This window comes from Humulus lupulus, chromosome X, assembly GCF_963169125.1.
Source record: "Humulus lupulus chromosome X, drHumLupu1.1, whole genome shotgun sequence".
NCBI classification, from domain to species: domain Eukaryota; kingdom Viridiplantae; phylum Streptophyta; class Magnoliopsida; order Rosales; family Cannabaceae; genus Humulus; species Humulus lupulus.
This window is the reverse complement of record NC_084802.1, coordinates 264,427,120-264,571,298: the sequence shown is the minus strand read 5'-3', so window position 1 is coordinate 264,571,298 and position 144,179 is coordinate 264,427,120. Positions and strand designations below refer to the sequence as shown.

Below are 144,179 nucleotides of genomic sequence, written 5' to 3'. Positions count from 1 at the left end.
GTAAGGGAGTGCTACAACGCCTCGATAACCAAGGCAAAGAAAGGTGTGTCGAGAGATGTTCCCGGAAAAGAGTTGCAAATGGAAATTCATGCTCAGGCCCAGTTAGGTGATAATGTCACCAAATAGGGCGTTGCCCAAAGTGAGGATAGAGACTTGGATCCTCGCTTTGGGGATTTTGAGGAAAGAGTAGGACCCATCAAGGATCTTGAAGAGGTCCAACTCGATGAAGAAAATCCGACCAGGGTTGTGAAAGTTGGTAAAAACTTAGAGACAACAACAAAATAAGCACTGGTGGAGTTTTTGAGGAGGAACCAGAAAGTCTTCGCCTAGTCCCACAAAGACATGGTCGGGATAGACCCTGCAGTCATCAGCCATGTCCTAAACATCGACAAGAGTTTTCCACCGGTGCAACAGAAAAGACGGCTGCCCGACAAGGATAGATCAAAGGCCTTAAAAGAAGAAGTCGATAAGCTAAAGGAGAATGGGTTCATCAGGGTGGCGTTTTATCCATCGTTGGTCTCTAATCCCATGCTAGTCCCCAAGCCGACTGGAAAATGGTGAACATGATTGGATTTCATAGACCTCAATAAAGCCTACCCAAAGGATTGTTTCCCACTCCCTAGGATCGAGCAACTGGTCGATGCCACTGCAGGGCATGAGATTCTCTCTTTTATGGCTGCATACTCCAGATATAATTAGATTAGTATGCATCCTCCTGATGAGGATCACACTAGCTTTCAGACTGATAGAGGGCTTTACTGTTACAAAGTAATGCCCTTCGGTTTGAAAAATGCTGGTGCGAATTACCAGCGACTAGTCAACCACATGTTTAAAGAGCTGATCGGCACAAACATGGAGGTCTATGTCGATGACATGCTGGTAAAGTAAAAGAAGACAGAAGGGCATATAGAGGATTTGCAGGAGTGCTTCAACGTCTTGAACAAATATCAGATGAAGCTGAATCCCCTTAAATGCTCCTTCCAAGTAGGCTCAGGGATGTTCTTGGGATTTATAGTTAACTCGAGAGGAATTAAAGCCAATCCTCAGAAAATCAAAGCCCTGATCGATATGAAATCGCCAGCAAAGATTAAGGATGTTCAAAGTTTCACCAGAAGAATTGCCGCTCTCACTAGATTTATTTCAAAATCAACGGACAAGTGTGTTCCATTTTTTAATCTATTTAGAGGCAACAAGAAATTTGAGTGGACGGAGGAGTGCGAGCAGGCATTCCAAGCATTGAAGAATCACATGGTGCAACCACCCGTTCTATCAAAACCAGTCGATGAAGAAACTTTGTTTGTTTACTTGGCGAATACAGGGTATGCTGCTAGTGCTGTTTTAGTAAGAGAAGAAGAAGGCGTACAAAAGGTCGTTTATTATGTAAGTAAAAGGCTAATTGGAGCGGAGCAGTGTTACCCACCTATTGAAAAGTTAGCCTATTGTTTAATTTTGGCCTCTAGGAAGCTGCGGCCTTACTTTCAAGCTCACCCAATCATAGTTTTGACTGACCAACCTCTACGTCAAGTTCTGCAAAAGCCAGAAGCTGCAGGGAGATTGTTGAAATGGGCAGTCGAACTTGGGCAGTTCGATATCTCTTACTTACAATGAGCAGCGAGGAGACCACTCTAGTGATCCAGGTGGCAGATACATGGATGGCACCATACATAGAGTATCTGACGCAAGGCGTGTTACCAACGGACAGAAACAAAGCTAGGACCCTTCAGCGACAAGCTGCTAGGTACATCCTAGTCGATGGAATCTTGTACCGAAGGGGATACTCAATGCCACTCCTTAGATGTGTTTCGAAAGAGAAGGCCAAAGAATTGATGAAAGAAGTACACGAAGGCTTTTGCGGGGACCACGCTGGGGGGCAAAGTTTGTCGAAAAAGATCCTGAGGCAAGGGTATTTCTAGCCAACAATGAATGAAGACTCGATGGAATTCGTACGGAGGTGTGACAAGTGCCAGAGATTTTCAAAAATCCCATGAGCAGCCCCTAATGAACTGAAACATATGCAAAGTTCGTGGCCGTTTGCAGTGTGGGGTATAGACTTAATCGGATTTTTACCCACAGGAAAGGGCGGCGTCAAATATGCTGTGGTTGCCATCGATTATTTCACTAAATGGGTCGAAGCTGAGCCACTCGCAACCATAACAACCAAGAAGGTGTTGGATTTTGTGGTAAAAAACATCGTTTGTCGCTATGGATTGCCAAGGAAAATCGTCTCAGATAACGACACACAGTTTGATAGTGATTTATTCATGGAATTTTGTGAACGACATGGTATTATCAAGAGCTTTCCTTTAGTCGCTCATTCCCAAGCAAATGGATAAGTCGAAGCAGTCAATAAAATGCTAAAGGATACCCTGAAGAAAATACTAGAAGAAGCTAAGGGTGCATGGCCAGAGAAATTGCCTGAAGTCCTTTGGTCGTACAAAACTTCTCATCGAACAGCAATAGGCCATACTCCATTCTCTTTGACTTATGGGTATGTGGATATGTTTCCTGTTGAGTTAGATCCACCTTCGCATCACAGGATAACGTACGATCAAGGCTCTAACAGCCAACTATTGAAGGAATCCATGGACTTGATCGATGAGAAACGTGAACAAGCCTAATTGCGAGTAGCTGCATACCAGCGAAAAGTCGCCAGGTATTTCAACTCTAAAGTATGTGAAAGAAAATTTAGCGTCGAAGATTTAGTACTTCGAAGAGTTTTCCTAAATACCCGCGACCAGGCTGCTGGAGTACTCGGACCTAATTGGGAAGGACCATACCAGATTGAAGAAGTCCTCCATCCAGGCACCTACAAACTTGCTCGCTTAAATGGAGATCTCATTCCTCGCTATTGGAATGGAGAACACCTGGGCAAGTATTATCAATAAAAAATTCTTCTTAAAGAATTGGCTTGTATTAATTTGACTTTTTACAAGTTATGAAAAAGGGTTGGTCATTTTATATGACTAATCGCTTATAAGTGTAAGATCTTATTGATCACTCGTACATACATGTTTTGTCCATTTATTACAAGAAATATAAGGGACTGTAAGCAACCAGTCATTCTTGCCAATTATTGTATTTATTACAAGTATTTGCTCATTATGTGTGTTGTTTTGCTGTATTACCATTTTAATTATTTGCTCCAAGCAGTAATGTTCGAACAGGTTTTGGTCAAGGCAAGTGACTAAGGACCTAAAGCTCCTCAATCACTTGGGGGGCATATAAGGCATCTAGTAAGCAAAGCATATCGAAAGGTATGTAAACACATGAGCAAAATAAGTGAAAGCATGCTAAGGTACTTAGAGTATTTTTAAAAAATTTATATTTTGTTAAATCAATCCAAAGTACTATGCTAAATTCGGTCATGCAAACAAATTTTATAATAAAATGCAAATATTATAATATCTTAAGGAAACCATTTACACCGCAAGCAGTTACTGCGCGGATGTAATTGTTCAATTAAAAGTAAAAGCTGGCCATGCAGCAATAAAATTTTAACTAGAAAATTAAAGTGTCTTTACATCACGACGTCGTGTAATTAAAAGATTAAAAGATAGAAAGGAAAAAGACTAAGAGGCTGGAGGGTCTTGAGGAGCGTCCTGGTCTACAGCTGCGCCAGCTTCATTATCTGCACCATCTATCCCTGTTGCCAGGGAGATCTCTGGGGAAGCAGGAAATTTAGCCCTCTCTTCTTCCTCCAGTTGAATGGTACACTGAGACATTATAGTCTCCCTCAGGCGATCTGACAGGTAGCTGAAGTTAGCCTTTCGGTTGTGCTTCCAAAACTTGTAGAAGGAAAGATGGGTGGCTTCCTTGTACTTCTCCAAGTTCTTGACTTCAACCTCCTTCACGCACTTTTTCAGCTCCTCCGTCTCCTGCCTGCTCACTATCAAATCAAGCTCGAGCTTTTTGGATTGTTGATAGTTGAGTTTGGCGCTTTCCTTGAAAATTTCTTTGTCTTCATTGGATTTCTTCAGAGTGTCCCGACTCTCCAACAGCTCCTCGATCAAAGTGGCTTTTTGCTCGAGCAGTTCCTCATTCTGCTTAGATAGCTCCTCACTTTTCTCAAGCAACTTGCCGTTCTACTTGGTTAGCTCATTGGTCTTCTCGAGCAGGTCAGCATTTTTCTCTTCAAGTGCTTTCTTAGCCTCAGCAAGCCTGGTGTCAAAATTTTTGGTCTTGGACACCATTGCACCCGCATGGTGCCAGCCAGCGGTCATGGTCAGCAATCCCTGCAATCAGATGAAAAGGGTAAGGCGATGGCAGAAAATCAAAAGCAAATTATTTAGCATCAGGAAGTAACTTACGCTAACTATCTCATTCAGCCCCCGATTGAGTATTTGGTCGGTCTCCATGGAAATAGTGTCGTCATTGGCTTCTTGACTGCATTTTTCTTTGGAGAGCTTGTATATCCTCTCCCTAGTTGAGCTGACCAAGGAGCTGGACAGGGAGCCTTCCGGCTGAGAGGGCTGAGTGCGGTGTGTTTGGCTGGTAGGGTCCTAAGGTGTGGGGTACTGGTCAACAGGTGTTGGAGGAGTAGCGTCCTGGTCGACCGGAGGAGTTGAGGCTGGCTGATAGAGTGGCGATGGAGGTGGCGTGTTCTCCTTTGAAGGGACAGTGGCTGGAGGGTCCTCAATTCAAGCCTTCATTGAGGCGGTTTTACTGCTCTCCCCTCGAGTCCTCTTGCTGTCTTTCTTCCTGCCTGAAGATGCAGTGGCAGCTTGTAATACGCGAACACGTCTTCAGATGACATATTTGCACAAAAAGAAACAACACAAGCAGTGAGACAACATATATAGACGGAAATAAAAATGAAAGAAAAGAGATTATAAGTAAAGTACCCGTGTTACAACTATTGGTTGCTACATTACTTACTGAACTACTTACTTCCTGGAAGAAATCTGAACTTAATTTTGGAGTATATTTAAAGTTGTTGTCCCCGTCAAATAAGTGACAGTGAATTGGAAAAATATCTAAGAGCGAGAGATCAGTACCGTTCTCATTTGAAAATTCTTCGATGGGAGCGATAGGGTCAGTGGCTTTCCTTTTTCCCTTTCCCAGTGGGGCGGGGGGAGCGGCAGCTCGCGGGATGCTAGAGGGTTCCCTGATTATCACTCCATCTGTCCTCCTCCTTTGAGGTTGTGACACGTCTGGGTGCTGCTCGGGAATCTCCTCACCAGTGGCACTTCCCACTGTTGACTCCCTCACATCCTGGTGAGGAGCCAAAAGCCCGACCAGCCTAAGGTTAGCCTCTGTAACTAGATGCTTGATGCTCTTCTCCACATTAGTCATACTGGCCAAGAGGGTTGATTGAACCTCCATGTCTGGAGTAGGGTCTTGTCACAACCATGGGCCTGAAAGGCGCTAAATATCTAAGGAAAGTGCAGGAAAAAATTAAAAAAAATAAATGACCAGGAGTGTTAAAATATTACCTCCTTGCGTGAAGTCCATATTGTTGGCAACCATGTCCATAGTCAGAAAGTACTCAAGGTGGTACCTCCCCACATTGGAAATAAAAGTTATGTCACTCAGGAAAGTACGGGACGTTTCTTGGTGACAGAAGTGGAGGAAACCCCGTGTTTTCCTAGTTGGGGTTGAATTTTAGGTCGAACAGATAGTTGACCTCATGTGGTGTGGGGACAGGCCATTTCTTATGGCTGTAAAGGATATAGAGTGTCGAGAGCATTCTATATCCATTAGGGGTTATTTGAAAAGGAGCGACCCTGAAATAGTTGGCCACTCCTTGGAAGAAAGGGGGAAAAGGCAGGATAGCTCCTGCCTCCATGTGATACCTCGACCAGGCGCTGAAAGCGTATCCAGGCAAGTTCACCCTTTGGTCTTTGGTGGGTTGGACTAAGGTTACCCCAGGAAGTCCGTATTTTTTAATATAATTTGCAATCATCCAAATTGTTACTCGGCTAGAAGGGGCGACATACCATTCAACATCTGTTTGGATGGCATTTCGAAGTTGAGTGTGAGTTTGGATGCTAGGGTTGGGGATATTTCTTTCTCGGCCACTGGTTGAGGGAATTTTAGTCCGAGGAGTAGGATGATTTGAAGGATTGGAAGGTTTCCTTTTCTGGGCTTTAGTTTTTGCTCGACCCATATTTTGGATGAGGGTCGATGGAGTGTTTGAAGTGGCGCGAGAAAAGGGAATTTTAGGTATTAGTAATGACGGTTGCTCCTTGTCCTCAAGCAATTGAGCTAGCAAGTCATCGTCGATGGGTCTCTCACCTCCCCACGGATCTTGCATGAAAAGCTGTGAACAGAAAAAAGGGAGATGAGAACTTAAAGCTTAAAAGCTTGTGTTGATAGTTGGAATAACATTTCTCGCGTATAAAAATTAAGATTTTATACGGCCAACAACATTCTAACAAAAACACTAAGTCTCTCACGAGAAGTTTGAGAAACAGATTGAAAAGCAGAAGTAAAAAGTTTTTCAGAGAAAACTTTTTCAACTCCCAGAGGGCGGGAAAAACCCAGTTTTTCAACTAGATTAAAAATCGAATTTTTACTTCGATTTTACGCCTTAAATCTACAGTCTTGACTATCAAACTGGCTCCTAACTCCTATACAACACTATTTCACTTCCCTATCAAGCATCGATCAATATTCCCATTACCCCAAGACAGTTTCGGTCAAGAACACTCAAGAACACAGATTTGAATACATAAAATATAGTTTTGCATGGCATCTCAGACGTCTAAGGGGTTCGTGAAACTTACTTAGATGAAAAGAGGGGTCTGAAACGAAAGCTTTGAGCGTCCGAACAGAGGATCCTTAGAACAGTGATGGAAGCTCCTCAAATTTTTTGGGCTCTGAAAGTCGAGGTTTTTAGGAGTTCTTGACAAGAAAATGGCGAGTGAAAAGTAAAAAGTAAAAATATTAATTTGGGGTATTATATATAGTGACTGCGACACGATAAAAGAGATAATCATGAATAACTTTTTTCTGAGTATGGGGAAGTGTAATAGCCGTCAGACAAGTTTTTGGGAAACCAAAAGGCTTGATTAGACATGAATGATTGCTTTTTCCGAGAGGGCATGGGCGGCTCTGACAGGTTTGGTGGAGTAAGTGAAAGGTTAGTTTACTAAGTTTACTTTTTGCTGGTCACAATAAATAAACTTGGGGGGGCAAATGTTTACCCAAAAAACAGCTGTTGATGACGTGGCAAGGATTTCTCAAACGTGGGTGACACGTGGCGGAAGTGTTGTACGACTATCGACCAGAGGAACATCACTTCGCAGGCTTAACTATTAGATACGACCAGGCTGGTCGAATAATTTGATTTATTTACTTCTAAGATTGTAATCCTATAATAATTGCATTGAATATTTCCTCTTTATTACCTTGATACGCGATTATTAAGGAAAGTTAAGGCCCATTGGCCCATGTAACCCTCCTTGAACCTATAAATATGCATGAAATAGCTCAAGGAAGGGACTTTTTGATCTCTGAATCTTTTTCCTTAGTATTGAGAGAGAAAGCTATAGTGTGATTATCTGTCGTTTCATTATAATTCTCCCAAGGTTTGTGAAACTCAAGAACCCTAGTTCTTTGATCACAGCTTCGAGATTCAATATTAATAATAACACTAAGTGGATGTAGGTCATTACCATTCTTTGCGGCCGAACCACTATAAATTTCTTCTTTACCATTAGATTAAACTCTTAATTGTCGTCTCATCTTCTGCCGTATATTTGACTCCGTGTCGTTGGCCAAATCGAGGGTCAACAAGACTCAACCCCTTTACTTGGTTCCTCCAATATACTAACACAAAAGCAATTGTCACTAGCTGAAGGATATTTCAAAGCTTTGAAAACATTAAAAACAACCTCATCTCCTTATACTCTAAGCCTCAACTCTCCTTTCTGAACTTCTATTAGCGCTTGCCCCGTGGATAAGAATGATCATCCAAATATAGTAGGCACATCCTCATCTTCCTCCATATCTAATACAATAAAGTACGTTGGGACAATGAACTTATCTACCTTTACTAGAGTGTCCTCTATAATACATCTGGGATGTGTTAATGAATGATCAGCCAATTGAAGTGTAATAGTAGTAGGTCTAGCTTTCCCCAAACCAAGTCTTTTAAATACAGATAGCAACATTAAATTTATGGTTGCACCTAAATCACATAAAGCTCTCTCACAATGAAAGCTCCCAATGGTGCAAAGTATAGTAAAGCTGCCCAGGTCTCTTAACTTTTGAGGAAGCTTCTTTTGAATAACTGCACTACACTATTCAATTAACGCAACGGTTTCATAATCCTCCATTTTTCTCTTATTAGACAATATCTTCTTCATAAACTTCACATAACTAGGCATTTGTTATAGAGCCTCTGCAAATGAGATGTTAATGTGAAGTTTCTTAAATACTTCAAGGAATTTGGAGAATTGTTTGTCAATATTAGCCTTTCGAAACCGTTAAGGATATGGAACTTTTGGTGGAGGCTCAGTGTATTTTGGTTTTTCTAGTTTTGGATGGTCCTCAGTAACCTCCTCTTTAATTGGACTAGAAACATGCTGATTCTCTGTATTCTTCCCTTTCTCCTCCACTGTAGGTCCATCATACTTAGTCCTACTCCTCAAAGTGACAGCTCGACATTGTTCTTTAGGATTTACCTCTGTGGAACTAGGAAAATTCCCTTGCTGTCTACTACAGAACATTTGAGCCAATTGACCTATTTGTGTCTCCAAACTTCTGATTGAAGACCTTGTCTTTGTCATGAATTAATTTAATTGGTCTAGCTAAATTGTTGGTGGGTTCATTTGAGGATGTGGTGGTGGATGAGATGGGCGTGGGTTTGGATCATATTATGGCCTAGCATGTAATCCATAAGTTAGTTGATGAGGGGGTTGTTGAGGTGGGTACTGTGGATATTGTGGTTGTAACCCTTGATTATTTTTCCAAGATAGATTAGGGTGATTTTTACAAGCAGATGTATATGAATTTGAGTAAGTGTTGGGTGCAGGTCTTGAAAAATTACCTATAACATGTGCTTGTTCCAATGGCATATTATTCACATCAGTTGAGCAACTAGCTATGCTCGAGCATTGTTCATAAGAATGAGGTCCTCCACAAATCTTACAACTCACGACATTTTGTACTTGCCTTGCTTGTGCAGCAATATTAGTTTCCTGCAATTGTTTGGTTAGAGATGCTACTTGAGCGGTCAATACCGCTACTGGATCAACTTCTAAGACTCCTGCTACTTTCTTGTTCTCACGCTCAGTAGGCCAATTATAATTATTCATAGCCATCTCTTCCAAAAGTTCATATGCAACATTAGCATTTTTTCTCATAAACGCTCCTCCCGATGTTGCATCTATAATTGTTCTTGCATTTCCCCCCAAACCATTGTAAAAAGTATGAACTAACAACCACTTCTCTATTCCATGATGTGGGTATCTCCTTTCCAATTCCTTAAATCATTCCCATTCATCATACAAAGACTCCCCGTCCAGCTGATGGAAGTTGTTAATCTCTCCACTTATTCAAGCTGACTTAGCAGGAGGAAAATATTTACCAAGAAACTTCTGAGTCAAATCTTTCCAAGTAAGTATAGAATTGGCTTGTAAAGAATTCAACCAACTCTTATCTCTTTCCCTTAGTGAAAATGGGAATAGTCTCATTCGTACAACATCGTTACTCACCCCATTCATTTTGAATGTCGCACATAACTCCAAAAAGTTTGTAAAATGTATATTTGGATACTCTTTTGGTAACCCCCCAAATTGTACACAATTTTTCACCAACTGAATAATTGAGGGTTTTATCTCAAAATTATTAGCCTCAACAGTTGGAGGTCAAATGCTTGAATGTATCCCCCAACAGTAGGGAGTACATAATTCCTTAATGGTGGATCAGCTTCAGCTGCATTACCCATATTTGCAATGTTGTTGACAACATTATTTGCGTTTTCAACCATGGTAAAGTCCAGCCTTTTCTTTATCTTTCGATTCTTTTTGCACGTTCTCTCGATTTCAAGATCTATTAGTATAATCTGCTTTTGTCTACTTCCTCGCATATCCCAACAATTCCTGAAGCACAATATAGCCTTGATCCAAATAAATGGTAAACAATAAAAATAAAAATACCAAAATAGAAAAAATAACAATTAACTGTGATATTGGAAATTATGTCCTCGGCAACGGCGCCAAAAACTTTATCTCGAAAATATAAATATACGCAAGTGCAAGCAATTGATTCAAGTAATATATGATAAGTAGAGTATCGTCCCACGAAGACTGTTTTCCAAGGACCATTAATTGTTCTTGAAATTTCTATTTGGCAACGAAAATTTTTATTTTTGGAAATTTTAAAATTGAAAATAACTTTAGACAAACACAACTAATTAAAAGATTTAAATCACTATTAAAAAGACCTAGGGTGTTAATTTCATCAAATTTTCATTCTACTAATTTTATTAATCAATTCTAGATTTCTTTCTTCCTATTCTAATTGTAGGTTAACATAATTCGATTCATATTCTTTTTCAAGATATAAGATCTCAATCTATATGCAGGTTTTCTACATCTCTGTGATAAACTTAAACATATAGAGGGAATTAAGCCTGGAAACCTAATTACTACACAAGTCATACAAGTACTTTTGTCCAATATGCAACCTATGTTGATATAATGATAGCATATTCAATTCTCATCTTTCGAATTTCGAATTAAAATCATAAAATCAAGAAATTATTGATCAAGTATTTACTAGCATTAAACACACATTATATAGATTATAATGGAAAAGAAAAATCAAAAGAATATCATAATTAAATTAGATAGAAATTCAAGTGACTACATTAAACCCTAAATAAAAATTGTTTAGTTCATATCAGACATGACTAAATCTAAAAAATAATAATAAAAGAATATAATATTCATAAACTTAAATAAGAAAGAAAAATATAAAACTGCAGAAAAAATTAACCTAAGAATCAAAATTAGTCACTAAAAATGTAATTAAAAACTGAGTTAATGACTTAATTAAACCCATAAAACAAATTTATAGTAAAAAAATAAGAAAGTCTGAGTTTTTTTGTGTGCTGGCCGCGACTTAGCCTTCTCTGGGTCGCGGCCCATGTCTGTTTTGGGGCCCTTCTCTTTCGTGTAATGGCTTCACGCGCCGTGACTCTAGAATCTCAAGTCGTAGCTCCTGTCTGAGTTTTTTCTTAGCTAAGCCTCTGTTTCCCTCTTGAGTTGCGACTTTAATTCAATCCAGCAACTATGTGCCTCTGACTTCACCTTGAGTCGCGACTTTAATTCAATTTTTTCTCATATTAGGTCTTTCAACTCTTCTCTTCATCCAAACCCATCCTTTAATCATCCTTAGCATCCTCTTTAGTCCAACAACCTCCAAAATCCTCATTTTTCGACCATTTTCACTTTGTTTTGTATTTTTCTCATGATTCATCGCACCAACCTACAAGAAAGACAAACAAAAGCGTAATCTTGCACAAAACACACATAAAAACTCAAGATTACGACAAAAACACATTCTAAAATGACCCTAAAATGAAGTTATCAGCGAAGGACTCAAAAATAATTGGGCTCGGGTGGATATTTTTACATAATTTAAAATTGCAGAAAAAATTAAAGTGCGAAATTCCTATGCCCCAAATGACTTACATTTTTCAGATCCAGAAAAAATTAAGAGCAATTCCTAAACTCAAAACACCATATAATTAACGATTCTTAAGAACAAACATTCATCAAAACAAACATCCATCAATTCATCACACATTATAATAATATAAGAATGCATATTATTCCCACACAAAAATTAATGCATGCAGAGATTAATGACTCTCTGGTATCAATTGTTGGTAACTAGTTTACCATGTGCGCAACGGAAAGCACATGATCTTGGGCACAGAGATTCCAAAAAAAATTATTTAAACAAAAATTAAATAATCAAATCCATTAACTTGCAAAACATTAATCATAGAGAAATAAAAAAATGAGGATTTACCAGTTGAATAACTATCAAGAATCCTCGCTATCTTTTTGTTTCTCCAACGAATATTCAATCCAAGGCAGCCTTTGAAATACTCAGATCAAGATCTTCCAAGATGTATCTCTACATTTCAAGACGTGTGTGAGAACATAGAGTAATGGTAGGAAAAAAATTTTGATTCACAAGATATTCTCAACACATGAGATCTTGGAATATTAGGTCTAAGATAGCTTTTAGGGAAAGAAAAAAATAATACGACGTATTCTTCTCTCTATCAAAAGTCTTATGAAACTATTTCCAACTGAAAGATTTATAAAATAATTAATTAAATTTTAAAATTCAAAATTCAAATTATAAATCAATTATTCAATAATTAAATGAATAAAAGAAATACCCAAGATCCATTATTGGACCTTGTTACACGTCGGTAGTTGGCGTGTAACACATCCCTCATTTTAGGGATATGTTCCAACCAATTTCTTATAATTATTATTTAAGACTTATTTATCCAAAAATATCTAAACCTAATAACTTATCTTATCAGATTAATTAATGAATAAATATTATTTTAAATTCAAATCCAATTTGAATTATCAAAAATATCTTTTCACATTATTTAAATAAATTAATCTAATTATTTCAAAATTAATTATCTCAACTATTTATATGCTATTTTCGAAAATACCATTTTATTTAAAATATAATTTCTGAAAAATATAATTAATTAATTTATCTCAATTACATATTTGACCCTAAAGAACAAATTTCTTCAAAATGTCATTTTCCTTATTCTTTCTAATTTCAACTCTTACCATATACAGTGTTGATAAAGTCATCTCGGTTACCTATGGACCTATAATTTCAAGCTTCAATAAATTTATATTATTAATTAAAACTCTTTAATATATTAATCTCAATAGTATTCCCCTAAAAATATGAGATTGCACTCTTATAATTATAGACATAGTGTCCATCGATTTATTCACTACATAGAATTTAATCATCTATTAATGGTTCATAATTAAAGTAGGAATTAATCATCATTTAAACTCTTTAATTATATCTTGTTTCCTTCAATGCTATTAACTTTACTAGTGAAGGTTAATTCATAAATTGATTTGTGAATTTGAGCTTAATAACCTTTCAGTTCCAAAAGCCAACCCTTAAGATAACCACTTTTCAATTCCTCTCGAAAAAGTATAGATTCAATATCTATATATTATGTCCCCAACCATTTACATCAATGAGTTCCCAAAACAAAAGTTTTCAGCCTGATCATTCTGACAAACTATAACGAGTGAATCGAGGACTCACATGACATAAACAAGAGTTGATAATAACTTCAGGATTAAGATCATTTTGTATATGATCATCTTATTGATATGTTAAATTAAAGCTTATAAAATAAATGATATTACTAAGTATTTATAACATATTGGGTCACATTCATTTATAACCACTTTATATAAAGTACCTCCACTAAGATGTCCTACTACATCAGTAATCTGGATCTAGATTTCTTGTATTCATAATACTAGTGAATCGTACTTGCAGTATTTAATCCAAGGATACCATATAACTTTGTTTTACTACATACTATTTAAATTTGTTCCCTACAATCTGATTCCTCTTGTACCAATACAAGATTGTAGTCACAATAATGAATTTGGAAATTTTTTGATATTCATATAATATTACTCTAATAATAATAATAATAATAATAATAATAATAATAATAATAATAATAATAATAATAATCAAACAATATATGCAAAAATTCATTTCAATTATCTATTTCATAAAACATTGTTCAAAAAATTTGCTTTAGTTTGTTTTGTAGGTTGTCATAAGCATGGTTGTATTGAAAGTCATATGTCAATGATGAAACTACTGATTGGGATGAGAACATGTCTAAGAACTTGATGAATTTTTCATGAATTGTGTGCTTAACTTGTGAGTTGGTTGTCATTTAAGTTTGATCTTCAATTTTTAAGCATAATGTGTGTATAATTATATTTACCTTTTAACTATTGTTTGTATATATTTATGCATGCTATTATCTATTTATATAGTAACGACCACTCTTGAAATCATTCATTTATTGTTTGAGGAGAAATCTTAAGTACACATAATTAGGAAGATGAGTAAGGCATGCTCTTTGGATTGTTTGAGTCTTTCAAGCTTACCTATGAAATTGAATACCCTAGTTTCCCATTTTTTGAGACATAATGACTTTATAAGCCAATTTCTAAACCTTTGCAACTTAAAATCTTTATCCCTTCTTGTCACCCATTATACCATAGTTTTATATGAATGTTTGATTTTGTAGGATGTGTTATGGATTGTGTTATCCAGATTTCGGGATAGCGTTTAGATGGATAGCCTCGGGGAAGCAGAATTATCTAAATCTTTCACGAAGGGTGACCAGGGCTCGCGAATGGACAGAAAGGCTTCGCCTCTCCCGTTTAGAGTCTAGCACACTCTTTCAAGCAACCGCAACCCGGAAGCTCGTCAATTCTCCTGAACTCCCGAAGGGATATCCTTCGGGGAAGGTCCTTCCAGGAGAAGCACTTCAGGTTACCTTCGCGGATACAGTTCCGTGCCTCGCACGGAAGAAGACCAAGCGGTCGAGTCACGGAGGAGGCATAGTTGGAATGATACTCACCTGACACAGGATCCCGCCTGACAGGTCGAGGCCGCACACATCCCAGCACGCCTAAAAGTGCCTTTTCGCCTACTGTTTCGCTGACAGCCTGGAAAATACAGCTGCCTTTTGACATTCCCCATATTTTCATGTAATTATACCTACGTAGAGCCTTGTAGCCATGCTACTACGGTAATTGTATCCCCTATTTACGGCTGGTGTAATTAAGACTCATAGGGGCAGAGTAAAACCCTAATCCAAAACCCTAGCTATAAAGACCTCCTCATTTTACGATAGGAGGGAGGCCAAAAAGAGGACAGAGCAAGAACTCTGCCAAAAAATCTCTCTAGCTTCATCTTCTTCAAGAGAACCCGAGAGAAACATTGTGAGTTTGTGAGGTTCTTGTACACCAGCCATTTTACTGTAATTCTCTACAAGTATAATAACATCGACTCGTGGACTAGGGCTCGTTAACGCCTGAACCACGTAAAAAATCTGTTTGTCTATTTATATTTCTGCACTTCTACAGTTCTTATCTTTTTATTATTTTGTTTGTATTCGTTTCCGAAAAACTCGGTAAACATTTTGGTGCTTTCATTGAGAGCTGTAGGGAGTTGTTAGTCAGCTCTTTTTCTGTGTACATTTTTTGTATTCACTCCGTACTGAAAAGATGGTGACTACGAGAAAATCCGCGATTGACAAGAATGCTAGGGTCAACCCCGATACTATGATGGAAGATGCGGTACAAAACGAACCCTCGGCAGCCCAGACCGAAGGAGAAAGTACCCACGACTCGGACTACCAAGGTGAAGACCCGACATCCCACCAGGATCGGGTCAGTACTGAAGATACGACATACTTAGAAAACGAAGAAGAGTATGTCCGAGACGGTTACTACAAAGACGGCTACTACTACGAGAAGGATCCAGAACTGGTCCAAGTAGCCGAAGAACTGGTGGCCACTAAGGCCAAGCTTGCTGAGCAGGAGCGCGTCTCCGAAAAAATGCAGCGCATGATGGAGCGCCTCCAAAGCAAGTTCGGAGATCTAGGCGACTCGGACGAGGACGCCTCTGTTTTAGGTGGTGCTGATGCCACCATGCCGGATCCAGCCGCTGCTAGACCATCCAAGGCCGCCCCTAACAAGGGCAAAGAAAAAGTTGGGGAGCCTGTGCGCACTAATGCCCCTGCACCTCCTAAAGGCGTGAATCACCAGGCCGACTGCCCCCCCCCCCCCCCCCGCGCGCGCAGAAGGTCTCTAGCGCTCCTAAGCCCAGACGTCCTTCAGCCCCAAGGGGGCACTCTGTGCCTAAAGGGCCCGGTGCTAAGGCACCCAGGCCTAGGGGAAGGAACAACCGCCCCAATGATTTCGTCAACCAGGACGGTCGAGCTGCGGACACGCACTCCGAAGATAGCTGGTGCACGGTGGACCTAAGAAGAAGGTTGGAGGCCAAGTATGAAAAGGACAAAGGAGAAAAGGCCCGGCCTCGCGGAGATGACCTGCGAAATCATCTCAACGACAAGCTCCGGGGACGTGACCTCCCGGAGAGCGATACAAAGAGGCTCGAGGAACAGATCGCTGCCTTGACCAAGCTGGTCCGGAAGCAAAGTGGGGCCCTGTCAGACTCTGAGGAGGAAGACCCGGAACCATGTATTCGGAGGATCGCAGAAACGCCCCTCCCGGAGAACTTCAAAATGCCTCATATAGAATTATATGAGGGGAGGACAGACCCGCGCACCCATCTAGCTAAATACAACAAGATGATGCAAGTGGCGCGCGTCAGTGAGGATGCCAAATGCATGTGCTTCTCACTCACCCTTACCAAGTCCGCGGAGGACTGGTGGAAAAGATTAGCTCCCGGATCCATCCACAGTTGGAAGGAGCTACAGTCCGCGTTCAGGAGGCAGTTCATTGCTGCCCGGGACCACGACATGGAGGTTGGTTCCTTAACCAACATCAAGCAGCAACCCAATGAGAGCCTCAAAGCTTTCATTCAAAGAATGATGGAAGCTGCTGCTAAGACCAAGGTCAGTGATGACATGAAGCTGATCGCCCTTCAATCGGGGCTTACCGTCGGCTCCCTGCTATGGGGGGAAATGCAAAGGAGACGGGCAGAAACTCTGTCCGAATTCATGTCAAAAGCTCAGGGAATCATCAACCTTGAGGATGCCTACCAACAGGCCTTTGGAGTTCCCCCAGCTCCGACGCCCTCCGTGCATGCGCCGAGCTTTGCTTCGCAAGCTCCCGCACCAGCCCTCACATTTCCAGGAGCCCAGTTCACTCCAAGCGTGTATGGGCCTTCCGCGTCTGCTCAGACGCCGAGTCAAACCCATTTCTCTGGGTGCGGAGCTGTACAAACCAGATGTAGTATCGCTCCCGGCCTGTCGCAACCGCAAGCGGAAGGCCCAGAACAAAATCTGAGCCAATCGCGGAATAAATGAGGCCGAAGAAACTCCAACCGGGGGGGCCATTCAAAGAAACCCCGGAAGGACTATGAGCCCAAGTTCACAGAGTACACCAGTTTGATAGACTCACGAGAGAATGTCTATCGGGCGACCTGTAATATGGTCAACTACAGGAAGCCCCTGAAAGTGTCTCACGGAGGAAGGCGTCCGCGAGACTCCAATATGAGGTGTGAGTTCCACGGAGATGTGGGGCACACCACAAACGAATGCCTTCAGCTGAAGGATGAGATCGAGTCCCTGGCAAGAGCGGGACACCTCGGTCAATGGGTGAGGATACCCATAATCTATCCCGGACAGGGAGTAGTTCACGGAGCTGCGTACTCTCCGGGACAGAGGGGGACTGCTAGTGCTCCTGGAGCCAGTCGCCCCCAAGCTCCTGGATCTCAGTTCCCAGCGCTTCCTGCTCCGACCTCTCCGGCACCCATTGCCATGTTGGCTCCAGGACCCGGAAACCCATATCCGCCTGGCCTTGCTCCGCCATCCGTTGACGAACACGTAGCCACCATTTCTAGAGGACCGCACCTTGCCGGAAGCACCCGCAACTCCCAGAAAAGGTACTTGAGGGAGTTAGAACCAACCGGGGAGATGTGCGCCATGGTTCAGTCACCTGCTCAGCGTCCTCGAATGATGGATCTTCCCATCACCTTCACGGAAGATGACGCCCGACATGTGCACTTCCCCCACAACGATCCCTTCGTCGTGGAAGCCCAGATCGCCCATAAGAAGGTGTCACGGATCCTAGTCGATAATGGAAGCTCTGTAAACATCCTCTTCAAAGCTGCCTTCCACGCGATCGGATTAACCGAGACAGATCTGACCCCATGCCCCATCCAGCTTCAGGGGTTCAATGGGGATGCACTCATGCCCTTAGGCAAAATTCAACTTCCAGTCACCCTCAGAGGAGACCGCGACGCTTGTGCCTTCAAGCACTGCACATTCGTGGTGGTCGACTGCCCCACGGCGTATAATGCCATCCTAGGCCGACCGGTCCTAATCGATTTTGGGGCCGTAACCTCGATACGCCACTTATGCTTGAAGTTCCCATGCGACAACGGGCGTATCGGCACCCTCCGGGGAGACCAACGAAGTGCACGAAGCTGTTATAACGTCTCCGTCCGATCCGTCTACACGGTCCAGGAGGCGATTGTTGCCGCTCCTTTGGCGGAGAATTTACCAGAAACTGGGGGTGCCCAAGGGGCATACGTTGACGAACTCGACCCTAGAGTGGGGGTCAAGAGGGCGATAGAGCCGATGGAGGAAGTCGAAGAGGTGATCCGCAACTCGGGAGATCCCACCAAAGTCATTCAGGTGGGGAAAAACCTTCCATCGGCCATTCGAGAAAAGATCGTGGCCACTGTGAAGAATAATCAGGATATCCTGGCATGGTGCCACGCTGATATGACGGGGATTAATCCTAATGTTGCGTGCCACGCACTCAACATAGACCCATCTGCAACTCCAGTTCGCCAAAAGAGGAGGCCGTTAGACCTAGTGAGGGCCGAAGCAGTCAAAGCTAAAGTGGACAAGCTGATGTCCATAGGCTTTCTCCAGGAGTCACTCTATCCCGTGTGGTTGGCCAACCCGGTTCTGGTCCCGAAACCCAATGGGTCCTGGAGAATGTGTATTGACTTCACGGACGTGAACAAAGCCTGCCCAAAAGACTGTTTCCCTCTTCCACGAATCGATCAAATGGTAGACGCTACTTCCGGGTATGAACTCTTATCCTTCATGGATGCATACTCCGGATACAACCAGATCAAGATGCATGTCGCGGACCAGGAACACACCAGCTTCCTCACGGACAAGGGTGTCTACTGTTACGTGGTCATGCCTTTCGGTTTGAAGAATGCTGGGGCGACATACCAGCGTCTAGTAAACAGGATGTCCAAAGCGTTACCGGAAGGATAGCTGCTCTCAGCCGCTTCGTATCTAAGGCCACTGACAAATGTGTCCCCTTCTTCAATGTGTTGCGTGGAAACAAGAGGTTCGAGTGGACCCCCGAATGCGAAGCAGCCTTCCAACACCTCAAGGAACATCTAACTCGAGCTCCCATTCTGTCCAAACCTGTCGAAGGAAAGGCGTTGTTCTTGTACTTAGCTGTGACAAAGCATGCCGTAAGTGCCGCTCTCGTCCGGGAAGACGGCCGTCTCCAACTCCCTGTGTATTACGTGAGCAAGAGGTTACTGGACGCCGAGTCTAGATATTCAATGATCGAGAAACTCTCCCTCTGCTTACTAATCGCTTCGCGGAAGCTAAGGCCCTATTTCCAGGCGCACACCATCAGAGTACTCACCAACCACCCTCTCCGGCAAGTCTTGCAGAAGCCCGAGTCTTCTGGCAGATTACTTAAACGGGCCATGGAACTGAGCCAGTTTGACATCCACTACCAGCCACGTGTTTCCATAAAAGGCCAAGCTCTCGCGGATTTTATTGTGGAATGCTCAGGAATGAATGACCTCCCGGAAGATCCTGTCCCGGAACTTCCCACATGGAAGGTCTATGTAGACGGAGCCTCAAATGAAAAAGGAGCTGGAGCAGGGGTTATCCTAATTTCTCCCCAAGGACATCAGCTCCAGAGCGCCATCCGTTTCACGTTCCCAGCATCCAACAACGAGGCAGAACACGAAGCCATGCTAGCCGGATTACAACTGGCCAGAGAAGTCGAAGCCCAAAAAATCGAAGTATACAGCGACTCCCTGCTTGTGGTAAACCAAATATCCGGAGAATACCAGACGAAAGGCGAAAAAATGGCTGCCTACGTGTCTCTCTCCCGCGGCCTCCTGCAGCATTTCAAAGGCTACCAAATCCGCCAGGTCCCCCGGGACCAGAATTCACTCGCGGACACGCTGGCCAAGCTTGCAACAGACCCGGAGATTGAACAATATGGCCTAGTGCCAATCGGGCACTTAGAAGCACCTAGTACTGAGACACAGAGGGTAAATGCCATCATCGGCCATTCCCATTCTTGGATAGGACCCATCCTCAGATTTCTCACCACCGGAGAGCTCCCCACTGATAAAGCTGACGCAAGAAAGCTCCAATATCAAGCTCCCCGATACGTGGTTATGGATGGAAAGCTTTACCGCAGGGGGTTGTCCATACCCTTCCTTAGGTGTGTTGCCGGAACCGAAATCAGCACCATCATCCATGAGATTCACGGAGGCTTCTGTGGCGACCATACCTCCGGGCTGAGCCTCTCCAAAAAGATCCTTCGTCAAGGATACTTCTGGCCCACCATGAAGAAGGATTGTGTGGATTATGTCAGAAAATGTGAGCACTGCCAGAGGTACGCCAAGGTTCCGCGAGCGCCGCCTACAGAAATTACCTTAATGACCAGCCCCTGGCCGTTCGCCGTTTGGGGCATTGACCTAGTAGGTTCCCTTCCAACTGGAAGGGGTGGAGTGAAGTATGCCATAGTCGCGGTAGACTACTTCACCAAATGGGCTGAAGCTGAACCTATGAACACGGTCACGTCAAAGAAAGCACTGGACTTTGTCATCAAGAATATAGTGTGTCGTTTCGGGCTTCCACGAAAAATTGTGTCCGACAACAGGAAGCAATTTGATAGTGAGCATTTCACGGACTTCTGTGCTTCGCATGGAATCATCAAAAGCTTTTCCGCAGTCGCCAGACCTCAAGCTAATGGGCAAGTGGAAGCAGTGAACAAAATCTTAAAGACCACGTTGAAGAAAAAACTCCAAGCATGCAAGGCTCACTGGCCGGAAGAGCTTCCGCGAGTACTTTGGGCCTATCGCACAACAGAGAGAACTTCGACGGGGCACACACCTTATTCCATGACCTTCGGTTGCGAGGCCATCATCCCCGTAGAAACTATGATCCCCTCTCACAGGCAGGACACCTACGACCCTACCCGGAACCACGCCCTTCTCCAGGAGTCCCTGGACATGATCGAAGAGCTCCGGGAGCAGTCACAGGTCCAACTCAAAATGTACCAAGGCAAGATAGCTCGACACTTCAACACAAGAGTCAAGAGCCGTACATTCGAAGTTGGGGACCTTGTCCTACGGAGAGTATTTCCTGCTACGCAGGATCCGGGAGTGGGAGTCCTCGAACCCAACTGGGAAGGCCCCTATGAAGTCCAAGAAAAAGTGGGCCATGGGACGTATCACTTAAAGAGACTCGACGGATCTAAAGTCCCGCGCGCCTGGAACGCGGAGCACCTCCGCCGTTACTATCAGTAGGCCCCGGACTATCTAGTCGAAAGTCCTTGGTGGACGTAGCAAAAATGTAAAATACGGAGATAATCCTCCCAGCTGAAAAACACATGCCTAACAGGCTAATTTAATAAAACACGGAGAGATTCACTCCGCTTTTACTGCATTTTTTATCCCTTTGTTCCAAGCTGCGTTTTAACAAGTGACCACGCGGTCCGGAGACGTCCGGACCCCACGCTCACTTGGGGGGGTATACATGGCTAAGGCATAGCCATACGACCCTTGAACAAAACATACAGAGAACACCACTTATGTGTTAGCATTGTGTTTGAAAATTTTAAATTGTTAAGCTTAGGTTGATTTGTTGCCATGAACATATTTGCATTACGTGTCATGTGTGCATTATGTGGTTATGTGAAAATTGCCATGAAAATGTCTGCCATTATGCATCATGAAAATTATCTCCTGTGTAGCCCAGCGATGAACAGGACTGGGGGTTGAGGCACATTCAGAGAGCTACGCCGAAACACCCCCAACTTCCTGACAAGTCCTTCGCAGAATACTCCGCGACCGCTGTAAAGCTTTGCTTCGCAAGCTTCAGCTCCAGGTCTCATAAAGTAATGCATGGCAAGATCCGCGACCGCTGAAAGCTTTGCTTCGCAAGCTCCAGCTCCGGGTCCCGCAAGGCGAAAGATGGCAAGATCCGCGACCGCTGTAAGCGTTGCTTCGCAGGCTTCAGCTCCGGGTCTCACAAAATAATGCATGGCGAGCTCCTCGACCACTTCAAGCTTCGCTTCGCAAGCTTCAGCTCTGGGAGCAGATATAATCGATCCCCCAATTACAGCAGGCCTTGCTTCGCAAAGCCCCTGCTCCAGGATCGCACATGGTAGGCGTGACGATTTCCCCGACCGCAACGAACCTTGCCTCGCAAGGCTTCATGCCAAGTCTCTGAAGTCGGCCACCGTGAGGTCCGCAACGACAGTTAGTTTTGCTTCGCAAAGATCTAGCCCTAAGTCTAGCGACGCTCACCAAAAGAACTCCCGTTCCGGCACCATCCTGCGGAATCGTATTAAGAGTTTGCCTCGCAAGCTTTGTAAAGATCGCGATGGGGAGATGGAACGGGTCACCTTAGCCATCCCAGCGAACGGTATAACTACAAGTCCCGGGATTGGCTATTTACCTTAGGAAAGCTGAGTACGATGAAAGAAGGAGTCTGGCCGTTGGAACCAAGAACCCTCCGTAACCCAGAAACTACGTGGGAAAAGACATATGTCGTTGGAGCTTCAAGTTAGAAATGCATAGGTTCTGGCCGTTGGAACCAAAACCTCATGCGCCCCTACAGCAGTTTCTATCGTATAAAAGTCTCTACCCTAAGCACAAAATTAAATAAGGAACTCAGAAGAAAAGGAAAGAAGAAGTCTACAATTATTACAATGAAGGCCCTGCGGACCGGGCATCTGTAGTGTTCCCGCAATTAAAAAGTACAGGGAGCTTCGCCCCAAAGGAAAATAATCAAAAAATAAAAAAAATAAAAAATTTATATATACACAAAGGGTAAGACCCCTTCAAGCACTGGGGGTGGCAGCGGCTTCCACGACCGGGGCCTCGGAGACAGCGGTTTCAAATGTGGCTGGCGGAGTCGGCTCGTTGGAAGGTGGAACTTCATCACTGGCAGGATCAGAGGTCCCCGCCTCTTCGAGATCTTCTGCCTCAGGGGCTCCAGCAGGCTCGTCGATGTTATAAGTCTGGACGTACACCTCTGGGCTTTGATCCCACACCTGTATCTTTTCCCTCATGGCGGCGGCGTCCTCTCCCAGGTAGCCTACTACCTCCGGGTTTATTTTCCAAAGTTGGTGCATGAGGACCACGTGAGATAGATTAATCGTTCTATTCAGCACCACCTCGGCATCTTCCTTCTCCTTCAAGCGCTCCGCCTCAGAGGTCGCCAGCTTTGCCTCCGCGACAGCCAATTGAGCCCCCAGTTTTTCCAGCTCGGCCTTGGATGCATCCCGCTCTCCCTTAAGGGACTCAATCTCGTTGCGCTGCACCTTATTGTGATCCAGCAAGGTTTGCTTCTCGGTCACATGCCCCCTGACAGTGAATTGCAAGGCTCCAATCTGTTTATCCTTCTCAGCGAGCCCCAACTCCTGCATAGACGCGAGATCCTTGCTCCTCTTGTGATCTTGCTCCTCCTCGTGCAGCCTATTCTGAAGAGTGGCATATTCCTCGCTCCGCTTAAGGAGAAGATTATTTTTCGATTGCAAGCGGGCATCCAGGGTATCCTTCTCCTCCCTGGCCTGGGATAGCTCTTCCTGGAGCTTGGAGTTTTTGGCCTTCAAGTCATCCGACCGCTTCTTGAACTCATTCTCCGCGCTGGCCCGGTACTCTTGATATTTAGCAAGATATTTCTTGTCCGCCTCTTCTTCAGCCTTGCGCCGGGCCTGGTTAATCTTCTCCACAGCCTCCCCCTTTATGCTCTCGACCTGTTGGGTCAGTTTCTGCTTCTCCGCCTCCAAGGCCTGGCGAGCCGCCTGGCTCTCCTCCAGCTGAACCAGAACTGCACCCACCTCCCGGAACGAGCGTTCCGCGATGAGAGAGGCCTGCAAGGAAAGACAACAGAATGAGTTAAGCAGAACCAAATGTACTAAGACCAATGACCCCAGAACACAACAACTGACAGCTTACCCCAGAAAGTTGCTGCTTTACGGCATGTGTCAGCAACAGCGGGTCCTTACTGCTACTGATGGCCCATTTCTCAGAATCGAGCTCGCACAAGCTCAGGGCCATGTCCTCCATCATCTCCGCTCCGAACGGCGCCAATGCACGTCCGAGCCTAGGCACCAGCCTCTTCTCCAAGGCTGGGCCATCCAAAACCGCTCCAGCCGGGTGAAGGGATCTCACCCCTTCTACCATCTCAGCTCTCTTCACGGCAGACAGGTTGTCTGCCCTTCCCTGAATAACAGCCTTCTCGGCCTCCAATCGCCTCTTCAAAAAATTATCAGCCCGTCTTACACCTTCCAGGAGGGCAGCGGGGAAACGGGTTGGTCTCTGAGGGAAGTGGAACTTCAGGCCAGGCTGAGGAAGGCTTGTTTGTTGAGAAAGTGGAAGAGAAGGAGAAGAAGGTGACCCCGAAAGGGTGGACTCCCTTTGGACTGGAGGAGGAGGTAGACGGGGTATTAGGGACGGTAGCGAAGACACTACCACCCCGGTTTGTTGTTGCTGTTGTTTTTGCTGCTGCTGTGGCGGTGGTGGTTGTCTTTGTTGTTGTTGTTGCTTTCGCTGTTGGGGTTGTGGTTGCTGCTGGGTGGGGGTAGTCTGGCGGGGACTGCGCGCAGCCCGGAGGTCTCCATCACCTCCGGGAGAAGAATGTCTAAGACGTTTCTTTTTGTCGCCCTCAGCCTCTCCTCCGGGGCGCTTGCTCACCCCGGTCATCTTCACGGGGAACACAAGACCTTCCCCATCGCTGCTACTACTCGAGGCCACCATGGTCTCGGAAGGCCCCTTGACAGGAGGCCTCTCCACCACTGGAGACACTTGCGCCTCGCCACTTGTCTTCTTGGGTGTGGCAGCTTTACCTCCCCTACCAGCTCTGGCCTTTCGTCCTTTCCCCTTGGAAGGGTCTTGGCTAGTGGCGGCCTTCTTGATAAGTGAGGTAGCTCTCCCCAACATCTTTGCTTCGGGATGTTCTGCAAGAAATGTACGAAGCAAGGTTAACCAACCAGCAAGCGATGTGAAAAAAGATAAGCAGAAAACAAAACAAGCAACAACATAAAAGCACAAACAAGTCCACCAACAGGGAACAAGAAACAAACAAGAGAAAAGTTTGAAAGGGACGACCATGCATGAGAAACGTGGATGGCCTTCCCCGAGCAAAACAAGACACCGCTTCCTGCTCCAGGAAGCTCCCGTATTCCTCGAAGTCCGGGAATAACATGCTGAGGGAAGAAGGGTCCGTTCCCTCGTTTTTATAGCAGGAACGAAGTCATTTCGAATTCCACAAATGGACGGTCGCGATCTTCCCATACCGCATGCATCAGATCCGACGGCTGGGGATGAAGCGCCGGTCCCATTTATGACTCCTCGGATGGGAATAAAGTATTTATTTCCCATCATTGTGCCATCTCGGGCCCGGTGTACCATTAAATACCGTCAAATCACTACTCAGACGCCTGACGCACGCATACTCAACCAGTCGCCTCACGCACACGTCTTGGTCACAGAGCCATTCCCTGCATGACGCGTGGCCCTTGCCACACTTGAGTACTTGAGTTCAAACAGAAGAAATTTCCTTTTTTTTTCATACTAACACTCAGACGGGAAAAAGGAACCCTTCCAGGAACACAGGAGGTGACCCCTCGCCTAATCTAGAAACCAGAATACCCGGAGGACTGTACAAGCTCCCGGACCTCTCAAGCTCTGTGACCTTGGGGGGTAAATGTTATCCAGATTTCTGGATAGCGTTTAGATGGACAGCCTCGGGGAAGCAGAATTATCTAAATCTTTCACGAAGGGTGACCAGGGCTCGCGGATGGACAGAAAGGCTTCGCCTCTCCCGTTTAGTGTCTAGCACACTCTTTCAAGCAACCGCGACCCGGAAGCTCGTCAATTCTCCCGAACTCCCGAAGGGATATCCTTCGGGGAAGGTCCTTCCAGGAGAAGCACTTCAGGTTACCTTCGCGGATACAGTTCCGTGCCTCGCACGGAAGAAGACCAAGCGGTCGAGTCACAGAGGAGGCATAGTTGGAATGATACTCACCTGACACAGGATCCCGCCTGACAGGTCGAGGCCGCACACATCCCAGCACGCCTAAAAATGCCTTTTCGCCTACTGTTTCGCTGACAGCCTGGAAAATACAGCTGCCTTTTGACATTCCCCATACTTTCATGTAATTATACCTACGTAGAGCCTTGTAGCCATGCTACTACGGTAATTGTATCCCCTATTTACGGCTGGTGTAATTAAGACTCATAGGGGCAGAGTAAAACCCTAATCCAAAACCCTAGCTATAAAGACCTCCTCATTTTACGATAGGAGGGAGGCCAAAAAGAGGACAGAGCAAGAACTCTGCCAAAAAATCTCTCTAGCTTCATCTTCTTCAAGAGAACCCGAGAGAAACATTGTGAGTTTGTGAGGTTCTTGTACACCAGCCATTTTACTGTAATTCTCTACAAGTATAATAACATCGACTCGTGGACTAGGGCTCGTTAACGCCTGAACCACGTAAAAAATCTGTTTGTCTATTTATATTTCTGCACTTCTACAGTTCTTATCTTTTTATTATTTTGTTTGTATTCGTTTCCGAAAAACTCGGTAAACATTTTGGTGCTTTCATTGAGAGCTGTAGGGAGTTGTTAGTCAGCTCTTTTTCTGTGTACATTTTTTGTATTCACTCCGTACTGAAAAGATGGTGACTACGAGAAAATCCGTGATTGACAAGAATGCTAGGGTCAACCCCGATACTATGATGGAAGATGCGGTACAAAACGAACCCTCGGCAGCCCAGACCGAAGGAGAAAGTACCCACGACTCGGACTACCAAGGTGAAGACCCGACATCCCGCCAGGATCGGGTCAGTACTGAAGATACGACATACTTAGAAAACGAAGAAGAGTATGTCCGAGACGGTTACTACAAAGACGGCTACTACTACGAGAAGGATCCAGAACTGGTCCAAGTAGCCGAAGAACTGGTGGCCACTAAGGCCAAGCTTGCTGAGCAGGAGCGCGTCTCCGAAAAAATGCAGCGCATGATGGAGCGCGTCTCCGATCCCAGATTTCTACACGGCGGTGGAAATGGAAAATGCACAGTTGAGGAGTCAACTGGCGAAAGCAAACCAGCAGATTCAAGAGGTTTTGGCCCGATTGCCCCCTCTGACAACCGATGCTAACGTTGGAAAAAGGCATGGTGAGACTGATAAGTCCCGCCAGGGTAATCGGTCTAGGCCTAGTCGGTCGGTCAGACCCCCAACATCAAATTCTACTCCCACGTCGCACCACCGGGAAACCACAATTGAGGAACTTCCTAGGGCCGAGCAGCAATTCAGCTGATCAGTCCGGACCTCAACTCCTAGCTCACTTCCGCCCTCGAGTGCACCCAGGAGGACTCGAGGAAGCTCGCAAAGGAGATCCGGAGAGGGCTCGCGACGACAGCCCGCCCCGCTCAGACCGTCGAGCACAGAACGCGGAGGATGGTAGAACGGAGCGACCGCGACCTAGCTTGATCTGCCCTGACGAGACTAGGATCACGTCCCCAGTCAGGCATCCTCCTTCACCAATAAGATACCCATCTCCTCCTCGTCCAGCCAAAGACATTCCGGCTCATGGGAGCAGCAGGAGAAATCCTCCATCCGTCAGACCTTCCCATCGTAGCGGGGCGCCCCGAGAAGTCCCGAATCCTCATCCCCAGCGGCGGGCTCCGAGCTTCTCAAATGGAAGTTACTAGACCGGAAGTCGTCGAAGTGACATGTTCGGCGGAGACCTGCGCCATCGTTTGAGCTCGGCTCAAAGCCCTCAGGCCGTCCCGAGGGGCGACCTCCGAGATCGTTTAAACTCTAAGAGAGGAGACCCAGTTGGAAATGGCAGTCGCGCTCGCCAAGGGGAAAGCCTGTCTGAAGTACGTGACAGCGGGAACGTCCCATATAACCTATCTCAAGATAGGAGGGACAATAACCCGCCTAACACGTACCATGGAACCGGAGTTGTTGAACAGCCCCGGAACAACCAAGGAAGTCAGGACAAAACCCTTGAGCGTTTGTCTCAGATGGAGGAGCTGATGAGGAAGCTCTTGTCAGAAAAAGAAAAAGATGAGTATGATTCAGGGGACAAACTCGAGCTCTACGCCCCTAGCATAGCAGCAACGGCGTATCAACCAGGTTTCCGTATGCCTCACTTGTCCAAGTTCAACGGAGACGGGGACCCATCAGATCATCTGGGTATGTTCAACACCTTGATGATGGCCCACAACATTGGTCCCGAGCTGAGATGCTTAATATTCCCTTCCACCTTAACTAGGCCGGCCAGGCAATGGTTCAAGCAGAGTAAAATGCAATCAACCAGCTCATGGAAAACCTTCTCTGCCGACTTCAAGAGAGCATTCCGAGCTTCTCAGGTTGCCCGCGTCAAAGCCGACACTCTGGCGAATGTAAGGCAGCAGCCCGACGAGCCTATGAAGGCTTACTTGAGCAGATTTGCAAACGTCGCTGCTCGAGCCAGAGACGCAGACGACAGCTCCAAGCCCATGGCCTTGAGGACTGGGATCCTCGTCGGAGGCGGACTCTGGGAAGAGATACAGAGAAAGGGAGTCAGCACCGTAAACAAATTCCTAAATAGGGCCCAGGGATGGATCAACCTGGAGGAGGCGCGAGCATCAGCCACGGGAACCAGCCAGGCCCCTAAGCAGCCCGCTGGAGTGGGAACGGACGTCGTGACAACGACACAAACCGTTACACAGAATAACCAGTTTGGTGGAGGCAAGAGAAAAGGGAGCAGCGAGGGCGGCCAGCACGGCCTAAAGAAGAACAAGTCTGTAGAAAAATTTAAGTCATTCTACGCGACTTATACCGAGCTCACACACACTAGGGAGAATATTTTCCTAGCAAACTCTGCTCGCCTCCCCTCGAAGAAGCCGGAACTGTTGAAGCACCAGAAGGGTAAGCGAGACCCCTCCAAGTTTTGTCGATTCCACAACGACATTGGCCACAACACCGATGATTGTAGGCACCTGAAGGATGAGATCGAGACTCTCATCACAGTCGGACCCTTGACTCAGTATGCGCGGAATAGAGTTCCCGCCGGTCATCCATCTCCGGTGGTCCCGATAAGTCAGCCTGGGTCTCGGGTAGATCAGGACGTCCCTCCTCCCGTGATAGGAGGAGAGATCTCCACGATCTCCGGAGGCCCCCATCTGGCTGGCACAAGCAGAGGTGCCCAAAAGAGATACGTCAACGAACTCAAGGCTCATAATGGAGTGGAGTTCGTCCCTGAGCAGCATCTACCCAAACGGCAACGATTGGAGAGGCAACCAATCATATTCACCGAGGAAGATGCCAGTCACGTCCAATTCCCTCATAACGACCCTCTGGTCATAGCTGCTCAGCTCGCTAATCGGAGAGTTAGAAGAATACTGGTCGATAATGGGAGCTCGTTGAACCTACTGTTCCGGTCTACGCTGGAAAAGATGAGTTTATCTGTCACCGAGCTGAAAGCCACCTCCATGATGCTATACGGATTCTCTGGAGAAGGGTCGGCGGCAATAGGAACGATCGAGCTGGTGATCACCATAAGAGAGGGACCTCAGACAGTCTCGAAACTCCTCGAGTTTGTGGTCATCGATTGTCCCGCCGCATACAATGCCATCTTGAGTCGACCTATATTGATAGTGTTTGAAGCCATAACCTCCATCCGCCACCTCGCGCTAAAATCCCCCTCTTCCTCGGGGATATGCACGGTCCGAGCTGATCAGCTTGCTGCCAGGGAATGCTACAACATTTCTATGAAGGGAAAATCAAAACCTGGGCAGGTAACGATGACCTTCCAGGACGGAAATGAGAAATCTCAGGAATTTGTGTCTAGTCCTGAGATTGAAAAACCTCAGAGTGCCAAAGGGGAGAATATCATCTTAAATAATGATATCGACCCCAGAGTAGGCGAGGATAGATCCGAGCTCCAGGCCATCGAAGAGGTTGAGAAGGTAAACATTGATCCACGAGATCCCTCGAAGGTGGTGAAGCTCGGGAAAAATCTCTGTAGCGAAAGGAAAGCAAAGCTGATTAAGTTTCTGTAAGAGAATCTGGACGTGTTCGCCTGGTCTCATGAAGACATGGTAGGGATCAGTCCGAGCGTCATAATGCACACCTCCACTTGGATAAAAGAGTGCTTGCGAAATCCCAGAAACAAAGGTGCCTAGGAACAACCCGAGCTAAGGCCCTAGAAGAAGAAGTAGCCCAGCTCCTAAAGTGCGGCTTTATCCGCGAGGCAAAGTTCCCGATGTGGGTCGCCAATCCTGTGTTGGTCCTGAAGCCCAACGGGAAATGGCGGACCTGCATCGACTTCTCCGATCTGAACAAAGCCTGCCCCAAAAGACTACTTCCCCTTGCCAAGGATCGACCAATTAGTGGACGCCACGGTGGTGCACGAGCTCATGTCTTTTATGGATGCGTACTCGGGCTATAATCAGATCGCCATGAATCCAGCAGACCAGGAACACACTAGCTTCATGACCCCAACTAACGTTTATTGTTACAGGGTCATGCCCTTCGGGTTGAAGAACGCCGGAGCTACATTCCAGATGTTGGTAAATAGGATGTTTGCCAACCAAATCGGGAAGAACATGGAAGTGTATGTTTACGACATGTTGGTCAAGTCAAAAACTACCAATAACCATGTTTCCGATCTGGAGGAATGGTTTAAGATATTGAGAGAATATAGCATGCGGCTTAACCCCCAAAAATGTACTTCCGGGGTCGCGTCAGGAAAGTTCCTGGGTTTCATTGTCAATACCAGGGGAATAGTAGCAAGCCCCGATATGATCAAGTCGCTACTCTACAACCTGCTCCAGGGAAATAAGAAATTCGAGTGAACCGAGGAATGTAAACGTGCCTTCCTCGACCTGAAAGCATATTTAGTCGAGCCGCCCGTATTATCCAAACCAACGGCAGGAGAGCCTATTTTCCTTTACCTGGCTATCACGGAAGATGCAGTTAGTGCCGTCTTAGTTCGAGAAGAGGACCGGTCTCAAAAGCCAGTCTATTACATCAGCAAGAGGCTTCTCGGAGCTGAATCCCGGTATCCGATGATGGAGAAGATGGCTTTCTGTCTCATTACGGCCTCCCGAAAGCTCAGGCCGTATTTCCAGTCCCACTCGATACGTGTCATAACCGATCAGCCTTTAAGGTAGGTTTTGCAAAAACCTGAAGCATCGGGACGTCTGTTGAAGTGGGCTATTGAACTCAGCCAATTTGAGATTTTGTACGTACCGCGAACTGCAATAAAAAGCCAGGCCCTAGCTGACTTTATGGCAGAATGCACAGGAGTCCGAGAAGATCCTGTAGAAGAGTCAGCCCATGCCTCCTTAGCCTAGGCCTCATGGAAGGTCTTCGTAGTGGCTCGTCTAACGAGAACGGCTCCAGGGCTGGAATCATATTGATATCCCCAAAAGGACATCGATTCCACTCAGCGTTATGATTCAGGTTCAAAGCGTCCAACAACCAGGCTGAATACGAAGCTTTACTGGCCGGGCTAAGGGTGGCCCAAGAGCTAAAGGCCAGCTCCGTTCACTGTTAAAGCGATTCCCAGCTCGTGGTAAACCAAGTGTTAGGGGAATACCAAGCACGGGGAACCAAGATGGCTGCTTACTTGGCCAAGGTAAAGAAAAACTTGTCTGCATTCGAGCGTAGCTCAATCAAGCAAATACCTCGGGAGCAGAATGCCAACGAGTTGGTCAACACATTGGAGCAGAATACCAACGAGCTGGTCAACACATTGGAGCAGGGTGACATCGCGGTCTGGGTCATTTTGGTGGCGGTGAACAGGTTTGCTGGGGTTAAACCTAGCAAGTCGTAGGTCTGCAGTGGCCCTATCTAAGTCCCTAAATAAATAAGGGTTACCTTGGTTGGAGGGGCCGGCTGCTGCCCCGAACTAGGTCCTCTCTGCATTGGCTTCCTGGGCGACCTCCAGGGCCCGCTTCCGGCGCACGAGGGGCACCTCGTCCTCCTCGTCCTCATCCTCATCCTCATCCGCGGCCTCCTCCTCGGGGATGGGCGCCATCTCGCGAGCAGCAGGGATGGTCCGCAGTCTCCTCAAGGCCAGAGTCTGGCCCAGGGAAATTAACTTACACGCCAGCATCGTCTCGTCAGACACGAGCTAGCGGTAATCTTTTTCACTTGGAGGGAGCCCCGCAAAGGTTTCATATTGACCCCCAAGGGTCACTGACTTGGCCGTCCTCACGAAAATAGCTGCATGATAGTTTCTAAGTCAGGAACGAATAAAAAGAGGCTAATCAGCAACCAACTTACGAGCTGAAGATAGAAGGAACTTACGAGAACGGTTGAAGTAATGGTATTCGCAGTTGCGAAACCCCTTTGACATGAAGAATTGGTCCTTGAAGTCATTGGGGTGGCTAGGTAGCTCGATGATCGCAGCCAAATTGGGAAAACGGGTCAGGTAGTAGAACCTGTCACCTCGCCCCCATTGCTCCGGGCTGGCTTTGAGGTAAAAGAAGTAGAGGATGTCCGCCGGCGTGGGGACCTCTCATTCCTGCTTCAGGAATAAATACTTCAACCCCTCTAACAGACGGTAGAAGTTAGGGGGGAGCTAGAAGGGGGCCAGCTTCACGTAATTTAAAAAATTGGCGAAGTACTGGTCTAGTGGGAGGAAGGCCCCAACCTTGAGATACTCATCGCTCCAGGCGGCGTACTCCTCATCGAGCGGCGCGCAGCTCTGCTCACCCTCAAGGGGAGGTCGGGCGTCTAGGGCGCCCCTCCCTATCTCTATATTATGGGAAAGCATAATTTTGTTGACTTTCCCCTGGGTGGTGACCTTCGAGGCGATCCTCTCGGCCTCGAAAAAGGCGTCGGGCCCCACCTCGACCTCCTTCTCCAAGGTGGGACCAAAGTTGGGGATCGGGGAGTCTGTGGCCACCTCTTTCTCTTTGCTGGCTTGCTGGGAAGACGAGCTGCCAGCACTCTTCTTGGATGCGCTCCTCTTGGGTGCCATCTGATCGCCTAACGAACAAAGAAGAAAATTTAGAAAAGGTGACCTAAGCATAAGAAAGAATCTAGCGCGAAGGGTTTCCTTTAAACGGGCTGAGGTAATCTCAGCCCGCGACGAGTGAGACCACGCGGTTCTGTGAACACGCGCCTGTGCTCCCAACGGGTCCCCGATTACTCGAAATCCGTGTGTCAGGAGGGTCAGGATAAAAGTTTTCCTTGGAAGGAAAGTTTTGGTAGGCAAAACCGCCTGTGAAGCGTGTCCCCTAAGCTGCCCGATTTTTGCACCCTAGAAACTGGTTGTTCCAAACAGGCATAAAAATTTTACCTAGAAAATCAACCTAGAGTTGTATCTTATGAGTCATGCTCCTAAGCAGTTTTTCCTACGGTCGATACCCCTAGGATAAAAACCTACGCATAAAATACCAGCAAAGAAGAACAAAAAACAAACAACCTACAACATGCGGCTAAGAGAAAGTTTACCTAAGCAAGAGAAAGGGAAAACATTTAAAGCATGCAACAAACAAAGGACTTATAGAAATTTTTCTTTGCTGTGTAAAGACTGAAAGGAGCGTCTGGGTTGAAATCCTGTTGGAATCGTTGGTACCGGAGTCACGAAAGAGCCCTAGTGTCTGAACTTCAGGAACACTGGGAATAGTGACTGAAAGAAAGAAAGGGTTTTGAAACTGAGAAGAAAGAAGAAGATGAGAAAATTTTCAAATAAAAGGGTGGTTCATGCAGAGGGTGGCCAGCCTTATATATACGTTAAAGGCCAAAGGATGAGGGCCGTTCGATTGTCTTGATGTGGGATACGAGGATCACTACTCGAAAGACGAAACGACGGCCGAAGATAGGCTAAGCCATTTAATGCGGTTCTCGGAAGACGGACCTTCACCAACCACGATGCTCCACGTATCCGATACCAGCGTAATGGACGGGATATGAAGAGTCCACAAAGAAGCCTAAAAGCCCCCACTGTGGCCCCAGGTGACGTCATATGCCACGAGCAGGGGCTTGGGGGACAAATGTACGCCTTAAATATCCATAGGTTATTAGCGAGCTGGAAAATGGCATAATTCTATCAGTCACGTGGAAGCCACCTACCCGGAGCTTTTGTTACAAGTCTCTACCTCTCTAGCTCGAGATAACCAAAGGTTTAGTGATTACCAAGGGATCAGATCAGCAGCATGGACACCACGGGCTGAGACTACATCAAGCTCAAGATACGAGCTTGAGCTGACACCTCTGACCTTTTTATAAAGTCAACCACGCAATGTAAACGTGCATATATCAGACATCACGTGTCTACTCCATTCCTGAATTCTCGGACATGCAACATAAACGTACGTGTTCAGGCACCCATGAATGGGTTGGGCCATGCGGCTCATTATCCCCCTTACCTATTGATTAGACCACACTTCATTGTCAGGTTTTAGGAATTAATCATGAATGTCACAGAAGTGACATGATGGGTAAGAAGGTCACGGGATGATCTCCTTTGCCAACACCCAGGTGCCCTCTCCCTATAAATATGGAGACCCTGGGAGTTGCAAAGGATTGGCTTCTGATTTGCAAAGGAATACCCTGTAAGGAATATCAGAGATATATCAATAATATTGGCTGGTGGACTAGAAGGATTTTAACCTTAAAACTACTTAAAAAAAGTATTCGAGTTATAATTTTCCTTTGAGATCATTCATCTATTACGGTTCATTATTTAGCACTAATCCATCTCCTTATTCATATAATTATCTGTTGCCGAAGAACTGCGTCAACACTAACAATTAGGGTCAACTGTATTTATTTTAGTTTCCTATGTTATCTCCAACTTTCCTAGTTTAGTTTATCTAATGTTGTATAAATACATGTTATTTACATGAATAAAATATACAATTCATTCACCATTTTGTACAATTGGGTAAGTGAAAATCTAGATAGTATAATCATTTCTTGGGCATTCACTTTCTTCTTCTCTTCTAGATCTTCATCTCATGTGTTGAGAACTAGCATGTTGACGCGGTTCTTCGCCAACAGGTACTTAAGAAAATAAGAGGAAGGGATTAGTGCTTAACTATGAACCGAAACAGATGAATGATCTTCTGGAGATGGACTGGTGACACAATTACGACTTTTAGGTGGTTCAAAGGTTAAAATCATTCTACTCCACCAGTCAATATTATTGCTATATGCTTGGTATTCTTTTACAGAGTATTTCTTTACACAATAGAATCCAACCCTTTGCAACTCCCAGGATCTCCATATTTATAGGAGAGGGCACCTGGGAGTTGGTAAGAAGGTCATCCCGTGACCTTCTTACCTATCATGTCACTTCTGTGACATTCATGATTAATTCCTAAAACCTGACACATGAAGTGTGGTCTAATCAATAGGTAAGGGGGATAATGGGCCGCACGGCCCAACCCAGTCGTGGGTGCCTGAATACGCACGTTCATGCTGCGTGTCCGAGAAGTCAGGGATATATCAGACACGTGATGTCTGATATACGCACATTTATCTTGCGTGGTTGACTTTACAAAAGGTCACAGCCTCCAACTCCAACTCGTACCACGAGTTGGATGCTTCTCTCGACCCGTGGCCTTCAGAGTCTAGACAGTCCTCAAGTAATCTTGGCGAACCCTTCGGATACCAGAGCTAACGAGGTAGGACCTGACGATAGCAGCTCCGATCATGGGTGATCCACGTGGCTGATATGATTTAGGCCGTATCTCTGCTTGCTAATAGCCCGTGGGAAAATTAGGGCGTACATTTGCCCCCCAAGCCCCTGCTCGTGGTACACGACGTCGTGTAGGGCCACAGTAGGGGCTTTTAGCCTTCCCCACGAACTCTTCATATTCCACATTTTATGCAGGCGCCGAATACGTGGAACATCGTGGTTGGTGACGGTACGTCTTCCGAGAACCGCATTGAATGGCCTAGCCTACACTCAACCGTCGTTTCGTCTTTAGAGTGGAGAGCCTTGGATCCCACATCAGGGCAATCCCACGGCCCTCTCACGTGGCCTTTCATGTATAAAAAAGGGGTGGCCACCTTACGCATGGGCCACCCGTTCATTTGAAATTTTCCAGAATTTTCCCTCTTCTTCTCTCTTCTTCTTCTCCAAAAGAAATACCCTCTTCTTTCCGGCTGCCACTCCCAGCGCTCCAAAAGTTCAGGTGTAAAGGCTCCCTTGAAGCTTTGGAATCAATTACTCCGACGAAGCCCCAACCCAGGCGATCCCTTCATCCCTTTCTCAACCAGAACACTCCGTAAGTCCCCTGACTGTGCATGTCTTGAAATTATTTTTTACTGTAGTCGCATGCAAGGTTTTGTTGGTTTTTTGTGGGCATGAAGGGTGAAAGCCTTTTAGGTTAGGGTATCGCTTGTAGTAGAAAACCATTTAGGGGCACGGTTTATAGGGTGCATTTTCTGGGGAAATTTTCTGGGTAGGATTTTTGGTATGCTTGTTTAAAATGTCCAGTATTTTGGGTGCAAAACCGAGTAGCTTAGGGGACACGCTTCACAGCGGTTTTGCCTCTCTTGCCTACTAAAACTTTCCTTCCAAGGAAAATTTCTATCCTGACCCTCCTGACACACGAATTCCGAGTAATCCGAGATCTGTTGGGAGCACAGGCGCGTGTTCATAGAACCGCGTGGTCTCACTCTCCATGGGCTGAGATTACCTCAGCTTGTGCAAAGGAAACACCCCTTTTGATTCTCCCTTATGCTTAGGTCGCCTTTTCTGAAAATCTTTTCTTTTGTTCGCTAGGCGACCAGATGGCACCCAAGAAGAATGCTCCAAAGAGGATCGCTGGCAGCTCGGCCTCCCAACAATCCAAGGGAAAAGAGGTGATGACGGACTCCCCAATTCCCATCTTCGGGCCGGCCGTGGAGCAGGAGCTCGAGCTGGCGCCCGACGCTTTCTTCGAGGCCGAGAGGATCATTTCGAAGATCACCGATCAGGAGAAAGTGAATAAGATATTCCTTTCCCATGGCATCGAACTGGGGAGAGGCGCCCTGATCGCCCGACCTCCCGTAGAAGGTGAGCGGAACTGCGCGCCGCTCGACGAGGAGTTTGCGACCTGGAGTGACGAGCACTTCAAAGCCGGGGCTTTCCTCCCGCTGGATCAGTACTTCGCCGACTTCCTCAACTGCGTGAGGTTGGCTCCTTTCCAGCTCCCCCCAACTCCTATCGTTTGTTGGCGGGGTTGAGATATCTGTTCCTGAAACAGGAGTGGGAGGTCCCCACTCCGGCAGATATCTTATACTTCTTCTGCCTCAAGGCCAGCCCGGAGCAACGGGGGCGAGGCGACGGGTTATATTACTTAACCCGGTTTCCAAATACGGATGCGGTCATCGAGCTGCCCAGCCACCCCAACGACTTCAAAGACCAGTTCTTTATGTCCAAGGGGTTTCGCAACTGCGACCTGCACTACTTCAACCGTCCTCGTAAGTACTTTTCATCCTTAGCTCGTAAGTTAAGTATCGATTAGCTCCCCCCTGTATCCATTTCTGACTTAGAATAATTCTGCAGCTATCTTCGCGAGGACAGAGAAGTCTGTGATCCTCGGGAGCCAGTACGAGACACTGGCGGGCTTGCCCCCCAGTGAAAAGGACTATCACCGGCTCGTGACAGACGAGACGATGCTAGCCTGCAAGCTGATCTCCCAAGGCCAGACTCTGAACCTGAGGAGGCCCCGGGTGCCTCCCCCAGCCTGCGAGATGAGGGCCATCCCCGAGGAGGAGATCGCGGGGGATGAGGACGAGGAGGACGAGGTGCCCCTCGTGAGGACGAGGAAGCGGGCACTAGAGGTGGCCCAAAGGACGGACGAGGAGAGGATCCGGTCCGAAGCAGCTGCAGGTCCCTCCGGCCAAGGTAACCCATATACGTTTAGGAACTTAGATAGAGCCACTGCAGATCCCCGGCTAGCTAGGTTCAATCCCAAACAGCTCGTCCAACGCCATCTAAGTGACCCAGACTTTGATGTAACCCTGCTCCATTGCGTCGACCAACTCATGTTGGACTACGAAAGTAGCCGCCCTAGGGGTACCATAGTTGTAGACAACACCCTAGCCTTTAGGTCGGTCCTATTTGAGGAGTATGGGACCAACCTTTGGTAATGGCCATGACTCCGGGAGGGTGTCGTAGCTCCGGGTCTTAGGCAGTACGTAGAAGAGTCTAGTCCTGAGCTAGCCTCGGATCCAGAACCCGCGCCAACTCGAGAAGTAATTGTCTTAGATTCCCCCGCAGAAGCTCTGGGGCCGATGGTCGTGACCATAGATTCCTCTTCTAGCTCGGAGGGTAGGATTCCCTTTAGTATATATATACTTGAGTTTCGCTCTTTTCCTCCTTGTTTTTGTTTTTGCATGACTACTTACTGATATATTGATGTTGTCTTTGTTTTGCCAGAGGAGATGTCTCAGCCCGGGGGGAAAAATCAGCGAGCTATGTTCACCGGAGGGAACTCCTCAGCTGGGGCCTCCGGGCCCAAAATGAAGAAGCTCCGGGTGGCGAAGAAAGCCGCTGGGACCCCAACCAAGTCCCCTGCAAAGGGGAAAGAGCAGCCCCCAGCTACCCAGGCCGAGGAAACTGTACCTCCTGCTTTAGTGGGGAACATGCCCCCACCCCCTCGGCGAGCTCAGGCCTTCGCCTGGGACACAGGGGTGGAGCTCGGGGCTTCGGCAACTGCGCCCCCCGAGGTGCGCATCCCGGTGGACCCCCAAGCCCTGGAGAAGATTCCAGATGTCTTTCGAGGGACGGTGTATGAGACGGCGAGCTACGCCGTCGACCACTTCTACCTCTTCAACGAGAGAGAGCTGCGGGCCATCGAAACAAGGAGCCTAGTGGGCGTAATGGAATCTTCATTGGGCATGGCCCTAACATTAAGCTGACTTTACCCTTGCTTTTGATTATCATGCCTTGCCCTGTTTTTCCTCTCCCCTTTTTTTTTCTAAGGCAGTTGCCTCTGTTTTTGCAGAGCGTCTTGGCCCTTCACCACAGCATAGCCAGGGCCAAGGCCTAACTTGAGGATATGAGGGGCGAGCATCAGGCGGCTTTGGCCGCCCATCAGACTTCCTTGGAGACGGCCCAATAGAAGGAAAAGGAAGCCAAGGATGCTCTGGCGGCCGTACAGGCCGAGCTGGAAGAAGCCCGTCCCAAGCTTCAAGAGGCTGAGGTTACCAAAGCCGCTCTCGCTGCCGCGCTGGTCGAGCTAGACTCTGCGAAGGCTGGGGCCGAGGAGGCTAAGGCCGCCTTGGAAATGGAGAAGGCAGCCTCCAGCACCGCCATGGAGGACATGCTCTACCATTGCTGGGCCTATAATCAGGACGGCGACTTTTCCTTCTTAGGAGCGGACGGGGAGGTCTTCCTGGAGAGGTTCAAAGCTCGTGTTCAGCAGGAGGCAACATCTGAAACCGGGGAGGCACCTGTCATGGCCGAGCAGGAGGGCGAGACAGCGACCTCCTCGGAGCAGCCTAGTGGAGCTTAGGGCCTTTCTTTTTCGCACCCTTTCCTTTAATATTCTCTTTTTTTTTTTAACTTTGCATGAGGTTTTTCCACCTCGAGACACTTGGTTTTATCAATTTTTTCTTTTAATTGGTTTATTTCCCTTTTGCCTTTACGCATTTTAGTTACTACTTTGAAAAACTTAGTTCGCGTTAATTTCTATCAATTTTGTCGTGCTCTTTAAGAAAAAAAACAATCAATCGATTTAAATTAACTTATAAGTTTTATGACCTGGTTACATCCAGGAACTTAGTTTGAAAACTTAGTTCGCGTTACTTTTTATCAATATCTCGTGCTCTTTAAGAAAAACAACGATCAATCGATTTAAATTAACTTCTAAGCTTTATGACCTGGTTATGTCCAAGAACTTAGTTTGAAAACTTAGTTCGCGTTAATTTTTATCAATATCTCGTGCTCTTTAAGAAAAACAACGATCAATCGATTTAAATTAACTTCTAAGCTTTATGACCTGGTTACGTCCAGGAACTTAGTTTGAAAACTTAGTTCGCGTTAATTTTTATCAATATCTCATGCTCTTTAAGAAAAACAACGATCAATCGATTTAAATTAACTTCTAAGCTTTATGACCTGGTTATGTCCAGGAACTTAGTTTGAACACTTAGTTTGTGTTAATTTTTATCAATATCTCGTGCTCTTTAAGGAAAACAACGATCAATCGATTTAAATTAACTTCTAAGCTTTAAGGCGACCTGGTTATATCCAGGCACCATATGCCCCCCAAGTAACTAGGAAAGGGTCTTTCGTGGTTACTTTAGATTACACTTGTAAACATGTACAATCATAAACAAAGAGTTAATTCTCATTGCTTAATACATAAAAAAAAAATAGCCTTTTAGGCCTTACAAGGGTGTCATTGATAATATCTCTTCAAATGGATGGCGTTCCAAGTTCGTGGGACTGCCCCTCCATCGAGCCGAGCTAATTTGTAAGTTCCTTCTTTAATGACCTCGATGATTTGATATGGCCCTTCCCAGTTCGGTCCCTATACTCCATCTTTGGGATCTTTATCGGCTAAGAAAATCCTCCTGAGGACCAAGTCGCCAATGCTAAAGGCGCGCTTTTTGACTTTTGAGTTGAAATAACGAGTGATTTTTTGTTGGTAATATGCGAGCTGGAGTTGCGAATCTTCTCGTCTTTCATCAACCAAGTCAAGGGAAGCGCAAAGTAGCTCGTGGTTACGGTCCTGGTCATATGCCTGGACTCTATGCGAAGGTACCTTAATCTCCACAGGGAGGACTGCCTCACTCCCAAAAGCCAGGGAGAAAGGAGTATGACCCGTAGGAGTCTGATGCGAGGTCCGGTATGCCCACAGAACCTGGGGGAGCTGTTCTGGCCAGACTCCCTTAGCTTCGTCTAGTCTCTTCTTGAGGCTTGCTTTTAGGGTCTTATTGACGGCCTCGACCTGGCCATTTGCCTGAGGATAGGCCACGGACGAGAAGCTTTTCACGATCCCGTACCTTTCACAAAAGTTGGTGAATAGGTCGCTGTCGAACTGAGTCCCATTGTCGGAAACGATTTTCTTGGGCAGCCCGAATCGGCAGATAATGCTCTTAACCACGAAGTCTAGGACTTTTTTGGAAGTTATTGTTGCCAAAGGTTATGCCTCAGCTCACTTTGTGAAGTAGTCGATGGCCACCACAGCGTATCGGACCCCGCCCTTTCCAGTAGGGAGGGCGCCAACCAAGTCGATTCCCCAGACCGCAAATGGCCACGGGGAAGAGATCATCTTCAGTTCGACTGGGGGAGCTCGGGAAACTGTGGCGAACCGCTGGCAGTTGTCACATTTCTTGACATACGAGATCGAGTCCTTGGACAGAGTGGGCCAGTAATATCCTTGCCTCTAGACCTTTAGGGCCAAGCTTTGCCCCCCAGTGTGATCCCCGCAAAATCTCTCATGCACTTCCTGCAGGATGGCCTTTGCTTCGCCTGGAAGAACACATCGTAGAAGAGGTAGGGAGTGCCCACGTCAGTACAGTATCCCATCTACCATCGTATACCTTGGGGCCTGGAACAGTATCCGTCGCGCATCATTACGCCCTTCAGGTAGCTTCCCCTCGGTGAGATACTCAAGGATGGGAGTCACCCAGGTCGGCCTAGTGTCGATCATCTCGACCTCCATCCTGGCTTCTTCTATACTTGGTTTTTCCAAGAACTCTACCGGAACTAACCCCAAAGCCTCCGTCTCCCCAGAGGTGGCAAGCTTGGCAAGAGCGTCAGCGTTAGCGTTCTGCTCCCGAGGTATCTGCTCGATTGAGCCTCGCCCAAACGCGGACAGTTCGAATTTTACCTTTGTCAGGTATGCAGCCATCTTGGGTCCTCGTGCCAGATACTCGCCCAGCACCTGGTTTACCATGAGCTGGGAGTCACTGAAGCACTAGATGGAGCTCGCCTTCAGCTCTTGGGCTATTCTCAGTCCGGCCAGCAAAGCTTCGTATTCGGCCTCATTGTTGGAGGCCTTGAATCGAATCTCAGCACCGAGTGGAATCTATGTCCCTCGGGGGATATCAAAATGATTCCAACCCCGGAGCCGTTCTCATTGGATGAGCCGTCTAAGAAGATCTTCCATGACGCCTGGGTCGAGGTGAGCTGGGGTGAGTCTTCTACAAGATCCTCCCGGAATCCTGTGCACTCTGATACAAAATCGGCCAGGGCCTGACTTTTTATAGCAGTTCGTGGGGTGTATAAAATCTCGAACTGACTGAGTTCGATAGCCCTCTTTAATAGGCATCCCGATGCTTCAGGTTTTTGCAAAACCTGCCTTAAAGGTTGGTCGGTTATGACGTGTATTGAGTGGGACTGGAAGTACGGCCTGAGCTTTCGGGAGGCCGTGATGAGGCAGAACGCCAATTTTTCCATCAATGGGTATCGAGATTCAGCCCCGAGAAGTCTCTTGCTGATGTAATAGACCGGTTTCTGAACCCGGTCTTCTTCTCGAACCAATACGGCACTAGCTGCATCCTCTGTGACAGCTATGTAGAGAAAAAGGGGCTCTCCTGCTTTTGGTTTGGATAGTACAGGAGGCTCGGCCAGATGTGCCTTCAGGTCGAGGAAAGCACTTTCGCACTCTTCTGTCCATTCGAACTTCTTATTTCCTCGGAGCAGGTTGTAGAATGGCAGGCACTTATCGGTGGACTTTGAAATAAACCGATTGAGGGCTGCCACCTTTCCTGTCAGGCCTTGGACGTCTTTGCGCGACCTGGGTGAGGGAAGCTCGAGTAATGACCTGATCTTGTCGGGGTTTCCCTCGATTCCTTGGGTATTGACGATGAAACCCAGGAATTTTCCAGATGCGACTCCAAAAGTGCACTTCTGCGGATTAAGCCTCATGCCATACTCCCGTAGTATCTTGAAGCACTCCTCCAGGTTGGAAGCATGGTTATCGGCAGTCTTTGACTTAACCAGCATGTCATCAACGTACACTTCCATGTTCTTCCCGATCTGGTTGGCGAACATTCTATTTACTAACCTCTGGTACGTAGCGCCGGCGTTCTTCAGCCTGAATGGCATGACCTTGTAACAATAGACGTTAGTCGGGGTCATGAAGCTGGTGTGCTCCTGGTCCGCCGGATTCATGGCGATTTGGTTGTAGCCTGAGTACGCGTCCATAAAGGACATGAGCTCGTGCCCCGCTGTGGCATCCACCAATTGGTCAATTCTTGGCAAGGGAAAACAATCTTTGAGGCAGGCTTTATTCAGGTCGGAGAAGTCGATGCAGGTTCGCCACTTCCCGTCGGGCTTCGGGACCAGCACGAGGTTGGCGACCCAAGTAGGAAACTTGGCTTCTCGGATAAAGCCGCATTTCTTTAGCCGGGCTACTTCTTCCTCTAAGGCCTCAGCCCGGGTTGTTCCTAGGCGCCTCTGCTTCTGGGACTTCGCAGGGATGCTCTTGTCTAGATGAAGGGTGTGCATGATGACATTTGGACTGATTCCCACCATGTCCTTATGCGACCATGCAAACACATCCAGGTTATCCTGCAGAAACTTAACCAGCTCCACCTTCCTCTTGCTACAGAGGCTTTTCCCGAGCTTGACCGTCCGTGAAGGATTTTGTGGATCGATGTTCATTTCTTCGAGCTCTTCAATAGCCTGGAGCTCGGACTTATCCTTGCCTATTCGGGGGTCAATATCCTCACTTAAGATGATATTTTCCCCTCCGACCCTTTGAGGTTTTTCAATCTCAGGATCAGCTAAAGGTTCCTGAGATTCCTCTCCTCTACCTTGGACGGCCATTGCTAGCTACCCGGGTTTCGATTTTCCCTTCATGGAAATGCTGTAGCATTCCCTGGCAGCGAGCTGATCACCACGGACCGTGCATATTCCCGTGGAAGAAAGGAATTTTAGCGCGAGGTGGCGAACGGAGGTGATGGCCTCAAAAGCTATGAGTGTGGGTCGACCCAAAATAGCATTGTATGCGGCGGAGCAGTTGACGACCACAAACTCAAGGAGTTTGGAGACTGTCCAAGGTCCTTCTCCTAGGGTGATCACCAGCTCGATTGTCCCTATGGCCGCTGATCTTTCTTTTGAGAAACCATACAGCATTATGGAGGTCGCCTTCAGCTCGGCGACAGTTAAACCCATCTTCTCCAGCGTGGACCGGAATAGAAGGTTTACCGAGCTCCCATTATCTATCAGCACCCTCCTAACCCTTCGATTAGTGAGCTGCACTGCTACGACCAGAGGGTCGTTATGAGGGAATTGGACATGGCCCGCATCTTCTTCTGTAAAAATGATCGGTTGCCTCTCCAATCGTTGCTGCTTTGGCAAACGCTGCTTCGGGACGAACTCTGCTCCATTATGCGCCTTGAGTTCGTTTATGTACCTCTTTTGGGCACCCCTTCTCGTGCCAGCTAAGTGCGGACCTCCCGAGATTGTGGATATCTCCCCTCCTACCACTGGAGGGGGGACGTCTTGATCTACCCGAGATCCGGGATGGCTGATCGGGGCTTCCGGAGCAAGTCGGCTTGCTGGAACCCTATTCCGTGCGTACTGAGCCAAGGGGCCGGCTCTAATGAGAGTTTCGATCTCATCCTTCAAATGCCTAAAATCATCGGTATTGTGGCCAATGTCGTTGTGGAAACGGCAAAACTTGGAGGTGTCTCTCTTTCCCTTTTGGTGCTTTAACGGCTCCAGCTTCTTCCAGGGGAGGCGAGCAGAGTTCGCTAGGAAGATGTTCTCTCTAGAGTGGGTGAGCTCTGTATAAGTCGCGTAGACCGGCTTAAATTTGTCTACGGACTTATTCTTCTTTGGGTCGTGCTGGCTGCCCTCGCCGTTCCCTTTTCTCTTGCCTCCACCGAACTGGTTATTCTATGTAACGTTCTGGGACGTTGTCGCGACCTCCGTTCCCACTTCAACGGGCTGTTCAGGAACCTGGCTAGTTCCTGCAGCTGAGGCTTGAGCTTCCTCCAAGTTGATCCATTCCTGGGCCCTATTTAGGAACTCGTTCACTGAGCTAACTCCCTTCATTTGTATTTCTTTCCAGAGTCCCCCTCCGACGAGGATTCCAGTCCTCAAGGCCATGAGCTTGGAACTGTCATCTGCGTCTCTGGCCCGAGCAGCGACGTTCGCGAACCTGCTCAGGTAGGCCTTCAGAGATTCGTCGGGCTGCTGCCTCACGTTAGCCAGGGAGTCGGCCTTGACGCGGGTGGCCTGGGAGGCTCGGAATGCCCTCTTGAAGTCTGCATAGAAAGTTTTCCAGGAGCTGATTGATTGTTTTTTGCTTTGTTTGAACCACTGCCTGGCTGGTCCAGTCAGTGTGGATGGAAATATCAAACACCTCAGCTCAGGGCCAATGTTGTGGGCCATCATCAGGGTGTTGAACATCCCCAGATGATCCGACGGGTCTCCATCTCCGTTGAATTTGGATAGGTGCGGCATACGGAAACCGGGTGGGTAAGCCGTTGCTGCTATGCTGGGGGCGAAGAGTTCCAGCTCGTCCCCCGAATCGTACTCGTCTTTCTCTTTTTCCGAGAGGAGCTTCCTCATCAACTCCTCCATCTGAGCCAGGCGCTCAAGGGTTTTTTCCTGATTTCCTTAGTTATTCCGAGGCTGCTCGACAGCTCCGGATCCATTGTATACGTTTGGTGGGTTATTACCCCTCCGATCTTGAGATAGGTTATTTGGGGCTTTCCCACCGTTACGCACCTCGGACAGGTCTCCCCCTGAGCGAGCGTGACTGCCACCTCCTACTGGTTCCCCCCAATGAGAGTTTAGGCGATCTCGCAGGTCGCCCCCCTGGGTGGTTTGAGGACTTTATGCCGAGCTTAAACGTTGACACAGGTCTCCGCCAGAAAGGTCACTCCGGCGACTGCCGGTCCAGTAACTCCCGTTAGAGAAGCTCGAAGTCCGCCTCTGGGGGTGAGGATCCGGGCTCTCTCTCGGCGCCCTGCTACGTCGGGAAGGTCTTGCGGACGGCGGGTTTCTCCTGCTGCTTCCATAAGCTGGAATATCTCGGATGGGCCGAGGAGGAGACGGATATCTTATTGGAGACGGAGGATGCCTGACCGGAGATGCAATCCTGGTTCCGTCAGGGCGGATCAAGTTAGGTGGGGGCCTTTCAGCCCTGCCAACCTGCGGGTCCCGCGCCTGGCGATCTGGACTGGCGCAGGACGGATGGTGGGGACGGGCTGATGCTGTGAGCCCTCCCCGGATCTCCTTCTGGAATTCCCTCGAGCCCTCCTGGGCGTGCTCGAGGCTGGCTGTGAACTGGGAGTTGAAGTTCGGACCGAGCGGCTATACTGTTGCTGGGCTCTAGGCATTCCTTCGAAGTTTGCCTCTCGACAGTGCGATGAGGGAACAGAGTTGGATGCCGGCAGTCTGTCCGAGCAGCTAGGCCTGGACCGATTACCCCGGCGGGACTTATGAGTCTCGCCTTGCCTCTTTCCGACGTTAGCGTCGGTTGTAAGAGGGGGTAGTCGGGCCAACACCTCCTTAATTTGCTGATTAGCTTTCGCTAGTTGGCTCCTCAGCTGAGCGTTTTCCATTTCTACCGCAGTGTAAAAATCTGGGTTTGGATTAGGTGGCCGAGGCACCGAACTTCCAGTGTCATCTTGGCCCACCGGCTATTTGCCCGGCCGCTGCCAGACCTCAGGAATTTGTTCACCGAAGATGGCGGCATGATGAGCCTCCTGCCCATCATGTTGCTCCGCCTCGTTACAGTGTCTTGATCGAGTGGTCACCATAGTTGGATGTTTGCGATAGCACCAATCTAACTAGCTTTCAATGAAAGCACCAAACTGTTGACGCGGTTCTTCGCCAACAGGTAATTAAGAAAATAAGAGGAAGGGATTAATGCTTAACTATGACCCGAAACAGATGAATGATCTTTTGGAGATGGACTGGTGACACAATTACGTTTTTTAGGTGGTTCAAAGGTTAAAATCATTCTACTCCACCAGTCAATATTATTGCTATATGCTTGGTATTCTTTTACAGAGTATTTCTTTACACAATAGAATCCAACCCTTTGCAACTCCCAGGATCTCCATATTTATAGGAGAGGGCACCTGGGAGTTGGTAAGAAGGTCATCCCGTGACCTTCTTACCTATCATGTCACTTCTGTGACATTCATGATTAATTCCTAAAACCTGACACATGAAGTGTGGTCTAATCAATAGGTAAGGGGGATAATGGGCCGCACGGCCCAACCCAGTCGTGGGTGCCTGAATACGCACGTTCATGCTGCGTGTCCGAGAAGTCAGGGATATATCAGACACGTGATGTCTGATATACGCACGTTTATCTTGCGTGGTTGACTTTACAAAAGGTCACAGCCTCCAACTCCAGCTCGTACCACGAGTTGGATGCTTTTCTCGACCCGTGGCCTTCAGAGTCTAGACAGTCCTCAAGTAATCTTGGCAAACCCTTCGGATACCCGAGCTAACGGGGTAGGACCTGACGATAGCAGCTCCGGTCATGGATGATCCACATGACTGATATGATTTAAGCCGTATCTCAGCTCGCTAATAGCCCGTGGGAAAATGATGGCGTACATAACCCACAATAGTTTTAGGTTGATCAAAGGCTTGGTAAGAAAGACTGTGTTGCTGATCTAATTCAATCTCTTGATAATACTCTGCTACATAAAGGAATCAAGGGTTAGAGAGATTGAAAGGAGTTGTTCCAGTTCCGCTGCGTGATGTAAGTTTATTTTCTTTACTCTATTTTGTATCAATTTCATAGGAGCATGTTCTAGGTATTTACATGTTTGTTTTATAATATATAAATTACATGAAAATAAATAAAGATCATGTCATATGTTATTTCTAACACTGGTTACGTTCTATGCAAGCGGTATACCAATAAGCCAAGGGAACTCTACCCACGAACCTCTGGTAGCATCCTTAAACGTACTATTGGGTCGACCCAATATGTCCATTGTTATTACTCATGGAGACATATGAGTACTCTCATGGTCCTCATAGGTCCGCCCTACTAGTCCTCCTAGCTAGTAGTGGCACACTTAGCACACCTGCGATAAGGGGTGGTGGACAGCTGACGCCAGGTGCTCCTCTTTCAAGTTGCATTCTATGTTTTAGCCTCCTGGGAGACATATTTGGCTCTCTGCTCGCAAATTCTCCGAATCTCTCAAATCCGATTGCAGCATTGTGTCCATTTCCCCTTCAATATGGGAAATACCATGTCACGTCCATTTCTAGACATTATTGAAGATAATTAGGAAAATGTCACTGCTATACAAACTAGGCATCATCATGCACCCTCGCATGGGCATCTGACTGAGTACCTACCTAGTTTGTAACATGATCTTGACGTGCCTCAAGAGGCCAGCACACTACACATAGCCCAAGCCTATTTACTAGTTTTTTATATAACTTATATCTCTCAAATCTTTTGCACACGAAGTATGACATTATACAACTAACAGAGTTACAGAGCTTCTAAATTTGACATGCAGACATAATTATAACAGTAATATTATAATTATTATATAACTTGGAAGACAGTACTTAAAATAATATTACAATATATAAATTTAATGTGAATGTCATTGTGACTTCAACCCCAAAATAAACATATAACTGAAGGGCCAACTAAAATGAATGAACAAAAAAAGGAGTGATCACAGTATCAAATGTAGTAAACATGGTTCATAATAATGAAGATTTACTAAAGGAATAAAAAATGGTCCATAATAATGAAGATTTAGTAAAGGAATAGTCTCTTTCAATCCTTTAATATAACGGTTGAAGAGGCAAGTTTTTCTTTACACATTCAGAAACAAATAGATAAGATAAAAATAAATAAATTTGTTATTTTTTAATACAATTTGCAAGATGGTCTCACTGAAAGAAAAGCTTGTTGACTGATAAAAGAATCACATAAATCAGACTTGGAAAATTATACAAATTGGATAAAGCTTTTATGCTTAGTATTATTAGTGAGAGGCTCACTCAAAAGGACAATTCATCACCATCCCTATAATTTGGGAATGTTACACATTTGTATACTTTGCAACTTGTACACAGGACATATCCAACCTGCACTAATTAAAACATTGCAAAATTGCAACAAAAGTTTACCGTGAATCTCCAAACATATATATATAAACCAACTGCAGATCAAAATCAATTGAGTTTTCATTGAACTGGAAAATAGAGTGCCGCTCTAGGACCTATCAAATGAAATACTTCATTTAATTTAACTAATTTTCAAAATCCTACTAAGCAGAATTGCAGATTCCTATTCTAGTTTTACTCAAGGCTATAATGTGATGAAAAGTGCTCAAAATTCACACGGCTAACTTGTTCGTCTCCTGTCAATTTACTCTAACAATTAATAACTAAGGTCTTCTAAGCAAGGCATGTACACTCAAAGCCACACTAGCACAATGTGTCTGTGTGTATGTTTTAAGTGTAGCAAGTAATTTTTCAAAATCCTACCAAACAAAATTAGAAATTCCAACACTCTTTTCGCTTCTCACTACAAAATATTTAAGGAAATCAAATGACAATGAAGGAAATGTAACTTGAACTTACAGCTCTACAAGATGGACATCGACGGTAGATCCGATTGTTTTCAGCCTTCACATTGGTTTTTTGCCCTTTACAAAACTCACAAACTAACCATCCTCTACCATTGCAAGGCTCACACAAAATCCCACCCTCAACCTTCAAAATAACTGGGCCATTGTCAGGATATATAACAACTATATCACAAACCCAACCCTGTATACACACACACATAAATATGTATACTATTTCATTGTAATAAATTACATCATTAATTTAAAAACTATTATCATCCTTGCCCAGTTGTCCATTTACAAAAAAATAAAAATGACCTGTTGTTGTTGAACCCGCGCACAACGCAGAGGTTTCACGAAACGACTTGCCGTTGACGGAGACGACGGCAAAAGTGGTGACCTCGTTAGTATCGGCGACGGGGCCATAGACATCGTCAGGTAATAATTTGCCATTAGAGTGAGCTGAGTTGAGCTCCCCACGACAACCAGAGGTGTTCCCTCTCGCCAAGTCTTCATGTTATCCCATGACAAACTCTATCAATTGACAATAACTTCCTCCATTTATAGCTATAATTACAATATCTGCCATCATGGACCATTGCTGGAGCTGGACCCCATTAATTAATATTGATTATTGACCAAGCTCAAGAAGAGTAAGTCCCCGAACTCGCTTTCCTTGTAAGAATATGTCTTGGATCTGTTGATTATATTATGGCTTAGAATGGGTTGAGATGACTGAGATAAGTGTGTTTGAATGAACTAGCTCTATTACATAAGTATTACAGAATTCTAACTTATTTAAAATATTTTTAATATATAAATTAACCCTGCTAATTACATTAAAAGTTAATTTGAGTTATAACTCATTTAAAAAAATCTATCATGTTTATCAAAATTATTAATCTAATATAAAAGAAAAATAATTAAATTAAAACTTAAAATGAAGAAAATCATGTCTTAGAAATTTCTACTATAAGTTAGTAATTAACAACTTAAATATTATAATTATCCAAATTTCAAATACATACCTTAAAATTATTACAGTCATTTATTGTAGCAGCTAGATAGTTCATATAAATTTAAATAAAATAAAACGTTTGAAACCATCAATCAACAGTGACAATGGGTATCTGGTCTTCTCCTTCGTTATTGTCTTGTTCTTAAGTTTATTGTCTACAATTCATAAATCAAACTTACAAAATAATCAAACAATTTTAGCACTAATTTATTTTAGAAAATAATTTCAACAAGAAATATGTTCATGAATCATCATCAAAAAGCAATATGAACAAAATAATCACACAAAAAATATCATAATAAAATCAATTCTAGTAAAATGCATAGTAAAATCATATTAAAACTATACTAAATCTAAATCTATTATAATATCATAAAGCAATGGGATAACAAAAATAAATTACTAATGATTAAATCATAGAATAGAAGAGTGATGAAAACAATTTTTTCCCAAAATCTCAATCAAGCAAAATAGCAACCTACTGCAGAATTTTCCTTTGACAGCTTCAAATTCCAATATTTGTATATTTGTTACGAATCTGATTAACATATGGAGCTGGTACTGAATATATATAAATATATATATATATATATATATTTCTCATAAAAATGCACAGCCACTATTTTAATATAGCATATAAGTCCATACATTTTGTCATATTGATAAAATTAGTAATTTAATAAGGTTTGTGAACTGCACTAAACTTTAGCAAAGCAAAATCAGGAACAACTTCATATATGCAAGTATGCAACTTATAAATTTAGAAATGCTTATCTGGCACTATTCCAATCCAAATATTGGGAGATGATGATATAGGGTGCAATAAGCTGTTATGATATGTTTGATTAACTATATGTCGTGAAATGCAGCAAAAACAAATATTATATAACATATAGCCATTTAACAATACATATGTAATAAGCTATATATTATATATAAGGTTGTGAATTGCTGTAAGTTATATATTATGCCATTTAACAATACATATTTATATATAGAGCTTAAATGGTTTTTGATATTAGATACATATCTATATATGCCCAGAAATGCCGTGAAGACTCATTTCAAAAGAACAAAAAAAAATGTCGTGAATGAGAAGACCTACTTGTGCAGCCGTGGTGGAGATGGAGTGAGTGAGGGTCGTGGTGGTTCCGGAGTGAGTGAGGGTCGTGGACGGGTGTGGTGGATTGGTGGTGCTTGGTGGTGTTGTGAGGCTTTGAGAAATTGAGAGTGACTAGGAAAGTGAAATGAGAGGGAGAGTCTGAGATAAAGTCATATTTTATTTATTATTTTAGTGTTTAGAAATTTATGTTATTGTTTTTTTTTTTTTGTCATTAAATCCCATTTTAAAAGGTTTTTTTTTTGTTCATATTATTTAAATATCATTTTTTTATAATTTTTGTATTACTTTTTTTAATAAAAAATTTACATTGTAGAAAAAGTAATAAATCATTCAAATATAATGTAATAGATAAATGAAACGTATAACATGATCATCAATAGCTTAATTCATTGTCATGTTTCATTTTATGTTTTGGTTCTAGGTAACTTAAGTAATTTTGTTGTTATTTACATGTACATTTATGTTGATTTTTATTATTTTTTGTATACACCAAATTACTTTATTTGACAAAATAGTCAATGAATTGGGTCGCAGGTTATATTTTTAACTACCAGGTTACCTTTTCCAAATTCATTAAGACTCACAATATTCGATCAATGAAAATTTTATCTACTAGGTTACTTTATAAGAAAAACAGACAAAGAATCAAGTGACGTGTTATGTAACGTCCTAGGTAGTCAAGACCGTTACATTGTGTATTTATAAAGGCGCAGGACTCACTAATCAAGTCGTTTAGTTAAAAAAATGTGTCATTGACATCACTAATGAACTAGGGTTAAAAGGTTTTGGTCATAAAATATACTTTTTGTATAATTAAACATTTTGTACAAGGGATCCCAAAAGAAACAGTGTTTGAAAGTCATTTTACAAAATTTCTAGAGTACAAACAACCACTAGCCACTCTAAGGGCAAAACCGACATTTATGGTCCTCTTGTTCCTGTCTCTTCCTCAACCGTGGCGGCCGAGCAGCTGATCATGTACATTCAGCCTTCAGAGCTCTCCGATTTAGGGCTGATCAAGCTTACCTTTACCTTTACCTGCACCACGTAGCACCCATGAGCCAAGGCCCAGCAAGAAAATATAACATTGTAGCCCAAACAATGATAACAATTGAATAACCCTTAAAGCATGTTCATACACTTAGCATACACATTAATCACACAGCTCATAGACATAACCAGAGAATTAACAAACCAACACTCAGCTATTCATCATGACAAATCCATCAACCTATAATAATAATCAAATCACATGATAATCAGGGTCAATGCCCTTAGGTCGCACCCTCTGTTTACCCCACTTGCTCCAGTCCGCTTAAACCGAGCTCAGTGAATAATAAGATATCCTTAGCTACCAGTGGCTGAGCCGCGCCCTGTGCGCCAATGTAAACTCCGGCACTCTTAGGCCGTTTGCTTGTTACTCACATGGCGTAATACCATCCTTCATAAAGCATACAAAACAGGGAACCCTTAGTCCCATTATAAATTCACAACCAAGTGCGGTTTTCTTACCTTTAATTTCCAAGTGTACTGATTACGAGAGATGTCTCTTGAGCACGATCCGTTTCCCGAGCCCTAGCTTATACCTAGTCACAACCAAGATAAGGGGTACCATTAATAATTGTAAAAAGGTTTCTGGATAAGGTTCTAGCCTCCGGGACATCGAATTCCACCAAACACGGTAGTAGAATCGATCCCGAGCACCCTAGGTTATGTTCCCGCGCTTAAAAACTCCGAAAGGCCACATATGTCCTTAAGGGCCGCGGCCCTGGCTCCCTATGCCGCGGCATGGCCCCAACCAGAGGCTCAGCCTCGCCCAAAAACTGACATGGGCTGCGGCCCTACATACCCCATGCCGTGGCCCGCCCTCCATCTCCAGCACCCATCAGATCCAGAGGGCCACAACACACCAAGAACTATGCCACGGCCCGACCCCTTTGAACCCAGAAAAACCACCATTTGTAAAACTCAAACCTCACTCAAAACCACCCATAACCATCCCAATAATATACTCCAATTATCACAAATATTCTTGCATGATTTCAGAAGCGCAGAAACCTAATCTAAAAGCTCATCAAAACACAATTTTAATTTCTGAAACCCACACACTCAAGAACACCAAAACCAGTCAGAAAAACCCATAATTCAAACACTATATCATAAATTGGAGCTTACCTTCACTAAAGACTCAATCCTCCAAGCAATTACTAAGCTAATTCCCAAGTCTTTAGCTTCAATTCAACCTTAAATTCAAACCCAGGAACTCTTAAAATCCAGCCCCAAGGCTACATAATCAATTGATCAAAAGTATAATTTAGTGCTTACCTCAGTTCCTGGTTAGTTTCCTTAGTTTCTACTGAGTTAATTCTCCAAAATATCTACTCAATTCACTGAGTTCCAGCCAAGTTCCCTTAGTTTTTTGTAGTTTCCCTGAGAGAAGAAGAGAGAGAGAGAAAAGGGTCGGCTCTTGGTGTTTCTACCACTTTCTAAATCTTGCTTAGTTTATCCTTAAGCAATTAAGTCAATCCCGAGGCTCGGGGTACCGGAAACGTTCCTGAGGGCAAAATAGTAAAATTCCTTAGTATTCCCACCTAAGCTTCCTAACCTCAAATATATCTCCAATTATTTATTTCCATGACCCGATAACCCAAATAATCATCTAATACCGGAAATACCCCTTGACATGTCCCAAGTCAAGTATTAGGTCCCATTGTGACTTTCCTGCTAACTAGCTCCCTAGGATCACCTCAAGTCGCATGCTGCAGATTTACCCACATAATAATTTGGTCCTCGCAATTATAACATATAATCACGTTTACACCCTCAATGGGCTAAAATTACAAATATACCCCTTTAAGCTAAACAAGGCCTACATGTATACTAATACTCGTAGACATGCATTTCACATATACATTCATATAACCATACAAGCATGCTTATCGCAGAATCATGCATTAAACTACTTAATTCACACATAAACCAATCGTGCCCTCCCGGCACACTAATCAAGGCCCTTAAGCCTTATTAGTGATTTTGGGTCGTTACATGTTACTTTTCTCGCTACCAGATAACTTGTTTTAAAATCAGTTAAGGCTCACCATGGTTACATGTATTATTAATGTATAAAGATTATATATGTCTAAGTAAATTGAATGGATCATTTCCTTGTGTTTTTTTCATTGTGTTACTTCTCCATTGGTGGATTTCTGCAAGTTTTTCTATTATGTCTAGGTTTGTCGCACCTTCCACTCTTCGTAATCACTTCTGGCTATCCACATGATCTTATTCTTCTCTTTCTTAGTCTTTTGGGAGAAAATCTGGCTTTTGGAGTAACACAATTATGTCCAAAGTTTATGGTAGATGTCATTCATTCTTATTTGGCAATGGGCGCACTATTGCTACATATTTTGCTTTCATTGTTTCAGTTTGGTAATATTTTGAACAGAAGTCATAACTTCTTAGCCTTCTTTTTGCAAAGACAATAATGGGATGTGAACATGGTACTGCATCTTCTTGGAACCCTCTACATGTTCAAGTTTTATCTTGAATGTTGATAGTAAACGTTCTTGTTCTTTAATAAATTGGAAAATAACGGTGTTGCATGGTAATACCTGTAAAAAGATTCATAAAATAATATAAAATCACAATTAGTAAGTGTATTTTGAATAAGGTAACCTGGTACAAAATATTCAATAATTCAGAGTATCAGGTTACTTTATTTAAAATAATTTTAAAAAAATGTATCAATTCAAAGTATTAGGTTACTTCGTTAAGCTAAAAAAGATAAAGAATCATGTTCTAGTTTACTTTTCTCACTAAAAGGTTTCTTTTTTCCAAAATCAATTGTGGCTCACGAATCAACAAATAATGCAGGTAGTAGGTTACTCCATTAAGCTAAAAAAGACAACGAATCAAGTTCAAGGTTACTTTTCTCACTACCAAGTTTCTTTTAGCTCAAATCAATTAAGACTCAACATATTTGATCAACAAATAATGCATGTACCGAGTTACTTCTTTAAGCTAAAAAAGAAAAATAATCAATTTCTAAGTTACTTTTCTTACCACTAGGTTTTGTTTTGCCAAAATTAATTAAAGTTTAGCATTTTTTTATCCACAAACAATGTAGGTATCAAGTAACTTCTTTATGCAATAAAGGACAAGAAAATAAGTATATATATGTGATTGTATATTGTTGTATCTGAAAAACGTGAGTTGACGTGTCTTAATTCGTGGTACAACTATTAATGATGATTATTTAGTCCTTAGAACATTGTATAAGTTCTAAGATGAGTAGCTTAGGTAAAGACCAGCTCCTATAAACATCAAGGAGATCACCTAGACAAGTCGACCAGATGTCATTGAGGTTGCTTAGCCCCATCTCGCTCTAGCCTAAAAACCTCCAGCTCGAGCAGTGTCTTCAGCTCGCCGTAAACGCTTGGAATGCACAGGCTTGAATTCATAAGGAGTCATAGACGTTACACGAATAAATAACATATTGTGACTGTTGTAAGCCCTGCCTGATAAACATATGATACCAGGAAGTTAATGTCTTTATTATATTTATTTTTACGTTTGGGGAAGTACTCAAACTTGTACGTTAGTCAGATGTAAACAGTCACTGAATTCTTTCCATTGAACCCCTATAAATAGAGGGGAATGGAATGAAAAGGGACCAAACTTTTGTATGTCAAAACTCTTCTAAAATTGTTTCCCAGAGATCACAAGGAAATAATACAGACTCGTGAACTAGGTGAATTTCAATCACTAAACCACGTAAACTTCTGAGTGTTTTTACTTACGGTTTAGATAAAGCCTAATTCCTCATTTTCGAACTTCTTAATTCACTATTGGCGAAAAAACCGCGTCAACAGATTGGTGCTTTCACTGAGAGGAAAAATTAGGCTTGCGAATTTTTCATCCAAAAGCTTTCTTAGCAATCATGGTGGTAACCCGAAGCTGAAGGTTTGCTCATGATAGAGAGTCAAAAAGGCCTGGAGACCAAAGAGATGTTCGAGCGGTCAGTCCTGCTAGGGAAGGCATTTCGGTGCACAGACGTCCTGGAAAAAAACATCAGGTTCTTCCTAGAAAGAACTAGGAAACAGGTAGTTCATCATCACAACACCATCATAAAAATCCTTATTATATAGGATTAGCTGAGCAAGAGAATGCCGAGCTCAGATGTCATCTTGCTCACGCCAACAAGCATATTGATGAGATCTTGTCTTGATTGCAACCTCCTGCTACCGATCAGAATGTCTAAAGGAGGGCAAGTGGATGTCGAGGTAGTAGATCACGAAGGTATGGTCACCTCACTGTGAGCCGTTCAGTTTAGACTTCCACTCCGAGCACTGTGTTGTCGAGGCCGATTTCAAGAAACGATCGACCTACACACATTAAGAGGAATGAGCAAACTGCTCATGTGTCTAGAGGACAACCTGATCAATCTGAACGGGCTGGAATAAATGTAAGGTGAGATGGGATCTCCCTGAATCCATATGTTTAAGTCCCTGCTAGTAACCGAGGCCAGGAATAGGGTCTACCCCCCATAAAGGATATCGGGGTGGATGATGGGAGACCTAGAGTAATGCAGCAAGATGGACAACAGGTGGCTTCCCCAATAATGTATCCACCATCACTAATACGACATCCGTCACCCCAGCAAGCTCCAGCACCCCAGTAGCCTGAAGGAGTGCATCCCTTCAGATGAATGACTAAAGAAACTCTGTTCATAGAGAGGTCACCCATGTCACTCGATCTCAGGATACTAGGATTCGAGTTCGTGTTAAAAATCAAGCTCAACGACCTAAACAACGAATGGTGAGTTTCGCTGACAGTAGCTATTAGACGGAGATCCATCATGAAGAAATGTCAGAGAATGTTCATACTACTAACTCTCGAAGGCAAGAGCCTGACCTGAGAGAACATCTCAATTTTGCTCAAAGTTTCTGCAAAAAATGTCAGCCCGACCTACATGAGTAGTTAAACACACAAAGGGGGCAGCCAAGTTGGGATAACGAGCTAAGTTATAATCAGCAAAGGGAAAACCCTCATGTGAGGCGTGATAATGGGAACATTCCAAATAACCGAGTTCAAGCATGGAGGGACGATAACCCAGATAAGGCGCAACCCAGATTGGGAGCTAATCATTAAGCTCCCAAATAATTCGACAGTGAGGGATCCAACCCTAGACTGACTTGCCATGATGGAGGAACAAATGAGGTGCAATGTCTCAATTTCCCTAATAAGGCTTACTGCCTTGATTAGGGGGCCAGAAGGGCAATAACTGATTAATTCCATTATTATTTTATTTGATGCATGAATAAATGAATTATGTGATTTATATTATAATATGACCATGTTTTCTTATTACCATAACGACATCGGTCATACTACAGTGACTTTACTCACCTTCCATGGAAAAAATCAGCGCGCCAAGAGAGATCCGTCAAAGTTTTCTTATTACTATAACGACATCGGTCATACTACAGTGACTGCCTCAAGCTAAAGGATGAGATTGAAACGCTGATTCGGGTTGGACCGCTAGAATAATATGCCCAAAATTGGGTAGCTCTTAACCAGCAAGCTGTACAAAATTTGCGACCAGCTCCGAGCAATCAGCAAAATCCACCTGCAACACTTCTTACTCCAAAAAATCCTTCAACCCACCTCTAGTAGAAGGGAGGGAGATAGCCACCATTGCAGGTGGGCCACATCTAGCTGGAACTAGTAACAGGGGCTAGAAAAGGTATATTTAGAAGTTGAAGACCCACGACGACGTGGTGCATACTCCCGAGCAATGCTTGCCAAAGTAGCGAAGAACATAAAAACAACCCATCATTTTTATGGAAGAGGACACTAGCCACGTCTAATTCCCACACAATGATTAGCTCGTAATAACTGTTTAACTCGCCAACAAGATAGTGCGGAGAATTCTGATTAACAATGGGAGATTAGTGAATGTGCTATTCAAGTCGACATTGGAAAGGATGAGACTTTTACTCACACACTTAAAAGCCTCCTCAACAAATATGTATGGGTTCTCAGGGGAAGGATTGCCAGCAATAGGAAAAATTGATGTAATAAACACTTTATTCTACTATTTTTGCGAACTACGACTACTTGGTAATTTTTAAGAAAAATACCATAATTATGAAAAAGGTTCAGTGGGGCCTTAATAATACATGTAATATGGACCCATTTATTTAAAAATAAAAGTGTAAATTCCTTTGTGAGGTATTCAGGAGATCTGGTCCTAGAATAACCTCGGAGCGTCCGCCCTATGAGTTACGTCATACCTTAGTAACTCATTTGTTGTGTCGCGTTCAACAAACTAACAATACTATGCTTTTCATACATTCATACAACACATACATACATAATAATTTATCTCACAACAGATATATCATATAGTTGAACATAATAGCATAAGAATTCTAGCTAACTTCCTCACCTCAAATCCAAGCAAATTTAAAGAGCGAGATACTTCACAACGAGCCTAGAATCATAATCAATCACTTGTCTCAATATCAAGTAAAACTAAGCATAATATACAAGCATACCCTACGTGTGCATGGGTCATGCACACATAACACAAGTTGCACCACTACCATAAACATACAATAATTCTACATAAAATCATAAAAGAATAATACAAATTCTACTGAGTAATTCTCAATGTTTACAAAACAAGAACCATATATTTGATTAATTGTCGAATATTTGAACGTAAAAATGAACTTGCATGTAACATGCATACATGGGAGGGTTCTTAAAACGTGCTTTGAAGTTGGTAAATTCTATTCCTTTATTTCATTGTTACTTTCTTAAAAAAAAATCAGCAAGCATAAAATATTTTACCAACATGGTTGCAACTATTTCATTCCCTTAAATTATATAATTGAATTTCATAACAAAAAATTAATTTACTAAAATAATTAACTAGCTTTAATCGTACAAAATAATAATCTTATTTATTATTTAATATCAATTAAAACGTGACAAAATTTTGTAGTTACTTATTATAAAATATTTAATTTGGCATAATTAATTAATTTCATAAATGTACTCTTTTATCTTGGCAAAATAAAATAAATAATAAAATATGATATATTAATCTCTTAAAAATAATATTTCTAGATCACAAAATTCATATTAGTTTATAATTATCTAAAAATTGGTACAAGAATTAATATTTCTCACATTTTTTTTAACAAACCAATGTTTAAACATCTTTTTTTAAAAAGTAGTTTTTCCCAAATTTTAAAAAAATAATTTCTCCATGCATTTGTTGAAGAAAAATAATTAATTAATATGTGAAAATCACCCTTTTTCGAAATCCATAACAAAGAAAAGATAATGTGCTCTTAGAATTAAGAAGAAGAAGAAGAATGAGAATAACACCATGACTTGAATGCTTACCCTTAGGGATTTTCAAAACTCCTTTCTTTCTCTTCCTCTTTCTTCTCTTCTTTCTGTCCTTCTCTCTCTAGCCTCACGCCTCCCTTTCTCTCTCTACACTCGGCAGCCACCACAAAATGGATCAAGGATCTCCTTGTTTCCCTTTCTTAACCTAGCCAAAATCCCTATGAATTAATTTCCCAATTCATAGTCCAAATTCTCCCCTAGATTCCCTCTCCAAAAATCAAGTAATTGGCAAAAGAAGAGGAAAGTTCTCTCCCTAGTTTACCTCACCACTCCAACCCCTTTCTCACTCCTTCAATACTCGGCAAGGACCCCAATATTCTCTCTATCAATTCTCATTTTACTTACTCAAATGGTCAAAAGACAACTAATCTCATTATCCTCAATATAATAATGTCCATTCATAAAATATATTGATTTTTTTCTCTAATTTAAAATGGAGAAAAAATGTCAACACATGATTAAGGAATTTTTTTTTTCTTTTTCCTTGGCCTACACTAACATGCCACTCTATCTCTCTCTCTACACATTTTGTTTCAATTTTCCTCTTTTAAATTTTAAAAAATATAATTAACTAATAATAGGAAATTACATGATAGTCTATTGCATGCTCACCATGTATACCATGCACATGCGCACACCCAAGTGCTCTACTCCATTTGTAGCGTCCCAAATTTGCTATTAAGGCTTATGACCTTGATTAGCGTGCCTAGAGGACAATAATTGATTTATTATGTTAATATGTGAATTTGGTGATTATGTGATTAGAAATACATGTTTAGGTGGATTAAATATGCATGTGGGTCCTTTTTGGCTATTAGGGACATGTCTATAATTTTAGCCCGCTGAGGGCATAAATGCAATATTTGTATATGTTGTTATTGATAGCACGTGTGAGTGGTGATATATTTGGGATGCACGATCTGAGACAGTCCTAGGGAGCAGTTTGGATAGAAAGTCACAACGGGGTCGAATACCCGGCTCGGGAGGAGCCTAGGGGTATTTTGGGTATATAATATGTGTTCGGGAATTATTGAGTGATGGATAGTAATTTATCAATGATTTAGTTATGTCAGGATTCAACGAGGATTTAAAGGAATACTCAGGGATTTAACAGGATTTAGTAAATGACTAAATTACCCTTGGGTTACTTAAGGGTTGAGGATAAGCTTAAGGGGGCAGTTTGGTCATTTGGCAGGGGTATTACTTATCTTAGATGATTTGAGAAACCACTGGAATTAAGTAAAGGGAACATAAACTCTCAGCTTCTTTTCTCTCTCGGTTCTCTCTCATCCTTTGAAAGACACAACTGGTTCTTGGAATTTTGGAGGAGAAATTCAGAAGTTAAGGCTTGGAACTTGGGAAGGATAAGCTTAGGGAGCTGGAGAACTATTCTAAGCTTCAATTCATCCTTGAGGTAAGAAACCTAGCACTGAATTATTTGAGTTTCTGCTGAGTTTTTGTTAGAGTTTTAGGTTTTCATGTGAATTGGATTCTTGAGTTTAATTTGGTTATTGGCTTAGTTTATGTGATTATTTATGGACTTGTTATGCAGCCTAGATTGTGTGGAGGGGAGGTCTAGGCTTAATTATGGGTTTAGATATTGAGTTGGGTTGATTTTATAAGAATTGGCTTGAAGAAAATGTAGGAAAAAATGACGTTTTTTAGGTTTGGAGGTTCGAGTCGCGGCCCAAGGCTGGGAATGTCGTGGCCTATGTGTGCTGGAAAGGCCTCTGTTCTTGAGGTGCGTCATGGCCCTGGGAAGGGTATGCCGCGACCCGTGTCTCCTAACAGGGAGGCATTTTGCCTCTGTTTTGGGGCGCGCCGTGGCCCTTAAGGGGCTGGGCCGCGACCGTAATTCAATGTATTTGCTGTTTGAAGGTTTTTGTCTCGGGAATCCAAAAGTTAAGGCCCGGGAAGGATTTTACCACACGGATTGGTAGAATCTAAGGTCTCGGAGACTAGAATTATATCCCAAAGTTATTTCATGGATTAGAGTTTGATGGATGGCTATTGTTGATGCGTTGTGACTAGGTTTTCAGCGAGGCTCTGGTTAGAGGACTGTGTTGGGGATTTCGTTGCTCAGGAAGCTTGGAACACAAGTAAGAAAACTATTGTACCCATAGAGCAGGGTGTGGCCCTATAGTTTGTGTTGCAGGGCATGGCCCTATGTGATTGAATTGTAGGGCATAGCCCTATTGTTTATGTTTTTTATTATTTAATTATTATTTGATTATATGCTATGTATTGCATATTTGTGAATGAATGGCGAAGGCCGGGAACGACGAAGGCTGAGAACGGCAGGAAGCCGAGTACGGAAAAGGCCTAGAGCGGTGCTAGCACGTGGTCACTATGGGATTATGAGAGTGATGTGGAACCGTCCGAGGAGTTAGAGGAGGTCCCTATAGATGAGAATGACCCGACAAGAGGGGTCAAGATTGGAAAGAAGTTGAAAGCTGAGGTGAGAGTATAGCTGATAGAATTCTTACGAAGGAATCAAGATGTCTTCGCCTGGTCTCACAAGGATATGGTGGGTATCTCACCAACTGTGATCAGCCACGTGCTCAACGTGGATGAAAGATATCCAGCGGTACAGCAGAAGAGGAGGCTGCTTGACAAGGATCGAGCAAAGGCTCTTAAGGAGGAGGTAGAGCGATTGAAGGAGAACAGGTTTATTAGAGAGGCATACTACCCAGCTTGGGTTTCAAACCCAGTCTTGGTGCCCAAACCCAATGGAAAGTTGAGGACTTGTGTAGATTTTACTGATCTAAACAAAGCGTGCCCGAAGGATTGCTTTCCTTTACCGAGAATAGACCAGTTGGTAGATGCAACCTCTGGTCACGAGACCTTGTCCTTCATGGATGCGTATTCGGGGTACAATCAGATCAGCATGCATCCTCCTGATGAAGAGCATACCAGCTTCCGAACGAATATAGGGCTATATTGCTATAGAGTGATGCCCTTCGGATTGAAGAATGCAGGAGCTACCTACCAGCACTTGGTGAATGGTATGTTTCGTGACTTAATCGGCAAGAGCATGGAGGTATACGTAGACGATATGCTGGTGAAGTCAAAGAAAGCTGAGGGGCACGTGGGAGACTTAGAGGAGTGCTTTGCAATATTAAGGAAGTATAACATGAAGTTAAACCCCCTCAAGTGTTCATTTGGAGTGGGTTCTGGAAAATTCCTTGGGTTTATTGTTAACTCCCGAGGAATAGAGGCAAACCCAGAGAAGATCAAGGCTCTCATAGAGATGAAGTCTCCAACAAAAATAAAGGATGTACAAAGCTTGACTGGGCGGATTGCAGCTTTAAGCAGGTTCGTTTCGAAGTCGACGGACAAGTGCGTCCCGTTCTTTAACCTACTTAAAGGAAGCAAGAAGTTTGAGTGGACCGCAGAGTGTGAACAAGCCTTCCAGACGATAAAGGAGCATTTGGCCCAACCTCCTGTTCTTTCCAAGCCAGTTGATGGAGAAGACCTATTCATGTATCTAGCAGTCACGGAACACACTGTTAGTGCTGCCTTAGTACGTGAGGAGGATAAGGTGCAACACCCGGTATATTATGTTAGCAAGCGATTGATAGGAGCGGAGTCCTGATACCCCATGATCGAGAAGTTGGCTTACTGCTTGGTACTTGCGTCACGAAAATTGCGGCCGTACTTCCAGGCACACCCCATCAAGGTCCTTACTGACCAGCCTCTTCGCCAAGTTTTACAGAAGCCGGAGTCGTCTGGTCGGCTACTTAAATGGGCGGTTGAGCTAGGCCAATTTGAAATCAAGTACCAACCGAGGACTGCTATTAAAGGACAAGCTTTGGCAGATTTCATCGCTGAATGTACCGGAATCGTTGAGGTCCCCGACCAGCAGGAGAGTGTTACTGGACAAAAAGAAGAAATTCCTACTTGGCAACTTTTTGTTGATGGATCGTCGAATGAGCACCATTCACGAGCAGGGATTATACTAGTCACACCAGAGAAGCACCGAATTCATTGTGCACTAAGATTCGGATTTAATGCTTCTAACAATGAGGCAGAATATGAGGCCCTCTTAGCAGGCTTGCGACTGGCTAGAGATGTACGTGCCCGGTCGGTAGAGATAAATAGTGATTCCCAATTTGTGGTCTATCAAGTATTGGGGGAATACCAAGCAAGGGGCCTACGCATGGTGGCATACTTAAACAAGACCAAAGATTTGCTAGCCCAGTTCGAGGAGTATACCATCAAGTTAGTACCAAGGGAGCAGAATTCCAATGCCAATGCTCTAGCAAAGCTTGCTAGTGCAAAGGATGCCGAAACTCTGAATATAGTACCAGTAGAATACTTGGCGGAGCCGAGCATTGATAGACAAGAGGCCATGCCAATTACGATAGCCGACACCTGGATGACTCCCATCATTGCTTACCTTGAGCAAGGGACCCTCCCATATGGTTGTAATGAAGCAAGGAAGGTAATGAGGCAAGCTGCTAGATACACCATGGTGGATGGGGTGTTGTATAGGAGAGGATACTCCTTACCTCTACTCAGGTGCATAACGCCCGACCAGTCAAAGAACTTATTAGCTGAGGTGCATGAGGGGTTTTGTGGAGATCATGCTGGGGGGCAGAGTCTATCTAAAAAGATCTTGAGGCAAGGATTTTTCTGGCCTAGTATGAACGAGGACTCTATGGAATATGTGAAAAAGTGTGACAAATGCCAAAGATTTTCTAAAGTGCCCAGAGCGCCCCCAAATGTTTTGAAGCAAATGCAAAGTCCGTGGCCTTTTGCAGTGTGGGGCATTGATCTGATTGGGAAGTTGCCCAAGGGAAAAGGAGAAGTGCAGTTTGCGGTGGTTGCGGTAGATTATTTTACTAAGTGGACTGAGGCTAAGCCATTAGCCACGATCACATCGAAGAAAGTATTAGACTTTGTGGTTAAAAACATAATATGTCGCTATGGTCTACCTAAGAAGAAAGTGTCTGACAATGGCACCCAGTTTGACATCGACATATTTACCGATTTTTGCACTCGGCATGGCATAACCAAAAGTTTCTCCTCGGTAGCCCATCCTCAAGCCAATGGGTAGGTTGAAGCGGTGAACAAAACATTGAAGGACACTCTAAAAAAGCGCCTGGAGCAAGCTAAGGTTGCTTGGGCAGAAGAGTTACCAGAGGACCTTTGGTCATATAGGACTACTGCTCGGACGACAACTGGTCATACCCCATTCTCTTTAGCATATGGGTATGAAGCCATGTTACCTGTGGAGATAGACCCACCCTCTCATAGAAGGACCGTGTACAACCAAGAGGAGATCCATCAGTTGTTAGCAGGATCATTGGACTTCCTCGAGGAAAGAAGAGAGGAGGCAAACCTCAGAGTAGCTGCTCATCAGCAAAAAGTGGCACGCTACTTCAACTCCAGAGTGCGAGATCGAAAGTTCCAGGTCGGAGATTTAGTCCTAAGAAAGGTGTTTGTTAGAGACCCAGCAGCTGGTGTGCTAGGACCAAACTGGGAAGGACCATATCAAATTGAGCAAGTCTTACCACCCGGCACCTACAAGCTTGCTCGGTTGAATGGAGAGCTGATCAGGAACTACTGGAACGGCGAGCACTTGAGAAAATATTATCAATAAATACTGCTTGCAGAGTAGTAGCTTTGTATCAAGTGCTTAACTTGTTATTTAAGTTTTTTGTTTGTGAACTGGTTATTTGCTACCCAGTCACATTATTTTTAACAATGTTATTTTGTTTGGAACTCGTTGTTAGACACGTTTTGTCACTTATTATTACGAGTAATAAAAGAGACCACGCGCAGCGTGGTCGAATCTTGCTACAAATTTTGCATATGTGTTGATTATTTTTGCTTGGCAGTGTTCAACTGTCACATTAATTTAAACAAAACAGGTCTTCAAAAAACTATGTGTAAATGTATACCTGACAGTGTTCAACTGGTCGGTATCATGATATGAATGACCAGCGTTTAAATAATGTTTTTGTAGTGCTCAACTACTTAAATATGTTAGTATATTTTATGTGTTTCACGAGTAGTAACTACTCGGACAAATTCGGTCAAGTAGCAAGTGATCAAGGATTTATCAACCCTCAATCACTTGGGGGGCACATAGGGTATACTGGTCTGTATTTCAACACAGGCAATAAGAGCACGAGCAAATATATTTGTTTTTGGGCTTTGGAAGTCTAAAATGGCCATTAAGCTAACTTGTTTTACAAAGCTTAAGTAACTTAGAATTTTTAAAAATTTTAAGTTAGAAATAGGTATTCGTGTAATGATAAAATTTATGCTCATAAAAAGTTAGAGCAATAAGAGCATGAGGAAGTATATTTAGTATGGACTTATGGAATGGTTAAAATTTCTAAGTTAGAAAACTAAATACTCATGTGAAATTAAAGGCATCTAATAACTTTGCTATGTACAATAAAAACTTAAAAGTTTAAAGTTGTCGACAAAGAAAGAGTAAAGTGTAAGTGTCAAAATAGCTCACTAGTTCGAGCAACAAAATACAAAGTAAAGCAAACTATGATGAACTACGAGAGGGAGTCACTGGCGTGCTCCTCTAGTGGGTTGATCGACCCTCTCCTCGGCATCAGCTGCCCCTCTCGCTCGGAATGACAAAGCAGAGGTGGCGGGAGTGAGTGTAGGAGGATTGGCAGCTTCTTCAGCGGCCCTTGCTTCGCATCTGGCAAGCTCCTCTGCCTGAGCCTCCTTGGAGAAACAATCAAGATTGAGAGGTTTGTTCAGCTTCCAGACCTTATAAAAGCAGTCGAAACTGGCCTCCTCAAAGCGAATCAAATCAAGCTCCTTTTCTTGTTTCAATTCTTCGTTTTCGTTGATCAGTCTCTCATTATCCCGAGCTAACCCCTTGTTCTCGAGGGACAGCTTCTCCAGTTGGGCTGTCAAGGAGTTGTTGTTTTGAACTTGCTGCTGGTTCTCATCAGAAAGCTTCCTGAGAGACTCATCCCATTCAGCTACGGTTCTCTCTGCTTGCTCCAGCTTGGATTTGGCCTCCACCAGTTGATCGTTTAACACCTTAATCAACTCCTTGTAGTCTACCGCTCAGAGCTGAGCGTGACCGATGGTGACAAGTGACTGCATGGAAGACAAAATGTTATTACAAGCAAAAATATTAATAATAAATTGTCTTAAGAAAAAATACTTACCTTCATCAGTTGAGCGAGCCCTCTTTTCAAGACGACTTCAACGCTAAGCCGAGGGTAGGATTCTAAGCTTTGGAGCGTTGAAGCGTCATGGCCGATCTCCTTAAGAAGTCCCTTTCCTAGGTCACTAACAGCACGAAAGACCTCACTCGAGCTACCCTGGTGAGTAGGAGTTAGGCTCGCAGAAGGAGGAAGCGAAGAGGGAGTCAGTGGCGGGAGTGTAGTCGGTCCCTCAGTTTGCCTCCCTTGACTGGGTGGTACTACCTTCTGAATCTTCTGTGGGGGCATAGAGCCACTTCCATCACCAATTTTCCTTTTTGAAGCAACGCACTCTCTGAACATGTCTGCGTCTGCAAAGGAGGAAAACACAAGGTTGTTAGAGATATAAACATAATGAAATGTGTACAAGTGTATACTACAATTTTGTTACTCTCGAATCACCAAGCTATCAAAAAATTTCCTATGTTCACTAGACATGTGTTACCTGCGTTGAGGATCTGATCAAGGAACTCATCCTCGTCGTCCGAGGATGAGCTAAGTTCCCCCTCAACCTGGATAGCCTTTCCTTTCCCAGGCTGAGCGGGAATAGTAGATCTGCGCTGAGGTTCGGGCTCTCTAATGACTAAGTCGCCAGGTCTACGAGAGAGCGGAGAAGGTCCAGGAGAAAGTTGATCAGTCACTAGCTCTGTGCCCTCGTTGGACTGATCAATCGTGTTGTTCTCCCTGGTGGTGCTTTCTGCCGCCATATCTTGGTCACATGGCACCAAACCCACCATCTGAAGGAGGTCCAGGGTGACCAATTTTTTCACATCCTTTTCCCTAAGACTCATCTTGGCCAACTTCTCGGCCCGCTTAAACATTCCCTTAGTAGGCAACGGTCGCTCGAATGGACCCGCACGTGTAAAAGCCAAGTTGTTGGCTTCAATGTCCGATGTAAGGAAGTATTCTTTGTGATACTTCCCGGGGTTTGATTTGTGAGAGATAATGTTAAGATATGTAATCCCCCTATGCCTATGGTAGAAGTGGAAGAAGCCCGTGTTATTTTGGGAAGGATTGGTCCTGAGGTCAAATAAGTAGTGCACCTCATGTAGGGTGGGCTTATCCCAACTGTGCAGGAAGTAGAGGATGTACAGCACAGAGAGTGCCTGGATCCCATTCGGTGCGATCTGGAATGGGGAAACATTGAAATAATCCGCTACAGACCGGAAATATGGGTGTAGCGGAAGTGTTGCTCCGGCGTGCACATGGTGCCTGGACCAGGCACAGTATGTTCCACCAGGCCTATTGGCTCTTTGGTGGGAACTCGGACATATCACGTTGGCCCCGCTCAAGCCTAAAGCTTCAATGTGTTTTTGGAACAGCGCGGGATTAAGTTTTGAAGCATCGGCAATGAACCAGGAAGGTTCTTCTTCTCCCTCCTTGCGTGGCTTTTGGACAGCCAGGTTCTGGATCGCAGTGGCAAATTCCTGAGAAGGTTTTTCTGGAGCTGTGGCAGTGCGAGTATGATTGCGCTTTACCACCTTCTACACCGCTCTGCGGGCAACCTGTGGATCATGTTCCTAAGGGAGTCTGTTGGATTGTTTCACCCTCATCGTCGACTGAGAAACTTGTTGAAGGAACTGTTCCTCGTGGAGAAGATACAAAGCTGAGCGAGGGAGAATCTGCTTGAAGCGGCGAAGACGGTCCTCTGGAGTGCAACCGGTAGACGAGTCTGGTGAGGAATCGCTATTTAGAGGAGTCTCGATTGTTTGCGGGACAGATGTATCGGAATTCGTATGATTGTCACCTCCCCTATAGTCAGAGCGATTCATCTACAAAAATGAATAAAACATGGGGAGGTGAGTAACCATACAGAAAAAATTCATCAAAAATAAAAGTTATTTTTATACTTAGAAAATTTTGTCTAAGTTATAAAAATATAACACATAGGGAAAAATAATTTTAATGCCCAAGAGTGCCTAAAAAGTACTTGGGGTGTTGAAAGTTATTAAAGTTTATATAAATGGGCATTTTTGAGGTTTTCCTATGAGGCTAAATTCCTTATGCGTGTAAGTGAGCATGCTAAGGGGTTGGGTATGCATTTGGAAGGAAGGAAAGAAGGCCGAGGCCTAAGAGATTAGGTGTGGTCCGATCGGACCACGTTTTGGGCTCAAGGTGATGGCCTTACCTAATGCATCTGATCGGATGCCTAGACCCACCAAATGCTCATGACCCAAGAGGCGTTCAGCAGCCGTGGGAGTCCGAGGTGACGTACAGCCTTGCCTCCGTGCGAGCCCAGCGTGAAGTCCCCCAGGATGTCCGATCGGACGTAACACGCCCGAGGAGAAGCATGCCGTGCGGTCCAGGAGGTGGCGTGCGAGCGTCCTATCCCTAAGTGTCCGATCGGACATGGCTGGTCAAAAAATGGTAAGTGCGTGGTAACTTACCCAGATTTCTCAATGGCCCGATCAGATGTGCTGGTTTGGCTCGTCCAAGGAGGTGCGCACCTTGACCACAATAAACCTTGAATAGAATATGAATGACACAAATAAATTTATAGTGGTTCAGCTCCAATTTGTTGGTAATAGCCTAATCCACTTGAGTTAGGATATATGTAGCCTACACTTAAGATCAGATGAACCTGAGTCAACTGAGTTTCTCAAGTGTAAGTAAAAAAGTACAGTGTTTCTCTCTCTAAACCCTCAGAATATGCTCTTAGAATGCCCCAAGTAACGGTCCCAAAGTCTCAAAACTAGAGAGTTTTTTCAGTCTAAAAAAGATCAGACCCCCCCCCCCCCCCAATGATGCCATGAGCTCTTTATTTATAGGCTCATGGATCACACATGAAAAATATCTCGTTTTGATGGGGTCTTTGGTTGTTTCAACCAACTTTAATTAATAAATAATAAACAAATTTAAATTACAATAATATAGCTATTACTTCAGGATATTTGAGAGATTCGCGCGGTAGTTGCAAGCTATTCGGGTTGAAGTCATTACTGAGGTTCTATATAGATGTCATTGGGCAGTTAACTCCTGAGATTCTGACACATCCGGTCGGCTACATTCCATAATCTAACACAGCTGGTCTGGTGAAACCCCTTTCTGAGGTGACTGGTCAGCAGTATCACGTTGCTGAAGTAACTGGTCGGCCAAAACACATTACTGAGATGACTGGTCAGTCAACCCACGTGTCTGGTCATGCGAGACTTCTTCCTGAATAGACAAAAGTCTTCTCCAGTCGGGTAGATCATTTTCTGCCACTTGTCACCTCTAATTGCAACATTATCATAATGAAATTTTAGGGATAACAATAGGGTTTATGGGGATCTAAAAATTGTTCAAGAGAGGGGTTGGATGAATATTATAAATGACTTTACTAGTTATGTTGATAGGGTGGTCAAAGAATTCTATGCTAATCTAAATGATGAATTTCTTGACCAAAATTCTTGCATGTTTGGGAAAGTCTATGTTAGAAGTCATTGGTATTCTTTTACTGTTCAAGATATTGCTACTGCACTCAGTCTTCCTGTAGATGTAGAGTCCACTGAGGTTCCATTTGACAAAGATGTGGTTTTGCTGAAATCATTGGACAAACTATTACTTTGAATACTCATGATACTGTCCATTTTGCTTATCTCACATATCAACATGCTGCACTAATGAGGTTTGCCCTTCTAATTGGTTGCCATCTTCCAACATGGTTGCGGTATCCCAAGAATTAGCCTTCTTGTTGTTTAAGCTCACAAGTGATACTCAAATTGATCTAGCTGGCATGATTTTCAATCAGATTGTGGCCTTGCGCAAGGGAAATCATAGGAAGTTAAATTTGTTTTTTCCTAACTTGATCTATCAAGTGTTGTCTTCACAGAAGGAGCTGATCTTGGACACTGAATCTGAAGAGCCCCCTGTGTCTGGAATGACTTTCAAACCCTCTGAGAAGTTTGAATCTTCTAAGCAGCCTAAAGGAATATCTTTGCCACCTGTGCGTGCTGCTTCTCCTGCAGATTCAGGATCACCTTCTGTAGCTCCAGCTTTTCAATATGTTCAGACAAAAATTGCCAGGGTTACCACTTGGTTGGGTAAATTGGAGGAGGGCCAAGCTTCTATCCTTCAACACCTTAGTTCAATTTAGAAGTTTCTTGCTGCATGATTAATATTTCTATCATGTTGAACCTTGTGTTTTTTTGTTTTTTGTTTTTTTGTGGTCTTTTCTTTTGATTTTTGTTTTCTTTGGCAAATTGATAGACAAAAAGGGGGAGTAGTGTTTATTTTTTGTTATTGGTTATAGCTCTGGACCCTATTTTCAGGAGGAGTTGGTGTGTTAAACTTTTTCTTTAAAAGTTAACATGTTTGTTTGTTTTATGTGTTAGTAACCCTTATGTGCAGGGGGAGTATTGTATACTCTCATTGTTTCTAACATTTCTTCTTTGCAGATTATTCTTGGGTATTTATATCCAAAATATTTTGTCAATTAAAGTGCCAAAGGGGGAGATTGTAAATTCTATTTTTGGCAAATTATATTTGACAAAATATGTTTTGATTTATTTCTTGTAATCTTGGTATTTAATTGAAGATTATTTCATTTTTATTTTGTTCACATTTATGTTCTGATTATATAAAAAACTGATTATATCAATCTATTCTATTTATAGAAGGTTTGACAATATACTTAGCTTTTAACATATGAATCAAATAATAAATGTTAATTTATTTTATATCTGGCTGATTTTATTTGACAACTTGATTCTTATGACCAGATTTCAACAGATAGGATCAGATTGATCCTCATAAAAACTGAAGATATGATCTTGCAATGATAGCTCAGATACGGACTGATCTGTAGCTACAAACAGTCTGTCTGTTTCCTTTAAACACTGATTATTCAATGTAATTGATTGGTTACTTAAGGAAACATTTTTCTAGTGAGTTGTGTGCATTTAGACCTAGTAAAGACTGTTTTATGTGAGTATAAATACTTACCATAGCAGCTTTGTCTAGGTTAACTCTTTTGTCTATTCTTAAACTTATTTTACATCTTTAAAAAAAAGAGTGTTTATTTTGTAGAGGTTAGTGATTCAACTATACCTCTATTATTTTGTGTCTTTGTATGTGTTTTGTGTATTGAAACAATTCAACAAAGAGAAGATCAAAGAGCAAACCTTCGGGAGAAGGTTAATCCTAGTTTTGCTTCGGGAGGAAGCAAGCACTCTTCAAGCAAATCGAAGGGAGTTCGAGTTCTTCAAGTTTCAGCAATGTTCATTCATCAAGTGGAAAATACATCAAGCTTGCGACATAAAATTAGAGAGAGTCTAATCTTTGCTTAAGTCAAATACTTTGTATTTTTGAGAAAATTTATTAATGAATCTTATCTCTAGACTTTGCCCTGTGGATTAGTAATATCCGAAAAGATATTGAAACCACGTAAAAGAACTCTGTGTGTTTTATTTTTCTGTTATGTATTTTTGTAGTTACAAAATCTCTGTCTGTAGCTACAAAATATCTGTTCCAGTACCAACCTTTTATTCCATATTTAATTAATTGATTTGATTAGATATAAAGTTGGTAATATTAAAATACGTAATTTCAGTATGTTTATGTTTATCTAACAAATTATAGACTTAGATAAGCATACGAAAACTAACAAACCTTCGTCAGCACCCTTCTTCAACTGCTTCACGTCAGTAGCTTGTTCAACAAGCTCGACTATAATGGTTCTCAGTTAGGAATCGACGGAAGGAAAACAAATCTCTTCAGTATTTTGGTCGGTGTAAATAGATCACAACCTATACATAAAAAATTAGAACCCATGACTGTGATTTACAGATCTAACAACTCAACAGAGAGAGGATTTTTTATTTTTTTTTTAAAATGTGCTAAAAAGGAAAAACTATGTAAATGGCACACTCCAAGAGAGGCAGACGAGGAAAAGGGAAAATCAAATCTATTTAATTAAAGGGATGAATAGATAAGCAGTTTTTAGAAAAAAAGTTAGATGCATCTTAGTATACCATAATCTCATGTACCTTACACATTATCCACCACTAGATTAAATATCAAGGGCCATAAAAGTTCCCTCACCCATACGAAAAGAAGCCACTTCCGTACTATAGTCTTCCTTATTATATTTCATGTTATATATTATTATAAAAATAATATTTTATAACATTTCAATTTATATTAAATTAATTATTAAATATATAATTTTGTATTATATATTATTATAATATATAATATATAATGTTAATAAATATTATAAAATATATTAACATTTTATAATATTTTTAATTTATATTAATATAATTAATAAATATCTAATGATTTTTTATAATATTTGAATTTATATTAATATAATTAATAAATATTTATTTTTAATGAATTTTAAAAATATATTCTCTTAAATATTTGAAATATTAAGTCTACACATTTTTTATATAAATATATAAAAGAGATTATAATAATAGTTAAATATATATTTATATAATTAGTATTATATCGTATTTTTTAATTATTTTTTTTGACAAAGTATTTTTTAATTAATTTTAAAAGTATATTACATTAAATATTAAATATTTGTAATTTGCTAAAAAAACTGCGAATAACTTCATCTATAGCATCAAAAACTGTCCGAAACGTTTTATTTATAAATAATTCCTAGAAGTTGTCAATTCGGTCGTAGAAAAACTGAATCTCAGCCAATTTGATCGGAAGGAAAACGGAATATTTGATGGCGAAAGCAGCGGAGGAGGTGAAACCCAATGTGGTTCCGTCAGCCAAGGTACATCCCTCCAACGACCCCGACGTCGACCTCACCTCCTACTCCCTCGAGAAATTTCGCCTATACGAGACCAGAGCGGTAAGCAAGCTATTCTTATACCCTTATTTTTAGCAGCATACACAGTAATCTATATCTATACACCCAAGAAACAGAGGAAACCCATCCAATTCCATGCCATGTTTTTTTGAGTTGCTTCTGTAGAGGTTCTATCTGATTGGAAGTGATCGGAACAAGAGGTTCTTCCGGGTTTTAAAGATTGATCGATCTGAGCCGTCTGATCTCAATCTTAGTGAAGACCCAGTTGTGTACTCGTCGCAGGAGATTAAGAACCTTCTTCAACGGATTGCCGAGGGCAACCGTGCCACCGGTGGTCTAAACTTCGTGACCAAGGTTTATGGTATTGCAGGTTAGTGTTCTTTGGTACATTTCATTACTACATATAATTGTATATATGCTGGTTGAATTTGAATTTTATTTCCTTTTGTTTTTCCTAGGTTGCATTAAGTTTCTGGAATCTTATTACTTGATTCTGGTCACCAAGCGTCGGCAAATTGGATGTATTTGTGGTCATGCCATTTACAGTATAGATGACAGTCAACTAGTTCCCATTCCGCATGTTTCTATTCAAACCGATGTTGCCCATTCGAAGACCGAATTGCGGTAATTTATTCGATTGAATTTGAGTTTGAATTTTCTTTTTGTTTTTCTGAATTTGGTTGAAATGAAGACTGTTTCGTAAAACTGACTATAATGGAAATATTTATTAGCAAACTAACTTTTCATGAGTGACTCCGTCTAAGTGTCCGCATAGTTGATTCTGATTAGTGCATTTGGTTTATAGTTGTTTCAATCTTGTATTTGGAGTTGGGGTTGGGCAAAGTAACTCGAATGTGCTAAGAATGATATCTTATGATCTTCTAACAACCTTGGAATTATGCAAATGTTTTTCAGATTCAGCCGTATAATTTTCAATCGGTTCCATCTAATATGAGCTTCGTTGAAAGAAATATGGAGCATAGAAATAAATATTTGACATTAATGAATGAATAAAGAAACAAGTCTTGATGTTAACCTGGTACCTTCCCTTTGCCCTTAAAAGCAATGTATTTTTTAACTGATTTATGAAATTTCTGTATCTCCTCCAACGCAGGTACAAAAAGCTTCTGTCTAGTGTTGACTTGACCAAAGATTTTTTCTATAGCTATACATATCCCATAATGCAAAGTTTACAAAAGAACGTGTCCTCGTTTGGTGAGGAAGGAATGCCTTATGATAATATGTTTGTATGGAATTCTTATCTAACACAAGCTGTTCGGTCAAGATGCAATAACTCCATTTGGACAATAGCATTAGTTCATGGGCATTTTGAGCAGGTATGCTATTCATTCTCTAGTTTTCAATTTTTTTAGGTTTGTAGGGCATTTGATGCCTTGAAACCAATGAAATTATGCTGTGATATTTTTTATATTACAATATCCTATACTCATCAATAATATAATCTGAATATGATATTTGTCCCCATCAACGATAACAGATCAGGCTATCAGTCTTTGGTAGGGACTTCAGTGTTTCTTTGGTGGCAAGACGCTCTCGGCATTTTGCGGGGACACGGTGTGTTCTTATATAATACAAAATATTAGATGTTTTCATAGCTGCAAAGAAAGCTTTTTTCGTTGATCCTCCATCTTTATATATATATATATATATGTTATATGGGCTCTAAGATTAATTTAGAAAATCTGTTATACATGTTATACATTGTGAAAGGAACCAGAAAATACAAAGGGAAAGCTTTAGAGAGAGAGATAGAGAACTTGATAACTGATGTATTCTAAAGGATTTGATAATTGATTTGATATTGATAATTGCTTTTGTTGTTCATCAATATTTTAAAATTGGTCTTTCCAAATGTTTGGTAAGGGTATTAACTTAGTGATGAGAACTTGGTAATTGATATATTCAAGGATTTGATGTTTGACCACCTAACTTACCATGTAGTGCTAAATAACTTTTGCTTCCACATTAAGTAGATAGTGTTGGAAGACTAGCTAATCTATACTTTTCTCATTGCTATGGTTCCATGGATTCCAGTTACTTGAAAAGGGGAGTGAATGATCGGGGAAGGGTTGCAAATGATGTTGAAACAGAGCAGATTGTTCTTGATGAGGAATCTGGGTCATGCAAGGGAAAGATGAGTTCAGTCGTACAAATGCGTGGTTCAATTCCCCTTTTTTGGTCTCAAGAAGTCTCAAAATTCCCTAAACCTGATATAATATGTAAGGACACTGCTTTCTACTGTTTGTTCTGTAACTCAGCATAATGTTTAGAAAGGCTAGTTTAAGCCTCAAGACATTTTGTCTTGGTGTCTTGGTGAAGCGTAGGCCTCAAGGCATATTAAAAAAAAAGGAAGACCACATGTACATGAGTGGTCTATTCCCACAATTTATTAATAGCCTCACTTTTGGCGAAGGAAAACCATGATTACAATAACAAAACAGCACAAAACAAAACAAAAGAAAAAGATCACAAACAAAAACAGCCTCATTGAGCCAAGACACAACAAAACATTATAGAATTAAGTTCCAGTCTCTAGGGAAGCAAGAGAAAGGACCGTCTTTGAAACCCTTAACTTCGTTTAACCACAAAGCAATCCAAAGCTTGATCTTACCCTACAAATCATCTGTATCACTACTCTGATCCTCAAAAATAACCAAACACCCCACCAAACTGCGGCCCACCGCGGTTGTCCACAGAATTTGACCTTCCTTACTTCTACTAACATAAAATAAAAATTGTTTTGCACAAGATTGAGATATCACCCAACTCATCTTTAGCTCATCAAGGAGTCTATACCACAAGTTTAAAACAATCTCACAATGAAGGAAAAGGTGGCTGACATTTAAACTAGCCTTCTGACACAACACGCACCAGCCCGAAGAGATAAACATAAACAATTTCCTCTTTTGAAGCACTTCATGCACATTAAGCCTCCCCCACAACAATAACCACAAAAACATTCTGACTTTTGGTGGGACATGAATCTTCCATAGAATTTCCACCAACAAGGTGCAAAAAAAGAATCATCATCTCTAAGGGCATTAAAGGCTGATTTACAAGAAAACATCCCTGAAGAATCCTCTTTCCAAATCTTGCAATCCTTGAGCACTTGTCAAAGGCGGCTTGTGTCCAGAGTATCTAAGAGACTAACCAAATTTGATAATTCTGTATCTCCAAGATTCTTGCGAAAATGTAGGTTCCAAGTCACTGGATTTGAGTATTCTACCACAAAGTGGAATATCCAATGCTCCCTTTTTTCACATATCCTAGCTAGCCCAGGAAATGTCTCACTTAAAGCTACCCACCAACACAACTCTCCTCCCAAAACCGAATCTTGCTACCACTACTTGCCTTGAAAGAAACAAGTTGCAAAAAGTCCTCATACAAAAGCCCTATACCCTTCCACGAACTTCTATGTGTTCCTCTAGATCGCTTATTAGTATCCCACCCATTGCAATGCATCCCATATTTATTTTTGATCACCCTACATCAAAGAGAACCTTGCTCGAGGGGAAATCTCTATAGCCATTTCATCAAAAGTGACTTGTTTCTCAACCGCAATTTACCAATACCCAAACCACCCTTGTTTTTCGAGCGACACACTACTTCCCAAGAGATTAAGTGATCTCCCTTCCCCAACTCTCCTCCCTCCTAGAGAAAATTCCTTATAGTTTTCTCCAAAATCTCTGTCACATGGCCGGGCATTCTAAACAGAGATAAATAGTAAATTGGCTGGGATGATAACACAGAATTAATTAACGTGAGCCAGGTTATCCACAATGGCCAAGAAGTTCGAAGCTGTGGTGGATGCTTAGAAGGGAGAGCTCCAGCAAGAAGTTCAATCGAAATTAGCAGCAGTATGCCAGCGATGGAAAAAGCCCTGCAACTTATTGTTGCCCAAATGAACCAATCAACTCGAAAGGATGTAAGCGAGTCTTCATCAATTAGCACCAACCAAGCTCGTTGAGCTGTCGAGGGCGATACGATGATATGAGGATAGCCAGCTGGATCGCAGGAGGCCCGGTCTTCGCCGATCCCACCGATGGTGCATTCTGATCATTTCACTTCCGGTCCCTTCACTTTCGGTTCCTGGGTTGGCCGAGATTACCGTTCTCCCAGAATGGAGCTACCTTTGTTTTCAGGCGACAACCCCGAGGGTTGGATATATCGAGCTGAACGATATTTCCTGCTATCCAAGATGACCGAAGCCCACATGCTCGAGACAGCCATCATCGACCTAGACGGGGACGCCTTAACATGGTTTCAGTGGGAAAATCAAAGGCGACCAATCACACCGTGGGGAACCTTGAAGACTTACTTCTTTCCCATTTTTGTGCTTAGTCGGTTGGGTCCTTATCGGAGGAGTTTCTGTCGGTGAAGCAAGAGTCTACGGTGAGGGACTATCGGCTTCGTTAGGAGGCGCTGGCTTCTCGGGTACCCGATACCCCGAAACACATTTTGGAAGGAAATATTGTCAAAGGGCTCAAAGAAGAGATCAGAAGTGCTTTTCGCATTCTGAAGCCCATAGGCTTGGCCCAAGTAATGGACTTGGCCCAACGAATTGAAGGTCATCAGATGTTGAGTGGGCCTACCCCAAATAATCGATCAACTTCTCCCAAGCAGGCTTTAAGCCCTATCATCCCAACTCGATCGTCCATTTCAGCTTGGACTACTAAACCACCATCGACTTTGAGCTCCAATTCTTCGATTGCTTCAGTTTCCACTCCGGTACCGAGTACTACAACAGTCAATATGAAGAAACCAAGAAACCTCAGCACGAAGAATCACGGAGGCAGAATATCAAGATAGGAAGGCTAGGGGAGTGTGTTTTAAATGTGAAAAGAAGTGGCATTGAGGGTATGAATGTGAGCAGAAGGCTTTGCAAATGATTTTGATGATGGATGAGGAAGAAGGCAGCCCACAAATGGAGTCACCACCAACAACCCCTGAATCTTTAGAAGACATTGCGAGTGAAGAGACCTTGGCCACTTTCACTGAACTCATTAGTTGGAATTACTTCAGCTAACACAAAGATGAAACTAGCAGGTAAGATTGGACAACACTCGGTAACGGTACTCGTAGATAGCGTGGCAACACAATTTCATTTCAGTCGATATGGTTAAGGTAGCCAGCATACCAATCACAGCTACATCTTGCTATGGTGTTTTGTTGGGGACATGAGGCAAGGTTCGCACGGACGGGATATGTAGCTCAGTGGAACTTGATTTAGGAACTATTAGAGTCGTAATTGATTTTCTTCCGCTTGAGTTGGGAGGGGCGGATGTCATTTTGGGTATTAAATGGCTGGAAACATTGGGAAATATGCAAGTAAATTGGAGAATTATGGTGAAGTTTGAAGTGGGGGGTTCTTGGATAACTTTCACTGTGCAGCAAGAGGGAGAAGGATTTTGGAGAGTTTGGGGATTTTGCAGTGGAAGAGGAACCCAAAATTTGTTCATTACCACCACCTGTCACCACCATTTTGGAGAAATTTGGAGTTGTTTTCGATATGCCGCAAGGATTACCTCCACCTCGGGCAAGGGAGCATTCGATATGTTTGAAGGAAGGAATGGGACCGATTAGTGTTCGGCCTTATCGGTATGCACAAGCTCAGAAGGATGAGATTGAGAGATTGTTGGTAGAAATGTTGAAAGCGGGAATCGTACAACCTAGCACAAGCCATTTTTCCAGCCCAATGCTCTTAGTGAAGAAAAATGATGGGAGTTGGTGATTTTGTGTTGATTATGGGGTCCTGAATCGAGCTAAGGTGGCTGATAAGTTTCCCATACCGGTCATAGATGAGTTGCTAGATGAGCTTCATGATTCCTAGGTGTTCTCTAAGTTGGACATCAAATCGGGATACCATCAAATTCGGGTATGTGCCAAGGATATGGAGAAAACAGCCTTCCGAACACATGAAGGGCATTACAAATTCTTGGTGATGCCTTTTGGTCTCACAAATGCTCCCGCTACTTTCCAAGCACCAATGAATAAGGTATTTCGTGATTTCTTAAGAAAGTTTGTTCTAGTGTTTTTTGACGACATTTTGGTGTACAGTGCTACTCTAGAAGATTGTGGAAAAATATACTCTTGATTGTTATTTTTACTTCTAAAGGAATAGCCTTTAAATAGGTTGAGTACAAAAGAATATTCTAAGTATAGACTAATTTACATTAATTACACCTTAACTGTAAAATACTAATTAATAATTCAAATTGTTTCTACACCCTCCTTCAAGCTGGTGCATACAAGTCCCACGTGCCCAGCTTGCACACTTGCTCATCAAAGCTTTCTTTTGATAATCCTTTTGTTAGCAAATGAACAGCTTGTTGTTTGCTTGGCACATAAACGACACATGGTTCTTTTTCTTCAATTTTTTCTTTTATGAAATGACGGTCCACCTCCACATGTTTGGTTCTATCATGATGAACCAAATTGTGCTCTGTATTAATAGCTGATTTATTGTCACCGTATAGTTTCATAGGATTTGCTCTTTGAAGTTGTAGTTCTTCAAAAACTCATTTGATCCAGATCAATTCACATATTTCTTGAGGAAGAGCTCTAAGCTCACCTTCAGCACTGCCTCTTGCAACAACAGGTTGTTTCTTGCTTCTCCAAGTAACAAGGTTTCCCCACACCTTGGTACAATATCCAGATGTTGATCTTCTGTCCTCAATTGAACCTGCCCAATCTGCATCAGTGAAAGCTTCTATGCCTCTTTCTTCATTTTTTCTAAACAATAGACCTTTTCCAGGTGTCTTCTTTAGATACCGTAATATCCTGCAAACTGCCTCCAAGTGTTCTTCAAAAGGGTTGTGCATATACTGACTGACCAAGCTAACTGCAAAGGCAATATCAGGTCTGGTGTGAGATAAATAGATCAATTTTCCCACTAGTCGTTGATACATCCCTTTGTCTACAGGTTTCTCTTTTTCTTTCTTCTTGTATTTCCTATTGGGTTCCACTGGGGTTGCTGCTGGTTTACATCTGAGCATACCAGTCTCTTTGAGTAGATCAACAACATACTTACGTTGAGAGACTGAAATCCCCTGCTTGGTTCTTGCTAACTCCATATCCAGAAAGTATCTCATCTGGCCAAGATCTTTTACCTCAAATTCTTGGGCTAGTAGTTTTTTAACCTCCTCTATTCCATTAAGGTCATTTCCAGTTAGAATTATATCATCAACATCATGGTTTTAAAAAATGGTTGAGGCGTACGCCTCGAGGTGAGGCGGTAAAAAAACGCCTCTGAGGCGCCGCCTCATAGAGTGGCAGTGAGGCGCACGCCTCACGTGGGTGAGGCGAATCGAGGCGACCGTGTCTGAGGCGAGGCGGGCTGAGGCGGACTGAGGCGTATGCCTCATGGTTTTGCTCTTTTTTGGCTGTTTTATTGCCTCACACGTGAGGCTTTTTTTAAAATAGTGTTTTGGGCTTTTTTTTAAAACTAAATGGGCTTAAAATTTGGGCTTATTTTATTAGATTTTAAGTTAAAAAAACCCTAAGTTTCTTCTCTTTTCTGATTTCACAGCAATCCCACGGCAGCATCTCCCCTCTCTCTCTTTTCTTTCTCCTTCACGGCAGCATCTCCCCTCTCTCTAACTTCACAGCAGCCTCTCTCCATCATCCCAGCTCTTCCTCACACTCTTCATTTATCTCCTTTTCAAGCAAGAAGCTCTCTCCTCCCACTCATCATCTTTTTTTTTTTTCACCTCTTTTTCTCAAAGTCAAGACAGTTACCAGCCTTCAATAGTTCAATCTTTTTCTCAAAGTTGATTGTTTTAGAGAGGTAAATAATTTATTTAATCTTCTCTGTTTTTTGTTTTTCAATTTCCTTAGTTTTTGTTTTAAAGTTGCTGAATTTTTAATTTTATTTTATGCTTTTAGTTGCTGAATTTAAGTTGGGAAGGATGAGTAGAAAAGATCCTGCTTGGAAGTATAGTGTTGAAATAGAAGTGCCCGAAAAAGGTGGAAAAAAAGGATACAAGTATTTATAGTGTAATTTTTGTAGTAAAGATATTAAAGGAGGGGTGAAGAGAGTGAAAGAACATCTTGCTTGCACACACAAAGATGTAAAACCATGTCCTAAAGTACCTAAAGAAGTCAAGGATGAGATAAGTCAATATTTGAAAGACTATGAAAATACAAAATTTATTTCTCAACGAAAGTTTGATGAGGCGGTGGATTGTGGATCCTACTTTGGTGATGGACCTAGTGGTTTTGGTAGTGGCAATCCTTTGGAGGGCGTGAATTCTTGTCCTAGTGGTAGTTCTAGAGGTGTTAGAGGGCCTATGGATCGATTTATGGAGAATAAAGGAGATGATGAAAATGAAAGAAATACCGCTGCCACAAAAATGACTCCAACGAGTGCTAAAGAGCATCGAAATCAAGTATGTTTAGATATTGGGAGATTCTTTCTTGAGAATGGGATCCCATTTAATTGTGCAAGAAGCCCATCATATTTCAATATGTTGCGTTCGGTTGGGAATTATGGTCGAGGATTGAAAGCTCCAACAATGCATGAAATGAGGACTTGGATACTAAAAGAAGAAGAGAAGACAACATCCGAAATTGTGAATGAGATCAAAGCAACATGGAAACGAACAGGGGTTTCATTATTATCAGATGGTTGGTCAGATATGAGAAATAGGAGTCTGATCAATTTTCTAGTTAACAATCTCTATGGGACTGTTTTTTTGAAAACTATTGATGCATCAGATTGTGTAAAAGATGCACAAAAATTGTTTGAATTGCTTGATGATGTTGTTGAAGAAATTGGTGAAGATATTGTCATTCAGGTGATCACAGATAATGCAAGTGCATACAAGACAGCTGGAAGATTATTAATGGAGAAGAGAAAAAGTTTGTATTGGACTCTGTGTGCTGCTCATTGTATTGATTTGATGCTAGAGAAAATTGGAGAATTGCCACAACATAAAAATGCTTTGCTTAAAGCAAAGAGAGTTAGCAATTTCATCCATAACCATCAATGGGTGTTGAGTTTAACAAGAAAATTTGCAAAGAAAGATCTTCTTCGACCAGCTGTCACACGATTCGCCATTGCCTTTCTAACTTTAGAAAGTATGCATCAATTGAAGCAACCACTACAAATGATGTTTGTTTCAAAAGAATGGTCAAGTTGTGCATGGGCAAAGAAACCTGAAGGGAAAGCTGTGAAGAAAATCATAATGAATGATAATACATTTTGGCCTAGTGTGGTTTATTTCATAAAAACCACAAAGCCCCTTGCGAATGTTTTAAGAATAGTTGATGGTGAGAGGACACTAGCAATGAGATTTATTTATGATGCTATGGATGAGGCAAAAGAAAAGATAGCAAAGAACTTAGATGGAGACGTGTCTTCATATAAGGAGATTTGGGATATCATTGATCAGAAGTGGAAGTTTCAATTGCATCGCGACTTGCATGCAACTGCATATTACTTGAATCCTCGATTCAGATGGAGTCCCAATGTTTCCGAGCATCCAGAGATTAAAACTGGTTTGTATAAGTGCATGGATAGACTCATCAAGGACCAAGAAACATATGTGAAGGTCGATGCCCAACTTGATGAGTATAAATACAAGCGAGGATTGTTTGGCTTCAGATCATCCTTAACATCATACTTAACACGTCCGCCTGGTGAATACTTAAACTTTTATCTCATTTTTTGCTTTATTATAGTTTATATTAATATTATAAAATAAATTATTCATTACTTTGCTTCTTTTTTCATGTCTTTAATTTGTATAGTTGAATGGTGGGACAACTTTGGAGATGAAGTTCCAGAACTCAAGTCATTTGCAACAAGAGTTCTAGGTCTTACTTGTTTAGCATCGGCATGTGAACGTAATTGGAGTACGTTCAATCAAGTGCACACAAAGAGAAGAAATCGTCTGAGCACAAAAAAGATGAATAGTTTGGTGTACATTATGTACAACAAAAAGTTGAAGCACAAATTTTTTAAAAAACAATCACGAAGAGAGGAAGATGATCCTTTGATTGTTGAAAATGTGTCTTCTGATGATAAATGGGTAGCCAATCCAAATGATGAAGAGGATGGTGATAGTAGAGCAATCGAAGTTGGTGGGGAAATTGAGATTGAGGATGAGGGTGGAAGTTTAGCACCGAGGAAGAGGAAAAGAAATCAAGCACCAATTGAAGTGAATTTGGATGAGGAAGATGAATTTGAAGGAGGAGAAAATGACAGTGAAGATGGAGATGATGGTCGAGCTATACAATTTCATGAGAGTGATGATGAAGAAAGTGAAGAGTTCTTGGAGATTTATTGCATTTTATTTATGATTTGAAGACTTATAACTAGAACTTTTATGACTTTGATATGGACTTATTGTTTGTTATGAATTCTATGAATTTTATGAATTTTATGAATTTTATTATATTTTTAAAATTTTATTTGTTCTTATAGTTGAGGCGTAGTTGAGGCGTACGTCTCGTTGCGCCTCGAGGCTTACGCCTCGCGGTACTAAGAGAAACGCCTCGCCTCGCGATTTCGCCTTTCAAAACCTTGATCAACATAGATAATAAGAATTACAATCTTACCATCTTGTGAATGTTTGAAGAATAGAGTATGATCCGACTGACCTTGTTTGTACCCATGCTTTTTGATCACTTGATTGAACCTCTCAAACCATGCTCGTGGTGATTGTTTCAAGCCATAGAGAGATTTCTTTAAGTGACATGCTGTTTTTTTTCCATATTTTCCTTCGAGACCAGGAGGAATCTTCATATAGACCTCTTCCTCTAAATTTTCGTTTAGAAAGGCGTTCTTAAAATCAAGTTGCTGCAATGGCCAATCAAGATTAGCAGCTATTGATAGGAGAATTCTTACTGTGTTTAGTGCAAATGTCTCTATGTAGTCCACCCCATAAGTTTGAGTGAACCCCTTTGCAACCAGTCTCGCCTTGTATCTATCTAAAGTACCATCAGCTTTGTATTTCACTGTGAATGCCCACTTGCATCCTACAACATGTTTGTCTTTTGGCTCAGCAACTATTTTCCATGTAGCATTTTTTCCAATGCCCCTATTTCTACTTCAACCGCTTTCTTCCACTCAGGAATGGACAAGGCTTCATCAATATTCTTTGGAATAATTGTTTCCTCAATTTTGGCAGCAAGGGCTCTGAATTTTGGTGTGAGTCTGCTGTAGCACACATACTTAGATATAGGATGTAAAGTACAATTCCTCACTCCCTTTTTGCAATGGACAGATCTGATTCTATCACACTCGAACTAAGATTAGAATCAAATGCAATTGGACTCAAAGAATCACTTACATTGGGATTTGTCACTGGTTCAGACTCATGGGAGACGAGATCCGTAGTTGGCGGTATTACTTGATGTTTGTTCCGTCGTCTTGTATAAACCAACAACTCTTTTTCTGAATTTATTTGGTCTGTCTTTTCCATTTCAAAAGTGTTTTGTTCAGAATTTAGCACAGAATTAGACTCAATTGGCGGTCTAGACGCTGTTGGTGGATTAGATTCAATGGGTGGATTGAATTTAGGTCCTATCATTGGTAAACAGGTATCCTAGCAGTGAGTATATTTAACAATCCCTCCCTGAAGTGAAGTGTTGGGATAAAAAGGTTGCTCTTCATTGAATGTGACATCTGATGAGACACTAAGGTGACGAGTGAGAGTGTTGTAACATTTGTAGCCCTTTTTGGTGGAAGAATACCCAAGGAAAATACACTTTTGAGAACGAGGATCAAGTGTGGTATGATTAGGTCCTAAAACATGAACATAGGCTGTACAACCAAACGGTTTTAGTGGAATACCTGAGAGTAGGTGAGTCTGAGGATAAATCTTAATAAGAGAAGATATTAGAGTTTGATAGTGGAAGACACGAGAAGGCATTCTATTGATTAAATAAGCTGTTGTCAAAATAGCTTCTCCCCAAAAAATCTTAGGAACAGTAGTAGTAAACATGAGAGCCCTAGCAACTTCTAACCGATGTCGATTTTTCCTTTCAGCAATCCCATTTTGTTGGGGAGTACGAACACATGAGCTTTGATGGACAAAGAAGGAAAACAAATTGAGGTTAGTCGGTTGGGCCCTAGTGAAGAGGAACAAGGCCCTTTTTCTTCAATTAAAAGTAGTGACAGGCCCATATCCCATAAAGGGGATACTCGGCTGGGCCATAGTGTAAAGGAAAAAGGCCCATTTTTTTCAAATACAATTATCCTTAGTGCCCAATTTCACTATGAAGGCAGCAGACCGAAGGGCTATACTTACAACATGCTTTGACTTGAAAAAAAAGGAGTTTTGCCCAAAAGAAAGAGACGCATTCTCAAGAGCAATTATCCTCATTTGGTTAGATTTTAATTGGTCAAACAAAGCAAGAAAGAGCTCAGTCCTCATTAAAGAAATGGATATTTGCGGCATAAGTACCCAATGTTTGGGTTTTGTACGCGGCATAGACCCAATGTTTATTTTTAGTGGCGAAAGTACCCAAAGTCAGTAAAACTGTAATTCCGTCAGCCTCCTCCGTTAGGTTCCGTTTCGTGATGACTGGACCAACACGTGTCACTTCGTGATTGGTTCAACTCAATAATATATTAGGGATATTTGCAGCATAAGTACCCAATGTTTGGGTTTTGTACGCGGCATAAGTACTCAATGTTTAAAAATAATTATGATTTGGACCAATAAAAACGTGACACGTGTCTGCCTAACGGAGTCTAACGGAGGAGACTGACGGAATTACAGTTTTACTAACTTTGGGTACTTTTGCCACTAAAAATAAACATTGGGTCTATGCCGCGTACAAAATCCAAACATTGGGTATTTATGCCACAATTATCCCTTAAAGAAATTGAAACTTCAGATCAGGAAGAAGAAAAGAAGACACAAGAAAAGCTGTTTGTGTACACAAAAAAGAAGAAAGTTTATTCAAAAAAGGCTAATATGGGAATAGTAGATACAGTGGACAACCTTCTAGACGAAATAGTTGGCATTGAAGAATTACAGGGGTATCATGATGACAGTTCGACTAGAGGCAGCTCAGAGGATGAGGATGACCATTCTCTTACATCATACAAGGAAGAATTAGAAGCAATTCTGCCAGATATGAGACAATTGTGGATTACAAACGAAGATATGAAGGAGGACGTGGGGGACTTTTACAAGAGGAAGGTCAAGAGGCTGAATTAGATGATCTAGTTCAGGAGAGTGGTTCACACCAAAAAAAGGAGATTGCTCAACAACAAGCACAGGATTGGAGTGTTCTTGTGCAATCTCTGAACAATATGGGGATGTCAATGGTACTTAAAAAACCAAGGAGTAGAGAACTAAAAAATTTGACATTCAGTGTGAATTATGAAAACAACCGGAAGAAGAATGGGGGCTCAAGTAAATCTAAATGAAGATAATGACTTGGAATGTGAGGGGAAGCGGGATAGTGGAGAAGAGGAGGGCCATGAAGGCATCCATTTGTAAGATAAATCCTGATTTAATTTTTCTTCAAGAAGGTAAAAGGGAGAGTGTGGATAGAAGGTTCTTAGGAAGCATTTGGAGGTCTAGATATAAGGCGTGGACTTTACTTCCTGCAGTAGGAAGATCAGGTGGGACCCTTATAGGGAAAAAAATCTGCTGTCCCCAATTTTCTATCCCCTCCATGTCCCACCAATTAGTTTAAGACATCTCATTTATTTATTTAATATATATTTAAATTATTTACAATTTTCTCTTTTTCCAATTATATTAATACTATAAATAGATGACGTGTCTTACAATAATTGGTGGGACATAGAGGGGATAGGAAATTGGGGACAGCAGATTTTTTTTCCCCTTATAGCATGGGACACGAGAAATATAAAAGTGACTAATTCATTAGTGGGTGAGTTTTCAATATCAGTTTTGATCGAAGCAGAAGATAAAAGTCCGTGGTGGTTCTCAGGGGTGTATGGCCCAAGTAGATATGGGGAGAGATCAGCTTTCTGGGATGAAATAGTGGGGTTAAGTGTAATTTGCGGAGAAAAATAGTGTCTGGGGGGTGACTTTAATGTGGTACGGAGAGTACAGGAAAAGCTGAATAGCAGTTCTACTACGAAAAGTATGAAACTTTTTGATGATCTAATAAGGGAATTGCGACTAATAGATCCCAAATTGAATAATGGGATGTACACATGGTCAGATTTTAGACAACAACCCATATGCTGCAGATTGGATAGATTTCTATTCCCTACCAAATGGAACGAGTTATACTCATTTGCTAGACAGGAAGTCCATGTAAGGATCGTATTAGACCATAGCCCGATAGTTCTTGACTCCAATCCGCCATCGTGGGGACCCAGTCCTTTTCGTTTTGACAACTCATGGTTAGAACATAGTTCCTTCAATAAGGAATTTGAAAAATGGTGGAAGAATGCACAAGCAGTAGGATGGCCACGGTAAAAATTTATGGAAAGGTTGAAACAAGTTAAAGGAAAGGTCAAAGAATGGAGTAAGAAGGAATTTGGAAGTAAAAGATTTTTGAAACAAGCATTAGAGAGGTGAATCACAGAGCTTGACAGGTTGGAGGAGAGGGGCAACTGGAACTCAGAGTTTGTGGAAGAAAGAAGTAGAATTAAAAAAGAATGGCAGCAAATTTCTCTTGAGGAGGAAAGAGGGCTATGGTTGAAATCAAGATGTAAATGGGCTAAAGAGGGAGATGCAAACTCAAAGTCCTTCCACAACATTTTAAGCGCCAGAAAAGCTAAGAATTTCATATCTAGGATTGAGAAAGATGATGGATCAATACTGGATAAAGAGGATGATATAGTGAGTGAAATCACCAACTTTTATTCCAACCTCTATAAATCCTCCGAAAGAAGCGTCTTAGACATTGAAGGAATTGATTGGAAGACAATACCAGAGTATTTAGCAGAACATCTTGAGAGACCCTTTGTGGAGGAGGAAATTAAACCGGCAGTGTTTGATTGTAATGGGGATAAAGCGCCAGGCCCAGATGGCTTCACAATGGCAGTGTACCAAGCCAACTGGGAAGTATTGAAGGAAGACTTGATGGAGGTATTCAGAAGGTTCTCAGAAGATGGAATCATCCAAGGAAGTATGAATGAAACATACATATGCCTCATACCCAAAAAGTTAAACAGTTGCAAGATCAAAGATTATAGGCCAATCAGTCTAATTACTAGTCTGTACAAGATTATTTCCAAGGTTCTATCCTACAGGCTGAGGGGGTCCCTGCTGACACAATATCAGAAGCTCAGGCTGGTTTTGTAGAGGGTAGGCAAATATTAGACTCGGTTTTGGTAGCTAATGAGGTTGTTGAGGAATACAAAAGTAAAGGAAGAAGTGGATTGGCTTTCAAAAATTGGCAAACTACCGTGTTGGCAACTTTTTGGGCCTTATGGCTAGAGAGAAATAATAGACTATTTGAAGATATATCCAATTCTGTAGACACTATTTGGGATAAGATAAAATTCTGGGTGGCTACTTGGGTGTATAGAAACAAATTTTTTGAGGGGGTTCTCTTTTCTGATCTTATTAGAGATTGGGCCAATTTCTGGATTTAAGTTTAGTTGTTTGGGGTTAGTTGTGTTTTTTGGGGTTGTTTTGTTGTTTTCTTGTAACCACGGTTTTCCTCCGCCACAAGTGAGGGTTTTTATTATTTTGAGTTGAGGTCAGTCTTTGACCTCTGTCTCTTTTTCAAAAAAAAAAAAAAAAAAAAAAAAATTGACTTTGAGAAAATATGACTATGTCAAGTGGGACTTCCTAGATTTGGTATTAGCAAAAAAGGGCTTCAGACAAAAATGGAGGAGATGGATGAGGGGTTGTTTGTCCTCTGTCTCATACTCTGTCTTCATAAACGGGAGACCTAGAGGGAAGTTTTTCGCAACCAGGGGTCTTAGGCAGGGTGATCCCCTATCCCCTTGTTTACTGTTGTGGTGGAAATTTTAGGAAGAATGGTAGATAGAGCCGTTGAGTCACTCTTCTCCACAGATTCCTTATTGGGAGAGAAAAGGTCATAGTAAGTCGCCTTCAATTTGTAGATAATACGGTGTTCTTTGTGAAAGACGAGTGTTCAATTTCAGAAACTGCTAGACATTTTGAAGGTCTTCTGTGCTCTATATCAGGGATGAAAATTAACTTGCACAAAAGTCAGTTACTTGGGTTGAATATGAACGTGGAGTCAGTTGAATTTTTGGCTCGAAACATGGGATGTGAAGAGGGTCAATGGCCGCTAAAATACTTGGGATTACCTTTAGGGGGAAATCCTAAGAAGTAAGTGTTCTGGGAACCTGTGGTGGCCAAATGTGCCAGCGGGCTTGATGGATGGAAGAGTGCTTGTCTGTCTAGAGGGGGGAGATTGACTCTAATTCAATTTGTTCTTTCGTCTTTATCAACATATTATCTTTCACTATTTAGAGCGCCCAAAATCATTATAAACACTCTTGAGAAAATAATGAGGGATTTCTTTTGGGAAGGAGGTGAATTGCTGGGCTTAGAACATTTGGTGGCTTGAGAAACGGTGTGTAAACCTAGATTTCAAGGTGGATTGGGAATAGGCCATTTGGAGTGGAGAAACAGAGCATTCCTCATGAAATGGTTGTGGAGATTTCCATTAGAAGACAGGTCCTTGTGGCATAAAGTGATAAAAAGTAGATATGGGGTTATTGATAATCAATGGGATACCAAAACAGGGGAAAGATTGTCTTACAAAGGCCCATGAAAAAGTATTGCGACACTATATGATGATTTTCTAGGTTTGGTACGTTTCAAGGTGGGTAACGGTCAGAGGATCAGATTTTGGGAGGATATATGGTTTGGAGATGTTGCCTTAAAGGACCTATTTCCTGATTTGGCACTTATCTCTAATGCTCATAATAGAAGTATAAATGAGATAGTGGTCGAGGGTGAAGGATTGTCAGCTTCTAATTGTGGGTGGAATCTCCATTTTAGAAGGAATTTGAGAGATAGGGAGGTGCCAAATTTACTGGAAATGCTCTAGTTTCTTGAGCAAAAACCAATATTTCGGATGTTGAAGGATTCAAGAATTTGGATTCCAGGATCCACTGGTAAATTTTTTTCTTGCAAGTCTGCTTTCCATGAATTTGTATCAAATCAACCAACGGTAGAGGAAGGATGGGCTAAAATAGTGTGGAAAAGTTGTGTTCCATCAAAAATCAAGATATTTGGGTGGTTGATAGCTGTGGAAAAGTTGAATGTTCAAGAGACCTTGCAAAAGAGAAGGCCTTTCCAGTCTTTGTCACTGGGTTGGTGTGTTTGCTGCAAGAACAATGGGGAATCTCTCTCCCATCTTTTTTTTGAATGTTCATTTACATCGTCATTATGGAACTGTTTGCTGAGAGTTCGGCATCCAGTGGTGTATGCCTCAGAAATGCAAACAGTTGTTGGCTTGCAAGCTTAGAGGAGGCACAAGGATGTTTAGGTTGTGGTCGACAGCAGTTTTAGCTATCCTATGGGCTGTGGTTAGAAAGGAATGGTCGTATATTTGAAAATATAGAAAACAAAGTAGAAGACTTGTGGGAGAAGATCAAAATTTGGGTTGCATTGTGGGTGTATAAAACTAAAGGTTTTGTTGATTTATCTTTTCAAGATCTCAACAGAGAGTGGGTCTGTATTTTGTTTTAAGATACTATATTTATGGCTTAGAAATTTTGATGTTTTATTGTATGATTTATTGCTTTAATATTTGTGTTACCACGGTTTTCCTTCGTCATAAGTGAGACTCCCTAATAAATTTGAGAGGTCAGTCTAAGACATTTGACCTCTGTCTCTTTTTAAAAAAAAAAATGCCATTAGAGATAAGATAATCACTTAAGATGGAATTAAAATATTCTGTACCATTATCAGTGTGCAGAACTTGGGGATTAGCTTGAAATTGATTTTTAATCATTGAATGAAATTTTTTTGAAGGTGGCAGCGGCATCAGATTTGTCTTTTAAAAGAAACACCCAAGTTAAATGAGTATGATCATCTATAAAGGATATAAACCATCGAGTATTAGAGATGTTTATAACCCTGGATGTCCCCCACATGTCACTATGAATGAGAGTGAAAGGATGAAATGCCTTATAGGGACAAGAACGAAAAACACTTCGAATATGTTTTGCAAATTGACACACTGCACATTGGAACATGTTCAAGTGTTTATTTTTAAACAGACTAGGAAACAGATGTTTCAGATAGGGAAATTTAGAATGTCTTAGTCGATAATGTCATCTCATAATATCAATATTAGAAGCAGTACAACCAGAATGCAACCTTTTATTACCTTGAGCAGATGAAGGGTCAACATCAAAGTAGTACAGGCCGCTACATTTTCTCGTACTTCCAATTGTCTTCCCCGAGGACAATTCCTTGAAATCACAATGTAAGGGTGAGAATTTTGCAATATAACCTTGATCAAGGGTAAGTTTGCTAATTGAGAGGAGATTACAAGATAGATTTGGCACATGGAGGACATCTTTAAGAGTAAAGGAGAGGAGATAGATAAACAGAACCTTTACCAGCCACAGTTGATAGAGAGCCATCAACAATTTTTAATTTACTAGTACCTGGACAAGGACTATAAGTAATGAAGTGATGAGATTGACCAATCATGCGGTTAGATGCGCCAGAGTGGACGATCCACGACGAAGTTTGAGCCTTAAACGCAGCAGAAGTGTTTGGAGTGGAGAAATATCCTAGAGAGTTCAGATCTGGTGCGAAAGTTGACATGAGCAACCTATGGAGTGGAACAATCTGATCTGTGGTGAAAGGGAATGTATCACGCTAAGCAGCAGTCATAGCGCGCTCTTTAAAATTGTTTTCAGCAGCTGAGTGGTGAAGATTAGGCTGTTCAAAGTGATGGGTAACAATCTCAGAGAGTGTTTTTGAGATTTCGGTGATGGTGGAATTATCACAAGTGGTGTTGAGATCAGTTGGAGAAGTAACCATGGTCGATTTTCAATGGTCAGAAAGGAGAAAAAAACAACTGAACAAACCCAAAAAAAAAGAAAGTGCAAGAAGATGATGAGGAGAGGATTGGGAAGTGGTGCAGCAAAGAAATCAGCTGATAGAGCCCAGAACTGTTGAAAATCAGAGGAAAGGTGCTGGCTGGGAAGAAATGGTTACAAAGATCATCAACAACACTTAGAAATGGTTCTTGGAAGGCTACTGTAGCACCAACTCTATGCAAATCGCAAGAAATGTTTGTTTGCTTAAAGCAAACTTGAGTATTTGGGCCACATCATTTCAGCCGAGGGAGTGTTAGCCAACCCGAGTAAAATTGCGTCTATGGTTGAGTGGCCAATACCAAAGACCTTGAGGGACTTGCGGTTTTTTTTGGGTCTCACAGGGTATTATCACAAGTTTGTAAAAGGTTATGGACAGATTGCTCGACCCTTGACAGATCAGTTGAAGAAAGATGCTTTTGGTTGGTCAGCAGACGCACAGGTCGTGTTTGTCAATCTGAAAGAAGCAATGTGTTCAGTACCTGTATTAGCATTACCGAACTTCTTTATCTCTTTTATGTTGGAGGTGGATGCGTGGGGCAGTGGATTGGGCGTAGTATTGATGCAGAATCAGCGGCCCATCGCCTTCTATGGTCAGGCCTTGTCATCTAGAGATCGTACCAAGTCCGTTTATGAGCGAGAACTAATGACAATTGTGTTAGCAGTGCAGAAATGGCGCCCTTATCTGTTGGGTCGCAAATTTCTAGTCTGAACGGATCAACGGAGTCTCAAGTATCTATTGGAGCAAAGATTGGTAGCTTCTGAGCACCAAAAGTGGCTGACCAAGTTGTTGGGGTACGATTTTGATATTGTTTATCGATCTGGCTTTGAGAACAAGGCAGCGGATGCACTTTCTAGGGTACATGAGGATGTGTATTTGGCAACTATATCGGTACCGACACTCATTTCCATTCCCGACTTACAAGCTCATGTGGAGACTAATCCATCATTGGCAAAGATCATCCAAGAACTCTAGCAAGGCCGTGATACAGGTGGGTACTCATTGGTTCAAGGTTGCTTGAAATTTTGAGGTCGCTTGGTCATTCCATCATCTTTGCATTCATACCACTGTTACTCCATGAATATCATGGCAGCAGCGTGGGGGTCATTTTGGGGTATTTAAAACATTTTAGAGAGTGGCAAATGATATATATTGGGCTGGGATGAGAAGAGATGTTCAAAAGTATGTGTCGGAGTGCACCATATGTCAACAGAAAAGTATATAGGCCAATCTCCCACTGGTTTGCTTCAGCCACTACCCGGAGCAAATTTGGGAAGACATCTCAATGGACTTCATTGAGGGATTACCGTTGTCTAATGGATTTGATACAGTCCTTGTGGTAGTTGATAGGCTTACCAAGTACAGTCATTTCATCCCTCTTCGCCACCCATTTTCAGCCATTACTATTGTCACAGTGTTTGTGAGGGTAGTGGTAAGGTTACATGGTATTCCAAGGTCGATTGTATTGGACCGTGACAAAGTGTTTATGAGCCTATTTTGGAAATAGCTGTTTCGCCTGCAGGGACCCCAACTCAAGCATAGTACCGCCTACCATCTGCAGTCCGATGGGCAAACGAAGGTCATCAATAGGAGCCTTGAGACATATTTGAGGTGCTTTGTGAGTACGAAACCCAAACAGTGGGTAAATTGTTTACCTTGGACAGAGTATTGGTACACACATCGTGCCACGCTTCTGTTGGAATGAGACCTTTTTTCAGCAGTTTATCACAGAGATCCTCCCCCGGTTGTGAGATTTGAACATGGGAGCACAAAGGTTTCAGCAGTGGAGATCAACTTGAAGGAAAGAGATGAGGTATTGGAGTTACTAAAGCTGAACCTTCAGAGAGCTCAACACAAGATGAAAATGCAAGCTGACAAGAAAAGATGTGATGTTCACTTTGCTGTAGGGGATTTGGTTTATGTGAAATTGCGACCATATCGACAAAGATTAGTGGCATGACGTCGTAATGAGAAGTTGGCACTGCGTTTCTTTGGCCCTTATCCAATGGTAGCGCGTGTAGGGATAGCGGCATATCGCCTAAAACTACCTCCAGATTTTGCAATCCACCCAATATTTCATGTGTCACTGCTTCAGGCAGCTTTGGGACCTCACCAACAAGCGTCTGTGTTGCCTCCAGAGTTGGCAGCAGACTTTGAGTGGAGACTCACACCGGAGAAGTTATTGGTAAGCCCAGGCACACACAAGGCTCCCCCACAAGCTTTGATCAAATGGGTTAACCTTCCAGAATTTGAGGCCACTTGGGAGGATTTTCTAGTACTTCAGTTGCAGTTCCCTGATTTTCACCTTGAGGACAAGGTGAGTCTTTGGGCAGGGGTATTGATAGGCCACCCTTGACATATGTGTATGCTCGGAGGGGAGGAAAACGGGTGGAGAAGGCCAAGTCAGCAGAGGGTATGACAGTAGGGACTTAGTGTCAAGAATTAGTTATGTAAGCTGGTTTAGCCTATGGGTGGGTGTATGGGGAGTTTGTGTACTCCTGAGTAGTAATAGAATAAAGAGTGAGTGAGTCATCTGTTTGGGGGGTGTGGAATAGCTGAGTATTGTTGTATTTGGAGAGATACAGACTCTCAAATTCCTGTTAAATGCCAATTTCCATTTTCTTCTCTGATTGGTTTCTGAATTACCTATATTAGTGCTTTGTTTACTAACCAATTTGGCAGGAATACCCTATCATTTGCCACACCCACAAATAACTAATTTGACTTAGTGTGCCCACTGTAGATAATTCTTACCATCGAGTTTGTGGGTTGTGATGTGGAGAGAGTTGCTATCATGATTGTAAGGAGAACCTATGGATCCACTGGACTAATGTTGGGCCTGAGTTGGGGCTTGAATCTGAGTAGGCCCACTGGTTTGAGAAGAAACATCTTCATTGGTCGACATTGTTGGAGACAATAGACAACCGACTGAACAATTTTTGAAAAAAAAGGGCTTGGGCATGGAATAGCTGGGCTTTAGTCTGAAGGAGGTGAGAGAGACAGATTGAGATAAAATGGGCTTGGGCCTGGGACAAATGGGCTTTAGTCCGAAGAAAGGAGACAGAAACCTGAGTGAGTCGCACGGGGGAAACGAAGGGAGGGAGGTTAGCTTGGACGGATTGCCGGTTTGGAGCAGGTGCGAATGACTTCGCCTAAGAGCCTGGAAGTGCGCCAGACGTTGCCTGAGAGCCTGGAAGTGCGCTGGACTTTGCCTGAGGGCCTGGAAGCTGAGCTGAATGCTGACAAGGACTGGATCGAGGGCCTGGGACAACACCCGACTAAGATAGGATGTCGCCGGACTGAGAGGGGAACCGTGGGACGTCGCCTGAGAAGATGGGAGGTCACCGGATAGAGGGAAGAGACGTCGGCTCTGATACCATATAAAAAAGGAGGAAAAATTATATTTTCTGAATTCTTTTCTATGTATATTTTACAACCTAAAATAAGATATATGTATATATATATATAGAGAGAGAGAGAGAGGGTGTTTCATATCAATCCCCTTTAATGCTGAATAATACAATAAGTAGTATTCCTATAAAATAGGAAACTGAGCAGGTAAAACAAATCAAGAGGATTTGATTTCTTGGCTATCAACAACATGATATATATCTATATACACAATTACATGTGTATATTATATAATATAATTATTTTTGTTGATGATCACTTTATTAGTGACTTATCAAAATTATATTTGAACTTTAACATGTTTAAATAGATACAATATTTATATTGGAATCTATTTAGTAGGTTTAGTATGTGTAAATTTGTTTTAATAAAATAAAATAATATAAATATAACATTTATTTTGGTATTTTAATATTTAACAACACTTTAATTATATAATTTACCACACTTTAATATAACTTTTTCAACTCGCATCATTTCAAAATTTATAATTTACCAAACACTCACTAGCTTTTCCCCATAGTACAACCGCAGCAGCATTTCCCCACAATACAATTGCAACTCCTCCCCACAGCATAGTTTTACCTAATTGGCTTCTAAACTAAACTAATAAATCATTAAAACACTAAAATTTAAGGAATAATAATAATAATAATAATAATAATAATAATAATAATAATAATAATAAATGTTTGAAATAGCAGCCTCAAGTGATTTCATGTAGTATTTTCTAATTAATGCTTGGATTTTATGGATAAATTAACATCTTAGAAAAGTCACTTTTATTGAGCCAAACTTAATTATGTAATTGTTATAAGCCAGTTTTGTTGGGCATAGCACTTTAAACAAGCCCAAAATAAGAATAATAAGCAAGGCGTTAGCCTTTTGGCACTCTTTTTTTGGCTGCCTCAAACAGAGAGGAGTAAGCCTCTCTTCTCTTCCTTAAGGCGTAAGGCTTAAGGCCTTTTTTTTAAAGCCTCACTTTGAGGCCAGCCTCAAGCCAGCCTCAAAAAATCTTTTTTAAACATATTTCTATCTTAATTTCAGATTTCAGCTCTTTTGTTGTTTTCCTTTTGACTACAGTACAAAGATATGATCCCACGTATCAAGCAACCAAGCTGCATTTTGAAGACCTTGTAGAAAGATACGGCAATCCAATTATCGTACTTAATTTGATCAAGGTTTACTTTTGATTCTTATTTACAATTGTACTGATTTCTGCTAGAGTGAGTGTATATGTGCTGTAGAGATATGGCAAATCAATTTCATGTGATGGGTTAACATATATGTTTGGTTTTATGTGATTTCATCTTTGAACTTTTGGAGATAAACAGAGTTTTAAAATTGTAAACAATCAGCTGATAGGCTATTTGATTAAACAAACTCAACCTTCAATTTCTTTGTATAAGTAGCAGTAGTCTTGTTATTTTTACATTCTCGTTAATATTGATAAATATTTGTTCTTTTTTTCCCTGAATTTTACCATTTAGTTTATGTTGTTGTGATTGGACTTTTTGTTATTGCTTCTATTTGTGTTTGTGTTTGTGCTTGTTATTGTGGGAAAATCAAACTGTTTTTAGGAACATTCCTAAATTAGAATGATTCTTGTAAGGCTGTCAAATATTCAAAGATTTGACAGCTATTCTTATTCTAGGAAACTTATTAATTTGCTAATTTATTTTTTGTATATTTGTGATTTGGTTCACACTTATCATATACTTGTATAAATATGTGTTCACTGAATAGAAATAATATATAAAATTTTTCCCAATATTTGTGACTGTTATAGCATGGTTTCTGGTGTTACTGATTTGTCTCATGTAATTGTTAAATGTAGACTGTTGAGAAAAGGCCTCGAGAAATGATGTTGAGGCGTGAGTACGCAAATGCGGTAGGATATCTGAACCAAATTCTTTCACAAGACAACCATGTTAGATTTATTCACTGGGACTTCCACAAGTTTGCAAAGAGGTAACCCTCTGTGTTCTTTCCCATGAGAGAACTGTTCTTTCCTAGTATGTAAGATTAATAGAATGTTGATCTTATAAATACGTCAACAACTCTTGTCTAACTATTTGTCTGTGCTGTCATCATAGCAAATCTGCCAACGTATTAGCAGTTTTGGGTAATGTGGCAAGACAAGCGCTTGATTTGACGGGTTTTTACTACAGTGGCAAACCTAACATTGTTAAGCGAAGGGGCAATCAATTAAGTCGAACTAGCACTGGGAGGTATGCATTTCTTTTGAATTTACTAACACACGAGATTATTTTGAAATATAAACTTTACATTATCTAATTAGTTCTTTGAAACTTTAGTGGTTTAACATAAAGCCTGTAAATGTGCCATAGACAAGGTACCTGTTACTATGCTGAGGAGTAAATAGGTGGCTTGTTCTGTTACCATTTTATTTGCTCATGTGTTTTCTCATCTAATTTTTATCGACTCATTTTGTCTTACATTTTAATTTACAGGGATGCTTCTTTGAGAGACCTGAGAGCTAGTTCTGGGGATCTTGCAAGGTTTGGAAGCAGTAATGAGACTCTTAATTCTACAGTCAATCAAGACAGACAACTTGGTTTTGGTGAACAGAGCAGAAATGACACCTTTTATAGTGAAGCACCATGTTTTCAAAGTGGGGTTCTGCGCACAAACTGCATCGATTGCTTGGATCGAACAAATGTTGCCCAATATGCCTATGGTCTTGCGGCTTTAGGTCGCCAACTACATGCAATGGGTTTAACAGACATGCTTAAAGTGGATCCTGATAGTACTATTGCTGCAGCTCTTATGGATATGTACCAGAGCATGGGTGATGCTCTTGCACAACAATACGGTGGCTCTGAAGCTCATAATACTGTATGCTTATCCAACTTAATTGTCTTTTGTGATTTTGTTTTGCTTTTTCTATGAAACACCACTTGCGTTTTGAATGTATGGCTTGATTCAACATATTTTCTTGTTCATTATTTTTTGTTTCCAATCCTTAATTATTGCTACATTTGGTGTTTTAGGTATTCACAGAGAGACAGGGAAAATGGAGAGCCACGACCCAGTCAAGAGAATTTCTGAAGTCTATTAAGCGATACTACAGTAATACTTGTACTGATGGTGAAAAGCAAGATGCGATGAATCTGTATGATTTCCTCGTTATAATTTCATTAGAGTTTCTTATACTACTATTTATTTTCTCATACTAACAAAATGAATGTGGTTACTGACAGATTTGATATAATCTTGCTTTAACTTGCTTCTTGTTTTCTAACATTACCACTTTTAGTTCTTAAAAGTTTATAAAATACAAATTACTTATAGTTTCTGCGTCTTTCTTTTCTTTCTATACTATATCTTACAACTAAAAGTACTTCATGATTTTACCAGGTTTCTGGGTTACTTCAAACCACAGGAAGGGAAACCTGCTCTTTGGGAACTTGATTCTGATTATTATCTTCATGTCTCTGGGATTGGAGACGACCTTTTTCCTGATAGGTGGTAAGCCTATCTGTTTTCTGTTATCAGAATTTATAATGAAAGTGTTTATTCATGTTTTTAATAGTTACAAATGAGTTAGTCATAAAATGCTAAATTTCTGCATATTATGTGTAGATTATGTTCGTAGGTCTTAATTCTATTTTATAAATGGTACTAAAGATGTTTTCTGAATATTTTCTCTGTTTTTTATTGAAGAAGAAAATAGCCTTTTTAATAGGCTGAGTACAGAACGAGAGAAAAGAGAAATAAAATTCACATTAAATTACATTTATTCTATTAGCTGCAAAACAGCCACCCTAGGTCCTAGAAGAAATCAATACTAAAGAATCTGGAGCCTAATTAATTAACCCTAGAAAATAGGTGTTTACAATATTAAAAAAAGAAAATAAAATCTTGGGTTTCCCATAAGAGAAAGAAACCGATACTTTCTAATATTTCTACACTCCCCTCAAGTTGAGTTGTATATGTTATACAAATCCAGCTTGAAATTAAATTCTTCAAAGCTTGTTCTAGGTAGGGCCTTTGTTAGGATGTTGGCAATCTGTTTCTTTGTAGGAATGTAGTTTAGCTTAATGAACTTTGAATTCACCTTCTCAGAAATGAAGTGTCTGTCTATTTCAACATATTTAGTTCTGTCATGGTGAACGAGTTCTTAGTAATGCTAATGGTAGCTTGACTATCATTGTACATTTTGAAGGATTCGGGATAGTCAATCCTCAACTCATTCACCGACTTTTTAATCCACATCCCTTCACATATACCTAAGGCCAAGCATGATATTACGACTCTGCACTACTCCTTGAGACTACAAATGGTTGACCGTCTGTCGGGCAGCTCTCCAGCCCAACTAGAATCTGTGTAAACTTCTAAGTCTCGGTTGTTGTGTTTTCTGAAGTGCAAAATGAGACCTGGTGTCATTTTTAGATACCTTAGAATACGATAAACTACTTCCAAGTGCTCCTCACAAGGACTATGCATATGTTGACTTACCACGCTGACAGAGAAGGCGATATCAGGTCTAGTATGAGAGAGGATAAGATTAGTTTTCCCACTAATCTTTGATATCAGATCTTTGATTTCAAATTATGATGCAAGAAGTCTTTTGAGATCTAAAATTTCACTTGAATCGTCTCCAGTTAGACAATGAGAATTGCCAGCTTCCCAGTTGAAGAGAACTTCACAAACAAGGTATGGTCAGCCTGGCATTGAGTATATCCATGTCTAAAAACTGACTTAGCAAATCTATCAAACCAAGCCCGAGGTGACTGTTTTAGGCTATAAAAAGATTTGAGAATTTTGCACACCATTCGGCCGTTGAAGTATATTTTCATCCTGGTGGAATTTCCATATAGACTTCTTATTTGAGTTCCTCATTTAAAAAGACATTTTTTTACATCCAATAGATATAAGGGCCAATCACAATTTATAGCAAGAGATAACAAAACTCTTACTGTATTAAGTTTGGCGGAGGGAGCAAAGGTCTCCTGATAGTCAACACCATATGATTAAGTGAACCCCTTGGCGACCAATTGAGCCCTGAATCTGTTGATACTCTCATCTAAATTATACTTAAACGGTAAAAATTCACTTACAACCAATTGCCTGCTTTCTGTGAGGTAACTCACTGAGCATTGATTTCCTCATTGATTGCAATCCTCCATGTAGGATCTTCTAAGGCTGCATGTATGTTTGTAGGAATCTGAACTAGATCAAGAGAAGAGACAAGGATTCAGTACATAGGGGTTAGTTTCCCATAAGCAACATACGTTTGATATGCTCTGACTACCTGCAAGTGAATTAGAGCAATGGAACAATACACAAATAGCAGTAGGTTTGGATATAGAGAGAGAGATGTTGTTCAATCCAAAAAGGAAAACAAGCAGAAACACCAAGTACAACCCACAGGTATTCGAGAGCCTGGGTCCCTCCTGATGCAAGAAAGCAAATACAAGCTCTAGCATACCCCCTGTCTCTCACTCGGAAACTATATCAGCTCACCACTAACCAACTCAACAATTACCAAACTACCCACCCTCTATTATGTTTACTCAACTCAATATCCAAGAGCGCAGCTATGCAGAAGCGCAACACCTCAAGTATGTCTCCAAACAACGATTCACAACTTCAAATTGTCCATCAATTTGGGGGTGGTAGACAATGCTATGACTAAGCATCGTACCTTGTAACTTGAAAAGCTCTTGCCAAAAGCGACTCATAAAAACCTTGTCTTGATCTGAAATGATAGAAGTCGGAATACCATGGAGACGTACCACTTTTAGAAATATTTCAGCGACCATGCGAGCAGTAAAAGGATGCTTGAGTGGAATGAAGTGGGCATATTTACTCAACCTATCAACCACCACCAAGATAGTATCCATACCATGCGAACGAGGCAACCCCTCTATTAAATTCATGGTCAAATCTTCCCAAACCAGTGTTGGCAAGGCTATAGGTTGTAACAAACCAGCAGAAGACATATTCATAGACTTGTTTTGCTAGCATATATCGCAATCACGAATCCATTCAGCCACCATTTTCCTCATTCCCAACCAATAAAAATCAGAGCCAATCCCTTCCATGTTTTATCGTCACTTGAATGTCCTCCAAGTGGCGAGTTGTGATACTCTCGCAAAATGATAGGAATGATAGAGCAATCCTTAGATAACATCAGTTTCCCTTTATACATTAATTGCCTATGTTCTAGCAAAAATCCAGTAGCCCTTTTCTTTCCCTGCTGCAGATCAAAGATAATTTTAGCTAGAAAAGTGTCCTTTTGAAGCTCTTGCTGCAAAGCCACCCAATCAATACCTTGAGAAACAAGCAGATTTTGAAATTCCATTGGCTGATTGACCCACGATAAAGCATCAACCACTCGATTCCCAGCTCCTGGCTTGTACTGAATCTCAAAGTTGTATCCCATGAGCTTGGCCATCCAACGTTGGTATTCCGGAGAAACAATACGTTATTCCAGCAGAAACTTGAGACTTTTCTGGTCCGTGTGCACCACAAACCTCCTTCCAAGCAAGTAGGGGCGCCATTTTTGGACAGCAAAAACAATAGCCATCAACTCTTTCTCATATATCGGTTTCAACCTAGCTTGTTGACCCAAAACTTGACTGTAAAAAGCCACTGGTCGCTGGCCTTGCTTCAACACAACCCCAACACCATACTCTGACGCGTCGGTTTCTACCACAAATGACTTGTCAAAATCGGGAAGAGATAATACTGGTACTGTAGTCATAGCCTGTTTAAGAGTCGTAGGCGACCCCTACAACTTTATTCCAGCCAAACTTATCTTTCTTCAATTGCTCAGTCAATGGTCACGCAAGCTCGCTATACCCTTGGACAACCTTGCGGTAATAACCGGTGAGTCCCAAAAATCCTCGTAACTCTCTTTTATTTTTGGGTGTATGCCAATTTAACATAACTTGTATCTTGGATTGATCCATCGCCACCCCTTCCCCAGAGATCATGTGGCCGAAATACGCCAATCGTTCTTGAGCAAATGAACACTTCTTGAAATTGGCATAAAGCTTGTGTTTGGACAGCAACCGAAGGACCATGGATAGGTGCTGAACATGGTCGCTTAGGCTGCGGCTATACACCAAAATATCATCAAAAAACACTATGACAAATTTACAAAGGAAGGGACGGAATACCTCATTCATCAATGACTGAAATGTGGCCAGCGCATTGGTGAGCCCAAATGGCATCACGAGAAACTCATAATGCCCTTTATGAGTACGGAAAGCAGATTTGGGTACATCTGACGGCTGAACACGGATTTGATGATATCCGGATTTCAAGTCAAGCTTCGAAAAAATAGTTGCACCATGTAGTTCATCTAAAAGCTCATCGATAACAGGAATAGGGAACTTATCAGGTACTGTCTCAGTATTCAAGGCTCGATAATCAACACAAAATCTCCAACTTCCGTCTTTGTTACGGACCAACAACACGGGACTCGAGAAGGGACTAGTATTTGGCTGTATAATACTGGCAGCCAACATCTCTCCAACTAACTTTTCAATAGCATCTTTTTGGGCTTGAGGATAACGATAAAGGCGTACGCTAATAGGCAACGCACCCTCTCGTAGAACAATGGCATGCTCTCGGCCACATAATGGTGGAAGCTCCATTGGCATGTCAAACACATCCTTAGCCGCATCCAACACATCGTGAATCTCTGTCAGAACTTCAGTAGTTCCACCAGGCTGCACCGTTACAGCTCCAAGCTCAATAAGCAGAGCTTGGTCGTCATGTGTAATAGAACGCATCAAGGACTTAAGCAACACGAGGGTCTTGTGAAGGGCTGGATCACCTTGCAATGTGACAGCTGTATTACCCACCGAGAATTTCATTGAATGCGTTTTCCAATTGATGTGTGTTACCCCAGCGTTTCCAACCATTGGATGCCCAGTATAATATCTGTGTTGCCCAAATCTAGGGTAAGAAAATCCTCAACAATCTCTATCCCTTGCAAAGTGACACCCACACCTCGACAAACTCCTTAAGTTTGCGTTGCTTTCCCAGTACCTAGTACCCAGTACCACACTGTACGAGGCCATGGCAGTAATGGGTAGCCCAATGTGCGAATAAGGATGTTGGAGATGAAGTTGTGGGTTGCCCCACTATCGATCAAGACCACAACAGGCTGCTGCCCAACTTGCCAATTTCAGGGTCTTCGGGCATGTGAGGCCCACCACAAGAATTGAGAGAAACTTCTACCATCTGATTTTCCAAGTGCTCGACACCTAGATTGGTAGCGAGGTGATTAGCTACATTAGCTTCGTGGGCACTATCCCTGGAAGGCAAATCTTGCAAAACAATGACTTGGAGTTATTTACTTTTGCAGCGATGGCCAGGGGAGTACTTCTCATTGCATTTGAAACATAAACTCTTAGCTTTTCTCTGTTGGAGCTCGGATTCTGACAATCGGCGAAACCCAGAACCTTGTAGTCGACCCTCTTCTTTAATGGCTGTCAAACGTGGTGGAGTGGAGAAGGAAGTTCTACCCACGGGAGACCCATTAAATCGAGAGAAAGGGCCTTTTGTGGCTGGTTTAGCTCTTTGTTGGGCTAAGAATTTTAGTCTCAATATGGTGGGCTAACTCTATGGCCTCTTCAAGTCCATTAGGGCCCAATATAGTTACTCCATGCCTAATATCAGATATAAGCCCATTAATAGAAGCTGATTCTAGTACCTCTTCTGATATACCGTCCAAGGAAGACGCAAGCAATTCAAATCGCTTTCGATATTCACGCACCAATCCATCTTGCTTCAAAGCTAAAAGTTCACGATACATCGATCCGGATGGAAGGAGCCTAAACCTACGAATCATTTGTCGTTTCAGATCACCCTAAGAGACAAAGGGACGTCTGCGATTTTCCCATTGAAACCAATTGAGTGCCTCTCCGTCAAGGCTAGTGATCGTTGTCTCGAGACACTCGTCATTAGTCAGGCGATGAAGAGAGAAATATCGTTCGGCCTTCAAAATCCAACCGTCTGAATTGTCGCCATCAAAAGCAGACAATTCGATGCTTCGAGGCTGGATATCCCACCTCGGTGCTGGAGCCGCTGCGTCCCGAAAAAGAACCACCGGTTGGCCCTCCGCTGCCACCTGTGTGCATAGGATTGCTCGACACCCGCGGACGGACGGCGGGACTCCCATCGGGTGTTGCTCTAGACACCGACGATTGAGCCCGGGTGTCCACCACTGGCTGCATCCGACGCTCTTCTTGGGTGGTCATGAATTGATCCAAACGACCGATTAAGGCAACCACACTTTGCTCCAGAACTGGTAACCGCTGCAATTCATCTTTCATGGTAGCCAATTTAGATTGAACGGCAGTAACCAAACCTTCCACGACTTCCATTCTGGTTTCCATCTTAGTCACCATGGGATTGTTAGACAGACATCGCCAATTGATACACTAATCGTGTATCGAAGTGCCCAATAGCAAAATTTTAGAGAAACAAAATTGAATTGAGGAAATAAGGGAGACAATTTTTATTGAATATCAGAAATAAACAACCCAAGATATTCAAGACTTGGTTTCTCTCCCAAGAGCTATTACTCAATTACATAAATATCAGACATGCCCTAACCTTTCTTTCTCATCCCATTTATTTTCCTAAACATACCAAACATGACAATGAGCAAAATAGAAACAGCAAATAAAAAAATTACTAATTCCCATAAATAACCAATCCCAACTCTGCCCACTAATTACCAGCAGATCGCCTAGCATATGTGTAACGTATTGGTGGTCTATCACATACAAGAGACCCAACCCCACTGCTTGCCCGTTGACCCCCTCCTAGCATAAGTGAAATGGATCCCCCCCACAAAATCTTTAACCTTGTCCTCAAGGTCAAAGGAGGGAAACTGAAAGCGGATGGTGTCAAAGAGCTCCCAAGTAGCTTCAAGCATGGGCAAGTTTTTCCACTTGATCAACACTTATACTTGATGTCCAAAATCAGTAGAATGACAGCGTACATCCAACACTTCTGCGGGTTCCACATTGAGCTCAAAATCGGTAGTTAAGATGGAAGGCAAAGTTGGAGAAGAATGGGCAACACCCATGACAACCTAATGTTGGGACACATGGAACACGAGGTTAACAACGAATGAGGTGGGAAGGTCCAAACGATAGGCCACTGCCCCTATGCAGTACCTTGAATGGCTCATAGTACCTAACTGCCAATTTTTCGGTCTTGCGGATAGCTATACTGCCGGTAGAGCTTGAGTTTGACGAACACCTGATCCCCCTCTTGAAATTCAACATGTCGACGGGAAGAGTCGGCGACAGTCTTCATCTTTTGCTGAGCACGTAAAAAGTGCATCTTCAAGTCAAAAGAGTCCCTTTCTTCCAGCCATTGGTCCACAACCAAGATTGATGTGGACCCAACCGAGTGGCGCACCAAGAGAGGAGGATCACGCTCATAAAGTACCTTGAAAGGAGTACAACCACTTGGCCCACACCTTTGGGCGGTCGAAAGTGAAACAACGAAGATATGTCTCAAGGCAACGGTTAACCATCTCGGATTGGCCATCCGTCTATGGGTGATAGGCGGTGCTGTGCTGCAGCACTGTGCCTTGCAAGCGAAAGAGCTCCTCCCAAAAATGGCTAAGAAACACTCAGTCTCGATAAAAAATTATGGAGCGAGGCACCCCGTGTAGCTTGCCTCAGCCACAATTCGAGCGTTGAAAGGATGCTTGAGAGGAATGAAATGGCTGTATTTGCTCAAGCGATCGACCACCACAAATATAGTATCTACTCCCTCAGATTTGGGCAATCCCTCAATGAAATCTGTAGTCAAATCCTACTAGACCCATTGAGGTAGCGCCAACGGTTGCAGCAGACCCGCGGGAGACATAGCCATATGCTTGTTGCGTTGACACACCTGACACTGTTGCACAAACTCGGTCACTGTCCGTTTCATGCCAACCCAGTACACATCTCCTCACAATCGTTGGTTAGTGCGAGGCTCCCCGGAATGGCCTCCAATCGGCGAACAGTGGTTGTCCCTCAAGAAATGAGGGATAAGGGAGGAAGTAGTAGCTAAAACCAGCCTTCCCTTGTATGTTAGGCGCCCCCGCTCAGCTGCAAAGTCCGCTACCTCCTTACCCGCTACCAAGTTAGTAAGCACTGGAGCTAAAAAATTGTCACGTGGCTCTTCTTGTGCCACTACATCCCAATCCACCCAAGAAGTAAATGTAAGCATCGAACACTCAACAACACCTACGCGGGACAAGGCATCAGCTGCGCGGTTGCCCGCACCCGGACGATACTGAATCTCAAAATCGTAGCCAAGGAGCTTAACCAACCATTTTTGGTTCTCCGTAGAGACAAGTCGCTATTCCAACAAAAACTTTAAACTTTGTTGGTCAGTCCGCACAACGAACTTGCGCCCCTACAAGTAAGGCTGCCACTTAAGAGCAGTGAGAACAATGGCCATAAGTAAGGCCCCTACAAGTAAGGCCGCCACTTAAGAACAGTGAGAACAATGGCCATAAGTACCTTTTTGTAGACAGACTTAAGTTGGGCTCTCGGTTTCAATACTTGACTGAAATAGGCAAGAGGCCAACCCTCTTGCATCAAGACCGCCCCAATGCCCAACCCCGAAGCATTGGTTTCCACTAAAATAGTCTTAGAAAAATCTGGAAGAGCAAGGACGGGAACTGAAGTCATGGCTTGCTTGAGGGCGTGGAACGCCTGAGTGGCTGCTTTGGTCCACCAAATTGATCATTTATGAGCTGGTCCGTTAGGGGTCGTGTGATGCTCCGTAGCCCGCGACAAACTTCCGATAGTACCCCGTCAAGCCCAAAAATCCTTGGAGCTCCTTGAGTGTAGTGGGTATCGGCCAATCTAACATAGCTTGGACCTTGGAAGAGTCCATGACCACCCCTTCACTTGAGATAATATGCCCCAAGTACTCCAAAACTTACGTTGGCCAAAACAACATTTCTTTAAGTTGGCATACAGCTGATGGGTTGCTAAGGTTTGTAGAACCACGGAGAGGTGTTTCTCACTGGTCACGTCATCCGAACTATAGACCAAAATATTATCGAAGAACAGGCAGCGGAGATACGGCTTGAAAACCTCATTCTTAAGTGACTGGAAGGTGGCAGGAGCATTGGTAAGCCCAAACGGCATGACCAAGAACTCGTAATGGCCTTCATGAGTTCTCAATGCTGTCTTGTGGACATCCGCTGCCTGGACACGAATCTGAGGATAGCCCGATCATAAATCCAACTTGGAAAACACATGTGCCCCTTGCAATTCATTGAGGAGCTCATTAATGACTGGAATGGGAAACTTATCCGCCACCGTCTCACGATTGAGAGCACGGGAATCAACACAGAAACGCCAACTGCGATCCTTCTTCTTTACCAGTAGCTCCGTGCTGGAAAAAGGACTAGTACTTGGCTGAATGATACCGGCTGCCAACATCTCCCCAACCAAACACTCAAATTTATTCTTTTAAATTTGAGCATAACGATAAGGCTGCACACTCTCCGGTGGAGCGCCCTCGCGCAAAGGAATTGCATGATCATGGCTGTGGATCGACGGTAGGGATGTAGGCACTTCAAACACGGACTGAAACTGTTGTAATAGACCAGCCATGGCCTCAGATACTTTGCCGAAACGTCAGATGCCAGTCGTACAACCCAACTCCACCCAAACCCCGTGGCGCTCATGTTGGAGAAGGCGCATCATAGACTTGAGATACCCGGGTCTTGTGTAACGAAGGGTCACCTCTGAGAATGATGGCCTTGCCACTAACATTAAGCTTTACAATGTGATCTTTCTAATGATGGTAAGTGCCTCCCAATGTCTCTAACCACTATATGCCCAAAATAACATCGGTACTGCCAAGAAGCAATGGAAGGAAATCATCCACAAACTCCAACTCCTGCAACACGAGGGGTATCGCGCGACAAACACCCTCTCCCTTGATTGACTAACCCGTCCCCATTTGAACACCATACGAATCAGTCGAAGAAATGGGCAGAGACAATTTGGAAACTAGCTCAAAAGTATTGAAGTTGTGGGTGGCTCCGCTGTCAATGAGGACAACCACCTCGTGACCATTGATGCTGTTGAGGAGCTTCATTGTCTTAGGAGATGTCAATCCGACCACAAAGTTGAGGGTAACCTCGACCAATTGGGCTTCCGGCGTGGTCGGAGGGGGCAAACCCAGGGACTCTTCAATGGGATCATTCTCACTCTCATCCGAGTCCTCATCTTGAAGAATAATAATCTAGAGCCCGGGAAACTTGCATTCGTGGCCCCTATGCCACTTGCCCTCGCACTTAAAGCACACCGGGTGTGCTTTCTGGTCCTGGATTTCAGCTTCAGTGAGCAGTCGTTAAATCGTTGTGGGAGTGGGCGAAGAAGACGACTTGGACGAAGACGAATAGAAGGTACCCTTCGACCCTGACACTTGCTACGTACCCAAGGGTCAGGTTGGGCCGACTTTACTTGGGCCAGTTTGATGGGCCCGGACCAAAGCTTGGTTGGCCTCGATGGCCTCAGCTAACTCCATGGTAGCACACGGGGCAGGGAATTGGCGGGGAGTGCTCCCACGTCCTCGTTCCCATTTAATCCCCGTCCCTACCCCATCCTCGCTTATTTCCCGTCAGAGGCGGGGTGAGGAATCCCCTATTGGGGCGAGGAATTCCCATGGAGAACTCATTTATTTAAATTTTTTTTTTTTAAATAAAAATCGTAAAGTACATGTAAATTAAAATATTGCACAATATTTATTATTTAAACTATTAAACATTATTTTAAATAAAATTTAAAATTTTAAAAATGTTACTACTATACTACAATAACACAGAAATATATAAAATACATATAGGAAGTGAGAAGGACAAGCTGGTTGAGGTGGTGGTGAGTTTGAAAGAGTGTTTGGATTTTCTGAGGAGGGAAGTGAGGTCGGACTGGCTATAGGAAGTGAGAAGGACAGGCTGGTTGTGTTTTTTGAACTAAGATCTGGTTGGATAGGCAAAGAAGAAGGCGAGGAAGAACCAGCTGACTGTGATAACACAGGTTGAGTTCGAGCAATTTGATGCTCATATGTCAAGACATTGGGTTGAGGAAATGTAGTCTGATGGTCCTAAAGAGTTTCCCAAAGATGATATTCCTTCGAATGTTTCCTCTGAATGCCCGATTTGGGAAAGAAAGATTGATGTTAAAAAAATGTGTCATCCATAGTGTTATAGGCCCTCTTTGTAACTAGAGAGTAATATTTGTACCCCTTTTGAGTGTTGGAATATTTGATGAAGAGACATTTGTGAGACTTTGGATCAAGTTTTATTCTTTTGGATCTTAAACATGGACAAAAGTTGTACAACCGAAGACTTTGAGTGGAAGTTATGAGAAGACTGAGATATGAGGGAAAATTGCTAGTAACAGATTTCTTTGGGTTTTGAATTGTAATAGCTGGCTAGGCATACAATTTATAAGATAGGTGGATGTGAGTAAGGCTTCCCCCAAAACTGTTTAGGAACATGATTTGAAAACATGATAGATCTAGAAACTTCAAGGTGTCTATTTTTTCTCTAAGCTACTCTATTTTGTGGCGGAGTGTCAACACATGAACTAATGTGAACAATTTATGGACCAAGAATGAAGTTAAAATATTTCTTTCCATTGTCAGTTTTCAAAATTTAGATTTTTTGTTTGAATTGATTTTGAACTATGGAATGGAAAATTTTAAAGATAGAAGCAGTTATTGATATTTCTTTCATGAGAAAAGTCTGCTATCCTAGTGTGATCATCAATAAAGGATACAGACCATCTAGATCCATTAATATTTTTTATCGTTGAGGGTCCCCAAATGTCAATATGTACATAGAGAAAGATTGTAAGAAATGCTGGAATTAAATATTTCGAGTATGTTTAACAAATTGACAAACTTCACAATGAAATTTTTTTGGTCTTATATTGATAAGTAAAAGAGGAATTAGTTTTTCAAGATAACCAAAACTTGGATGTCCAAGGCGAAAATGCCACAACTTAACAAGACTTTCATTTGAAATAGACACAGAATTGAAAAGAGATTCTAAATTGGAATGGAAAACACAACTTGATTTTTGAACTTGTTTATTTGTAGGAGAATCCTTGATATATAGAGTCCACCATATGTATTTCAGCACTGCCAATCACCTTCTCCGAGGCCACAACCTAAAATTCATAAAAATTTGGATAGAATTTAGTCATTCAATTAAGATCTCTAGTGAGTTTGCTTACTGAGAGAAGATTGCAATTTAATTTAGGGACAAAGAGAACAGATGAGAGGAGAAGATCATCTGATATTTTTATAGATCTAGTCCCTATCACTTTGGAGAGGAATCCATCGACAATTTTGACTGTGTTGGAAGATAGTTGTGGCTGCTGAGTTTGTGACAAGTGATTGGGAGAGTAGAACTGTCAAGAAATTGACAAGGATTTGTGACAGGAAGAAGTGGATTGGTGGCAGTCGGATTTGACTGAGATTGGATTTCTGATGATGAGTTGACTGGAGCAGCCATTGATGATTGACTGTGAGGACTGGGAAGGTGTGGCAGAGAAGAGGCTAGGATTTAGTGGCAAGCTCTGATATCATAAAGATGTTTTCTGAATATTTTCTCTGTTTTTTATTGAAGAAGAAAATAGCCTTTTTAATAGGCTGAGTACAGAACGAGAGAAAACGGAAAAATAAAATATACATTAAATTACATTTATTCTATTAGCTGTAAAACAGCCACCCTAGGTCCTAGAAACAATCATTACTAAAGAATCTGGAGCCTAACTAATTAACTCTAGAAAATAGGTAATTACAATATTAAAAAAGAAAAAAAAACTCGTCGGTTTCCCATAAGAGAAAGAAACTGATACTTTCTAATATTTCTACAGATACACATGGACAATAACATTTTAAAAAAATCATTTTAAGAAAAAAAATATGTTCTTGTTTAATTTTGTAGTATCTCCTTTGTGTTAAAAATTAGCTGTGTTTTATATTTCAGTTTAGAAACCAACAGCAAGCATGTGGGAGCTGGAGTTACTCTATCCCCTATTCCAGCTTGCAGAGAAGATTTCTTACGCATGAAGTTGACATCGTTTGATAAATTGATTGGAAGAACTTGCAGTTCTATAAAGAATGTAAGGCTTTGCCGTGAACCAAATCAAAGACCAGGCGGGGGTGCAGGAAGTTATGGTGTGGCACCTGATGCAGCGTAATAACCTTCTCTCCTAAAAGTGGTTTTTGATATTGCAGTTATTGATTTGGCATTTGATTACCCTGAATGTGTGCTTGTGTGTGGCATACACTTTTCTGCTCGAGTGATGTTAACGTGCTTAAGCTATGTCTCTTGTTAATTTGCTTCCCCGGGATGATACTAAAAAAATGTTGAATTACAGCTTTCAGTGTGGAATCTCATTCTGTTGATGCGTAGATTGTCATATATACATTTGATCTCAGTTTATTATGTCTTTCCATCCTGTCTATCTGATAATTAGATGCAAAGAGTCTTCAAGTTTTAAGCTTAAATATTTTTCCAAGCTTCAAGTTTTTGCTGATTTATCTACTCTTTTTTTTTTTTTTTTTTTTCAAATTTTATTGATATTAGAGTTTCATGCTGTTACCAGTAATGGATTTTTGCAAGTTCTTTTTTTTTTTTCCTATTCTATGGTGTGTTGCTTTGATTTTTCTTTTTCCTTTTCATTTTGTTACTAATAATTCTTGCTTCTTGGCCTTAGGAAAAACCATGGGTGGCCAGTGGTTACTAATTTATTGTTATTTTGTGCCTGAAAACTTGACTGAAGGACTTAATTGTCACTATACCAACATTTTTTTTTGGGGGCAGTGAAATACAGCTCAAAAGCCCAAACTGGCTATTTGGTCAGAGAAAGTATGAAGAAAATGGTTCTTCCCCAAAAGTCATCTCAGGAGAAACTATTAATGGTGAATCCACAGATGAGAAAGGAGTTGATTGTTTCCGTAACCAATATTGGGTTTCTTCTGGTGATAATGGCAATGATGAGGATATCATTCACAGGTATTTAAAGAAGATAAAATAAATGCATGCACGTACCTTTTTTTTAGCCTATGGAGTAAATTCAGCCAAAAAAAAAAGAAAAGAAAAGAAGAAAGTGTATATTATAAAGTATCTTAATAAATAGTTTATACTTTTAGGTATCTGGCAATGTCATCGGTGGATGAAGCTAATGGGTGGTATGGTGGAACTCTAGTTGGCGATCAGGATGAAAACAGTGAAATATATAAGCACTATGCTGAACTATGCGAGGTAACTTGAATAATTTGACAATTATAATTTTAGAATATTGTCTGTTCATATATATATATATATTCTTCTATATATAGAAAGTAGTGATTTAACGGGAATAAAATATGGATGAAAGAAACTCATCACTACACTCGCCGTGCATAATTATACACATCTAAGTAGCGAATGCATGTGTTTTATTTAGTGTCTGTACACTATTAAGCTTTACTGGTAGGCTACACTTGGCATAAAAAGAAAAGGTACATGATGTTTAATTGCCTAAATTAAAATCGTACTGGTTTTGAAGTTTGCAAGGGCGTTGTGAGTTTTCTTCTTTTCATACTGTAGTTGGGATTGTTACATGTTCTATATGCATTGAATATGTAGGGACCTGCCATGGAACCTTTCCAAAATGATACTGAACAGGAGCAGCAATATGCTGATGTTCTTCGAATGGAAACAATAGACATTGTAGACGATGCTGCTACAGAAGAGATGGAAGCAGCTCTCAAGGAGTATGAACAAATTGGTGCCGATCTCGGGATCAGCCCTTTGTGGCGTAGATCCTTTGCTGGAGATCCAAGTTGGTTGACCAGGTGGATCGTTGGGGAAGATCAGCTGCAAAGAGCTTAAAGTCAAATCACTTAAAAAAGAAAGAATTAATTTATATGTTTTGGCGGTTGTAAAAGAAATCATACCAGTCCCTTCAAGAAAATTTAAATTAAGAACATTTTCGGTTGTAATATTCAGGTTTTGTTATTCATTCCTGTCAATTCTTAGAATGTATGGGAGGTCATGCTTGTATAAAAATTAGCAGTAACAATTCAAACGCTACTGGAAACTGTACGATACATGCTAGGTAATGCACTTCATATGGTTCCTTCCACTAATTTGTCTTTGTGGTTCGAGTGGCACTCTTTCTAATTGTTAAATAAATGAAACTTCAAAAAGCACAACACATTTGTAATAAAGCTGTAAATATGGGGTGGGTTTTTTGACAGTAAAAAGTTTGGAAGGTACTAACATGACACATCAAATGGCCTCCTTTTAGGTTGATAAGTAATAAAAGTCCCTTATTCTTCAGTTAGAAAAAAAATAGTTATTTTTTGGATTCTTCTATTTTATTATATTTTACAGTGTCCAATTTATCTTTTTTAAGCATATGATGTTAATATTCTTGTGTATCTATATTAATTTTGTTGAATTAATTTTATTTTAAAGTAATTTTTATTTTTATTTTTTTCAAGTGTTGTTGATATATAATTTTCTAACTCAATATTTATTCTTTTTGTAGTATGATATATCAAAATTGTACTGTTAATATTATTTAAAAACTACATGATTTTTTTAGAGTAAATTGCGGCTAAAATACCTAATGTTTTCAAAATATTACACTTTTATACTCAATCTTTTTTTGTGGTAAATATACTCAATGGTTGCACTTTTATACCTAAATTTTTTTTTTGGCAGTATATACCAAATGTTTTTAAAATGTTGCACTCTTATATCTATTTTTTTTTTTTATTATTTTAAGAAATAATAACAGTAAAGGAAAAATATAGGATTTTATTGAAAGGGAGGGATTGCCATGGAAGAGAGATAGTTTGAGAAAGAGAGGAGTTTAATGAAAGGGGCATTGTTGACGTAGTTTTTCGCCAACTGTATATTAAGAAATAAAATGGGTAGATTAGTGTTAGATAATAAACCACAGAGAAATAACAAGTACTCACTCAAAAGCCCATAACTTTTACGTGGTTCAGTGGTTAAAATCTACCAAGTCTACGAGTCAATATTATTACTGTTTCTCTCTTTATTTTGGCAGAGTTTCGGTAATACAGAAACAATTCGTCCCCTTCCCTGTCTATCATTCCTAGTATTTATAGGGAGATTCCCTGGACAGGTTTGGGTCACCATGTAAATAAATCGCGTGATTATATATGATATATAATTAATACAAATTATTCTCATTAACATTGGGATATGATTTGATAACAGAATAAATATGCTCATGCTATCTCGGGTAATAAATTATATATATATGAGACAACCCTAGTCATTAATGAGCATATAAAGATATCCTGAGACTCTTGGGATCCTTCAGTATGCGTTATAACTAAGTCCTCGCGAGCTGAATATCTCACCCGAGCTCGTGTTTGATAGCTATCTGACTCCGAGCTCGTAGTAATTCTAGGACGCCTAATATTGGGTCTGATCATTATGAGTCTTGAGCTGCTCACATGGTTAATAACTAGGTATTCTACTTGGTTATTTGTACACGTATTTAACTGCCAGCTGTACCCGAGCTGGGTAAGTGAACTCGTGCTAAATTTATGGTACAACATTTGTCCCTCAAGCTCCTACTCGTGTTTGATATCGTCACTTTTTGACATACACGGTAGGGGCTTTTAGACTTCTGCCATATAAAATCGTGCCTGCCCACTACTCGAGTATTGGATATGTGGCTTCCTGCAATTGGCGTCCGTTCGGGTTTCGAGGATTGAAACAACTGTTCTGTCAACTTTTTGTCGCCATGTGGTTGGTTTAACCTTAACCCTTGGATCTCGAACTAACCTAATTGGATGGCTCAGATTGATTTCCGTGGTTTACGTATAAATATGGTGATCAGTCTTGAGTCCTCACCACCTTTGTATTAAAAAAATTTCCATTTTCAAACACTCAAGCTTCCCTTCTTCTTCTCCAGAATCCCCAGAAATTTTCATCGTCTCGTAGAACTTCAAAAGCTTTCATGGAGCTTTCAGTGGCCATACCTACATTTCCTCTGAATTGAACGTATTTTCTGTAAGTATTTCATCCCCTGGTTTGAATTTTTTTTTTATTCTTCATTTTCCAATGAGAATTTTTTTTACTTTGAAAATGTTTGCTGTTCAGTATCGTTAGGTTATTTCTAAGTGCCAATACGAAATGGGTTTTGGTTTAGGCTTCATGAATGAACCCAAACTAATTTAGAAATAGGACACTCATAAATCTGGGCAATTTTCTGGGCTAATCTGAGAGAACCCTAATGGAAAATCGGTTTGAAGAATACCTGTTTGGGGTGTAGAAATCGAAAGGGTTTTAGGTTTAATTCTAGGTAGCTTAGGGGTTACGATTCCTTAGGCGGTTTTGCATTAAACCGCCTTCTAAAGGCAAGTAGTGGGTCTGACACGCGAATCTCAAAGTATCTGGAGATTTTAAGAAATTAAGGCGTGTGGTTTAGGATATCGCATGGGACCACGAGTTGAAGCTAGGGAAAAATTTAGCTCGTATGAGCTTTCAAATTTCGATAGTAGTCCAATGAGGCCTTTTCGTTTCTTGTACCTCCACAATCCTAGATATAGACTGTTGACGCGGTTTTTCACCAACAGTGTATTAAGAAATAATAAGGTAGATTAGTGCTTGATAAACCGTAATGAAAAATAAACGAATTCTCTCAAGAACACATAATTTTTACGTGGTTCAGTGGTTAAAATCCACCTAGTCCATGAGTCTATATTATTGTTGTTTCTCTCTCTCTCTCTATTTTGGCAGAGTTTTGGTATTACAAAATCATGGCCTTTTCCTGTCCAATATTCCCAATATTTATAAGGGAATTTTATGGACAGGTTTGGGTAACCACATGAGTGAATCACACATTTACATAATGATTATACTTAATACAAATAATTCACATATATATGGGGATACGACTTAATTATAGAATAAATATGTCCTGCTATCTCAGATAATAAATATGACAGCCTGGTCATGAATAAGCGTATCAGCAAATCCCGAATCTCTGGGGATCCCTCGGTATGCGATATTCTAGAATTACCACGAGCTGGGTATCTCCTCCAAGCTCATGCTTCAACAACTACTTTAATATTCTTAGCTCGCGCTTCATAGCCATTGCATCCTTAGCTTGGGTTAAACCCAGGACGCCTATCACCACGTATGACCACGCGAAGCCCGAGCTGTCCATGTGGATAATAAGCAGATATCATTCCCTGGGTTATTTCTTCGTATATTTATTCGCCAGCTGTACCCGATCTGAGTGAATGAACTCGGGCTAAAATTAGGGTACAACATTTGCCCCCCAAGCTCCTGCTCGTGTATGACGTTGTCACTTTCTGACCTACACAGTAGGGGCTTTTATACTTCTATTACATAAAACCATGCTTGCCTACTACTTGAGTACTGGACACGTGGTGTACTGCAATTAGCGACTATTTGGGTTTCGAGGACTGCAATAATTGTCTTGTCACCTTTTTGCCGCCGTTTGGTCTATTTAATCTTAGCCCTTGGATCTTGAACTAACCCAATTGGATGACCCAGATTAATTTACACAATTTACGTATAAGTAGGATGGCCAAACTTCAAACTGCACCACCTTTCATTTAAAATTTTTCCTTTTCTACACTTCCAAGCCTCTCTTCTCTCCCAGAAATCCCAAAAACCGTTCATTGTGCCCAGATATTCAGAAGCTTTCCAGGAGCTTCCCGTTGCCGAGTCTATTCCTTCCAGTTTGCGAATCGTACTTTCCTGTCAGTATCTCATCCTTTGGTTTTAAAAGTTTTTTTTATCCAATGGAATTTCTGTTCTTCACCATGCTCATTCGCAACATTCATTGTAGTTACTGTTATACTGTTTCTAAATGTTCTTAGGGATTTGGTTTTGACTTAGGTTCAACGGGTAAGTCCAAAAACGTTTTAGAAATAAGACGTTCATAAAACTGGGAAATTTCTGGGTAAATCTGGGTAACTCTAATGGTGGATTAATTTAAAGAATACCCCTTCGGGGTAAAGGAAATGAAGAGTTCTTAGGTTTAGAACCAGATAGCTTAGAGGTTATGTTTTCTTGGGTGGTTTTGCACTAAACCGCCTCCCAAGGAAAGTAGTGTTATGACATTCTGACACACAGATCCCTAAATATCAGGGGTTTGTTAGGAAATCGAGGCGCGTAGCTTAGGAAATCGCGTGGCATCACGCGATGGGGCAGAGGTTAACCTTAGCTTGTATAACAACAAAAAACTGTTTCCTTCGTACTCTCACGTCATAGCTTTAGATCCTCTTAGGTCGCCTATTAACTAGGCCGTTTTGTCATTAGGTGATCTGATGGCTCCTCAAAAGAAGAATGTCCCATAGAAGAATGCCCCGAGCTCTTCCTCTCAACAGAAGAACAAAGGGAAGTAGATCGCCCCAGAATCTCCCATCCTGCACTTCGGCCCGGTGGTGGAGAAGGAGATCGTGGTCGATCCCAATGCATACTTCGAGGCTGAGCGCATCATTTCGAAGATCACGACTCAGCGGAGAGTAAACAAGATTGTGTTGAGCCACAATGTAGAGGTTGGAACTGGAATTCTCCTCGTTCGACCTGCGTTCGAAGGGGAACGGAGCTGCTCCCCTCTCCGAGACGACTTCGCGACTTGGAGTGATGAACACCTGAAGGCTGGGGCCTTCCTCCCTTTGGACTAGTACTTCGCAGATTTGTTAAATTTTGTGAAGTTTGCTCCATTTCAGCTCCCCCCAAATTCGTATAGACTTTTGGTGGGGCTGAAGTATTTGTTCTTGAAACACGAGTGGGAGGTCCCCACTCCGGCATACACTCTTTATTTCTTCTGCCTCAAGATAAGGCCCGAACAAAGGGGACGCGGTGATGGATTCTACTACCTCACGCGATTCCCTAACTCGGCCTCCATCATCGAGCTTCCCAGTCATCCAAACGACTACAAATACATGTTCTTTATGTCGAATGGATTCCGGAACTGCGAACATCGCTACTTCAACCGACCTTGTAAGTCTTCCATCCTTGTGAATTCAACTCATGAAGTTTTATTCCTTTTAAGATATATAGATTTTTTTATGTCTTAACTGAATTTGTCTCTCGGGTAGCCATATTTGCGAGGACGGAAAAGTCTGTGACCCTCGGGGGTCAGTACGAGAAGTTGTCTGGGCTTCCCCCCAGTGAGAAGGACTATCGCCAGGTCGTGAATGACGTCACGATGCTGGCCTACCAGTGGATTGGTGAAGGTCAAACATTGGCCTTGAGGACCCGGGTTACCCTTCCGACGATCCCTGAGCACCCATCCTCTCAAGAGGCCCTGCTGGCCATTGAGGACGAGGAAGATAAAGAGGACGAGATGCCTTTAGTGCGAAAAGGGTGGGCTCCTGAGACTATTCGAGAACCCGATCTAGAATGAGTTGCGTCAGGGGTAGCAGCCGGCCCCTCCGGCCAAGGTAACCTATACCCCTTTAGGGAATTAGATAGGGCTGTTGCCGATTTTAGGTTAGTTCGTTTTAATCCAAAATAGCTCGTCCACCGTCATCCTTATGACCCGGATCGAAATACAACCCTGCTCCAGTGCATAGACCACCTAGTGGTATGCCATCACAATATTTATCCTAATGGCACAATCGTAGTTGATAATACCTTAAACTTTAGATCCGCCATTTTTGAGGAATATGGGACCAACCGTAGGACCTGGCCTTCCCTGCTCCAGGGTGTATTTTGACCCTAGATTTAGACAGTATGTAGAGGAATCCAGCCCTGAGGAAGGACCTGAACCTGAATCTCTTAGGATCCCAGAAATATTAACTGTAGACTCCACTCCTCCTCCATTATTTCAAAGGCCGGAGGTCGTGCCTATCCCGGTCAAAACACCCGAGCTGGTGATAATAGACTCCTCCCCCAGCCTGGAGGGTAGGATCATTGTTTTCTCTATCTTAATATATGTTTTTGACAACTTTATTTTGTGAACTAACTCCCTTTGTGCTTTCTAGGCGAAGAGATGGAACAACCCGGAGCTCCCGACCTCTGAACTGCTTTCCAAGCTAAGAAGGCTGGCTCGAGCCCCGTTGTGAAGAGGCCTAGGATTACGAAGAAGGCCCCCCTGCAGCGGGAAACACCTCAAAATCCCTCGCCAAGGGGAAAGACACGAGCTCTTAGTTATGCCAAGCTTGGGGTCGCAGTCCTAATTGACCGACTGACATGTTGATGACCCCTGTGACGAACAGTGGGCCGATCATTCTAGTGATTTCGCCTCCAAGGCACATAACTCAGAGTGGCAGTTCTGACAAATCGACTCGGTTTAGGCGGTTATTCCTGTGGGACTTATGAGACCCACTTTGCCTCTTTTCGACATTAACGTCGGTTGCAAGAGGGGGTAACCGAGCCAAGACCTCCTCAATTTTCCTGTTTGCTCTAGCAAGATGGCTCCTCAACTGCATGTTTTCCATCTTGATAGCAATCAGATAGCCTGGGTTAGGATTTGGTGGTAGCGATGCTGAACTCCTAGTATCGCCTTGACCTGCCGGTTGTTTCCCCGGACATTGCTAAACATCTGGGCCCCTTTCATTCGGAACATCGGTATGATGGGCCTCCTGTCCACCAGGTTGTTCTGTCTCATTATCGTGCATTGAGTGAGTGAGCACCATGATGAAAGTCGACTGGAACTTGTAAAGCACTAATTTACTCATAATGAAAGCACCAAACTATTGACGCAGTTTTTCGCCAACCGTATATTAAGAAATAAAATGGGTAGATTAGTGCTAGATAATAAACTGCAATGAAATAACAAGTACCCACTCAAAAGCCCAGAAATTTTACATGGATCAGTGGTTAAAATCCACCTAGTCCACGAGTCAATATTATTACTGTTTCTCTCTCTATTTTGGTAGAGTTTCGGTAATACAGAAACAATTTGTCCCCTTCCCTATCCATCATTCCTAGTATTTATAGGGAGATTCCTTGGCCATGTTTGGGTCACCGTGTAAATAAACTGCGTAATAATATATGGTATATAATTAATACAAATTATTCCCATTTACATTGGGATATGATTTGATAACAGAATAAATATGCTCCTGCTATCTCGAGTAATAAATTATATATATATGAGACAGCCTGGTCATTAATGAGCATATAAAGATATCCTGAGACTCTTGGGATCCTTCAGTATGCATTATATCTAGGTCCTCGCGAGCTGAATATCTCATCCGAGCTCATGTTTGACAGCTATCTGACTCCGAGCTCATAGTAATTCTAGGACGCCTAATATTGGGTTTGATCATTATGAGTCTCGAGTTGCTCACATGGTTAATAACTAGCTATTCTACTAGCTTATTTTTCCACGTATTTAACTGCCAGCTAGACCCGAGCTGGGCAAGTGAACTCGTGCTAAATTTAGGGTACAATAGGCATTATTGTCAAAATTTTACAAAATGACATATTTGAAATGCCTAGTAAATTTGTCATATGGGTGAAATATGGTATACTATTAAGAATATACGTGAAATTTCCCAAAACATATCAATATATGCAGGGAAATTTCACTATCTATTCATGATAGTGTGTCCTATTACATTTTAATACTAGGACTATTCACTTTTTTAATTTGGTGCTAAACTTTTAGCAAGTACCCAAAATACCCCTCATATTTTCCCTCCCAAAATCTCTCACTCTCTCTCTATCGGTTCTCTCTCTCTCTCGCACTCGAACAAAAAATCCCCCAAACCCCTAAACTCTCATCCCCAATCTCTCTCTCTCTCTCCTCTCTCTGTGTCTCACAAACCGACGACACCCACCCAGACCACCTGCCGATGACCACTACAACATCTTCAAGGCAACGAAGCGACTGGAAAGAGACAAAGACACTCGACTCGAGCTTCCCAAAATTGAATCCAAAAGGTAAAGTATTGAATCTCTCTCTCTCTCTCTCTCTCTCTCGCGAAGCTTAAATGCATGTTTTCATTTAGGTTTTGGGGAAGATCTAAGATTGTGTGGGGATGGTATCGATCTGAGTTCTGGGTGTTTTTTGTTGGGTTTTCCGATTTAGACTTGATAGGTTTGATGAGTGCTCGACAACAGGATAGAAACTGAAAAATCATAAGATCAATAATGCTTGATAGTGGCTCGATATGAGTGAGGCATTAGAACTCAAGGGTTTGATATAAGTTTGATTTTATCTCGATAGAAATCCGTTAGGCTCGATGAGGTCTGAGGTTTTCTCGATGTAGTTGATATTTGTTGGCTTGATAGGCTCTACATGAGCTCGATGCATATAGCTCGATATTGACTCGATAGAGCTCGGTGGTGGCTTGATATGAGTGAGGCATTGGGATTGATGTGTGGCTTGATATGAGTGAGGCATTTTGGCTCGATAGTGATCGATGATAGCTTGATAGTAATCGGTTAGGCTCGATATGAGCTCGATGCCTATAGCTCAACAGTGACTCAATAGAGCTCGATGGTGGCTCGGTATGAGTGAGGCATAGGACTGATGTGTGGATTGATATGGGTGAGGCATTTTGGCTCGATAGTGATTGATGATAGCTCAATAGTAATTAGTTAGGCTCGATATGAGCTTGATGCATGCTCGATGCTCCATTGAAAAGACATATTATGATATAGCTCGATACTTACTCGATAGAGCTCGATGATGGCTCGATAGAGTTTTGTTGTTGCTCAATGATGGTTCGATGGGCTCGATAATAGATCAATGGCAGTGTTTACATCAGTTTTCTTATGATTTTTTTTAATTTTCGCCCGATTTTGTTTAACATTCTGTTTTCTTACCATTGTTTTCATGTGTCGATGCAGATACCGAAGTTGCTTATTTCTTTTCAAGATCACTTTCCTGGCCGAGTCACATATAGGGGTGGTAGGACTTTGGTTGATATTAAGAAAAAGTTTGTGGAGCTTGGCCTGATAGAAAGGGCTAAGGAATCCCCTCTCAAGCAGTTCTTCTTAGCTTCAGAGTTTCATTTCTCAGGAGTTTTGGTACATGAGCTAATGTTGAGGAAAATAACAAGTAAATAAGAAGATGAGGTGCATTTTTTGTTGGGCTCGAAGTCCTGTAGATTCGGCGTGCGAGAGTTTACTCTGGTGACGGGGTTGAATTTCATTTCTGCACCATCACAAGCAAAGTTGGATGAGCGTCTGACTAGTGACCTCTTGATAAAGGAGTATTTTAATGATGTTGAGAAATTAAATCTCCTACAATTGGAGAATGCTTTAAAAAATTATACTATGGTCGAAGATGTGTACAAGCTGGGTCTCTTTTTGTTGGTTGAGGGAGTTCTAAATGCCATAGAGGGAAAGTTGAATATATGGCGAGATATACTGAAGATGGTTGAAGACATAGACTACTTCTCCAGCTATCCAAGGGGGAAATTCTCTTACAAAAGACTTTTAAATTCTTGTAAGAAGGACATGCAACGCAAGAAGGCTAACTATGATAAGAAGAAGGATGCCAAGGTGCAACAGGAGTTGAAGTACAATATTTATGGTTATGCCCCAACATTACAGTAATGGTCACATGAGCCCATTTAGCAGCTTGCAATGGAGTTTGTTGTGAGCTCGGGAAATATGGTCCCGAGGATGCTTAGTTGGTCGCACCGGAAGAATAAGGATTTCACCAAGGCTGTTCTCTCACCGATGTTATCGAATGGCACTATAAGTTAATTAGTTATGTTTAGCTTTATGTTTATCTTTTATGATTATTTGAATTAAATCAATGTTTTATGTTCCCTTGACTTCGGGAGATGTTCCCCTGTATCCCAGGCTTGGCCAGGATCCTGAGGAGATTGATGGGGAGAAGGAGGCGACCATGGATTTTGGGAAAGTGACCGAGATAGTTTCTCAGGTTGCCCAGGCAGGGAAGATTTTTGATGATGCTATCCCTGAGGCAGAGGAGGTTGCAGGTCCCACCCCTCCTGTTGCCCCTTTGCAGCCCCAGCCCCATCCCCCGTTCTAGACGATATCAAAGAGTTGATGCAGCGGTTGGAGAGAGTTGAGGGTCGACTGGAGACCCTCTTGAAGAACCAGTTAGTGCTCATGGACGTAGTTATTCAGAGCGTGACATTTATTAAGGAGCGACTGAGGGACTCCAGGGCAGATTTAGAATTAGAGTCACTGGATATTCCATATGACTTTGAACTTGATCCATCCACTCCATCCACCATTTTTGTGACACCTGATGCCGCGACTCTGGGATTTACTATTGTCAACCCTAAGGAGGTGCATGAGGTTCAGTTTAAGAGGAGAAGACATATGCCAGAATGATTTGAGGACTACACTAATCCAACAAGGAAGAGACCTTGCACTGATGCAGCTGTAGATACATAGGAGGCATTGACTTCCTTCAATTTCATCATGAAATACTTCCAAGAATTATGATTCTCACTGTCCACCAACGCGAACGCAATTGGATAAATGTGGCTATTCGCATCCAATGCAACAACAGATAGCATGTGGCCACCATACCTCATCTTTAAGAAAGTGCCATCCACACATATCACAGGACGACATGACGTAAATCCACTTCTACAAACTCCAAGTGAGAAGAAGCAATAAAGAAAGCGATCATCCTCTCTGACAAAATCGGTTATTGTATCTGGATTCTTTTGCTGCAACATGTAAAAGTAAGAAGGTAACTTGGAGTAGGATTCTTCAGGTGTCCCCCTGACATAACCGAGTGCCTTCTCTCTACATCTCCATGCCTTCATATAACTCATATCGATCCCAAAAGATTTCTTCATATCCTCCTTTATGTTGTTTGCCATATAGCTAGTGCCATCAGTAGCATATTTGTTCTTGATAAGGTGCCCAATGACCCAAGGTGCCGCTTGATGGTGGTTGTAACACCCTACTACCTTAAAGCCGTTACCAAGTGATTTATAAATGTGCCATTAACTCGCTAATCGAGGTTTTAGGTTAAAAATTGTGATTAAATAAAAATAAAGACTCATTTAATGAACATTAAGTACAAAGCGTTGGTCATTCATTGAAATTCATAAAAATGTTACATTAGGATCCCAAAATACTGTTTTGAAATACATTTACAATCCAAAGGTAAGGTATAGTCGACCAAAGCGACAAAATCGAACGTTTACCACCTGTTCCTCAAAACAACCCCAGTTGTGGCAGCCAGGTAGGCCAAAATGTACACACCACTCCATGCCCTCCAACTCATGGTTGTTCGACCCTTTCTTTGCCCTTACCTGCACCACAGAGAATCCATGGGACGAGGCCCAGCAAGAGAACTTCAAGAACATGATACAGTAAATGATTTTAACAAATACATACGTAATCAAAACAACAAACAGTTACTGGTTCCTATTGGAATGCATAGCAACACAATAGTATATAACAGCACAATAGCACAATGGCATAACAACCTAATGGTACAGCACAACAATACAGTAACACAACAGTACAATAACACAATAGCACAATAATACAATAACAACATAAAATCATAGCTGCACAGTAACACAACAACACAATAACATATCTATGGCCTTCACCAATTGAGATGACTATCAGGCACTTGGTCCGCGACCTTAATCGAACGGGTGTGTACAACACCCTTAGAGGGTATCACCTTGGTCGCCTACATTCAACATGCTTAACGCCAATCCTGGCCCCTTGCTGCTTCTGGATCTTCCCACTTCCGGACACAATCACACGCATTACATAATAGCTGTAAGCAATACATACAACACAACACATAATACAACTCTACGGGCACAAACAGTTCTCTTACCTGGTGTGCCGAGCTGACAACCCAAAGCAATCCCGAGCACGACTCCTAATCCTGAGGCCTAGGCGATAAAACCTAGTCACAACACCATAACAAATAGATATGCATCAATCTCTAATTAGTTTAGAACTTCAGATACAAATACTAGCCTTTAGGACCTAGAATCCTAATAAACCGGGTAGTAGAATCCTTCCCGAGCCTTAACATTTGAGTTCCCGAGCTTAAAACTTCAATTTGGTCACTTTCCCTAATTTGAGCCGCGGCCCATTGCAAGTCAGAGGGCTCCCTCTCTGCCATCTGGGGAACACGGGCCACGATGTGTTGCTTGCTGCCCTTTTGGCACACCCACATGGGGCCATTTTATAAGTGAGCATGCCTTGGTGCTTGATCATTAGTCAAGTCTTGAACCAAGCAACCTCATGGGGTAGGGTAGTGGTAATATTGTAATTATGCATATGTCTCCAAAAAAAAAATCATATATGTTACTGGGAAAACCTTGTATCCCTAGGAGGCTCCTTAGGGGGATGTGACCTAGTGACTTAGGGAAGCACCATGGCCACCAACAGATAAGGGCTAAAGCTGTGTACTCCCTTGCTCTATCAAGGCTATATATTAATAAAAATGATATTTATCCATACTTGCCCATGCGTGAGTTGTAGGCTGACTTGCTAGCTTTGAGTGTTCGCAAGTGCTGCACATTCTGTCTACTTGTAGTTCCCAAATAGCCGACCCATGACAGTTGGTATTAGAGCCAAGTTAGAGAAAGCTTGGTGGAACGCACAAATGGTGAGCAACACTCAGAGGATCAAAGTGCTTGAGAAGCACGTGGGGGAATTAGATGGCCTGGATGAGAGTGTCAGGGATCTATCCTCTACTAGCCATAATTCTGGTTCGTCTGACAAAAGCAATCGCATAGCAATGCTAGAGAAGGAAAATGATGTTCTGCTAGCTCGGATAATTGTGTTGGAACAAAGAAACATTCTAAAAAGTACATCTGATACCCCTCGGTTAGAGGAGTGGATGGCGACGATGGAGCGCATGTTGAAGGACCAACAAGACTCCACAAATGACATCACAGAGGAATTCAGGGAGTCAGTTGGCGCGCTCAGAGAGGAGATGATTTAGCTATCTACAAAGGTGAACCTAACCATACGAGCAGTTTGGAATGCCCCTACAACAGGGTCGATAGGTATGGAGTATGGCTGGGTTAAAGTACCTAAGCCGAGGCCCTATAATAGGGCTAGAGACATAAAGGACTTGGAAAATTTTCTCTTTGACATGGAGCACTACTTTAGAGCCGTGCGGGCCGATTCCGAAGAAGGAAAGGTCACCATGGCCACCGTGTACTTGTCTAGAGATGCCAAGGTGTGGTGGAGGAAAAAGTATGATGACATCGAGAATGGTAGATGCACCATCACGTCATGGGGAGATTTGAAGACAGTTTCTACCAGAAAATGTTGCCTACATGGCTCGATGCCAATTGAGAGAGCTTAAACAAGTCGGGACTGTCCGAGAATATGTGAAGAAGCTTTTGGGACTGATGCTCGATATTAAGGACATGTCCAATGTAGAATGGCTCTTCTGTTTCCTCGAAAGATTAAAACCATGGGCCAAACAAGAACTTTAGAGGCAGCGTGTGACTAACCTAGCCACCTCTCAAGCTGCTGCCGAACGCTTGACAGATTACGCACCGAAGAGTAGCCTGTCGAAGAGGGATACCCCTCCTACTAGCTCAACTAACGCTAGGAGTAAGAATTATGGGAAGTCATTGCAGAGTAAGAGTGGGGGAGAGAAGAGGGTAACGGAGTCCAGTTCTTCCAATGGGACAGATACTGCCGTAGGGAAGAAACCACTTGCTTGTTGGCTCTGCAAAGGATCACATAAATCATCAGTTTTCCCTTATAGGGGCAAGTTGAATGCCCTCACTATCTAAGATGAACATCGTGAAGGAGAAGAGGAGGATGAAGAGTACGCGCACATGGGCGCTGTTCGCCTGTTGAATGCTCTCAAGAAGCATGGCGAAAAAGGGAAGAAGGCCCTGGGGAAGGGATTGATGTTCCTGGATGCCATCATCAATGAAAAGCTGGCCTAGAGCATGATGATTGATACTGGCGCCACACACAACTTCATCTTGGAGATCGAAGCCAAACGACTAGGACTAAAGTTGAAGAAAGATGCGGGTCGCATGAGGGCGGTCAACTCAAAGGCCTTGGCCACAACAAGAGTGGCTAAGGGCGTAAAAGTTAAGATCGACATATGGGAGGGGCAGACCGACTTAGTGGTGGTCCATATGGATGAATTTGATGTAGTTTTGGGAATGGAATTCCTAATCGAGAAAGGTGCCATCCCGATTCCTGCTTCTGGGAGTTTGCTCATAATGGGGAAGACACCGTCAATGGTGCCTGCAAAGGTGATAACACCCCCTGGTGTGAAGCTCCTATCAACTTTATAGTTTAAGAAGGGTGTGAAGAAACGAGAACCCATTTATGTAGTAGTACCCGCCGTGTTCGAAGAAACAATGGAAGAGAGGGTCTTGAAGACGTATGGGGATGTGATGCTAGATAAACTCCCCAAAGCCTTGCCGCCAAGAAGGGGGATTGATCACCAAATAGAGCTGGTGTTGGGAGTGAAACCTCCAACAAAAGCGCCTTACAGAATGGCAACCCCCGAGCTAGAAGAGTTGAGAAAGCAACTAAAGGAGTTATTGGAGGTAGGCTTCACCAAACCGTCAAAGGCGCCATTCGGCGCACCTGTACTATTCCAGAAGAAACACGATGGGAGCTTGAGATTGTTCATTGATTATAAGGCTCTCAACAAGGAGATAGTTTGCAACACCTACCCCATCCCTCTGATCGATGATTTGTTGACTAGCTAAGTGGAGCCAAGTATTTCACGAAGTTGGACCTGAGATCGGGCTATTCTTAGGTGAGGATCGAAGATGGGGATGAACCAAAGACAACCTGCATTACTCGATATGGAGCATTTGAGTTTCGAGTTATGCCGTTTGGGTTTACGAATGCACCAATCACTTTTTGAACACTGATGAACCAAGTATTCCACGAGTATCTAGACAAGTTCGTGGTGGTGTACTTGGATGATATCGTGGTTTACAGTGCCATGATTGAAGAGCATTGAGAATACTTGGCTCAAGTGTTTCAGAAGTTGAGAGAGAACCAGCTATATGTGAAGCGCGAGAAATGCTCATTTGCACAGGAGAGCATTAGGTTCCTAGGCCACGTTGTAGAGTGTGGTCGAATTCATATGGACCTGGAAAAGGTGGGGGCAATCCAAGAGTGGAAATACCCCACAAACGTGAAAGAACTGTGCTCTTTCCTAGGCCTACCCAACTACTATAGACGATTTGTGGACGGCTACTCAAGAAGAGCAAAACCCTTAACCGAGCTATTGAAAAAGGGTATGACTTAGGCATGGACTGATAAGTGTGCTGAAGCATTCAGGAGTTTGAAGGAAGCCATGATGAAGGATCCTATTCTTGCCTTGCTAGATGTTAGAAAGCCCTTTGAAGTATAGACAGATGCGTCAGATTATGCTTTGGGAGGGGTGCTGGTACAAGGGGATCACCAGGTAGCATATGAGAGTCACAAGCTGTTCAAAGTTGAGAGGCGATATACTGCCCAGGAGAAGGAACTCCTTGTGGTTATCCATTGTTTGCAGATGTGGAGACATTATTTGTTGGGTCATGTTTGTGGTGAAGACGAACAATGTAGCGGTTAGTCATTTTGTTACCCAACCGAAACTGACCCCTAAGCAGGCTCGATGGCAGGAGTTCATGGAGAAAATCGATTTTCGTTTTGAGCACAAGGCAGGACACTTGAACCAGGCCTTGAGTCACAAAGTAAAATTGGCAACTCTAAAGATCTGGGCTAGTTTTTCGACTAGTGTGGTGAACACTCCCATCAAGGAGTGCATCAAAGAAAACCTGGAGAAAGACCCGATTGTCAGAACCATCCTGAAGCTCGTGAAAAAAGGCAAGACTCGCACATTTTGGATGGAGAATGATCTTCTGTGGGCCAAAGGGGGCTGCTTGTATGTTCTGAAAGCTGGAGATTTGCGGAAGACATGATTAAGTAAATGTCATGACACTTTGTGGGTGGGTCATCCAGGGTGGCAGACGACGCATGCCCTTTTGAAGCAGGGATACTATTGGCCACATATGCGAGATAATGTAATGGGGTACACCAAGACCTGTCTCGTTTATCAGCAAGACAAGGTTGAGAGGAGCAAGACACCTGAGTTGTTGGAGCCGTTGCGAGTCCCAAGCCAACAATTAGAGAGTGTGTCGCTTGACTTTATAACCAGCCTACCGAAGACAAGGGATTTAACTGCGATCTTGGTGGTTGTTGATAGATTCTTGAAGTACGCATCATTCATCTTGGTGTTGAAGTACTATTTGGTTGAAGAGACAACACGACAATTTTTCAAGCACATTGTCAAATATTGGGGAGTGCCCCAAAACATTGTTAGTGACCGAGACGGGAGATTCACTTGGACCTTTTGGTCCGAACTATTCAGCCTCTTTGGGTCACAATTGAATATATCCTCGAGCTACCACCCGCAGACAGATGGGCAGATAGAAAGTTTCAATGGGATGTTGGAGGAGTAGTTGGGCCACTTTGTCAATGCCAATCAGAAGAATTGGCCACAACTACTCGATGTTGCTCAATTTTGCTTCAAATCTCAAAAGAGTTCTTCATCGAAGAAGAGCTCTTTTGAAGTTGTTAATGGACAATGTACCGACCCAAAATCACTAATAAGGCTTAAGGGCCTTGATTAGTGTGCCAGGAGGGCAGGTTGGGATTTATGTGTGATTTTAATGAGTTAAATGCATGGTTATGATTTAAAGCATGTTATATGACTATTTGTTTATCTGAGATGCATGACTATGTATATTGGTATGCATGTAGGCCCGGATCGTGTTAGAAGGGCATAATTGTAATTTTGGCCATGTTGGGCATAACTGTTTTGATATGTGATGATTGTTGAGACCACAGTGGTATGTGGGGGTATCTGTGATTTGTGACTCGAGGCGATCCCAGTGAGCAGGCTAGCGGAAAGTCATGACGGGAATTTATACCCGGCTCGGGGCGAGCCTGGGGGTATGAACAGGAATTCAGAGAATAGATTGAGATTAATTTTGATGATGGGGAATATTTATTTGGTGGTTTATCAGGTGTTGGAAAGCAACGGGAAAATATTAGAGACACTTGAGGATTAGCGGGAATTGGGTAAAATGACTAAAATGGCCCTACTTGGATAAATGGGTTTATAATTAATAGGGAGGGCATTTTGGTCAATTGGCTTTTGAGAGATTTATATTGAGGCTTTATACACTTAGTGGATTTTGTAGAAAAGAGTGAAGGCTGAAAAAGAAAGGAAAAGGAAAGAAAGAAAAGAGAGAAAAACAGATGGGTTTTCCAAAGGATCGGTTTGGGGTTCTAGCACCTCTTCTCTTCAAATTTCTTGGGGCAAAGCTCAGTGGAGAGCTAGGATAGGCTGAGCAACAAGGATCTTAAGGTTACACTTGAAGATTTGGCAAGGATTAGCAAGAACACATCAATGTTTGAGGTAAGTTTTAGAGATTTCAGTGTTAAGGGTTTTTGATGGTTTGAGCTGTGTTTTGAGCTGAGTTGATGGAAATTTTAGGGAATTTCTGAGCAAGCTTTGAGGGAGAGCAAGCTATGGAGGCATAGGGTTGAATCAAGGTCGAAATTTGCATCAATGGTAAGAATTCTAAGCCTTTAACTTTGTTGTTGACTGAATTTCTGAGTTTAGGGTTGTTCATGGTAGATTTTGAGATTTGGGATAAATGTTCTTGGGATTTGAGGATTTGGGATGCTTGGGATGAATGGAGAGTGTTCATAAGCTTGATTTTGAGTTTGGTAAAGATTTGGGGAAGTTTGGTTTGTGATTGGTTGAAAGAAATCGCAGAAATGCGATTTTGGGATTTCTGGGCTGCAACTAGCGCTACAGCGCTAGTCAGTGGGCGCTGTAGCGCTAGCCCCTGTTCTGGGGAGGTGAGTTCTGCTTGTAGCGCTACAGCGCCCTCTTTAGAGCGCTGTAGCGCTGCACTGTTCAAAGAGGTGAATTTTTGGGTTTTTGATGAGGGATTTTGACCTAGGGTTCGGGGCTCGATTCCGCCACTTTGTTTTGGGGATTTAGGACTTCCCAGGGGCTCGGGATTGGTCCCGAGGCTAGGTATTCGGACTTGGGGTTCGGTGTTGACTTTGGCCTATGTTTGTGCCTAGGTGTGCGCTAAGGCTCGAGTGGGATCGTGCTCAAGGAGTCAGGTGATCTAAGCTATTGATTGGAAAGGTAAGAAAACTATAACACTCGTAGGATAGGGCATGGGCCCATAGTGTGATTGCGGGGCACGACCCTATATTGCATGTTGCATGATGAGATGATTGCCGGGCATGGCCCTACATTGCATGACATGTTAGGATGCAGACTTAAATGAATTATTATTCGTTCGAATGTTGTTGTGTTATACTATATGTGTGATTATAATAAAATGAACGGCAAGGGCCGAGAGCGGCGTAGGCCGGGTGCGGCAGCGGGGCCGGAAGTAACACTTAGCACATGGGATGCTATAGTCAGGGCAGGGCCCGGTGGATACATGTGTTATCCTTACGGTGTGAACTGATACCCCAGGCTTCGGTAAGGCTTCTGGGGCGGCATGGCCGTGTTTGCTTAGTCTAATGGTTGACTTGTTTATCTGTGGACTATCTGATATGATTACCTGTATATTTGCATATGTTATGTTTTGCATGAGTTTTCTTGCTGGGCTTCGGCTCACGGGTGCTCCGTTTTGCAGGTAAGGGCAAAGACTGAGTCAACCAACCATGAGTACGGAGAGCGTGAAGCGACGCGTACATGTTTGGCCTGCCCGACTGCTTTGGTTGGGGGTTTATTTGAAAATGGCTGTAATAATCTATGATTTTTATAACTGATCAATTGTAGACTTATTTTAAGATGTAAATAGTTTTCAAACCTCATTTTGGGATCCCAAATGTTAAATACTAGAAGTTTTATTGAAACAACGCATTTTTCTAAGATTACAGCCTTAACTTTTAATTAGTCACACTTTTGTTTCAAAACCTCGGTTAGCGAGTTCATTGCACACTGTTTTGTCTTAAAACTCACTTGGTAACGGCCCTAAGGTAGTAGGGCGTTACAGACAACATCCACTGTTGCTCCACACAGTGGACGAATACCACGGTCATAACCCACGAGCCTTTCACTTCGCAAAAGACTAGAAGTAAACTACAGAGATTGCCCGAGCTTATTTAGAAAAAAACATCAAAGAGGATGAAGAAGTGGGTAGATCAGAGGCACATACCACTGAAGTTTAAAGCAGGTGACTTAGTGTTAATCAAGCTGAGGCCCGAACAATTGAGATTCTGAGGGGACAAAGACATCAGATTCGTTCGCAAGTACGAGGGTCCGGTCCTAATCATCTCAAAAGTTGGCCTAACCTCCTACAAAGTTGACCTATCAGCGTGGATGAAGATACACCCGTTCCTTCACGTCAGTAACTTGAAGTCGTATCATGAAGATCCAGCAAATCCAGAGCATAACCAGTCAACCAGACGGGGAGTCATCATTTAGCCAAGGAGCAAGCGTCAACCTGAAGAACTCCTGGTGGAGAGGATGGTCACCATTGACCGTAAAAAGTATAAGGAATATCTGGTAAAATGGAAGGGGCTCGCAGACGACGAGATAAGCTGGGTGAGGGCAGAAGACTTGAAGAAGCTCAGATAGACGATTGAAGATATACAAGCTACTTCGTCGAGGACATCGAAGAATTAAGTGGGGGAGAGTGTGGCGTGCTGCCCCTTTGGCACACCCACATGGGGCCATTTTGTAAGTGAGCATGCCTTGGTGCTTGATCATTAGTCAAGTCTTGCACCAAGCAACCTCATGGGGTAGGGTAGTGGTAATATTGTAATTATGCATATGTCTCATAGACAAAAATCATATATGTTACTGGGAAGACCTTGTATCCCTAGAAGGTTCCTTAGGGGGAGGTGACCTAGTGACGTAGGGAAGCACCATGGCCACCAACAAATAGGGGCTGAAGCTGTGTACTCCCTTGCCCTATCAAGGCCATATATTAATAAAATGATGTTTATCCATACTTGCCCATACGTGAGTTGTAGGCTCACTTGCTAGCTTTGGAGTGTCCGCAAGTTCCACACGTTCCATCTACTTAGAGTTCCCAAATAGCTGGCCCATGACATGGCACGCCCTGCTTGCGCTGCGACACTTAGGCAAAGTCAGAGACCTCTAGCCAATTCGTACACATGGGCCACAACACCTGAAGAACAGGGCCGCGACGGGAGCCCCGAAAACCTAGAAATCCCTGCATTTTCCTCAGCCTAACTTCACCAATTCCTACCTAAACTTGCCCCAAACTCAGAATTATATCCCAATCTTATAACAACACAGTGTGACCATCATATAACAATTAAAACTAAGGTAAAACCTCAGCACAATTTAGAATCTCAATATTTAAGTTCAAAACTCTAGAACACCCAAGATAAATAGGTCAAAGCTTAATCAAAACAGAATTAAAAGTTACCTCCACAAGGATCACGACCCCTGAGCTACTCCTCGACACTTCTAGCTTGTTTTCCCAAGTCACCAGTCTTAATTTTCAGTCAATTTCTCAAGGAATTCCCCACAGCTCCAAGCACACCAAAGAGAGAGGGAGAGAATCATGTAGGGAGAGAGAGAGAGGGATAAGGCTGAAAGGTTATGCTTCTATCTTCTCACTAGTTCTAGAGCTTTTGTTATCTTAAATCTATCCTCAGCTGTGGAATACCGAAAATGCCCCTAAGTCTATCTTTAGTCCTTTAATGCCACCAAGGGAAATCCCATCATTTGCCACATTTCCCGCTAATCCTTAAGTAGTCCTATAAATGCCCAATTAATCCTGATGTACCCAAATAACCACTATTAGGTTACCCATCACCCGATCAACCTCGGATACACACTACATTCCCAAAATACCCCTAGGCTCTCCCTGACCTAGGTATTTGACCCCGTTGTGACTATTCCGCTAATCTGCTCCCTAGGATCGTCTCGAACCACACATCTCAAATATATCCTCATAACACTGGGGACTCACTCAAAATGAAAACATAATTACATTTATGCCCTCAATGGGCCCAAAATTACAAACATGCCCCTATTCACAGAAATGGGGCCACATGCATATTTAATACACACAAACATGCATGTCTAATCACATTACCACACAATTCATTAATATCACATCATCACATATATGATTAATTACTCGCTCATATAATCCCAATTAGGCCATCAAGGCACTCAACCTTAATATCAAATTCAGGACGTTACAACTATCCCCTCCTTATTAAAATTTTGACCTCAAAATTTGGTCAAACATCTCGGGATACTAATTCTGCAAACTTGAACACATTTCTAGAGTCAGGTCCTTTACTTCGTCACTTCTCTGCAACACTTTCACAAGAACGAGTCTTAGTCTGTAAGACTTTATCTCCTTTATCCTGAATTTCCACTGGCTTTTCCTTACACGATAAGTTTCACTGAATTTCCACGGTCTCCTCCTCCAATAAGGGGTCGTACTTGTCACCCTGTTTCTTCAATATTGGCATCAGTAACACCCTGTGAGCCTCTACTCATGCTGAGGTAAGTCCAATATGTAGGCCCCTAGCCTACTCCCTATTAGGATCTCACAAACATATATCAACTCTAGAGTCAAACTGTAACAACCCAAAAATTTCTAATAAGGCTTAGGGCCTTGGTTAGAGTGTCGGGAGGGCATAATTTGTTTATATGTATCTTTAATTGGTTAAATGCATGATTACGTGGCATGCATGATTAATATGATTATATGAGTATGTTATATGCACGTTTATGAGTACTAAATATGCATGTGGGCCCTTTATAACTTATAAGGGCATATTTTTAATTTTGGCCCGTTAAGGGAATAAATGTGATGATATGTGATAAATGGTTGAGACCACACTATTATGTGGATATATTTGTAGTCTATGGCTCGAGACGGTCCTAGTGAGCGAATTAGTGAAATAGTCATAGCAGGGTGGTGGGACACCTCAAGAAAGACTGCCCAACAGCGAAGAAGGAGGAACCAAGGAAGGTGGACAACTTGACTTCATCTCAAGTGTTCACCTTGATGCAGGTGCAGGCCGAGGCTAGTCCCTCGGTAGTGATAGGTCAGCTTTCTAGCGCTGGCTCCTCTTATACTGTATTGATTGACTCTAGTGCTACACATTCGTTTGTTTCTAGTAAAGTGATTGATAGATTGTGTAGACCTAGTGAGTATTATTCTGTGGGGTTTGGGACTATACTGCCTACAGGGGAACTGGTAGTTTCTAGGAGATTGATTAGAGCACTGTCAGTGATGGTAGATAGTAGGGAACTATCAGTTGATTTGATTGAGTTGGGTATGGATGATTTCGATATGATCTTGGGGATGGATTGGCTGGTCAGATATGGGGCTACTATAGTCTGCAGGAAGAAGATGGTGACTTTTGAGCCTGAGGGAGAGGATCCCTTTATTTTTGTGGGTGCTGTGCATGGACCTCGCATACCCATGATATCAGCATTAACGACTAAGGACTTGTTGCAGGGAGATTGTATAGGGTTTTTAGCTAGTGTGGTGGATACCACCAGGGTTATGCTAGCAGGGTCGAGAGAGACCAGATTGGTACGCGAGTTCTTAGATGTGTTCCCTAAGGATTTGCCGAGACTTCTGCCACACAGGGAGATTCAGTTCGTCATCAAATTAGCACTGGGGATAGAGCCAGTGTCGAGGGCACCATATAGGATGGCTCCAACGGAACTTAAAGAATTGAAGATATAGTTACTAGAGCTTCTTGATTTGGGATTTATTAGGCCTAGCCACTCACCATAGGGTGCTTCGGTTTTGTTTGTGAAGAAGAAGGACGAGTATATGAGAATGTCCATAGACTGCAGGGAGTTGAACAAGTTAACCATTAAGAATTAATACCCCTTACCAAGGATCAACGACTTGTTTGACCAGCTACAGGGAAAGACGGTGTTCTTCAAGATTGATCTTCGATTTGGTTATCATCAGCTGAGGATCAAGGATGAGGATATACTGAAGACGACCTTCCGTACGAGGTATGGGCATTATGAGTTCTTGGTCATGTCGTTTGGTTTGACCAATGCCCCAACAACATTCATGGACTTGATGAACAGGGTGTTCAAAGACTTCTTGGATCTATTTATGATTGTCTTCATTGATGACATCTTGGTTTACTCTAGTTCAGAGGCAGAACATGAACAACATCTTTGACAGGTATTGCAGAGATTGAGAGAGCATCGGTTGTATACCATGTTTAAGAAGTGTAAGTTTTGGCTACCAGAAGTGACATTCCTTGGACATATTGTTGGTGAAGATGGGATTAATGTGGATCCAACTAAGGTAGAGGTAGTGAGAGATTGGCTGAGGCCAAGGAACACCTCAGAGGTTAGGAGCTTCTTGGATTAGCAGGTTATTACAGACGGTTTGTGGAAGGGTTCTCAAAGATTGCTGCACCGATGACAGAATTGACACGAAAGAATCTGAAGTTTGTTTGGTCATACAAGTGTGAGAATAGCTTCCAGGAATTGAAGCAACGGCTGATTACTGCTTCGGTGTTGAGTCTTCCTTCGGAGGGAGGGAAGTTTCTGGTATACTGTGATGCATCGAGGTTGGGATTGGGATGTGTGTTGATGCAGAATGAGAAGGTTATTGCTTATGCATCATGACAGCTGAAGGAGTATGAGCAGTGGTATCCTACCCATGATCTAGAATTGGCACCAGTGGTATTCGTATTGAAAGTTTGGCGACATTATTTGTATGGGGAGAAGTGCGAGATATACACCGATCATAAGAGCTTGAAATATTTCTTCACCTAGAAGGATTTGAATATGAGGCAGAGACGTTGGCTGGAGCTGGTAAAGGACTATGATTGTGATATCCTTTACCACCTAGGGAAAGCCAATCCAGTGGCGGATGCATTGAGCCGGAGGGGCACGGGACAATTGTTTAGCTCAACACAGATATCGAGAGAGTTGGCAGAGGAGATGACTAGAGCGAGGATAGAGTTGGTTGTGGGCAGGTTGGCCAATATTACTTTGCAATCTACCCTCCTGGAGAGGATAAGAGAGGGTCAGCTGGATGATGCGCAGTTGCAAGAGGCTAGAGGGAATGTCCTAGCTGGGATAACTAAGGATTATTCTATTTCAGAGATAGGGTTACTACGGTATAAGGGTCAGATTTGTATCCCGACAGATATGGGTATTAGATGACAGATATTAGATGAATCCCATACTACACCGTACCCACTCCATCCAGGCACCACAAAGATGTATCAGGATCTACAGACATTATATTGGTGGCCTGGGATGAAAGAGGAGGTAGTAGAGTACGTGGCCAAGTGTTTGACTTGTCAGCAGGTGAAGGCTAAGCATCAGCGACCAGCGGGGTTGCTACAACCTTTGGGTATTCCCGAGTGGAAATGGGAGGTTATTACCATGGATTTTGTGGGAGGTTTACCCAGGACAGAGGGATTACATGACTCAGTGTGGGTGATAGTAGACAGATACACCAAGTTAGTTCACTTTCTACCAGTAAAGATGACCTATACTATAGATCAGTATGTGGAGCTGTATGTGAGGGAGATTGTACGTCTCCATGGGGTTCCCAAGTCCATAGTATCAGATCGAGATCCTATTTTTACATCCAAGTTTTGGGGTGGTTTGCAGAAGGCTATGGGACTCAGTTGAAGTTTAGTACGACCTTTCATCCTTAGACTAATGGACAGTCTGAGAGGACGATTCAGGTATTGGAGGACATGCTCAGGGTCCGCGACCCTAGGGGGCAAGTCGCGACCCACCTCCCCCCTGAAGCTTGAGGATTTAGCCTCTGACTTTGGGGCACGCCGCGACCCTTAGGGCAGGTTGTGACCTGCCTAGGGGATTTTTCCTTAGGTTGGTTTCTAAGGTTGGTTAGGCTCGGGGATTCAAGCCTAAGCGCCCGGGAAGATTTCTACTACCCAGTTTAGTAGAAATCCAGGTCCCTCTAGTTGTTGTCTCCAAAGTATTTATTTGGATTAGAAATTGATGATTAACCATTGGCTATTGTGACTAGGTTTATCGCCAAGGCTCAGGACTAAGAATTGTGTTCGGGACCATTCTGTATCCTCCGCTCGAAACTCAAGGTAAGAAAACTGCACCCTTGTATGGCTATGTTGTGTAACTGTGATATGGTTATGAGAAATATGAAATGATCGGCCTAAGAGAGCCGGGGCTAATACATGCGCACAGGATGCGGCTCGGCCACTGTTCGCCGAGGTCAGCAAGATAAACACTGGACTCGGCCTAAGCGAGCTAGAGTCAGTTGAGTAAACAGAGGGCTTGGCCTAAGGGCGCCATCCCTGAACATTTTCTATTGATTGAGATCTATTGTTGAACATACATGTTTAATGTTAAGAGTTTGATGCTTATGACTTGTTGAATTTTTGGATAACTGTCTTTTGATTGATTGGTTGCAATAACTGATTATGTACATGTTGTTATGGTTTTCTTGCTGGGCCTTGGCTGACAGGTGCTACGGGGTGCAGGTAAAGGCAAGGGTAAGCTGGATTAACCATGAGTTGGAGAGCTTTGGGGGCAAGGTGTACATTGTCAGCTGCTTGTCTGCCACGACCGAGGGAAAGTACAGGGACAGAGCCTAAAATTCGTATTTGTCCATTAGAGTGGCCACTAATTGTATATAACTTTTGGGAGTTGTAAATTGTCCCTTAAACCCTGTTTTTGGGATCCCATGCACCAAACATCTATTTTAATGAAAATTAACCGTTAATGATCAAAATATTTTAACCCTGACTTGATAGTTGACTTTAGGAACACATTATTGTTCAAACGACTTGATTAGCAAGTCCTGCACTATTTTTAAATACAAAGTGTAACAGTCTTGGCTATCGAGGGTGTTACACAAACTCCTCTTTCCTTTCTGAACCATCATATCCTTGTTAGTTCATAATACACGGAGAACATAAAGCCATCAATCCTGGAACTCCACGTTCCCATATCTAGACTTGCAAAGTCTTATGTCCTTGTAATAACGTAGACACTCTTGCCCGTAACGTTTCTTAATAATTTCACTGGTCCTCTGAGCCATTTCTTAACCTGGATACTTCTTGTCCCTAGTTTTCTTTTATGGAATAAACACTTCTCGTTCCCTATCTCACAATATCCTACTCAGAGCCACTCCATGACCCTTTTCCCAGAATCAGGGAGTCCATGGGTCTCAATATGACACTATCGACCTCGGTGTCCAATGGAGACGTGCAGTCCACTCCCTCTTTTGATATCTCACTCACACCAACCATGGTGTGCCAACCCAATAGGTCAAATCACACTCACCTTATCTGTAATCCAAGGTGGTCCCCCTAGGGTTCATAATCATATCCCTCTATACTAACTCCAGGATACACTAGAGTCATAATAACCCTTCTGGCTTCTGATTATCATCTCTTGTTTACTAAATGATTAGGTTGTGCGCCCTCCTGATATAAAGATTGTAGTCTCAACACCCATTCAAACTTCCTGGATACAATAATCGTAAGGGGTAACCTAAGGTTCATCCCATATCTTCCCCTCAATGCCAGCATCCTTCGGATCACTCATCCGATCTGCACCTCTTAACCTATCTATACCAAAGTGGTAGGGTTCTTAACCATCCCTACAAGATCTTCCTTTTGTGTTTCACCATTTACTCAAACATATATATCTGCCAATTATCAATCGCAAGTTCCAAATCAATCCCGGTCATTATTTTAATCTAATTGTTACTAACCGAAATTACTAGCAACTCGACATCCACTAGAGAACATTCAAGTCCCATGCCAAGCATCTATGTTCTTAATCCTCTTTCCATCACAAAACATGAACAAATTATGTTTCTAGTCTACACATGGGCGCACCCTAACTTTTGATGCACCACACCAATATCCCATGTTCTAAGTAAGGACGGTGTCCACCACGCCATCCCCCCTATACCAGTCCATCACGCACGTGTCATAATACTATGATGTGCTAACCAACTTTATTCTAACTTCTAGAAATCTGGTATGCAACTATCAATTCAGAAAACTTTATGTTGTTATGTTACATCAGTCAAGGTATGGCTGTCCTAAGAGCTGCTTCAAGTAGTATCTGAAAGGTCCCACTGGTTTCACTGTGCTTCTCGCCCCCAAGGCATTCCTTTAGCAGTTTCCTTACGATTTCACATCTTAATTACCTCATTCATGACTCCATTACTTCCCATAACATGACCTTGAATATCTTTTGGAGAAATCAAAACTTGTCCCTCTTGGAATCTTACCTGTAACCCTGCTTCCTTAGCCTTGGTACAATCAATGAAGTTGTTATTCGCATTTTGCTTCTAACTGGGAGTAGTCTGAAACATTGGTCAGTTTAAAAACCTTCACTGATAATCCATTACATCCTACTTGGTGCAAGAAGTAATTTTTGAAATGTCTCTTGCCTTGATCCTCAACTGGTTAATTCTTGAGAGCATTGTCCTACCCTCACAACCGGGTAATGAAACCTTTATTATTGGTATTGGGTACCTATCCTTAACAATTACTTCCTCTGACTATCCATATGCGGTACATATCCTTGTAGACTTGGCCCTCTTCTTGACAAACGATGGTGACGTGTCCCATGATGAGAAGCTCCGTCTAATCAACCCTCATGTCGAACACTTCTTCAACTAAACCTGTAATTATTTACGCTGAGCTAGTGTTATTCTTCATAATGTCCCTGATACCAATTCTATCTCTGCCTTAATCCCGTTGCGCACATTCAATTCCCTAAATGCGACAATTATCCCAATGAATCCTCATGAACCATATAAAACCTTACTGGCCGATCAAGTGTTCATCTAGTCTAACTGATATAACCTCAGTGGTATCTTCCTCAATAGCTAGGCACCCTGTAATGGCAACCGAGTCCTTTCCTTTTAACCTCAAAAGTCACCATCTTATCTTACAGTCCATGGTTGTCCCTTATTTGACAAACAAATCCATAATAAGGTTTACCACGAAATCCTCACAGAAACAGATCAATATAATAGTACAGGAACTGGAAAGCTGACTTGCTGCCGCTGAGGGACTAGCCTCAGGCACTGACTTCCACGAGACAAACACCTGAGCTGGGGTAGGGCTATGTGTACTCTTTGATTCTTTCATCTTTGTCTTCAGGCAATTCCTCTTGATGTGTATTGATTGTGAGAACACGTCAATGATGTTAGGTCAAAAAACTCAAAGGTAAGTATGGAGATTGCTAGATAAGAACTTAGAATAGACTTAAGGAAAAATAAATGTAGATCAACAATGGAGTAAACATTCGTATATTTCTTAATAGCCTGAGTATACAATGAATTTTCCAACCCCCTTCAATGATGAAGTGAGGCTCTATATATAGGTGAGCTCTACTGGCTCTTGATACATTGTGGTCCCAAAGAGATAAGGAGCTGCATATCTAGGCTGCAGGTTGTAGTGTTGTTAGAGGAGTGGTGGTCGCCTCCAATATGTGTCTGGGGTATGTAGAAGAACTCCTGCCATGGTACTGTGTCGTACCCCCACTACTTTTCAAGTACGAATCTCATAGGCGTGCTAAGGGGGTACTTGCCATGTACCATTCTTATACGACCACTACTTGAAGGGTATGGGTGTTGTACTCTACCTTAGTTCCTTTTGTCTTGTTTGTACCTTCTGTACCAGTACGTGAATTCCATCCACTCCACCATTTTAATGGGGTGAATTTATGTCTTGATCTCCTCAATATTTGGCAAAGTAAGCATACTAGCGAATTCCTTTGGAACCTACGTGTGAGGTGCGCCTTGCAGGTGGCAGCTCCCCCAAAATGGGATACGGCCTCTTCAGCAAGCAACATGCCTCAAGAGGTTCATGGGGACTTGACAAGATGGTTCCACTGAATTTGTTAAGAGAGAGGTCCTCGATGTACGCAATGCCTCATGGATAGACGAGAGGTGAGAGGGTCTCGCGGGGGTGCGACATGGTGGTCGCGCGTGAGGCATGCGTATCTCGCGATGTCGCGATGTGGTGGCAGCGTGCGGGGCGAGATTGTCTCGCTAGGCACGCGGGCCTTGCAGGGGCACGACATGGTGGCAGCGCACAAGGTACGTAGGTCTCGCGGAGGCGCGACGTGGTGGTATAGCACGGGGCGAGATGGTCTCGCTGGGCACGTGGGCCTCGTAGGGGGGCGACATGGTGGTAGCGCACGAGGCACGCAGATCTCACAGAGGCACGACGTGGTGGTCGTGTGCGGGGCACGTGGGTCTCGCGGAGGCGCGACATGGTGGCAGTGTCCGAGGCACGCGACCCTCCTGACCGAGATGCTTGGCGCGAGGTACCTCAATTGAATGTGAGGCGATGGCTTCGCGAGGCCCAGGTACGTGGATTCTAGGCACAAGGGGTTCTAGTCTTTAGCAAAGCGCAAGGGTGCGTGCAACCTGGGTGCAAGGCGACTTGGCCTTCAGTGAGGTGAAGGCCTCGTGAGTCGCGTGAGAGCATGACTCCTAAGAACTTGTGTAATTCCCTACTACCTTAGAGCCGTTACTAAGTGAGTTTAAAATGTGCAATTAACTCGCTAAATGAGGTTTTTAGAACAAAATTGTGATTAAACAAAAAGTCAAGGATGTAATCTTAGAAGGTACTCTATTTCATTTAAAATTCCAAGTGTCTAACATTTGGGATTCCAAAATAGGGTTTATAAAATATTTACAACTCAAAATAGGTTTAAAGATAACTAACTATCAAAATCATAGTTTAATACAACCATCTCTCAAAACGCCCCCAACCAAAGCAGTCGGACAGGCCAAACATGTACGTGCCACTTCATGCTCTCCGTACTCATGGCTGGTTGACTTTCTCT

The 144,179-nt window shown here is 42.5% G+C and overlaps 3 protein-coding genes, 1 long non-coding RNA gene and 1 other non-coding gene across 9 annotated transcripts; 3 read left to right on the top strand and 2 right to left on the bottom strand.

Moving 5' to 3' along the window:
• Nucleotides 1-9,396: 9,396 nt before the first annotated feature.
• LOC133807471 (small nucleolar RNA R71) lies at nt 9,397-9,501 on the top strand. Its single transcript, XR_009879383.1, has one exon. It is a non-coding gene; the product is annotated as a small nucleolar RNA R71 (small nucleolar RNA).
• Nucleotides 9,502-48,620: 39,119 nt separating this feature from the next.
• On the bottom strand, nt 48,621-50,001 carry LOC133804340 (uncharacterized). 4 transcript variants are annotated; one of them, XM_062242504.1, is made up of 3 exons: nt 49,779-49,996; nt 49,474-49,662; nt 48,621-48,975 (listed from the first exon to the last, which is right to left on the bottom strand). In XM_062242504.1, exons 1-3 carry the CDS (start codon nt 49,974-49,976, stop codon nt 48,889-48,891), a joined length of 474 nt encoding a protein of 157 aa, XP_062098488.1. In that variant the 5' UTR covers nt 49,977-49,996; the 3' UTR covers nt 48,621-48,888. The 4 variants fall into 4 exon arrangements, with proteins under 4 accessions (XP_062098488.1, XP_062098490.1, XP_062098491.1 ...); XM_062242506.1 differs by having other exon boundaries at nt 49,474-49,605; nt 49,779-49,991; XM_062242507.1 differs by having other exon boundaries at nt 48,725-48,980; nt 49,474-49,605; nt 49,779-49,994.
• A 16,398-nt stretch (nt 50,002-66,399) lies between these two features.
• On the bottom strand, nt 66,400-67,504 carry LOC133804999 (uncharacterized). Its single transcript, XR_009878739.1, has 2 exons — nt 67,177-67,504; nt 66,400-67,105 (listed from the first exon to the last, which is right to left on the bottom strand). It is a non-coding gene; the product is annotated as an uncharacterized LOC133804999 (long non-coding RNA).
• A 6,256-nt stretch (nt 67,505-73,760) lies between these two features.
• On the top strand, nt 73,761-114,542 carry LOC133805175 (phosphatidylinositol-3-phosphatase SAC1). Of its 2 annotated transcripts, none has more exons than XM_062243284.1 (16): nt 73,761-74,008; nt 74,132-74,336; nt 74,425-74,590; nt 75,081-75,303; nt 75,465-75,541; nt 76,022-76,206; nt 97,465-97,562; nt 98,219-98,352; nt 98,478-98,612; nt 98,856-99,240; nt 99,396-99,517; nt 99,763-99,870; nt 112,397-112,606; nt 113,237-113,428; nt 113,566-113,677; nt 114,044-114,542. In XM_062243284.1, exons 1-16 carry the CDS (start codon nt 73,880-73,882, stop codon nt 114,287-114,289), a joined length of 2,727 nt encoding a protein of 908 aa, XP_062099268.1. In that variant the 5' UTR covers nt 73,761-73,879; the 3' UTR covers nt 114,290-114,542. The 2 variants fall into 2 exon arrangements, with proteins under 2 accessions (XP_062099268.1, XP_062099267.1); XM_062243283.1 differs by having other exon boundaries at nt 73,762-74,008; nt 99,763-99,873.
• On the top strand, nt 76,213-97,511 carry LOC133805176 (uncharacterized). The gene is made up of 2 exons (XM_062243285.1): nt 76,213-83,626; nt 83,738-97,511. Exons 1-2 carry the CDS (start codon nt 82,276-82,278, stop codon nt 84,292-84,294), a joined length of 1,908 nt encoding a protein of 635 aa, XP_062099269.1. The 5' UTR covers nt 76,213-82,275; the 3' UTR covers nt 84,295-97,511.
• Nucleotides 114,543-144,179: the final 29,637 nt, after the last annotated feature.

Coding starts and splice junctions, on each gene's coding strand:
- LOC133805175 (XM_062243283.1), top strand. CDS start 73,880: ATGGCGAAAGCAGCGGAGGAGGTGAAACCCAATGTGGTTCCGTCAGCC. Junction 74,591..75,080: donor CATTCGAAGACCGAATTGCG/GTAATTTATTCG, acceptor CCTCCAACGCAG/GTACAAAAAGCTTCTGTCTA. Junction 113,678..114,043: donor ACTATGCTGAACTATGCGAG/GTAACTTGAATA, acceptor TTGAATATGTAG/GGACCTGCCATGGAACCTTT.
- LOC133804340 (XM_062242504.1), bottom strand. CDS start 49,976: ATGAAGACTTGGCGAGAGGGAACACCTCTGGTTGTCGTGGGGAGCTCA. Junction 49,663..49,778: donor CGCGGGTTCAACAACAACAG/GTCATTTTTATT, acceptor GTGTGTATACAG/GGTTGGGTTTGTGATATAGT. Junction 48,976..49,473: donor GATGTCCATCTTGTAGAGCT/GTAAGTTCAAGT, acceptor TAATTAGTGCAG/GTTGGATATGTCCTGTGTAC.
- LOC133805176 (XM_062243285.1), top strand. CDS start 82,276: ATGGATCGATTTATGGAGAATAAAGGAGATGATGAAAATGAAAGAAAT. Junction 83,627..83,737: donor ATACTTAACACGTCCGCCTG/GTGAATACTTAA, acceptor TAATTTGTATAG/TTGAATGGTGGGACAACTTT.